Below are 144,179 nucleotides of genomic sequence, written 5' to 3' on the forward strand. Positions count from 1 at the left end.
TAAGTGATAGAAGCAGAACTGATTAAGAGGGAGAATATATCAGTATTATGGAGGAGGACATGGTTATGTGAAGAGAACTCTCCACAGTAGCATTTTTCTGTTGGTCATGCTTGTCTTCTCTATTCCTGATGTTCTGGCTTGAATTTATTTATTTAATTTTTATCCAGCTTTTATTATTTTTATAAATAACTCAAGCCAGGGAACATACCTAAGACTCCTGCCTCCTCCTATTTTTCCCACAACAACATCCCTGTGAGGTGAGTTGGGCTGAGACAGAGGGACTGGCCCAAGGTCACCCAGCCAGCTTTCATGCCTAAGCCAGGACTAGAACTCTCAGTCTCCGGGTTTCTAGCCCAGCACCTTAACCACTAGAACAAACTGGCTCTAATACCATTCCTTGTGCATTCCAAGCACCAATATTCATGCAATAGGTATATTGGCAGGCTTGGAGAGGGACTCCAACATTTATAAAAAATATAAAACATCTTTAGAGGAAGCAATCTCTAAGAGGGAGACTTCCAAAACTGCCTAGCTGACTGACTGCTTAGTGAGGAAGTGCAGGGACAGTGGGATGAAGAACCTTGTAGTGGGAATGGGATTCAGTGTTTAGATGTCTTCTGAATATCAAATTTCCTTAGAAGAATCTGGCTGCTGCCAACAAAGTAGATTGCACCAGGCTAATGGCGGAATGGCTTGTGTTTGCTTTAGTCTCCAAGCTGGACTTGTATTGATGCAATATTATCTCCTCAGGAAAATTCACTTGTAATTCCCTTTGTACTTCCTTGGATACAAGGTGTTTCTATAGGAACAGGGCATCTCTCCTTGGCTGACTTGTAGCCTGATGCCACATACTGCTCATTGCCTTTCTTTGAACATTTGAAATGCAGCCTGTCTTAGTTTAAGCATCTTTCTAATGGCCTTTTCCAAGTTAAAACATGCCCTTTTATCCACTGTATCCCCATGGTATCATCTTTGTTGTTGTTCAGTCACTAAGTCGTGTCCGACTCTTCGTGACCCCATGGACCATAGTATGCCAGGCCTTCCTGTCCTCCACTGTCTCCCAGAGTTTACTCAAATTCATGTTCATTGCATCGGTGATGCAATCTAACCATCTCATCCTCTGCCGTCCCCTTCTCCTTTTGCCTTCAGTCTTTCCTAGCATCAGGGTCTTTTCCAGTGAGTCCTCTCATCGCATTAGATGGTCAAAGTATTTGAGCTTCAGCTTCAGTATCTGTCCTTCCAATGAACAGTCAGGGTTGATTTCCTGTAGGATTGACTGATTTGACCTCCTTGCAGTCCAAGGGACTCTTAAGATTCTTCTCCTGCACCACAGTTCAAAAGCATCAATTCTTTGGTGCTCAGCCTTCCTTGTGGTCCAACTCTCATGGCCATACATTACTACTGGGAAAACCGTAGCTTTGATTATACAGACCTTTGTCAGCAAGGTGATGTCTCTGCTTTTTAATATGCTCTCTAGGTTTGCCATAGCTTTCCTCCCAAGGAGCAAGCATCTTTTAATTTCATGGCTGTAGTCACCATCTGTGGTGAACTTGGAGCCCAAGAAAATAAAATCTGTCACTGCTTCAATTTCTTCCCCTTCTATTTGCCAGGAAGTGATGGGACCAGATGCCATGATCTTAGTTTTTTTAATGTTGAGTTTCAAGCCAGCTTTTGCATTATCATCTTTATCAGATACCAAACCTATGCTCCAGAGAGCCTGAAATTGTCCTAAATTATTCTGGTGTGAAATTACTGGTTTCATTGTTAGGACAGCTGCATTCTGAGTTTGATTGGAGGTGGAGATACCTGGTCCACTTCCCAGATCATTCCAGTGCTGATGCTTAGTTATGCAACCACTTTGGATATTTGCTCAGCCCTATTCCCATTGACAGTTTCAGACTGCTGCAAACATAGATGCCTACCCTCTGATCTCAAACAAAATCCTCTGAAGCAGAATTCTAAATGTTCTAGCCATGGGCTCTAGGCCACATCATTCAGGTAACTGGAAAGAGATTTTGGGGAGGTGAAGGCTATCACTGTGCTGGGCCGAGCTGTGTTCTTACAGTGCGTTACAGGCCCTTCAGGTGCCATGCTTTTTGCATTCTTGTATGATTATAGGAGATTATATATTCCATTCTTTTGTGTGCCCTTCAGTCCAATTTCCATGTGGCACAGTATATTGTGTTGATTAGGAGCTCCACTATATGGAAGGGAACAGGTGAGTCCCTTGAGAGTATTCTAACTTTTTTTTAATGATTTTATATGTTTCTCTGTATCATACTTGCACAATAATACTAGGCTCCCAGCTCTAACATGCCATGGTTAGAATGGCAGAGATCTTTTGGATGGGTACACAGAGGCCAAAGGTACCTTTCCTGGTACATTCTTCTGCCAATCACCTGCTCACCTTTGCCATTATTCTTTTTTCTGGTTAGTTCAGGTACACATCCATAGGTATATCTCTGGGGCAAGTCAACCAGGAAACAGTGATTGCAAGATCCTGTTTTTTTAGGTACTGCTTTCCATTCCTACTTTTGGAATTTAGTAGTTTTGAGGTACTAGTTGAAGTCATCTGTACATGACTTGTACCCAGCCATCCCCCTGAAAACATTATCAGTGTTATTACCTCTCTCCTCTTCAAGTATAGGCTTGAGAATAATTTTCATCTGTTTGGAATATGGAGCACCCAATTTACAGTGCTTATAAGAACAGAGTTTCAAAGCTTCATTTTCTTTTTAAAGAAAAGAATACTACAATAAAATCTTAGATCTGGAGAAGACTGAAAGTATTTCAATAAGAGTCCTGATGGATCATGTCAAGGTCATGGCTAGCCCAGCATGTAGTTTCTGCAGTAGCCAACCATAAACACTGAAAAGCAGCATATGTGGACAATTGCCCTTTCCCCACTGGTACTCAGGTGCATGCGGCTTCTGATTCTAAGTGTTGCATTCAGCCATCAAAGTGAGGGTGAGCATACATCATATTTCAGGGTTTCTCAAGCTTTTAATTTTTCCAAATCTGTCACATTTGGTTTTTCTGCTCCTCACCGAATGCTGATTGTTGGACTTGAGAATGTTTTCTTAAAACGAAGTTCTTACTAAAGTTTCAATGCATGTTTTCCCAAACATCTCCATTTTGGTTAATGATTTTGCCTATTATAGTCTTTTTTTTTTTTTTGCAATTTTCCCCAATATAATGCTGCACATGTTGTATATTATTAGTTGTACATATTTACAGGGTATTCCAATCAACTGACTGAGTGAACAACTCCTCAGTTCTGTAATTTGGGTTAAAACAAACACATAATAGTCAAAAATTAAAACCAAATACATATACAATAATTATGCACTCAGGGCATCAAACATTCCAAAACATATTATTAAAATGGTTGCTCGCCTGGAGGAACAGTCATAACATCCCCTTTCCTAAGGCTTGGTGAAATAATGCATAAATGCTGTTTTGTACTAACTTTTCATTAATATATCATATTTACCTAAAAGGAAGTGTAAAGGTCCCCCCTTGGGGGGTTGTCTAAACATCCTTTGGGAAGATTTGTCTTAAATTCAGGGCTATCTTCCTTTCAGGGAAATATGTACTTTGCTTTGATTAGCAAACTGCATTGCAAAATTTGGAATAATGTCAGTCTGAAATGATAACCTAATTTAGGTTTATGTATTGGTTTAAACCATACAAGATTGGAAAATGTGGAGAGAGTAGGTCCATAGGATAGCTGAGATTTGGACATGATTGAACAGATATCATCATCATTGGTTTAAAAATGCAAACTTGTTTAGACTGTATTCAAATGTGAATTAAATGAATTTCTGCCCCACCCCTAATATTATCATTCCTGAAGACTTATTCTCAATAAACATGTATAATTTTTAGAGACATACAAGCTGGTGTCTATCGCTATATTTTGAAGCAGAAATCCATAGTTTAACAATGTGCTGTGCAAAAAATACTTCACTTCCTTTATCCTGAATCCCTACCAATCAGCTTCACTTGATGACCCCAGGTTCTGCTCTGTTGAGAAACGGAGAAAAACACATCTCTATTCACTTTCACTGTGTATAATTTGATAAAGTATAATTTCATCCTTTTGCAAACCAGCCCTGCCTTCTGCAGGATCACTTCTCAATTTCCCATCTATATGACAGTTAGCACAAGAAAAGTTTTCTGATTATTGTGTTAGAGTGACAATATTCTGCCATGTTATCTTTTATACTGTGCCCTAGATCCTGCTGTATCTGAAATAATAAACCTTGCCAGTTCTTTATTTTGTTACATGTTTCAAAGGATAAGGGAGAGTCAATTGAACTGACTTAAATTTGCTACTGGGACCAGCATATCTGTAGCAAGGTTTCCTAACCTTTACTTATATTATTTAGTACAGCATACTGTGGTCCCCCTTTTTCTCCTGCCTTTGCTGTAAAAGGTGGAAGGAAAGAAATGCAATGTGGTAAATTCTATGAGATTGGCAGAAGAGTCTGGGAATCATGAGAATACAGTAGGGTATGCCAGATTAAAGCACATGTAACCTGGTATAATTCTTTGAATAGGTTTTCAAATGAACTAGTTCAGGCTCATTGAATTTGGGTAAGGGATTAAGTCTTTGTCCCACACTATAATTTAATATAGATTGGGTCTTCTCCACCTATGTATGTAATGAAATACAAAAGAAAATGTCCACACTGAAGAGTGACAACATAGTGAAGAAAATAAACACTAAATATATTATAGTGGTTAAATGAACTAAACATAAGACAAACAATTAACAAAATGAAAAGATCCAATGATAAGTATAAATATTCACATGAAATTAAGTTGCTGTGCTTACTAAATTTGGACCATATAACAACATAATGTGTCATTTTCTCATTTTTACAGCACAACGATTTTTCAAAAATAGAGAAGAAACTAATATCCCAGATCTACTCCTTAAATTCAGCAGAGTGATTTTCTTTCCATTTCTCTACCTGTTATTTGAATCGATGAAGATTTCTAATGGTCTAGTGGGAATATTTCTCCAATGCAGAAAGGAGACATGGGCACCTAATCAGGATTACAGAAGAGGAAAAGAGTTAGTCTTCCATGTCTTGTGGTAGCAACTAAATCCATGAATACAATTTCTTAAAAAAAAATATCAGGCAATTGTTAATTGCATGGTGATGTCTCAATTTATTTGGCTCATATAGGTCAGCTATTCAAAGATTTACCTCCTCAGTGACAGCTATGACTGAAAACATATTAATTTATTCGTCAAAATAATATCCTGCCTGTCCTCCAGCAAGTCATTAGCCTATAGGTTATGTTGAGTTGAGACACAATGACTGGCCCAACATCACCTAGTGAGTTTCCTTAGTGGAGGTCGGACTTGAACCTGGGTCTCCAAGTTCTAGTTCAACACCGTTACCACATTGACTCTGTGTAGTAAAAACAGAATGCCTTCTCTTTTTGCCTTTTACAGATCACAGATCACTGCCCTGCAAGCAAACTAAAGTGGAGTCCTCCCCAGTTGCCTTCTGTTTCAACCTTAGTAAATTGTTTACTTGAACAGACCTTTAACATGATGGATTCCTGGCACAGCTTCTCCACATACATTGCAATGCAGCTATCTCAGAGATGAAGCTCTGCCAGGAAAGAAAAGCTGGATCCATTCCTTCAAAGATCTTTGAGACTATATCAGGAAGGTCAGAAGGTCAACTTTTCTCTTAAAACATGTGCCTCTCTTGCTGAAGTGTTTTGTGGATGGAGATTTTGGCTCTGAAATGTCCCTTTCATCAGTCAATATATTAATTGGAAAGTGAAAAGCCTGTCTTCTCTTTTCTGCTATGGGGAGAGGAAAATATCTGGTGCTGCCATGTAATTTTAAATTATGTTTGATTATAGGTCGGACTAATGCTATTTCTATCATTCTAGCTGCAGTGGAAGTATGGTGCTTATCATATTAAAAGTACTATTTTGTTCCCCAAGTGAAGCTGAGGAGTGTTGATATTCTATCATGCCCATGGCTGCTTTCAAGCCACAGATCATGTTAGCACATTACAAATATAGAACATTAGCAAATCTGGAAGGCAACATTAGCATCCTAGCAAGTTTAAACAAATAGTGATATTGAATTGACCAACTGCTATGTTTCTGTAAACAACCTCAGAGTTTCCAACATATTTACTGCGCAGGTACTCTGAGGAGCTATGCACAAAAGTGATTGTTAGGTGCGGGTAAGTACTTTATTTGTTTGTTTGTTTGTATATCAAATTTATTCCCTGCCCATCTCGCTCAGAGGGTGACTCTGGACTCTCTGATTGTTGGGGTAATGATTGAGAATTCAAAACTTGGAATCTGTGGGGATCATATATGTAAAGTCTTAACTGCTGCTTTAACTGGTTGGCTCCTGCCACAGAGTAGATGTGTTTTGGGGGGGGGGTGGAAGAGTGAGAGGGAATGAGAAAAGCGACGTAAATACCTTAAACTCACTCAGACTGTTATGATGTTTTGAAGCATGAAATGTTTCAGATACATAGCTTAAAAGGCTCATGATACTGAATGGTTTCATCCAAAAGTAGCTTAATATAGTGTATAAAGTGTGGTTTTATAAATTGTTGCTGCTAATTCTGCACTCTCCCCTATCAAGCAACAAGGACAATACTGTTGTATCTCTTGGATATCTAAATTGGAGCAACAAAGATTTTTTGTAAAAAACACTTTTTGAAAGTAGGACTTTGTGTGTCAAAATGTTGAGGGACATTAAACAGTGTTATGGAATATCTGCTTCTCAGGACCATTTCAACCAAATATTTGTACATGAAGGAAAAATAAAAACCTTTATAAAGTATTATATGGAGATTACCAAATTATCATCTAGTTCCTTCGAATGTGTGAATGCATGTTAGTTGAAAACCTGTCCTAAATTTTCACCAAATAAATATTAAAGCTGGAGAGAGACATGGGGCTTAATGGCTATCATTATGATGAGCATATCTTGTGATCAGAGGTATCTTATGAATACCAGCTGCTGGGATATAACAATAGCGCTATTGACCCCAAGTATATAGATTTCCTATTGGCATCTTCTTGGTCAGAGTGAAAAACAGGACACCAGATTAGACAGATCTTTGATGTGATCCACCCAGCTGTGTTTGCAGTTGTTTTTTCTCCTTTATATGAAATTAATATGAAAAAGAATTATTGTTTCTTGTGTTATACAGTGTGTTTCTTGAACAAAACTCTTGTTTCACATACTGTAGTATTAGTTCCACTGGCATCTTTAATAAAAAGATGTGCAGATGTTTGTATTGATTCAAAGATTTGTTAAAAAAAAATGATATGGGAGAGTAGGGAAGGACCATGCAGTCATATGAGAAATTAAAGCTGTGACATATGACTTCAGAGCTCATGAAAAGGTATTTCTGCTCCTACCAGAATTGCATTTTCAACATCCACAGTGTGCTATCCCAACCTTGAACTCTTAACACATTTGGAAGGCACCAGATTGAGGAAGGCCCTGCTAAGCTGTTTGCAGAACTCTGCTATAGTCTGTGTATTCAGTTAGGATAAATAGCAGTGGATAAAGTATTCTGAAACAAACAGGAGCATGTACAGTCAACACTGAACTTGGCTGGAACAAGCTTAGACCTTGGAGATGGCATTTGAGGCAAATACTTGGGTCCAAGGGGATGACCTCTATTCTTGATTATAACTCTGGGAAGTACATTTGCTTATTTTAGCCAGAATAATTAAAATGGCGGTGCTGGGATGTGCTGACTGAAATGTAAGTTGTACTACCATGTCAGCAGTCTTTGCTGCAAGGCAAAGAACCACTCTGCTTTGAGAACTAGGAGGCAACGGTGGTCAACCACTCTGCTTTGAGAACTAGGAGGCAACGGTTATGGGCTGTGTGCCTCACTCACTTTCCTTGTGCCACAATCACTTAAAATGGAGAGGATGAAGAATTTTCCCTCAGAATCAGGATCTCTAACTGAACCGTGTACCTAATTTTTCAAGTCTTAATGGACAAGCTAGATTTTATTATGCTCTAGATCCTTTTTGACATTCTCTATTGCGATGTCACTTGTTTCCTTCTCATGCCAAAAGCTGAGCCGCAACTAGTGGTAGAGTGGGGCATGCTTTCTGTAGGTTTCCCATTCCCATGCTTTCAGTAAGAAGATGGTGTAGTGAAAGGCAGAATAAGATTTCTCTCCACAATCAGATACCAACGGTTGGTCCCAGAGCAGAAACAAGTAGCCTGTACACGGGTCCCAGCATATTCTACCATTCAAGCCTGCCTGCATCCATTCCTTTGCCATGGGAATCAGGAAACCCAGAATTAAATAGGTAAACATGCCAACTGCCCAGAGTCCCTCTAGTGGGAGGAGATGGGGGTTGACAAATTTAATGAATAAACAAACAAACAAACAAACATGTCAAACAGGAGTCAGTGCTTTATTTTTTATAGTCTCATAGCATCTTACCAGAAACGAGATTGGCACTTGGTATCTTACTTCTGCTTCACTGAAGCATAACCACTGTTGTTTGCCAGAGGATCTGCCTGTAGCTTTTAATCTGACACTTGTCACATGCTACACTGTGACAATTTCATAGGGGCCAGCTGGCCTTGGGAAAGCTTCAGCTTCTGACCTGGCTACTCACTCTAATCAAATTTTTACTTGAGTGTAGGCCAATCTGCTCTCAGGTGGTACATATTGGTATTAAAAATGTATAAAACACTGCTCACCGAAGATTTGTTAATAAAATTAATGTATTATTCTTTATAAAATTAATGTATGATCTCACAGAAGGCAAAATCCTTTTGCAGAATATGATTGCCAGGTTCATGGAAAAAATGGGGGAGGGAGGGGAATCTATAATTTTACATCCCTCAGCCCAGTGGCTTTGATATTACAGTAGTGCTGAAAGAACAAGAGGGGTACAAGAAAGACTCTCATATCAACCACTGTTTAATCCATAATTAAAGATATTAATTAGCATCTCTGTGAGGAGTTAAGGCTTGACAGTACAAAGAATGCAGCTCTCAAGTGAACCTTAGTGATGAGATAATTTTCCTTCATGAATCCTAGAATATCTCACTGGAAGTGTGGCATTAATGGCACTGCCACTTAGCAGCTCACAAGGGGCAGCAAGCTGTAGATAAAGTTAGGGATTTACTCTGTACCTTCTCGTTGCATTTCATTCTTTTGTCTTGAGATTGCTAGTCTCCTGTTCTTTGTTACCAAGGTCTGCATGTGTGTGCAGATATGCACACAAAAATACCTACACACACATACCTACACATATCCTTGTACCCACAGACTCACTACCTGATAGGATGTAGCTAACTAGATGTTAGGCTTTGCCAATCTTCACCATCTATTTCTTTAAATAAAAATTTTCTGTTATCAGTCTGCCTCAGTATTCCTGGTTTAGACTATTTTCTTGCTTGTGCATGCAAACATTTGCTTTCTCCAGAATGTCCAGCTTGGGTAAGGTTTTCCTATTATAAGGAATACTTATAGATCAATCCTGCCTTCCATTTTGGCACCGGATTTGATTGTGTTTCATTCTCATAACTTATTTTTCATTTTTGGTCATATGTTTGGAATGTAGATATGGAATAAGTGACATCCATATATAAGCAATTAATTTAGGTAATTAATATAATAAAACAATAGGCAAGTTATTTTCACATTGTATTTGGCCTATACCTTTTTGTTGTTAGATATTTTCAAAGATTTCTGAGTTAGGTCTAGAAGATCAACTCTGAGAAAGTTAATTGTGCACAAAAGTTTAATTATTCCAAAACTACATAAATTACCAACCCCTGCATCAAAGGTTGTTGAATTATGTAGACTGTGTTTATTTCCACAAAACGCTTACAAAAATATGCAGACTGCATTTATTCCCACAAAACACTTACAAAAATGGAATAATATCAGGACTAATCAGTGTAATACACATTCCATTTCTGAAGCCCTTAACAGTATATCATCCTGGGAGTAGAAATATTTCTGATGTGACACCTGGTAGCTGCCTGTTGAATAAAACACCATTTTAAATTGAGCAATTAGGAAAATGGTAGCATCTCTTTTGAAAATGTGTATATACTCTGGTTTTCATAAGCTTTAGGAAGCAGAAAATGGTTTTTCAAAAGCAATGAATTTTACAGTTGATGCACTGACTCATTCCTTGCATAAATCTGTTGAAACTCTCAGAGAGGAACCAGGAATGAATCTAGCTCATTGTGTTAAACATGAGTGCATTGATTGAGGACTGGTAAAATTTTCATGTATAAATAGGAATCGCTAAAGCTAAAATTACCTCTTACTATAAACTCCACATACAGACTTTCTTTTGTTATTCAGGGTGCCATTGTAGGTTACTTGTCTCTGTTTTCTATAGTCTTGGATCCTATGTTTTCACTTTGGAATCTTTGCTTTCTTCGTAGATATTGTTGAATAGACCAAATTTCATAATCTCTCATGACAAACAAATTATAGAGACACACAATACTATAATCAGACATTATTTAAGAGAAATATGCCATGACTTAAACAGGTGTCCCCTAGAAAGATGGTATTCAGCAATGAGCTTTGCTTGGCTAAACTTTAAGGCTGCATAGAGATTATGGTTAATCATTCTTCTATTCAAGGCCTCCAAAGTGCAAGTGGTAAAAACCACCCAAGGGGAAAAAACATTGTGGGGCTTACTGACAATTTCTTCTATACCACAAAAGGCTAGACAAAAAGGATTTATCTATATATTCCTCATACTGAGATACAAGTAAAGCAAGATCTTCCTTTGCTAGAATAGAGCTGGTTGATTATTTATGAGCAATAATGCAGGTGATCAATTGTAAAACAGTCAAAGGGCAGATGAAAGGATAGAATACAAAAAAAAAAAGGAGTTGCAGGAGGAAGCTAGCCTTCATTTACATCAACAGGAACATATAATGCTTAGGCGTGCAGAAGAATAGGTCAGTGTTAAGGGCATGAACTTCTATTCTTCCTCATTCTGGTGTACTACATTTCTCTTTAGGAAATGATGTATGGCAGCTCTGCTATATGGAAACCATTCCCATACAGAGTGGATAAATAACTCCAGGGAAGGAAGCAGTGAGGAATCGCTCTTTATGGAAGTATGACAGAATCCATGTGTAATAATAATAATAATAATGAAATGATCAAACAAGAGCGGATGCTGTGATGAACAGTGTCAACCATAGTGGGCTCTAGCATGCTTATAATCAGCCTGGATACTGATTCCAGATCTTGATATCTATTATGTTCTCTGTTTCATGAAAGGATCAGCTCCATGTTGATGATCCTAATATAAGGGAAAGATATTTGAATCTGTAGTGCAGCTTTAGAGAAGTCTCAGGCCATCTGCCACTTGACTTCTTTCGGTAGTCTGTGTACCAGAAATCATATCCCTATCCTACAGGGAATAACAAAAACCTTTGTTTAAAAACAGCATATCTACTGTACTTAACAGAAAGAAAGGTGGCCCTGAATTTAGTTTCCACTCCAAAAAGGATCAGTCAGAGTGTGCATACTTTGGGTCCCACCTATCAACAATGCCACCTAACAGATGCAGGAAGCAGGCCTTCTGTGTCACAGCACCACCCCTCTGAAACAGCATCTCTCCAGAGATCTGTATGGCCCCCACTCAGATGGTGCTTAAAAGGTCTCTGAAAGCCTGGCTTTTTCCCATGGGCTTTGTGTTAGGGTGGATGGTGAGCCTGTTATAGGTTGGGGGGTTGTTACTTGGAACCTTTCTTCTTCTGGATATACATTTTTCTGTTCTTTGTTTTACTGGTTCTTAAGTTTTTAACATTATATGCCACCCAGAGTCTTTATGGAGTTGGTCAGCCTTCTAAACTTAACAAACAAATATCAGTTGTAAAATAATGTTTGCTGATTTTAGTGTCTTCTTAGGATACCTAAGAATATATTTTCCCCTTATTTCTCCAGTTATATACATTACCAGTACATAATCTTTTGCTTGTGTGTTATGTCTAGAACAATATATTGGCAACTGTCTCTAGTTGGGAGTTGACATCTTTGTCAATAAACAATCAGAATCCACCTCTCTGCAAATATTAGGTTTAGCACGGTAATGTTTTTATCCCATTATGACATTGTTATGTCCTCATTGACACTTTACACTATAACAAGCATAAAATAAACAATGAAAAAACAAAAGTAAATATTAACTATTTCTGAAGCACATGCTATCACAGTACAGTATACTTGAAGTAACATGCAACTTAATATTGGTACTAATTGAGTGGAGTATAGAATAGCCAGAAATTATGACAAGGGTAAAATATGAAGTTACAAGGGTAACTTTAACCTATCTTCTGGAATATGGGGGGAAAAAATCCCATTTATTTTTAATTAGCTCTTTTCGTGGGCCCTATCATTAACCAGATTGAGGCTGTAGCTTCAATTGGCAGATGCTAGGAAGTGGAGAGTGACTATAAAAACCTGTTGTGCTTCATGGCTGTGGTGCTCTATTTCTTCTAAATTAGCTTTTTATCTTCAGGTGTAATGAAGGGCACTGGTCTGCAACCAGTGTCGAAATAAGTTCTGCTGATTTAAATGGAGGGGTGGGGGGCTTTGTTTCAAGCAACAATATATCTTCGGGAAACCCTAGACCACACAATTCTTAAAATAGCTAATAAGGATTAAAATAATAAAATATCAATTGAAACAATAATTATAATCAGCAGAACAAGGTACCTTCTCCCCTCAGCAAAAGGAAAATAAAAGAAGGGGGGATACCCTTAAAATCAATAGCCCAAACATAGTAGAGTCTGGATGGGAGACAATAGGCTCAGACTAAACCCTAGTAAGACAGAGCTACTGTTTGTACACTAAGATTCCTGTGTTGTCTCTGGATGGGCTTGTACTGTCTGTGAAGGAGCACATCCATCCAGGAATCAAGGCTCCTGCGGGATTAGTAGGGAGGCCATGCTGAAGGGGACCTTTGCCCAGCTTCACTTGATGCACCAAGTTGTGACCTTATTTGGGGTGGGAGGATCTGACTATTGCGGCTCTCACTCATCACTCATTTATACAACTGCAATGCACTCTACGTGGGGCTTCTTTCAAAGACCATCCAGAAGTTTCAATTGGTACAAAATGTGGTGGTCTAGGTATTTATGGGTGCTGGCCAGTAGGTTCATGTCACACCTATTCTGCAGTCCCTGTACTGGCTTCCTGTTAGCTTGCAGGTGCAATTTTAAATGCTGGTTTTAACCTCTCAATCCCTTACAGCTTGGCACCAGATTACTTGCAGGACTGCATCTCTATTGGAATTGGCCTGACCACTCTGATCTTGCCAGGAGAAGTAGCTAGGTGCCCCCTCCCCCCAATTTCTGGGAGGTAAGGGATCCTGAAGCCCAGAGAGTATGCTTTCCCATAGTGAAGCTGTCTCTCTGGAATGGCCTCCTGTGGGAGGTTCAGTTGGCTCCAATCCTTTGGAAACAGCTGAAAACTGAGTTTTTCTGGAGGGCATTTGGAGGTTGATGCCATGTACTGTTTTGAAATATATATATATATATATATATATATATATATATACATACATACATACATACATACATACACACACACACACACACACACACACATACATACACATATACATATACATATACATATACATATATATAATTCTTAATCTTTTAATGGTTATGTTATTATTCTTATTTGTGAGCCACTAAGAGTTTATTACTATTGTGGTAGGATATAAATCTGATAAATAAATAAATAGCAAAATGTCTTGCAAAACAGAAAGCTTTTAACTGCTTTTGCAGAAAGGTCAGTCATAGATTAGAATTATTTATGACAATAAGAGAGATTGTGAAAATCAGATGGAATAGAACCTGGAAAGGTAATAATATATGGAAAAATAACAAAATATTTAATAGAAAAATTGATGTATGACAGCAGGACACTTTTTAATCCTGCATCCAAAAGTTCTACAAATCCCAGAAGAATTATCTCTACACAACAGCTCATTCTGTGCTGTCCAACACACAGAACCAATATTCAGAAAATGATGTCTTTAAAATGTGAATATAGTCACATTTTAGACTATGACTAAAAGCCCTCATCTGTGGTTATATCTAATCTTTAAGAAAACGAAGGGGGAAAGGGTGATTTGTCTTTCACTGGATTGACAGGTCCTGACTCTCTATTATTAACTTGAATAAAGATAGCATCTAATGAAATTTCAAGACATGAAAAAAACAATCTGGGTCGAAGCAATTATTCTTGAAAGGCTTCCTGACTTCTGTGTGACATAGAATTCCTGCAGACTGGCTCGGTGAATGATTTTATAAACGAGCAAGCATAACAAAGGCTCATTCCAGATATATTAATTGTACTTCTTGAAAGAAATCAAGTTGAAGCAATGACTCTAAGCAAGTTCACTACTATGCTTCCACCAACCTTAGTGACACCTCTGGCTTGTCACTATCAATACTGAAGTAGAGTCTCAGAAGGCTAATATGAGACCCTATTGGAGGTCATGTCTTTGGATGAGACAGAAAGGCTGGATCTGCTGGTTGTAAAAGCACTCACTGAGCCATTTTCAGAAATAGAGGTATTATTCCCCTAGCCTGGTTTTCTCAAAAGACACACAACAGCCTCTGAAAGCAATTAACTCACCCCAAATTTCAATCAGTAGTGACTTGGAAAATATGTACAGATCTGGAAGAGGTGACTCGCTTGTGCAAATTAGAATTTGCATGTACTTTCTTCTTCAAGCAGCCCCAGGTAGAATTTTAGCAGTCTGCATTCCATGAAGCAATTGAATAAGCCTGGAGAAGGATGTGGCTGCTTTAATGGTGTGAAAACAAGTCACTCTTGGTACTTACATATGGATGTAACTGCATATATTATCTTTTCAGTCATCAATCGAATAGGAATTTGTTTCCAATGCATTACTTGCAGAGGGTTTTTATGTAGGAGAAAGTTACATATGTTACAAATGTCTGGTTCACTATACTTGTACCATCATGTATAGATTGCAAGTAGAATACACATATCACTTCATCTCATGAATTGAAACACATTATAATGACTTTACTTTGTTGTCAATCATTTTGGGATTTTTGATGTAAGTAATCCCCAATTAGCATGATAGCTAGAGATTATGTGGGTTGGATTCCAACACATGAATGTCAATGTATCAGCCTTAGACAAGTTACTATAATGTTTACTATCAATCTTGATTAACCCCAGTTAAAGTTTATGGTTCTCTAAGGTCATCCATATTATTTTAGCACCTAAGCTAAAAACAAAACAAAAACAAGAACCCATGACAGGCAACTCTCCCAGGCTGTAAAAACAGAATAAGTTACTATCAATTTCACACCACTTTATGATAACGAAATCAATTGCCTGATGTGTCTGAATCCAAGATACAGTTGGTTCATAAATTCAGCTCTCTTCACACATAGGATGATAGATAACATTTAAATGGATAAATCAATTCAGGCACTTTTAGGATTGGAAGAATTTTGTAACTATGCCTAATAAAACAATGTACTCTGTATGGTATGGTGTCTGCTGTTTTTTTATTGTTGTTTCTTTACTTGTTTAAGAAAATTGCTTTCTTGGTACTAATTGAGATATTTTTATTCCTTATCATGACACTGTTTTAATAAAACTGTTCTTTCAGGAAAATCTTAATGTCAGCACTATGGGACATCAGGTGATAATATTTGACTTTTCAGCCATAAGAAGTTTATGGGAGATTCGAGTGAAGAAGCACAAAGAACATCAGAAAAAGGAAAAGGAAAGAGTAGCTAAGAGCGCACTAGAGAAGTAAGGAAATATTTACTATATTGTTATTTCAATGTTATTATTACAGCTTCATTATAAATTAAGCCATTGTACACCATAGCCAGCAGTAGCTTGCATTTATTTATTTATATTATTTATATGGTTGCCCATCTCAGCATAGTTACTCTGAGCAGCTAACAATCCATATTTGATTAGACTTTTTGTTTTTGGAGAATGGGATTTACATACTTGTATTGACCTTGCTAATTTCATTTGCTAATTTCATCTGCTTACACTGATCCCAAACCAAGCCCTTTCAGAGACCTGTCTGAAGCCACCTCTTTTGTCCTCTCTGCATTAAACTTATTAATGGCTTATAACCATTATTGGAATGGTTATGGTTGTATAAGCAAATGGGTATAATCATGCCAAATAACCATTTATCACAAAAATAACGACACAAGCAACAGTTACATGAACTTAAGAAGAACCTTGATGGGTCAGAATGAAGGCGCATCTGCAGGATTTAATATCTCATGACCTGAGGTCATTGGAAAAGGTCCTTTTAGTTGGGCTTCATTTGGCAGAATAATTATATTTATCACTTATTTGAAGTGGGGGGAATTTTTCTGTCTTGGTCTCATTTTGCAGAATGGAGTGCAACCCACTTGCACCCCACTCTAGTGCCAAATGTGACCCTCAATGAAGGAAGAGTTGCACACTCCTACCTTACATCAGACTCAAAGGAAAAGAGCATGATAAAAAAGGGTGAAAGGGTATTTTCTAAATTGAATAATGTAATTTTCCATTATATGGATTTGGGCTTAAAGAGCTATGTTGTCATGTTCACTGATTCAATGTAGTTTATACATCGTAACGTTTCACATGCCATGGCGCTGATGCACGTTTCTGTTTGGGAGGGAGCTGCTGTGAGACCTTGTACCAAGCTCTGTATGTGAAATCAGTACAATGGAATGTGTTTGGGTTATGTTATCTGTTCAAGGCCTTTTCCCGCAGACCATCAGAAACCATTAGGAGCACCTGGGATTGTGAACTTGAGAAGATTCTAGGGGGGGGGGGATTTCATTTGCACTGAGGGTTTTTAGTTTGAATTTGGTGCGCTTTCATCATTCTCAGCTTTCTCTGTGATCCTGCATACTATTCTTTAACAAATCAGATATCTTTGAATTCCTGCTCATGAGTCTGATGGTGTTTTAGAATAGGCAGCCATTACATATGTACAGGATATGCATGTGAACTAAAAAGAACTCACTGAAGTAGCTTTTAAAGAGCTAATAGAATCCCAAAGGTATTGTTAACGGACAGAACTTCACTATGTTGTAAAAAACAGACTCTGCTAATGAGGTCTGCAACTTTTAAGATAGTTGCAAAGTGCTAAAGAAGATTGTTGTATTACATGTTTATGACAATTTACTTTTAATTGTGTGAGAATTCTCTCTCCCACAAATAAACTTGCTTTAGGGATAGTTTTAGGCAATGCATAATGCATATCATAGTGGTTGTATTGTAGGCCTGATTATGTTAACTGCAAATCAAAGGTCATCCATATCATGTCTGAGATCCCAGTAGTTTCCACAGAGCCCCAGAGGGAACCATGAAAAGCAACATAACCAATTCATTTATGATTATGAGGTGAAACATAGAGCTTAACTTTCATATTTTATTAAAAGAAAACTTGTAACTGATAATATGTTTGCCTTGAAAACCATTCTACCCTAAGAAAATGCTAGAGTTGGATGTGACCATTGTTAATATTTTTCTGCTTTTCAACTTAAAACTAGTACAGTAATTCTTAACTGTCCTAGTTAAGAACAGTTGAAATCATCATCACCATCACCACCATCATCATCATCATCATCATCATCATCATCATCATCATCTTTCTTCAGAGAAAATCAGTATTGATTTGTAGTTGTATATAGTTCAACACAGTGGCCTGGTTCACAACATGCTAAGACATATTGTGGTTTATTTGGTTTTAGCTAGTGTATTATATGAACATAGACTCCATACTTTGAAAATCATAGCTAATAGCTTAGTGTGTTGGGCTAAGCCAGCCAATTTTGGTTAATTTAAAACATGTTTAAACAAACCATGATTTGTGTGAAAGCTACAATTTCACCAACTTGATGAGGAAGGAAGTGCTCCTTTGCTGTTCCATACCACTGTTTCTGCACATGAAGTTCTAGTAGTTGGAGAAAAACCAAACAGGGACTTATTGCCACATAGTTTCACCTTGGATAGCTGGGAATAGACCAAGAGCATCCTGTTTTCAAGATGGATCAGAACAGTCATGGATTACAGGAAAGCTAACATCCTTTGCCTTTCCTTAAGGATTCATGCAGAATCAATAACATTCCCATATACTCATAGAGATGAACTGGAGCATAGCTGTGAACTCAGATGTGGGCAGAATACTTCTATGCACTGATTTTGTGTTACTTGCCAGGTACCATTTTTAGATTTTTTTTTCTGAAGTTAATGTTACCCATTGTTATTCTTTACCTGAACTTGGAGACATTCTTGCTTGGAGAACATGATTTATGAAATGGCCAGCAATGACTTGGATCGTGCTTTTCTTGGCCAGAAGGCTGTATCAATTTTTTGGGTTGGTGATGATAGCCTTTATTATGACCAGCAATCAAAACAATAAATAAATTGGCCCGGATATGGGACAGAAACAGCATTGATCACACTTATGGATGATCTCTGGCGGGAGCAGGATGGGGGTAGTGCATTCATCCTTGCTCTTCTTGACCTCTCAGTGGCTTTCGATACCATCGACCATGGTATCTGTTTGGGTTGGCTAAGGGAGTTGGGGGTGGGTGGCGTGGTTCTACGCTGGTTCACCTCCTCCCTCCAGGGCCCGTCCCAATCGGTGGTGAAAGGGAATGAGAGATCCTACCCTCCTTTGTGGGGTGCCGTAGGGTTCGGTTCTCTCTCCTCTCCTATTCAACATCTACATGAAACCGTTGGGTGAGATCATCCATCACCATGGGATGAGGTATCATCAGTATGCTGACGATACTCAATTGTATATCTCAATCCCAGGTGAGGTAAGTGATGCTGAAGCTGCCCTTTCCAGGTGCCTGGGGGCTGTAGGGGCCTGGATGGGGAACAACAGGCTTTAGCTGAGCCCTGGTAAGACAGAGTGGCTGTGGGTTAAGAGCTCTTCCATATCCGGGACTCTGTCATCTTTGTTTCTGGATGGGGTTGCACTGCCCCAGAAAGACTGGGTGCATAACTTGGGGGTCCTCGTGGACTCACGGCTCCTGCTCAAAGAGCAGGTGGCAGGCATGGCCAGAAGGGCCTTTGCACAGCTTCATGTTGTGCACCAGTTATGCTCTTTCCTGGATCGGGAGGCCCTTCGAACAGTCACTCATGCCCTTGTTATCTCCCATATAGACTACTGCAATGCGCTCTACATGGGGCTACCCTTGAAGAGTATCTGGAAGCTTCAGCTGGTTCAGAATGTGGCTGCGCAGGCTATTTTTGGCACCCCTAGAAGGGCACACATAACCCCTCTGCTACGCGAGCTGCATCGGATACCAGTTTGCTTCCGGGTCCAATTCAAGATGTTGGTTATCATCTATAAAGCCCTACATGGCATGGGACCCGGTTACCTGAGGGACCGCCTCTTCCCTGTTTCAGCAGCCCGTCCCACTCGATCGTGCAGGGAGGGCATGCTATGGACCCTGTTGATAAGAGAACTCCATCTGGCGGGGTCCAGGAGGCAGGCCTTCTCTGCAGTAGCAACTGCCCTCTGGAACATCTTGCCCCTGGAGGTGAGATTAGCCCCATCACTCCTAGCCTTCTGGAGAAAGTTGAAGACCTGGCTCTGCCACCGGGCTTGGGGCAGGGAGGAGAATAGTCATACTTGGGGCTGGCTAGTAACTTGAAGTGCCCCTCCTATACAACAGCTGAATGAGACCATAGCCATCTGGATTTTATTATAGTTGGTAGCTCTGCAAAATTTTAATGTGTTTTATATTGAAATTTTATTGTGTATTTATTGTTTTATATTGTAAACCACTCGGAGGAGATGGGCGGTGACAAATTTGACAAATAAATAAATAAATTGATTGATTGATTGATTGATATTAACCTTTTGCAGGATCAAAACCATCTTTTGTCAAAATGACAAAAGCATTGCTGTGATGGTATGGTGCAAGCTCCACCCTTTCATACGTGTCTGCTATGTCACAATGCACATACAAATGGAGAGGCGCTTATAGTGTGATGCTGTTTTTGCCATTTGCTCCCTTGATCCCCTTTGATATGAAAGTGTCTAAAAGTATTATCTTTTTCTATTTGGCATCCAAATGTTTGATTACTTGTGTTGGGCTTGTAATATTTTACATTTCCCTTGAAGAGTTTATCAGTCAGTTGTAATTTGCAAAGGTTTCCACTGAAGACAGTTTCTAAGCTGGATAAATGTTCTGCCCCAGAAGGCACTATAGCATTAACCTTGATTACTTTTGCCTTTTCTGATTGCTGTCAAGGCTGGTAAGATAAAACTTGTCTAGAAATGTTACCAATACAGACAACCTGTTCTAAATTTTTGCATGACATTTTTTTTTAAATACATAAATATATTAGCAGTTAGCATGCTGCAAACAAGAGCAAATGAAAGGAAACTGATTAAAGGAAACAGTAGAAAACATAAACATCTAAAATCAATTATCCAATAAATGTACAGCAGCATTTTAAATCATAATGTGATGTACTATTGTCATGTTTGTATTTTATGTCTGTTTTGAGGCATAGCCCTCAAAGGTTGGCTTACTTAACAAAAAAAATAAACACACACTGAAAAACAGAATGCTAAGATTTGTGGTTGTAATTCTGTTTAAGATTAAACTGAAGGGATGTCATGCCAAAGAAAGATTTCCTTGTTTTAAACATAGTTCACAATGTATATAATTCTGAATATTTGTAACTGAGTGCCAAAACAAAATTACATATGTAGCAATTAGGTGGCTCTTCGAATTGGCTACTGATATGTTTTGCCTACCTTCCAATATGTAGTCTCTTATCCCACTGATTTTTTAATATAAACTTATTTAGAGCACTGTGGCCACATATCTGTGGGTAGTTGTAAAGCTGGCACATTATGCTCAATGTATTATTTTTCCAAAATGGTAAATGTGTGTTGTTATGAGACATCCTTCCCCAATCCAAATGGCAATCCACATGCTTGTGCTATGCTCCCATCATCCCATCCTTGGTCAGGGCTGATGGTTTTCCTGCTGGTTTGAGAAATTATTTATGTGCTTTGCAGACAAGGTAGACAGGACTTCCTATTGAGAAAACAACATTTATTATTACTTTGTTAAATTTATGTAGCTAGGCTATTTGTAAAATTAGGGAAAACAAATAAAATGTCATAAGAAGCTCAGAAGAGAAGCTGCTGCTTGGTCGCCATCTTAGCTCTGCCTAGTTAAATTTATGTACCATTCTTTTCTCCCAGAGGACGAAGGGGCTTAGATGAAGGTCTACCTTAAATTTATCTTCACAATAGTGAGCCTGTGAAGTAGATTGGCCTGGAAGAGAGTGACTGGCCCAAAGTCACCAGTGAATCTCTATATCTGACACTGGACTTGAACCTGGCTTTTCCTGGTCTCAGACTGACACCGTAACCACATTGACTCTTTTTAGGGAACATTAATGGTAGGTTTTACTATAGCAGTAAGAAGAGATATCACTTGCGACATGCCCAGTGATTTTATAACTTCCTTTGTTTTGCAGTTGGAGCTAGATATTTACTACTGTCTCTCCCCACTCCCTCATCAAGCCTCTAGCTGGAGATCCTAGAGTAAGCATGGTTGGGAGGGGAAATTGCAAGTGGTGTGATACTAGCCTGGAGTAGGTTCCTGGTTCCCTTCAAATGTTTTGAATTACTCCTCCTACAAAGTCCAGAGAGTTTGGGTAAGATTGAGGATTTATGGGAACTGCAGTCCCAAATTTTTAAAAGGTGCTATGTAAGGTTAGCATCAGAACTACACCAGAACTACTGGCACTGAGTGAGCTCTTAATTAAACGATGTATGTGCTTGAAGACCTTGAAGTAATCTATTGAAGAGTATCAGTGTTCATACTGTATTTTTATTTTATAACATTTTCACAGATGAAACAAGAACATGTTTGAGCGCCAAAAACACCTTTAGTCAACACCAAGAATCATTGACAATGTGCTCCCTCCCTTTTTATACTCTGCTGTGCAGGAAACCATGTAATCTGAAAGACCTGCTCCTTCATGTAAAGGGTATGAAACAGGCAGAAGTGATTCAGATGCATTCAGCACATGCTCTGTAATTATTAATTTGATTTGACATATTCACAATTTGCTGTACTGCTAATAAAAATATCCTACTTGTGAATTTGGTTGCAAAGCAAGCTTTTACAGCATTAGTTTATTCCATTGTTTGCTCATTTAAAGAATCTTAGAATTCTAATAAGTTATATCTTTGGAAAGTATTGTTTGTTTTTACAAGATGGCAGCAGCAGCCAGACATTCTTACCTCTTTTCATTTTGCATTATTTATGGTTCTCTGTTGTGCCTCATACTATTTGCTTAATTGCAAAGGAGAGTGAGAAACTTTCTCTCCCTGACAACATGGGATTTGGAGTGCTAATAGGCACCAGCAGCTTTATAAAAGGGAAAGAAAAAGACATAGAACCAGGCCTGGTTCTCCACATCATCTTAAACCATCTAAGCAACTGAAAATTAATGAGTGATTAACAGCAAAGGAACATGTAAGTAACCTAAATGGCTTAAGTGATTCTAATGTTTGGAATCTTGCTAATAGAGTTAAGATATTGCAGCAAGAACCTCTCTCTAATATGCCTGATAATTTACATTCCCCTTTATCTTCTTTAAATCAGGAATATTTTTGAAATAATGATTTATGTATCTGTATGGGTACTGGATTCTCTAAGGAACAAGCTAAAGAACTATATAAAACACTTCAAAAGGGAAAAATCTACCTTACAAGAACTCCATAAAAAGATTTGGTGGCTGAACAATGCCTTTTAACTGCTGGAACTGTGACAGATATGTTTGAGCAAATGGCAATAATCAGTAGGAAAGTAGATGAGCTGAAATATGTATTTGACAGTTTTGGTAAGCCACATAATGAAGAGCTAAACTGGCCCCCAAATATAAAAATTCAACACCCTGGAATGTGCAATTGGTCTTAAGCAAGTGGAGTGGTTGCCAAACTGGAAAGGTAAGAAAAGAGTTTTGCTAATGATTGTACATGGGCTGTAAGCCTACTGAGTTATGTTGCAGAAGATATTATTGGCAACTTTTGATATCTTTCCAAAGTGCATGTTCAAAGAAAAAATAAAAGTCAAGTGACTCTTCCAAGCAAGGGAAAAAGCACCAATTCTGAGCTCTAATTATAATCATTTAATGCTTCCTGGAATGTTAGGCATGGACAGCCATCCAAGTACTCCCCATCATCTATGATTGTGTTGGAACAGGAGCTAGATGCCCCCACTAGCAACCAAAGGGAGTCATGCTTGGGCCCATTTGAACACAACTACTTAAATCCTTCGTCTTTATGTGAAGGAAGGAACAAGTGGACATTTTAGGAAAGACTGATGAATCCAGAGAAGGTATCTATGCAATATGAAAGGCAATTGAACCCCTGTGTGATTATTTGCCACGGAAGGATAAAGAAAATACAGCTGGTCACATAAAATAACAGGCCATTTCCAGTCAATTAGAACCTGCATTTCCCTCAATAACCAAGATCTTAAACATAGCAGCAATCAGGAGGTGCAAGTTTACATTCAGCCCCAAAGCAAGGAGCAGCAAAAAGACATTTTGTTGGAAATAAAATGCGATATAGAAAGGGAGAATTCAGATGGATTAATAAAAGAAAAATGGAATCAAGATGTCCTGAAGAGGAGCTTACTGATTTTATTTTAGCCCCACATCAGAGGAAACATGAAAGAAGTTGTCTGGAGATCATCCCTGTGTCAAATTCTGTGTCAAATACAACATGGAAGTCTCTGTGGCTGAAATAGGGATGGAACAAGTAACACCAATCCCTAGGGATATAACCACTCATTCTGGGCAAGGGAGGTCCCCTTACATCCAAGCCCCATCTGTTCATAGTCAGCAGATCATGACTGACCTTTCTACCAACCAGAAGTCTTGTCTAAAGAGTCCTCCTTAACAAATTATCTGAGTGTGCCCATTAATTGACAATGAAAACATTTCAGGAACTGACCATGGTCTGCCAAGGACACAGAGCTTGACAGTTATACTGTACAATCTCTCAAAGCTATTAAATCAAGAAAGCGGGGGGGGGGGGGGAGTAAGTGGAGGATTATGTATTTGGTCTCAAGATTGTATCATTGGTGACTACATTGAAATTCCATATAGCCCATTTGCTATGGCTGTAAGTTTCTAACTTAGATTTTGCCATATTATAATTATGAATATTAATCTTTCTTCTCAGCCATTACAAAAACATATGAAAGAAAAAGGTATGAATTAGAAATGTATGTAGCATCTTTAATAGAACAGACCCTGGTGATACTAGCTGGAGACTTTAATACCAGGATTGTTACAAATGATTGTGTGCTTTATGAATATTATAACTCTTACCTTGTTTTGAATCCAGACAGATAATCCAGTCCCCTCTCTAACATGTAACTGCAGAGATAGAGGAGTTAATTTTGCAGAATGATGCTTGACTCAATTAGTTGATATCTTAGATTTGTTAATCTTGAATAGTACCTGGGAGAATAATACATCTGGATATGATATCTTCTGGGAGTGAGTTTCCCATGGAATGAGAAATATGATCTTAATTTCAGAGTTGGATTGGTGATCACTTGACTCAAAATTTACATTTGGTTTTAAATGGGCATAATATATAGTGTATACTTAAAAATCCTATTGCACTGAATAGTCATCAAACTTTGAAATACATTTCTGTAAAATGGTCTGAGAAGGTGGAAAGAACACTGCAATTTATATATAAATCTGGCAATGGATATAGTTTGTACAATTCTTTAATTAATTAAAGTCCCCTTAGTACTATTACTACTAATATGTAAAATTAAATGGGCTCTAGCAAAAGAATATCCAAAGTATCCTTTGATGAGGAATGTGCAAAAGCAAAGGACTTCTTAGTTGAAAATTACAATTAATATTAGAATAATGGCTGCCATTACTCATGAGCAAAAGAAGAAGTATAAAGCTTTGTTGAAAAAGAAAAAAAAAGGAAAGCTTAGAGAAATCATTGGAGAAAACTCATCTAGTCTTCCAAATCTGATGACCATGTTACGTTTTGAAATATTGTATCTGGACATATGAGAGGTGTTGAATCAAAATCACAACTCCCATTTCTGCCTCCACAGGGGAAGTTCCAACCTAAAGAGGCACAGGAGGACCTCCCAGATATTGGTCACCTGTTGTTGTTTATTCGTTTAGTCGCTTCCGACTCTTCGTGACTTCATGGACCAGCCCACGCCAGAGCTTCCTGTCGGTCGTCAACACCCCCAGCTCCCTCAGGGACGAGTCCGTCACCTCTAGAATATCATCCATCCACCTTGCCCTTGGTCGGCCCCTCTTCCTTTTGCCCTCCACTCTCCCGAGCATCAGCATCTTCTCCAAGGTGTCCTGTCTTCTCATTATGTGGCCAAAGTATTTCAGTTTGGCCTTTAATATCATTCCCTCAAGTGAGCAGTCTGGCTTTATTTCCTGGAGGATGGACTGGTTTGATCTTCGTGCAGTCCAAGGCACTCTCAGAATTTTCCTCCAACACCACAGTTCAAAAGCATCGATCTTCCTTCGCTCAGCCTTTCTTATGGTCCAGCTCTCGCAGCCATATGTTACTACGGGGAACACCATTGCTTTAACTATGCGGGCCTTTGTTGTCAGTGTGATGTCTCTGCTCTTAACTATTTTATCGAGATTTGTCATTGCTCTTCTTCCAAGGATTAAGCGTCTTCTGATTTCCTGACTGCAGTCAGCATCTGCAGTAATCTTCGCACCTAGGAATACAAAGTCTTTCACTGCTTCTACATTTTCTCCCTCTATTTGCCAGTTATCAATCAAGCTGGTTGCCATAATCTTGGTTTTTTTGAGGTTTAGCTGCAAACCAGCTTTTGCACTTTCTTCTTTCACCTTCATCATAAGGCTCCTCAGTTCCTCTTCGCTTTCAGCCATCAAAGTGGTATCATCTGCATATCTGAGATTGTTAATGTTTCTTCCAGAGATTTTAACTCCAGCCTTGGATTCCTCAAGGCCAGCTTGTCGCATGATGTGTTCTGCATACAAGTTGAATAGGTAGGGTGAGAGGATACAGCCCTGCCGTACTCCTTTCCCAATCGTAAACCAGTCTATTGTTCCGTGATCTGTTCTTACTGTTGCTACTTGGTCGTTATACAGATTCTTCAGGAGGCAGACAAGATGACTTGGTATCCCCATGCCACTAAGAACTTGCCACAATTTGTTCTGGTCCACACAGTCAAAGGCTTTAGAATAGTCAATAAAACAGAAATAGATGTTTTTCTGAAACTCCCTGGCTTTTTCCATTATCCAGCGGATATTGGCAATTTGGTCTCTAGTTCCTCTGCCTTTTCTAAACCCAGCTTGTACATCTGGCAATTCTCGCTCCATGAACTGCTGAAGTCTACCTTGCAGGATCTTGAACATTACCTTACTGGCATGTGAAATGAGTGCCACTGTTCGATAGTTTGAACATTCTTTAGTGTTTCTCTTTTTTGGTATGGGGATATAAGTTGATTTTTTCCAGTCTGATGGCCATTCTTGTGTTTTCCAAATTTGCTGGCATATAGCATGCATTACCTTGACAGCATCATCTTGCAAGATTTTGAACAGTTCAGCTGGGATGCCGTCGTCTCCTGCTGCCTTGTTATTAGCAATGCTTCTTAAGGCCCACTCAACCTCACTCTTCAGGATGTCTGGCTCTAGCTCACTGACCACACCATCAAAGCTATCCCCGATATTGTTATCCTTCCTATACAGGTCTTCTGTATATTCTTGCCACCTTTTCTTGATCTCTTCTTCTTCTGTTAGGTCCTTGCCATCTTTGTTTTTGATCATACCCATTTTTGCTTGGAATTTACCTCCAATGTTTCTAATTTTCTGGAAGAGGTCTCTTATCCTTCCTATTCTATTGTCTTCTTCCACTTCCGCGCATTGCTTGTTTAAAAATAATTCCTTATCTCTTCTGGCTAACCTCTGGAATTTTGCATTTAATTGGGCATATCTCCCCCTATCACTGTTGCCTTTTGCTTTCCTTCTTTCTTGGGCTACTTCTAGTGTCTCAGCAGACAGCCATTTTGCCTTCTTGGTTTTCTCTTTCTTTGGGATGTATTTTGTTGCTGCCTCCTGAACAATGCTGCAAACTTCTGTCCAGAGTTCTTCCGGGACCCTATCTACTAAGTCCAGTCCCTTAAATCTATTCTTCACCTCCACTGCATATTCCTTAGGAATATTAGTGAGCTCATATCTAGCTGATCTGTGGGTCTTCCCTAATCTCTTTAGTCTGATCCTAAATTGTGCAAGAAGAAGTTCGTGATCTGAACTACAGTCAGCTCCAGGCCTTGTTTTTACCGACTGTACAGATGTCCGCCACCTTTGGCTGCAAAGGATGTAATCAATCTGATTTCGGTGTTGTCCATCTGGTGAAGTCCATGTATAAAGCCGTCTCTTAGGTTGTTGGAAGAGAGTGTTTGTTATGCAGAGTGAATTGTCTTGGCAAAATTCTATCAGCCTATGTCCTGCTTCATTTTGTTCTCCCAGGCCATACTTACCTGTAATTCGAGGTGTCATTTGACTGCCCACCTTAGCATTCCAGTCTCCTGTGATGAAAATAACATCTCTTTTAGGCGTGTTGTCCAGTAGGTGCTGCAGATCCTCATAGAACTGCTCTACTTCAGCTTCTTCAGCATTTGTGGTTGGGGCGTATATTTGGATCACTGTGATGTTAGATGGCTTGCCCTGAATTCGAATTGAGATCATTCTGTCGTTTTTTGGGTTGTATCCAAGCACTGCTTTAGCCACTTTACTATTAATTATGAAGGCTACTCCATTTCTTCTGTGGTCCTCTTGTCCACAGTAGTAGATCTGGTGGTCATTTGATGTGAAGTGGCCCATTCCAGTCCATTTCAGTTCACTGACGCCCAGAATGTCTATCTTTAATCTTGACATCTCACCAATAACCACATCCAATTTGCCCTGGCTCATAGATCTTACATTCCAGGTTCCAATGGTGTGTTGATCCTTAGAACATCGGATTCGCCGTTCACCACCAGCACCGTCGGCCGCTAGCCGTCCTTTCGGCTTTGAGCTAGCTGCGTCATCACGTCTGGGGCTAGTTGAGCTCATCCTCTGTTCCTCCCCAGTAGCATTTTGACCATCTTCCGACCTGGGGGTCTCACCTTCCGATGGTATACCGACATATCTCTGGTTGTACTGATCCATTTAGTTTTCACGGCAAGAATACTGGGCTGGGTTGCCATTACCTTCCCCAGGGATCGCATTTAGTCTGACCTCTCTGTCATGACCTTCCCGTCTTGGGTGGCCCTTCACGGTTTAGCTCATGGCATCATTGAGGTGCTCAAGCTCCAGCACCACGACAAGGTAACGATCCTTTGCTGAAGTGGTCACCTGTTACCCCAGCTGAAACTGCTAAGCTAATATCACAACTGAAGAAGGGAAAACCCCATAAAGGAATAGTATCCCAACTGAGCTCTGAAACGCAAATATTGACTGGTTGACACCCTTTTAGTGGTTTTGTTCATGGCCATAACCTTCACCCTGAAAAATCCCACCAAATAGAATAACGCTGTTATTGACCCCATATTTAAAAAAGGAGACAGGTCTGATCCCTCTAATGATTTTCTGATTGGTTCTTAAGTATTATAAATAAACTTTATGCTAGATACTTATTTTGGAATCCAGTGGAGTTGAAGGAACAGGAAAGCATACTTGCTGAGGAACAGGCTGAGTTTAGGATAGGGACATCAACTAGGACTAGTGTTTGGTTTTATGACATCTCACTAAAAAATACCTATCAGTCCCCAGAGGAGCCTATCTATGGCACTCATTAACTTCAAAAGAGCTTTGCAAAAAAATGCAGACTCATACATTTCTAATTCATGCCTCTGTCTCAGCCTACCATCTGGAACAGCATCACCTGGAGATATGTATGGTTCCTATCCTTCAGATGTTTCAGAAGTCTCTTAAGATTTGGCTCTGTTCCCAGGCCTGGAGTTAGGGTGTTCGTGGAGTCCCTGGCAATTTTTTTCCTCAATGTCATTTATGTGGTTTTATCTGGGCAGTCATGTTCCTTTTTAAATTAAGTATTCTTTTAAATATTGTAAGCTTCCCTGAGTCTTTTTGGAGTTGGCAACCTCAAAATCCATCAAACAAACAAAACAATTTATGAACAATTTAGAGATGTCATCTTGAATAGACATTTTATAGCACTAATTAAAAGGTTGTATGAAAATGCATTGATTATGTACCATCAAGATAATGTTGACTCTAAATGACCACATGGATAGACCATCTTCAGGATGATCTGTCCCCAGCTTGGGCCTCCGGCTTAGTCTTCCAATAGTGCACCCATCTCTTCTGTAACTGGATGCATCCATCCTGCTGCTGGTCATCCTCCTCTTTTCCCTTCCACTTTTCCCTTCCACTTTTCCCAGTAATGCAGACTTCTCAAGAGAGCTGGATCCTCAAATGGATCCTCAGATGTGTCCAAATATGATAATTTGAGCCCATTATTTAACATTCAATCTTAAATCTTTGTTGATACACCCCTTTACTGATACACCCCCTCCTCAAGAAACCCTACTGTGCTGAGTAATTTCTGTCCTGTCTCCCACCTCCCCATTTTGGGGAAGGTGGTTGAGAAAGTGGTGGTGTTGCAACTCCAGAGGATTCTGGATGAAACAGATTATCTAGACCCCTTCAGTCAGGTTTCAGGCCAGGATATGGGACAGAGACTGCATTAGTCACACTTATGGATGATTTCTGGTGAGAGTGGGATGGAGGGAGTGCATCCATCCTGGCTCTTCTTAACCTCTCAGTGGCTTTCGATACCATCAACCATGGTATCCGTTTGGGTCAGCTAAGGGAGTTGGGGGTGGGTGGCGTAGTCTTACGCTGGTTCACCTCCTTCCTCCGGGGCCAGTCCCAATTGTTGGTGATAGGAGATGAGAGATCCGACCCTTGGCCCCTCTTGTACGGGGTCCTGCAGGGCTCTGTTCTTTCCCTTCTCCTATTTAACATCTACATGAAACCACTGGGTGAGATCATCCATCACCACAGGATGAGATATCATCACTATGCTGATGATACTCAGTTATATATCTCCATCCCGGGTGAGGTAGGTGATGTGGTGGCTGCCCTCTCTCAGTCCCTGGGGGCTGTGGGGGTCTGGATGGGGAATAACAGGCTTCAGCTGAACCCTGGTAAGATGGAGTGGCTGAGGGACCGTCTCATCCCCCTAACATCGACCTGTCCCACCTGGTCATGCAGAGAGGGCATGCTACAAACCCCACCGGTAAGGGAATTCCACCTGGTGGGGTCCAGGACATGGGCCTTCTCTGCAGTGGTGCCCACCCTCTGGAACATTCTGACCCCAGAGGTGAGGCAGGCCCCTTCACTCCCGGCCTTCTGGAAGTACTTGAAAACCTGGTTCTGCCGCCACGCATGGGGTGGGAGGGGCACCAGTTCTTCTTGGGGGTGGCTAGTACCATAGATCTCTCCCAATGAATAAGTTCCTCACCTCTTGGATTTTATATCTATTTTATCTTTATTTATTGGTTTGTTATATTGTAATTTATGCTTTTAATTTTTGATTTTATTGTAAACCGCCCAGAGTCCCCCTTTTGGGAGAGATGGGTGGTAATAGAAATTCAATAAACAAACAAACAAACAAACAAATGGCAGAAGCTATCCACCCCTTCGGTATCTTCACTGTCAATTCTAAAGCTAGTGGCTATATCTATCAACATTATTTTGATCTTCTTTATATTTAATCTTAGTCCCCTTTTTTCAGTTTGCTTCTTGACTTTCATTACTAGAGCTTGCAGATCATTTGCACTTTCAGCTATCAGCATCGTGCAAGTTATTGATGTTTCTTTCTCCAATTTTAAAAACAGTCTTATCTTATTCTAGTCCAGCCTCCCTCATTATATGTTCAGCATATGGGATGAATAAATAAGGGGAGAGTATACAGCCTTACCTCACTCCTTTGCTGACCTGGAACAGGTCTGTTTTGCCATGTTCTTTCCTGACTGTGGCTTCCTGTCCTGTGTATCGGTTTCACACGAAGATAATGAGATGTTCTGGGATTCCTAGTTTTCTAAGTAAGTTCTACAGCTTGACATGATTGACAAATTCAAGGCCTTTCTATAATCAGCGAAGCACATACTGACTTCTTTTTGGTATTATAGGTAGTTCTCACTTAACAGTGGCAATTGGGACTGCAATTTCCACCACTAAGTGATACGGTCATAAAACATCATGTCTAGTGCTGTGCCACGTAGCAATAGAAATCCCAGCACTCCCAGTTGCTTTTGTTAAACAAATCACTACAGGTCATTAAGCAAGGATGTAATGTGATCTCCATTTGGGACCTTCTGCCAGTTTCCCCATTGACTTTGCTTGTAGGAAGCTGGAAAAGAAGGTTGTAAATGGTGACCATGTGACCGTGGGATGCTGTGACGGCTGTAAGTACAAGGACCAGTCATAACTACCACTTGTTCAGTGCCATTGCAAGTTCGAACAGTCACTGAACGAGTATTCATTAAATGAAGACCACCTGTATTTGGCTTTCTCAGTTATCTGTTGTGCATAAACAATTATGTCTCTTGAATCTTGGCCTTTTCCAAAACCAGCTTGAGCATTTCCCTTTCTGTGTAGGTGCTGAAAACTACAGAGATGACTTTGGACAAGGTATGCAGCAGCAATTAGCAAAACATATTTTAAACACTGGACAGGAACAGAATATGAGAAAGAAACTTAAATTATCTCCACTTTAAATCTCTTTGGCATAAGAGGGAAGGATAGAAAATGCTGTCAGACTTTCAAGAATCTGTTTCTATAGTCTGTATCAATAGAGTTCCAGTAAATCTGTTTCCTGACTGGTCTACTCCAAAAGGCTGACAGTAGGGCTCTAACCTGTGTTAGATAATCTTACACATTATTTTTCTAGCATTTGAAATTAAGGCTATTATATGATAATTTACACCAGGGGTTGACAACCTTCTTCTCCATAGGGGCCAGAGGCCATGTTTCCCCCATTTCTTCCTCCTCCTCCATCTTGTAGCTTGCTCTCATTCTTGCCAGCACCAAGTGGGAGACCTGTTGGTCTGCCTGAACCAAGTTGGCTGCTGAAGCCATCATCAAAATGGCTGCCCAAGGAGGCCGCTCATGCTCACGAGAACAGCTAAATGGACAGCCACTGTCTCCCTCTTTCTCACAGATTGGGTGAATATATTTCTTTTTGGGACTATGGTCTTGATGATTTTGGGTGGCAGGCCACATTTGCCACAGGCTGTCAATTGCTCATTCCTGGTTTACACACTCTGTTAAGACTCCTTTCACTGGTGTTGGTATGTAGACTTCTCCCAATCTGTTGGCCTCTGTGGCATTCTCCAGATTTGCTAACATAATTTGATTAGAACCTTTACTATTCTTCTTTTATTGCTTGCTAAATTTTTATAGATATTCTATCAGTTACTGACTTAGTAATGATTGATGCTGATCTAAGTTCATCTTCTAGTACTAATAATTCTTGTAAATGGAAAACATCTTCTAAGGCATCTTCAATTTTGACATCTTTACCATACAATATTTCAGCATACTCCTTCTATCTTTCTGTGGTCTTCTTGGATGTCCATTGGCATCACTTAGCAAACCAATTTGTGTTTGGAACGAGCTTTCTCCTATGTTGTTCCACGGCTGTGGAACTCATATCCTTGGGCAACTCTGCTTGGCCTCTTCCTCAACATTTATAAAATCAGTAAAAACCCACCTCTTTGGCCAGGCTTTTAACTGTTACTTGATGTTAGTATTGATAGTAATGCTAATTTATATTTTTTTTAACTGTCTAGAATAGGTTTTTGATCTTAAAATTGTGTTAGTCTCCTCAGCTATTTCTCAGAGGAGAAAAAGAGGACTAAAAATAATAAAATAATATTTTGCACATAACTGTCCTTTACTGACTGTGAGATAGATGTGTTAGTAAGCTGGCTATGTATTTCCATACACATTTGTCTATAGCTTGTGATGAGAGCTGGTTTGGTGTAGTGGTTAAGGAATCTGGCTAAAAACCAGGAGATCATGAGTTCTGGCCCTGCCATAGGCATGAAGTGAACTGGGTGACCTTGGGCCAGTTGTTCTTTCTTAGCCATAGGAAGAAGGCAGTGACAACCATTTCCAAAATCTTGCCAAGGAAACAGGCAAGGGACTTGTCCAGGCAGTCACCAGGAGTCAACACTGACTTGAAGGTGCACACATACAAACATACAAAAAAAGCTTGTCATAATTCTTGGAAACCCTGATCAGTTTCCACTATCAACACAAATGCAGCTGGCAGGAATGTCAGACTGGGCCTTTCTGGTGACAGCATCCCAATTGTAGAACTCTTTTCTAAGGAAGTTACTTTAATCCTATGCTTTAATTGTGTATCCATCTGACTAAGTTGAACTATTGCTAAGGCTTTATTTTTGCAGACCACTGGGGATGGGGGCTATCTATCTATCTATCTATCTATCTATCTATCTATCTATCATTCCATTTATATGACCACCCACTCCCCAAGGTGACTCTGGGCAGCAAACTTAGTTAAAAACATCCGTGTAATAGTAGAAGAAAGAAATATGAACATGAATATAACCTAAACAAAAAAGCAAACGAGAATGGCAACTGAGGAAAAACCCGTCCTTAATAAATAATGCCACACAGGCTCAACTAACTTCCCAGCTCCCATGACTGGGAGAATAGCCGGATCTTGAAGGCTGAAAAATCCATTGTGTCAGTTTCTTAAAAACCCATTGAGTCAGTTTTTAAGGGCTGAAATACATGAAATTTCAGGCAAATGTGGGACTAATTCAGTTTCCTGTGACTGCTTTATGATCTTGGTTTGGTTCTGTCCACTTCTCTAAGCGTTGCTGGATTTTGAATGGAGTTCCTGCTTGTTCTGTTTGTTCAAATGTATATTTGCATGTGAGTGTTGTTAATATTTTCTCCATGAAGTCTACCTCCCACCCATTCATTCTCCAGAGTAGTAAGTACTTCAACGATCTTTGCAATTTGCTAGCAATTGTGGCTTATGAACAGCTTATGAAGAATGCTTGACTCTCTTGAGCCTATTTTTATTCAGCAATACTAGAAGGACATTTGATCACTTATCTCAGTAATGTCTGTGTGACCTCGCCACCATTGTCCTGCTTATGCGAATTCCCTTTTGCTCTATGACCTTTACATTAGTCACTCTGCAAAGTCACTCTCAGCAAGTTATATTGCAAAGGTGACCTTTGGCTCTTATTATTGAGAATTGCTGCTGCAACATCACTTTTTTTTTTGCTGTCAAAGTGCTGTGGTAGAAACAGGAAAGAAAAGTAGGTACAAGAATAGCAGCCTAGTCTTATCTGCTGCTTTAACTTGTATGGCAGAAACTGGAATGCACTACTACAAGGTCATTTTTCATGATAATGTGACTCCAGCTTCATGTTTAAATGACTTTGAGGCCCCTAAGAAATGTTTAGAAAATGTTCCAGCTTGCCTTTAGATTTTTGGTTTAGTCCTTGGAACAGAAAGGCAATCTAATGAAGAAAGAAATAATCTTCATATGTTTACCTATAACTGACAGTTCTTTCATTCACATTGGTACTGCACATATCAAGATAAAATTGGTTTGGGAAGAAATAAAGATAAGGAGGGATAGCTTAGAAAACAATTTTCTAATTCAGTCCCAGAGATGGATGAAAGGCAAGAACCAATCACCCACTGACATCAGTATAATTCAACTTTCTTAACCTGGTGCCCTGCAGATGTATGGACTTTCAGAATTCCCAACCCACAAATTCATCAATGAGAATCTAGGAGTTACACCTAGCTTGGGGAACACTAAGATAATTTTTGACTAGTGTGGCAGACTGGTTCAGTGTGCGTAGGATTATACCTTAAGTATCCGAAGTGTACTGGAATTTCTCAGGAACATATGGCACCTTCTTAATGCCAGTTTATATGAATGTCTCTGGCACAAGTGATGACCCCATGGATCTTTTTTCTTTAGCCAATCAGTGTAACCATGATGATCATCTTTCTGACTGTCTCTTATGCACAGGAGCTCTCCCTTCCCTGCCTTTACACCACCTCTTTAGCAGCAGAACTGATACACATTCCTTTGAGTGCTTAATGAGCCTTTCTTGGTGAATTTGATATAATTGCAGATTTGGGGGGGAGGAAGGAAGAAAATGAAAATGCTTTCATTTGTACTTTTTCAGGATAAGGCAAGAATGGGATATTATGCTTGAGTGCAGAAGAAAAGGCATTGCACAGGCTGTGTATTTGAATAATGGTTTCATAGATACTAACAAAATTTTGGATAAAATTGAAAAGAACTCACCACTGACTAAGAAGATTGCCTTGTTGAATGAGAAAGAAAGAAGCAAATTTATTTTTCAACTTTCAGGAGAACACTGGACAGTAAGTATATTATCTGAGTTACTATTTCCTTATTATATCCTTATGTCCACTGAATTGGACAGATTTAAGTTTGTCTGAACCTTGCTAGTCATTAATTTTGCCTCCACTCCCCTTCTTTCTTTGTATAAATGACAAAGCATATATTTTATTTTAGTAGGTGCATGTCAGAATATTGAAAAAAAAAAGCTTGATTTTTCTGCATCAGGTTGTCCATGTTGGCAAGGAGTTCTTGGAAAGAGTAGTAGGTCATCAGATTTGGAAAAGACTTGGCAAAGCAGCAATACTCCAAATTCTTCTGATAGAGATTTTTTTTTAAATTCTTTCCAGATATCTTCACTACATGATACTCCAGCTCCTTAATATTTTCCATCTTATCTTTAGCAACCCAACAACCATTGCAGTGATTTATTCTCATATCAGTGATACCACCAGGGAAAGAGAGAGGTTGATGCCATGGCTGCTACTTGCACCAGGAAGACTGACATTCCTAGAAACTGGATCACACTGTACTGTATTTCTAACAATTGCTCAGTAGCTCAAAAGTAGCAATGCTACAATGGTTCCTTTGTTGCTAAAAGTAACGTGTGTAACATTCCACACATTTGGCATGCCATCTGACATTTTGGAACAGCAGCAGGGTCCTAGCAGCTGTTAATACTTCCTCTATCCCTATACATATTCTTTTCTTTCTGGCCAAGCATCCTAAGCAGGGCCAGGCAGCTGGATCTCATGTAGTATTCCCAACATGGCATCCTTCAGGGTAGGTGGGAGGTATTGTGGGATGTTAAAATTTATCCCTGATAAGTTGGCTTGATGTGCTTTTCATTGGGCATCAGGTTACATGAAGTTTGGATATCGTACAAATTTGTGGATGGTTGCCTCATTGACAGTGGAGAGCAATTGATTAGTTTCCTGTTGGTATCTGTGTATTGAAGGTTACTGAGGAACATGCGGGGGGATTGAAAAGCAAAGCCAAAAGGAAGTATGTTTCAGTTCCTATCACAAATAAACCTAGATCAAGGTTTATATGCCCAGAACTAAAATGATTGATTGATTGATTGACTGACTGACTGACTGACTGACTGATTGATGGGTGTATACCCTGAAAAATTATATTTATTTCTATGGCAGTCAGCAAGAATCTGGAAAGGCATTTAAAATAATGTTTCTAATAACCTCTACACAGATCTCCCTTCTTTCCTCCCTCCCTTTCGTTATTTACATTATAACTGTTGAGGGTTTGTTGCTTGATTTTGTTTTGTTTTGTTTCTGTGCACTCCGAGGGAATATTATGTCCACAAAGCCATTTCAATTAATGTTATCTAATTAGCTGAAAAAAAAAGAGACATAGGCAAGCCCACCAACAAGGCGTTAGTCTCAATTTTGGAGATAGAGCACAAACTGATATTGTAAGATTATAACTCCATATCTTTTAGCTCTGCTTCCTTAATTTCTTTTCAAAGATTATTGTTAACTTAAATGCTTATCAAGTTAAAGTGAAGCTGTTAGAATAGAACTGGATACAGTAATTTATGCTGAAATATTCCAACAGCAAAAGACAGGAGCATATTCATATGCTAAAAAAGAAGACTTGTGGATATAATTTCTTATTAAAAATATAGTTCAATTCTGTAAGGTGAAAGCAATTTTGTAAGTCTGTATTTTAAGTTTGTCAGGATAAATTCCTCAGAACAGTTCACGGAAAAGCTGAGACTGAATGTCCTTGTTAAAAATGGAAGTGTCTTAAGGGTCAATAAGACAGAACAGAGGACATCTATATTTTGATTTTTAATTTCTTTTAAAAAGAAGATCCAGGGTCCATACTGGATTAGATGGGCAATATTTGTCTTGCACTGTTCTTCCTGATATAAATTCCCTCTCCCAGCTGCTATATGCCCATTTAAGGAAAATGTATATCTACTTGCTTGCTTTCATTGCAGGCAATAGCAGATCTTTGCTGGAGGAAATCCTGCACCCAAAATGTTTAACCCTTCCCCCTTTGTTAGTGGTCATGATGATTCTTCTTAAAGAAACATAAAGATGGGACAGCTCTCCAATCACATATCTCCAATGTCTCTAACGCACCTCTAATTTCCCTTTTGAATAATAGCACAGCAAATACATGACAGAGTGAATTAGACCATCATTAATATGTTAAAAGGAAGAGCAGTACTTCTTGCACTGAAATGTCATTCATAGCCAGTGACTGTGGTTAAGTTCAAATGGCTTTGTGAGGGATTGGTAGGCAGAAATGCTGCTGTTGTGAAAGATTCCTTAATGTCCCAAATCTTCTCTTCTTAGGAATTCCCCGATTCGCTGAAAGAGAAAACATACCTAAAAGAATGGCACATAAACAATACTAAGATCTCAAGCATTCCAAGTTACATTGCCTTGTTTCAGGAACTGAGAATTCTTGAATTATCCAGTAACCAGATTACAGATCTCCCTGTTGAAATTGGTAGGTGTCTTTTTTCCTTAGACAGTTACATCTGTTCATTTTATCACATTCAATAAGGAATTTTTAAAAAAGTAACCTGGGGATATGTTTCATAAACACATATTTTCACATATGGTAAGATAACCTTCACCATCCTGGCATCCTATGCATGTGGCGGCCGCAACTCCCGGAATCCCCAGCCCCCAGGATTTTTGTATGGGTCCCAGTCTGGGGGAAGGGCTGAATGGGAGCGTTATGATTCACAAGAGGAGAACGAGGTTGATGCTTCTACATTACAGCTATCTACTCTTTTATAATTGATCCATCAGAGCAGGGGTGGGAGCCTGAAGCTAAGATTTACTGAAATGATAAATCCTTCAGGCTTCTTCTGAAATAGATATGGGACTCTTCCTCATGGCTAAATTAAAGTGCCAACTTTCTGTGACTGAGCTGGCAGAAAACTATCCTGGTGTAACAATTGATGAGTTGACTCCTATCCTGCCCAGGCACGAAGCTGGCAAATGATGCTGTTCTTATTTACCGTGCACAGGGCACATTAAAGAAAGTAATTGGTAGATTGTCCCAGCTTTCTTTTCTTCCCTTTCCACCAAATCTCACCTGCTGACAGGAAAATATCCACCAACAGAGAACCAGAGAGGTGGCCTTGAATATTCAGAAACCATTATGTAACCAAAAGGGAGAGAAGCATTCCTTAAGTCCTGGGAAGGGAGATATGTACAGTATATACGTATGTATGTATGTATGTATGTATGTATGTATGTATGTATGTATTATTCCACCTTTTAAAATATATAACTCAAGGGGGCGAATGTGCCTAATACTCCTGCCTCTTATTTTCCCCACAACAACAACCCTGTGAAGTAGGCTGGGCTGAGAGAGAACGACTGGCCCAAAGTCACCCAGCACATTTTCATGCCTAAGGCAGGCCAATACCTTAATCACTACACCAAACTGGCTCTCTTAGTATTCTCTTTCTCTCTCTCCCTCTTGCTCTCTCTTCTAAGTATTCTCAGTATTAAGAAGAGACTCAGGTTAGCCCCTTCCTGACTCACTGGGGAATAAGAGGGAGGGGAGGAAAAACACAAGCAGATTTACAAGATTCTGTAGTTACAGCCTATCTCAATAAGATATATTTCTGCTCTTCCTGTGGAGTTGATTTTGGGGTCTGGTCTACCTCATGGGACTGACCCTCCCCTTAAAGTAGGCTAGACCTGAGGGAGGAAGTGAGTTTTGGTAGCTAGCTAGAGCAGCAGGTTTAAGCATCAATCAAAGCTTATACTGGTTTTGGGGAAGTGTGCAGCCACTGCTGGTCAGCTGCTAGTCAAGCTGATCCAGATCTCTGAGCCAGGGATTGGCTTAGAGACCTGGGAGTTATAGGGGGAGAACCCAGTTTGAAAGAACCAGACTTTCTTGCACCGTGAAGCAGAATGGGTCTTGAGGAGAGTGCCAAAAGGGACTTGAAGGCAAAGGGAATGCTGCATCAGCCTAACATGGCTGGGATAATCTCACCCCCTGAGGGTCACCTAATTATGAAGCACATTAGATACAGGTTCAGCAGCCCTGCCATGGCATGTCAGTTGTTGAAAAGGGAGACTCTACTTCAGCATGAGAACAGATGGACAACTTTAAGCCACCTTATATGTGGGCTGGGGATGAGATGAAGGCAACATCATGAAGACATGGCAGAAAAGAAAGGTTGCTATGGCACGTTCATCCTGTGATTTGAGCAAGTGGGGAAATACCCATAATTACACTAGTTAAAATCAGACATGTACAGTAGTTGAGAAGTCAGTGAGAGGAGTACTTCCCTCTGTGACTTTCAAGAACTATCGATTCCTGAAGACTTTTGTATGGGGAGGAGATAGGAACAAAGAACTCTAATATCAAGGACATTAATCTAGAGCTAGTAGGAATCAGGAGATGCCCTCAGGATTTAAAGACCCAAAATATAGGTGAGTAAAACATCATGCTGCATAAGCATCTCTCTTTCTGAATGCGTGCACACACACACACACACAGACCCTTTCTGCTATGAATAACTTGAATAACTTCCATTAGTAAAATTGGGGAGCACGTTTTTAAGGGTTGAAGCATCTTGGATTAAACAAAACTCTCTAAATATATAAAGTAGCATGTAGTCCTCCAATTTGCTGTTCCAAAGCCTCCAAAAAATCAACACTTTTTCATGAAGCTATCCTGAGGACTTTAAAATGGTACTAATTGAAGTGAATATTTGTAGCTCAGGGTTGAACTGTGGAGTCCTTGGTACTCTCTGAGTCTTGTTTTCTTGCAGATGTTTCATTGCCAGACTAGGCAACATCTTCAGTGCAAACAGGGAGTGGGTCTTGCTCTCTGTTTATATACCATGGTTTGTCCAGCTTGTCTTGGGGGAGGTGTTCTCTCTTTGGGAGTTCCTTGACTGGGCTGTTGTTTGCTGCTGGGTTGATTGGCTGAGTTAATAGTTCCTTGATTAGGGTGTATTGTGCTGTTTAATTGTTCATCTGGTGTTAATCCTAGTGTTAGTCTTTGCATATCTGGGTGTTGATTGCTGGCAGGTGGTGTACTGGTCTTTTGGCTTTTCTATTGTCTCTTTTGAATGGTATGTAAATGCTGTTTACCTCTATGTGTCTGTTGATGGCTGCTTTGTCTGAGTGCCAAGCTTCCAGGAATTCTCTGGTATTTTTGGATTTGGCTTGGTTTAGGATGCTCACAGTTTCCCAGTTGAAAGTATGGTTAAGTCTGTCCATGTGTTGTGAGATTAAGGAGTTTTCCTCGTGTCTTCTGACTGTCAGTTGGTGTTCATGGATGTGCTCTGCTAGTCTTCTGCCTGTCTGTCCTACATAGTGACTGTTACAGTCTTTGCACTGTATGTTGTAGATAACTGCTGTTTTTTTTTCTTGGGTTGTTGGGTCTTTTGGGTTACTTAATATGTTTTGAAGAGTTTTAGTTGGTTTATGTGGTACAGTGATGCCGTGTGGTTGTAACAGTGGTTGTAACAGTCTGTTGGTGGTTTCTGAGATGTTTCTGATGTATGGCAGTGTTATCCTTTTCATAGCTTCTGTTGGTTGGGTTGTAGTGGGTTGGGTGGTAAGACACTTTTTGATAAAGTTGGGGGGGGTATCATTTTGCTGGAAGATGCTGTATAGGTGATCTGTTTCCTTTTTCTGGTGTTCTGGGTTGCTGCAGTGCATTTGTACTCATCTGAATAATGTTCTTACGCAGCTTCTCCTGTGGGAGGTTGGGTTGTTGCTTTGGTAATGGGTAGCTTCCAGTAGACTTGTTAGTGTGGGTAGCTTCCGGTAGACTTGTGTTTCTAACTTGCCATCATTTCCTCTGCTGATGAGGATGTCCAGGAAGGTTAGTGTTTCTTATTTATTTATTTATTTATTTATCAATCAATCAATCAAATTTGGCCACCGCCCATCTCCCCCAAAAGAGGGACTCTGGGTGGTTTACAGTAAAATCAAGCAGGAAATATAAACATTAAAATCTCATAAAAACAGTTATTATCAAATACAGTAAATAAATAAATAGAATCCAAGAAAAGTATAAAAATCCAGGCTGGTGGGAGGGACTCTAGGGTACGAGCCACCCCCAAGAACGGTTTTCTTCTTCCCTTGTGAATTTTATTCCATTGGAGAGGTTGTTGATGGTTTCATGTGTCTCCTTCAGTTGTTCCTTTTTTCTTATGATGAAAGTGTCATCTACATACTGGATCCATACTTTGGGTTGTATATGTGGGAGTGCTATCTTTTCTAGACATGGCTAGATTTGGGTTGTTTATTCATTTAGTCACTTCCAACTCTTCGTGACTTCATGGACCAGCCCACGCCAGAGCTTCCTGTCGGTCCTCAACACCCCCAGCTCCCCCAGGGACGAATCCATCACCTCTAGAATATCATCTATCCATCTTGCCCTTGATCGGCCCCTCTTCCCTTCCACTCTCCCTAGCATCAGCATCTTCTCCAGGGTGTCCTGTCTTCTCATTATGTGGCCAAAGTACTTCAGTTTTGCCTTTAATATCATTCTCTCAAGTGAGCAGTCTGGTTTTATTTCCTGGAGTATGGACTGGTTTGATCTTCTTTACCTAGATTTGGGAGATTTTAGCTATTTCTAAAAAAATATGGTATAATAGTGGTAAATTGAAATAAAACTCTACCATTTTCTTTGTACTTTTGGAGGACTTTTTGAATAATGCAGATCTCTAAGGGTCTTTTTTCTCTTTGATTTCTGGTTACTAGTTTTAAAGTCTACTGCCAGTTTTGATCCCCAACTGTTAAAAAAACAGCAATGGATATAATTTATGTATGTCCAGTTTATTTTATAAAGATAATTGCCAACTAGCATTCATGTCTTATGAGCAGACTAGAAGCAAAACACATTAGAATAGCTTTAACAAGTACAAAAGCTGGAGTTTATGGGTATGAAACAAAAATTAAATTCCTCTCTTATTGGTATTTTTTAATCTTGAGGATGAAACAAAACAGGCTTAATTGATTTATGTATTCCACAAGGTGGCAGTGGAGAATAGGATAAAAATACAATCATTCACCAGATTAAATTCTATCTCAACTTGTCCTCCTCCTTCTGTTTAAAATCATACACATGGTAGAGGTTCATGTGGATGACTTGCCATGTAAAGGTGGGGAAAAAGGTAACTACATAAAAAGACTTCACTCTCATATTTTTCATCTCCTTGAAGAGTTTCTCAAAAATTGATAGTGGAGCTTATAGAAATTACTACAATGAACTACATTATTCCCAAATCAAATTGCTGTGTTTGCTAGAGAAGTATAAATTTCTGGAGTGGAAATACTTAAAGTTCTGCCAGCTTTTTCAATATCCCCTTCCTTCTCATTAAATGGAACTATTTTATGTGATGTAAAGTCAATGCCCAGAAGGTGGGCAAGGTTCAAGTAAGAGAATCTATTTTAGATAGAAGGGGTGTATCAATCTGGAGCAGCCATGACAAGTCATACATAAATGGCCTACAAAGCTACTGAGCAACTGTGGAAGTTTAATACTTGGAGGTTGAATAATGTTTCTTCCAGAGGTCTGATCTGCACATCACATTAAGCCAAAACCAAAACTCATTATGGTTAGCGGCCTAATGGTTTGCATATAATGCTAAGACATAATGGATATGTTCGTACATCAGGCTAAGCCCAAAACAAACCAGCCACATAATAGCTTAGTGTTATGTGAAAATCAATAAAAAGGAACAATAAAAAAGATTTTCTGAGCTCTAAAAAATGAATAAAAACACTGAAGGAGGAAAATATTTTTTCGCAGAATCATGAAGGTGCCTTTTAAAAAGGGAATGATGGATATTTTACAGAAAATGCACAACATGGGAGCAGCCCAGGAAAATCTAGTACCCAATTGTAATACTGTATGCATTCTTTATGATTACTAGACATTTTTACCGTTGAGACCCAGAGGTAAGTTATTAGCTAAGTTGGCTTCACTTTCCTGTAGAAGAAGACTTGGTTCTGGCATAGTCCTTTCCACACAGTTATCCTTCTTTTCAGTTTCTGGGGCTCATTCTCCTGTCTACACTTCTGTGTTTAGTCCTGTGTAAAATTTTCCTACCCAGATTGAGCAGTTCTTTCTTCATGTAAGAAGCAGTATTATTCTATTACTGGACACCTTTAAATGAAGTGATTAGTAAAACCCACCATGACATCATAATAGCTCGGAAAATGGCTGGGGAGGAAAGGTCCTGGATTATAGGCATACCTCAGTTCTTAATATGTATGGCAAGAAACTTCCAGTCTTCTAAAGGAAGTTGTAAAAATGGATTTATGATTACCTCTACTTATAATTTTCTGAACAGCCACTTAGGAGCTGTTATACAGCTTTCCTATTTCTTGAAGTTGCATTTTTATAATGATAATAGCCATTGCCTATTAAAATTTAAAAGCTGTAGTTTAATTATGGGATTTAAAATTTAAAAATGATTAGAAGAGAAATGAGAATGAGAATAAATCATAACTCAGGAATGATTGGGATGGCATCTAAGTACTAATTAAAAGTAAAATATTATGGGATTGGAAATTACCAGGGAAACTAAATTTCATTATTACTTTTGACTATTTCTATTTGGATGGCCCCAAATAACAGCAACAACAGCAACAATCATGTTTTACTAACTTGCCTAATTCTTAATAGGTATATCTTTTTTGTTCACAGCAGTATTGACTGTCATCAATCATTTAGATCAGAACCAAGTTAAAAAAAAACTTTAAACTACAGGTAGTCCTTGGTTACCAATGGTAACTGGGACTGGGAACTCTGTCACTAAGTGACACAGTCATAAGGCACAATGTCATGTGACTATGCTGACAAATTACAGCATTTCGGGCAGTCCCAGTTGCTGTTGTTAGGTGAATCCTGCACGGTCACAACATCCTGCAGTCACATGATTGCCATTTGTGATTTTCTGCTGGCTTCCCTATTGACTTTGCTTGTTGGAAGCCAGTAGTGAAGATCGCAAATGGCAATCATGTGACTGCAGGACATTGCAATGTCGTAATTGCGAGCTGATTGTCAGGCACCCAAATCGTGATCATGTGACTGTGGGGATGCTGCGACAGCCGCAACTATGAGGACTGGTCATAAATCCCCCTTGTTCAGTGCTGTCGTAACTTCAAATAGTTGCTGAACAACTGGACATTAAGTGAAGACTACCTGTAATTTGCTCACCTAATTTTAATGAAAACAAATCAAAAGTTGCTTCTTATGAATTTTGTTGTTTCCACACTAAGTTTGCTGCCTTGAAACAATAGTTCCTCACAAAACAGATACACAAAATTAATCCTCACTTTGAATTCATAAAGACATGTTTTCCAAACACACAAGTTCTTAATGGCTAGAAATCCTTTTGCCCTCAAATCATAGTATAAAGGATTTTGTAAAGCCCCAGATTTGTTTTATATATGGTTTGTAAGCTGTGTCTTCAAATGGTGACTTCTGTTCTGAAGTAACTTCTGAGTCTCCACTCTAGTTTCCTTCCAATTTATGAAGTAAGCATGTGAGATTCTGTCTTCTGGAACACTCTCCACAATAAAATTGATTTTTAGATTTTTTGTCCTGCCTTTATTATTTTTATAAATAACTCTAGGCCGAAAACATACATAATACTCCTTGCTCCTCCTATTTTCCCCACAACAACAACCCTGTGAGGTGAGTTGGGATGAGAGAGAGTAAGTTGATCCAGGAACCCCAGAGAAATATCCTGCCATTCAGATGTGGCAATTTAGAGAGTGGGGTCATGCCAGGAGAGAAGGCAAGGAGTTAATCCTCCTCCTGCATGTTTCCAGCTTACCATCTAACCCTATCTGCTTTAAGTCTTCCAGGGAGTAGTAGCTTTTTCCTGCCCAGTAGTGGCAGTATTTCAGGCTTGCCAAGCCAACCATGCCAATCCAAAGTTTGCCCAGCCAAACTTTGCAGATCCCCAGTGTTTGCTGAATAATCACATCTGCCTACCTGACCTAAGCAGGGGGTGCCTGCTCATTCATTGTGCCTACCATTAGCTGAAAAGAGGGTAGTGTGCCAAGCCAATTGCACTTACCTATCCAAACACTGAAGCTACCCAACATTTGCAAAGCTAATCATGTCTCTGCACCTACCCTACTCAGCAGCTGCCTGCTGCTCTTAGTCCTTCCATCAGTGAAGAAGAAATCAGTCAAGAATACTAATAAGGTGGTGTTTGATCACTGTGAGTGTACATGTGTCACTGTGCATGTGCATTAAGAAATTGAAATAAATTAGTGTCAATCAGTAGTACACCCTCTCCTCATTTAGTGACCACCATCCGTTCCTTAAATCAGAAGTGAAATGGTCACTACACGAACATGTGATTGAGAGAGAGAGAGATGCTGCGATGATCACTGGTTGCTGCCATCTCATTTAGATAAAATTCTCTCATATAGCTATGTCATTATTACTCCCATTCAGGCGTATGCTGTTGCCATAAGTGCACACATTGGTCAGAAAATGATATGTTTTTTTATTACCATTTTATTTGCAAATGGTCACTGCATGAGGTAGCCACTAAATGAGGAGTGGCTGTAATGACGTTAACAGTATCAATTTACCTTTTTGCTGCTGCCTGTTCCCTTTTTGATGTGTAACCCTATACGTAACTTAAAGACCAAGTTCATCCCTGGACTAACCAAGATTGTGCACCCTTTTCTTGAGTTATCTACAGGTGGCACTTTGAAAAACCATCCTGAGAAATAGAGTTTCTATTTATTTCTGTTTACTAATAGATTGCCTGTTACCCAGTTTGCTAGCCTGTAGTTGTACACTATCTCACAGCTGTATACACAGTGCAAAGACAAACTATTCTAATGCTGTACTTTTATCCATACGTTTTTTTCCTGTTTCTTAAAGAAGATTGGGACTAAGCTTTTAGGTTCCAAAATAAGCAATTATTTAAATTTCCTAATGTCTAAAGAAATCAATGTATTATGGAAAACGTCTTTTAGTCCTTGAACATATTTGCTCCCTAGGTTCAAAATTTCTTCCCAAAAGAAATAAACTTTCCATAAACTTAACTAATCCAGACATATTAACCTGCTCAAGACTGCTATCTGAGATGATAGCTAATTTGTATTTTGTACTGCAGATGTTTATACAGTATCTGCATCTGGATATGGGTGTGGGGGACAGAATCCAGATGTAACTATGTCACTTTTCCTTGCCTTCAGCCTTCACAGAGAAGGTACAGTCAGTGGCCACAGAGCTGCTTCTTCAGGAATACCAATAGCATAGGCAGGAGAAGGAAGGATAACAAATATGGGTCTCAGATAAGAATGAGGCTTTTTGCCTTCATGCTTGCAGTTGCAGCTGTTTTCTCAGATCTTGCTTTTATTCTGGCTGACAGTGTTTTGCAGCTCTGAACTTCTGCTATTTTGACAAAAGAAGGCAACTATAAAGGCAGAAGATGCCTAAGAATAAACACGCAGTATCAGAGGCATGCTGTATTGCAGGATATTGTTTCATGCAGACACTTTTAATCAGGTTGGTATTTCTGGTAGAGTAGGAAATCTATAGAACAGAGATAAGAAATTTTGGACCCACCATGGTTAGGGAAGATGGGAGTCATATTCTAACAACATTGGAATTTGGAATATTGGTTACTGAGTTTGCTATACAATTTTCTGCTGGATTCCTCTATACCAGGGTTTCTCAACCAGGGTTCTGTGGAACTCTCAGGTTCCGTGAGAGGTCACTAGGGGTTCCCTGGGAGATCATGATTTATTTTAAAAAAATTCAAATTCAGGCAACTTCACATTAAAGAGGTAAGTTTCATTCTTTACGTTTAGTTTAAGAACACTGTTCAAGCATATATACAGGCCTACCCATGAAACAAATATGCGTTTGTAACTTCTGGCTTACATTTGAGCCTGAAAGCGCAGGGGTTCCCTGAGCCCTGAAAAATATTTCAAGGGTTCCTCCAGGGTCAAAAGGTTGAGAAAGGCTGCTCTGTACTGATAACACAGTAGAGAAGAAAAATCACCAGGTTTTAATATATGATGGGTAATATTATAGCAAACTATGGTTGACTTCAATTGTAAATTTAGAGGAATAGTATCAGGCAATGTGTCATCACACAATGTATTGTATATCAGTAAGATTCCTTATATATGCTGCTGAGAGTATATCAAGTAGAAAGTATTTACTTACATGAGTTTGTATGCTGCTGTAATCTGTGGAGACCTAAAGCTTACAAAACCCTACCTGGTAAGAGGATTAAAAACATGAGAAATAACAAGAGAAGTAACAACATAAAACAACAAATTACAATTACAGCAAACTTTGTGCCAAAAGAATAAACGAACATCAACAAATACCATAGCAGGGAGCCTCCCTCTTCACAATTCCCTATTCCAAGCTCTTCTGAATAGCTATGTCTTGACAGCTTTCTGGAATATTACCAGAGAAAGAGTTATCTTGAGGATGCTGATCCAAAGAAGGAGGGTAGTCCCCAGGATCCCTGCAGATGACATTCTCTTGAAGAAAGTTTCTGAAAAAACCCTATTCTTCACAATCTTACTATGCAGGCAGAATCCAGAGGGAGTAAGCAGTCCCAAAGATACTGGGTCCTAAGCCGTATAGGTCTTTATAGATGGCAATCAGCAGCTTCACCCAGAAAATAACCGGTAATCGGTGCAGCTTCTGAAGCTGAGATATGATGTGTGAATTCCTAGTGACATCCATCACTACTTAGACTGCTAGATTCTGGACCAGTTGAAGCTTCTGAGTGGTCTTCAAGGGCAGTGTATTATATAGCCCAAATGAGAGGTGACTAACCATAAGTAGGGCCTCACGGTCCTGAGTCGCTCTTTGAGTGAGATGGGCGGTGACTAAATTCAAAATATAAATAAATAAATAAGGTCATAACTGGCATACAGTATGTAATTCTTTGAGCAGGAGCTAATAGTGCAGGTGAACCCCCAGAATATAGACCAGGTCCACCCCATGGAGTGCAATCCATCCACAATCAAATATGGCATAACTCACAATGTTGCGAACTTCTGTCCAGAGTTCTTCCGGGACCCTATCTACTAAGTCCAGTCCCTTAAATCTATTCTTCATCTCCACTGCATATTCCTTAGGAATATTAGTGAGCTCATATCTAGCTGATCTGTGGGTCTTCCCTAATCTCTTTAGTCTGATCCTAAATTGTGCAATAAGAAGTTCGTGATCTGAATTACAGTCAGCTCCAGGTCTTGTTTTTACCAACTGTATAGATGTCCACCACCTTTGGCTGCAGAGGATGTAGTCAATCTGATTTCGGTGTTGTCCATCTGGTGAAGTCCATGTATAAAGCTGTCTCTTAGGTTGTTGGAAGAGAGTGTTTGTTATGCAGAGTGAGTTGTTTTGGCAAAATTCTATCAGCCTATGTCCTGCTTCGTTTTGTTCTCCCAGGCCATGCTTACCTGTAATTCCAGGTGTCATTTGACTGCCCACCTTAGCATTCCAGTCTCCCGTGATGAAGATAACACCTCTTTTAGGTGTGTTGTCCAGTAGGTGCTGCAGATCCTCATAGAACTGCTCTACTTCAGCTTCTTCAGCATCTGTGGTTGGGGCGTATATTTGGATCACTGTGATGTTAGGTGGCTTGCCCTGAATTCAAATTGAGATCATTCTATCGTTTTTTGGATTGTATCCAAGCACTGCTTTAGCCACTTGACTATTAATTATGAAGGCTACTCCATTTCTTCTGTTGTCCTCTTGTCCACAGTAGTAGATGTGGTGGTCATTTGATGTGAAGTGGCCCATTCCAGTCCATTTCAGTTCACTGACGCCCAAAATGTCTTATCTTTAATCTTGACATCTCCCCAACAACCACATCCAATTTGCCCTGGCTCATAGATCTTACATTCCAGGTTCCAATGGCGTGTTGATCCTTAGAACATTGGATTCACCATTCACCACCAGCACTGTCGGCCGCTAGCTTTCCTTTCGGCTTTGAGCTAGCTGCGTCATCACATCTGGGGCTAGTTGAACTCACCCTCTGTTCCTCCCCAGTAGCATTTTGTCCATCTTCCGACCTGGGGGTCTCATCTTCTGATGGTATACTGACATATCTCTGGTTGTACTGATCCATTTAGTTTTCACGGCAAGAATACTGGGGTGGGTTGCCATTACCTTCCCCAGGGATCGCATTTAGTCTGACCTCTCTGTCATGACCTTCCTGTCTTGTGTGGCCCTTCATGGTTTTGCTCATGGCATCATTGAGGTGCTCAAGCTCCAGCACCATGACAAGGTAATGATCCTTTGCTGAAGCGGAAGTGGAAACTTACCCATATGATATATGCTTACGGTACTGTGATCTCTGTATGATTTAATATTCATAAGTTTTTAAATAATATGATTTGGGGAAAAATAATAAAGTTTAAAGATGTGAATGTAATTTTGAAATATATACTAAAATTTGGAGCCTATTAATATATGAAGGGACATTGATTTTGGCATGATGGAAACACTATACCTTTTTGGAGTTACAGTGCTGGACTAGTATGTCCTCTCTTACTACTTAGCTTTTCTTGACAAAATGGAAAGACTGATCAATATTATTATTTTGAGACAGTTTTAATGTTTTTAAAAACTAAGTATGTGTGACTGTCACAGGTGATGCCCCAACACAGGTTTATGATCTGATGGGGACTGGGCAAGGAGATATACAGTAGTTTCCAGATTTTACTCTTTTATTCAAATTTACAAAGACAGAAATAAGCAGTTTAAATATAAGCCAAGCCTTCTCAAAGTAGCCAAGTAGATTCACTTTTTTATACTTCAGCATTGCTAATTGTTATCCATTATTTCATGAGTGAAGCTCTCCCTCTTCTCTAGGCAAGCATAGGATAGCATAACCTTGCAGCACTTCACACTTTTTTTTCTCTAGATGTGCATCTGTTCTTAAAAGCATTTGTAAAAGTTTGGTCTAGTGTTAAGGTGCTGGGCTAGAAACCCAGAGACTGAAAGTTCTAGTCCTACGTTAGGCCTGAAAACCAGCTGGGTGACCCTGGGCCAGTCACTCTCTCTCCACCCAACTCACCTCACAGGGTTGTTGTTGTGGGGAAAATAGGAGGAGGAAGGAGTATTAGGTATGTTCGCTGCCTTGAGTTATTTATAAAAATAATAAAGGTGGGATAGAAAATAAATAAAATAAAATAAAATAAAATAAAATAAATAACACAATATGCTACATGCCTAACACAGGTATGTCCCTAATATGTATAACCTGCATGTCTCTAACTCCTATTTACCACTTTATATCTAAGGAAAAGGCTTAATTACCATCCACTCTCAGATTGAAGAAACAGTAGGTGACTGTCTGGTTATTTCTTTGGAAGGCAAATCTTTGACCATATCTTCTTATTTTTCATCACCTTCAACCCCAGCAGAACCATAGGGTTATCTAGCCATTTGCTTCACTATGTTGCTTCTCTTCAACATTCTTCCTTCCCTAGACTGTGCCCTTGAATGCTTCAGTGAGTCTTGATCCAGTCTCACCCAGCAGCCAATAAATCTGAATTAATGTTAACTCTTCAGTCCATGGTTAGGTTTACTAGATAGAAACCAAAGAACACAGGCCATCATCAAAGTGCTAGAGATCTCTAGTTTATAGTGCATTTCTAGCAGCCAGCTGGCTCCCTCTGTTATTCACCTTCTTCACCACAGAATCCTCTCTAATCTTGGCATGTCCTCCTAGAAGTTCTAAGACTTCCCCCTTGATGCCAGCTTTGTTTCTGATCCTCCTTCTCATATTAACATTATAAATCATTCTCTATTTTCACCTTTTTTTAGCTTGACAGAACACCAAGTTGAAAGAAGAGATTTTGTTTGAGTTGCTCTCCCATCTCTCAACACCCTCTCCAGAGTTCACACAGCTCTGGGGATAGCTTACTCTGGGTTATACAATGGCAATATATTTTTGCATTTCCCCCCATTTTTGATTTTGTTCTTTTAATGTTGCATATTAAAGCAATAAAAAATTGTGAAAACCAAAGTGGAAAAAACATTCTTCAATGAGGAAAAAATCTAAATAGCTCTCAGAACAAGTTATTGTAATCCCCTGACATATACCATACCTTAGTAACTATATAAATGCCTACCTTCCTACCTAGGGAAAGATAGACACAAAAACATTGGGCAACAATGCAGACTTCTAATATCAACCCCCCCTCCCAAAGGAAGCATATCTCAACCAAGAATGTCAACAAATGGAAGAATATTACAAGAAAAGGAAAGAAACCCAAGAAATCTTGTTAAGAAGTTCAGAGGTATAACAGGAACATTTCCAGCTAAGGCAGGGAAACTCAAGAATAATCAGAGAAGATATGATGAGGTATAAATGAATTTATGGGATCATGGAAAGACAATAGTAAAATCCTTTACAAATGGGACTATAGAATGATGGAAAAAAGTATACAGAGAGAACATACTCAGGAATGATTCCTTTAGTGATTGAGTGTGACAGGCAATAGACTAGTTATCAAATAGGAAAGCACTAGGCACAGAAGAAATATCCACCAAAGTGTTAAAAGCAGCATGAAAAAAGACAATTAAAGTGCTAACAGCTCTATATCAACAAATATGGAACAAATCTGTCTGGCCTAAAAACCAGGGCAGGGGGGCAGGGGGGCAGGGGGAATTAGCTATACCAGAGAAGGTAAGATGCAAGAGAATATATAAATTATTGAAGTGTTGCATCAATTCTTTGCTTATAATCTTATCAGGAAGAATAGAGCTATATAGCTATACATGAAAAGAGAAATGCCAGGTGAACAGGAAGATTTCAAAAAAGGCAGAAGGACATAAGATCAGACAGCTAACATAAGATACAGTAGATAAAGAAAAATATGATAAGGAGGTTTACCTCTCTTTTATTAACTTCATCAAGATCTTTGTGTAGAACATGTGGGACATACCAAAGTTAACATCTACCAGAATATCTGATTATTTTTCTGAAGAATTTTTACAATTAACAAAAAGCTACTCTTAGAACTGAATTTGGAAGAGCAGAGAGGTTCAGTAGAGGGAAAGAAGTGACAAAATAATGTTTACTGTCTCCATACCTATTTTAACATAAAAAGTGAATATCATAAAGGTGATAAAATCAGAAGAGATGATTATTGGAATTAAAATTGGAGGATTTATTCATTTATTAAATTTGTATGCCACCCAACTCCCAATGACTCTGGGTGGCCCACGAGTAAAACTCTTTTTTTTTTTTTTAAAGAAATAAAAATAAGGAATAAAAGATAGCAAGATGACAGAAACTGGACTGGAATGGAAAAAAAGAAACACCTCCACACAGTCTAATGGGGCTTCACTCATGCTCACTAAAGGCCTGGGAGAAGAACCAGGTCTTCAAGCCCCTTTGAAAAACCAGTAGGGTGGAGGCTGTCTAGATCTCATGGGGGACCTCATTCCAGAGGGCAGGTGCTGCTACAGAGAAGGTGCACTTCTGGGGATTAAACAACATGGCATTGTTTAATCAAAAGAACCTGAAGCGCACCAACCCTCCCAGATTGAATTGGCCAGGCAGACACTATGGGAAAAGAAGATTTAGAGGAGCCCATTATGAAACTAATAATGGTTAATGAAAAATCCGGTTATTGTTAAGTATTAAGAATACAGAGCTACTATGCTGTTAACCCACAGGTATGTGCTTATTGAACGTATACTTGACAATGAAGAAATAAAGTTTTTGTTTTTGTTTTACTGGGCCCTAGAATTGGTAAAGGTGGCTAAAGTGCTTGAGATCTAAAGCAGGATTAGCCCTAGGAAGGAAGGCAATGCACATTTAGACAAGACAGTGAAAGTTAAGGGTATTTCAGTGACAACAAGCATCACAATACTTAAAATAACAGTCTTCCCAATGGTAACATTTACTGTGAAAGCTGGGCATTGAGAAATAGGGAAGGAAAGGAGATATGCTATTTGAGTTGTGGACTGGGAGACAGTTACTAAGAGTCCTATGGACTACAAGAAGAACCCAAATCATTGAAAAATATATAGTGTACAGCATCAAGAAAAATCCTAATTAACAAGTATTGAAAGGTTCATATGAATAGCAATGTTTCAACACCTGGTTACTGACCGAGTAACAGTGACACTGATTGTATCACAGCAAAAAAGCAAGCAGAATCTCATAGAAGCTACCAGAAAATGACTTCCTTGTTAAGGGAGGCAGTAAGCATTCTCTTGTTCCTTTATAAAAGCTGCAAAAACCCATACACATACATGAATCAATCTCACCTGCACTGCTAAAATGAGGCTTTGCATGGAATGTTTGGAAGGCAATATTTTTGTATCCTAGAGGCATTAACTGAATTACAGTTAATGCTTTCACCCAAGCCTTCCTCTAGAATTGAGCAGTGATAAGATTTCAAATAAGAACTGCTCCTGGGTCTTTCTATTCCCTTCCTCCCTTCCCATCCCCTTTTTCTTGTACTGTATAGTATGTCTCTCAGATTGTAAGCCTGAGGGCAGGGACCATCTCACTTCTGTTATTTGAAGGTTGCTGTAGAAGCCTTTTCACAATTTATGAACCAAAAGAGAGAGGAAAAGCCAAGAGTCAATTAACTTACTCTATTTTACCAATATCTGAATCTCTTGCATAATTTCCAGAAGATTTAACTATTGAAATATAAATGTAGGTATTCACATAGTCATTCAAACAATTGTATTTAGAGCAAAGAATTTAAAATAAACTTTCAGGTCAGGCATGTTGAAGAGTTTTAGTCTACTTTCAAATTCCCTGAGAACACACTAAGCTGTTTAAATTAGCTAATAGTATGATTAAACATATTATTTACATTTTCGTTCTCTCTTCTTACAGGGATTTTAAAAATAAGTCAGCCTTAAACTAAAAGGCAAAGACTCGTGCTGACTGCATCCATGCATTTTTCTTGGCAGGGTTATAAAAGTGGCTGGCCATTGTCTTTTTTTCAGGGGGGTGAAAAAACATCTACCATTAATGGGAATTCCTAAATAACTGGTCAGCAGTTTAACAGTGATTTAAGAGAAGTTCAGATTAATTCTTATAAAAACTTGCTGAGTGTGGAAAAATAGGTGGGGCTACTTTGATGCCTGTTGTGACACTTCACAACTATTTTTCTTAATTCCGTGGAGCACAAAGGAAGCTATTCTACTCATTCTACAAGGAAGCAAAATAACTGTATTGGCTCCAGAGTGGGCAGATTTTTTTTGCCTTGTCCCAGAGAGAAGCGTGGAAATTAAGGGGCTTTGGATCCCATTATATCGCCTTTTGAAATGCCAATTTCTACTATTACTGCCAGTGAGTGGGCAAGTTCTCACTGACAGGGATCTTAAGTGAGATCTTCTTTAGCAATTCTTCTTAACAGAATTCCTAGATGTGTCTGTACAATATTATGTGTCTGTACAATATCTAATGGATACTCTCCCACAGACCACAGGGCTGCATTCTAAAATGTGATTAGGTAACAGTCCTACTTCAGCTTCAGAGACGCTTAGCTAATTTGAAGCAATCACTAACTCTTACAAGACAAAACCTCCCCCAAAATAGCCTTTATAAATATTTGTTATTGATAAAGCAATCTAATAAGCAAATTTTAAATGGATTGAGTGGAATTGGAAATCTCTGTTTTGTATAAACAATGGGAAACTCTCTTAATGCTTATATCAAACATTTCAATAGAATTTAGATTACAGCTTACTCAACAAAAAAGAATTTTGAACTTATTGGACCCCTTTGCATTGGTAAAGAAAAGGAATTAATGAATCATCATGTTGCTGGAGATGCAATCAGAATCAGCTTCATTAAAGCTGCATATTCTGGGAAGAAGTCATTGCACATATTAATTTCACTTTCAGTCAGGGTTTAATAATTTCAGATTTCCATATTCTTTTGAACAATGTACCTGATTCATGGAAATTAATGGCTGGCAATGAAAATGGATTCTCCATGCCTTATTTATTGCTAAAATACCTGTCCTTCAATATTGGAAAGATAAATTTATGGCCCCAATTACTCAATGAATTAAAGGCTGATGTTACTTGTAACTTATAAACAAGTTACTTACAATATAGATTATGTATGGATAATTATAATAATGAAATGTGGCAATCCTTTATTGACATGTTTATGTAAAAATTTTATATACATGTATATATATATAAGAAATATATATATATATATATATATATATATTGTGTGTGTGTGCGTGTGTGTATGTGTATGTGTATATATATGTATATGTATATATATATATATATATAAATGTTTTCATTCTCTCTTAATATTTCTTTTTCTGTTTTAATTAAATAATACTTTTTTTAAAAAAGGTAACCATTCTAATTATTATTTTTAATCATGAAATCAGAACTCCCTGCACCCATTAACATGAGTGTAACTTTTTCCTGCTGTTATACTCATTTTAATTATTGCTCAGCTAATTTTAACTCACTTTATTTTGACAGGTTGTTTAAAAAACCTGAAAGAGCTCAACGTAAGTTTTAACCGTTTGAAGACTGTCCCTCCAGAACTGGGAAACTGTGAGAATCTTGAAAAACTTGATTTGTCTGGAAATTTAGAACTAACGGAGCTTCCATTTGAAGTAAGACTTTGAGCTTACTTTTGATATGCTGATCACCTGAAGATATGGGATGTTTAAAGATAATCTGATTCCCAATTAACAAAGACCATGATAAGCATTACACCATTACAAATGTATTTCATGGCTCAACAGTGCTTTAATTACCTATGTTTTAGAAGCCATGTGACTAAAGAACCTCAGTGAATTAGGTATGAATTTCAAAGAACCTCAGTGAATTACCTATGACCAGATTATGAATCTGTATGTGCTTGTGGACAGAAGAGCAAAATTATGTCAAAAGATACTTTGTTTAAGGCTAATTGCATGAATGGCTTTCTGCCATGAAAAACAAAATTATGCAGACAGCAGGAGCCATGCTATGCCATGAAGACTTGGCAGATTAAAAATATTTGGTTCGGTTTCTTTTGTTTTCATAGTACATTTTATGAGGTTGCAAGAGAAGAATAAAAACTACAAAAAAACAAAAAACTACAAAGAAAGAAAAAACTAAAAAAGTGTGGAGACACACGAGAATTTTTTTTCAAATTTACAAAAAGATGTGGCTTCTGACTTTTAACAGCAAAGATATACAAAAACTTCCATAATCAAACTTTTACTCTATATTAAACCAAAACACCACATTATTTCCCTAAGTCATTCCACTTTAACACATAATAAAAATCACCAAGTACAGTTACTTCTCTCCCTTATATTAAAATAAAGAAAAAAAAATCATATAAACCTCCTACACATCTTTCTCCCCTCCAAAAGATAAAACATATTTAATTATTCTCTTCCTACCACTATTCTATACATTTCTGTCTATCAGAATAAGAATCAAATTAAAAAGCACATAAATTGTCTGCTATTATAACTTAATAGTACAATTTTAATAATCCCAATCTTAATGAACCCAAAAAACAAAGCAATTCAAAACAGTAATTCCATATCTTTAAAAGGGAATAACATCAATCAAATCCTTAAAGCAAACCAGATAAACATTCTTTAACCCTAATACAACAGTTTTAATCATTTTTATCTTAATAAACCCAAAAAACAAAGCCAATTCAAAACAGTAAATCCAAATCTTTAAAGGCAAATAGCATCAATCAAATCCTTAAAGTAAACCAGATGAACATTCTTCAACCCTTATCCCACTTCAAAGCAGTTACATATCCCCACAATCTGCACAGAACTTTCCTCCTGAAAGAATCAAACAGCCCAACTGCCCCCCTCAAAGGTTCTTTTTGTGGCATTCCACCAGGAGATCGATTTTACTTATGGCTTGCAGGTCACTCTCTCCCTGAGATTTCTCCAACTCTGTAATCCAATCTTTCTCCAGCATCTCAATAAAAATCCCAGTCTCAAGTCTTAAAAAAAAAACCTTTCTATTGTTTTAAATTCCTCAATTTCATCCACCACTTCTCCAACCTGATGGCACATTTTAGATCTCATATTTTCCACAATGTCCTGGATATCTTGCATAAAAGTTTGATGGAAGTCAGAAGAAATCTGTTTAAAATCCTGGTGAAAGTCAGAAAGAATCTGTTTGAAATCCTCCATGTCTCATACAGTACATTATGGCGCCCCCTAGGAGCTTAACCAGCAAAAGTCAAAGATATGGAAGAGTTCCAAAATGTGTTTACATAAAGTGAGAGTGAGATAGCAGACAGTTCTCAAGGGAAAGTGAGGACAGAACACTAAAGGTTCAAATCAGCCGATTCAACGTGTAGGAAAATGCTAATATCTTCAAATTTAACACAAAAATAATAACAGGAAGACAATTGTTTTGTCTTTGGAACACTTTTTGGAAGGAAAACAAAATCCAAAACTTAAACATTTTTTTTTAAAAAAGGTAATCCCAAAAATAACGTTAAGCACCAAGAGAACCAGCTTCTCCTCACTGTAGAAAGCCTCTCTTGGGGTACATATACTTAAAAAATATACAAATTGGTGATTTAGAAATGGGGTGGCTGGACTTAGTGTTCCTTTAAGGCTACAGTGCAGCTTGGAAAGTGATGAAGTCCTCGCTTCCCAGCTGGCCCTTACTAGTCAAACCCGAAACACTGTTTGCGATCTTCTGGCTGCAAGCAGCTGTCCGGAGGACAGATGGGATGATTCCAGGTATTTTTCTTGATCCAGAGAACATTTCTAGGCTTCAGGAAAACCTTCCTGAGCCCGAAAAAAGTTACCGTGTTGTCAGCTCCGCCCGCTGAACCAGCAGTCACAGCCGTTCAGTCCATCATTCCCACCAGAAGCCCCAAAATATTTGGCTCGGTTTCAAGATTGTCATTAGCAGCAAAACATGGCTTGGCAAAAATTCAGGGCACTTCCAGACATTCCTGTCACTTAAGACTCCTGACCTGACAAAGAAGTTGGGCTTGAGATAAAATTATTTAGGGTTATTTCTTTCTTTATAAAGTTCTTTCAGGGAGCTGGCAGCCAATTCTAACTTGCCTTTTCAGGCCGATATAACAGCATAGAAAAACTCAGCCAACTGGTGCTCAACTGCTGATCAGCAAATAGTATCTTGGCCAGCTTGCTTAATTGAAAAAAAAATGCCTCTACTGTATAGAAAACAGTAAAGAAGAAAAGACTTTCAGGTGCCTTTCACAATAGCAACCCAGCTAGCCTTCTCTCCTGCCCTGCATTTGGTTGGCTATCCAGTGCTGGGAATTGGGCACCCCTTCCAATGAACTTTAAGGCTGCCTAGTTCAAAGCACAATAGCCAAATTCTGTGGCTTTCATGAATTCCACTGGCTACAGTCACTGCCTGAAGCCTGAATTCCTTGCATATTGTGAATGCAACATCAAGAAGCCAAGATCTAGGGTAATAAAATGATTCAGAATTGATGCCATTGATTGCTGGAGACCAACTCAGTCCTGAAAGGATATGCATCTCTATCTGGAAAGCCTACAGCTGCACACATTTGTGATGCAGCTAAATGGTTTACAAACTGCTTAGATGCTTTAGGAAAAAGAAATATGCAATTCTGTAAAAAGATTAGGAATAATATGTACTCAGTCTGTCTATATGCTGCCAAATGCCCAAGGGGTTCATCTGTCTTGCTGTATACCTGGCAGAGGGTAAAGTGAAACCATAATAATTATAATATTATTTTTATACTGCTCTCTCTGAAAGATGAGTAGAGGCATGCTTTGCAGTTAGCAAGAAAAAAGAAAGACTTCCTTACTGAAGTACAATTAAGCCACAAAACTTTCCCTGACATTTTCAGTCATAATTGTCATGTGGCAATTCAAGGAGGGAGGGAGGGGTGGATAAGCTTTTCTTCACATGCAGGAGTTAGCTTGGTTGCTTGTATTGCTTCTGTCCCTGCAGTGTTTGAACTAACTCTGGTGTTCAGGATATGGCTAAAAGCAGGTCAAATCTGTTGTGGTTGTCCAAAATCTAGAATCATCAGAAACCTCCAAGAAGAATTCCAGTTGCTACAGTGATGGCCTCTAGTCTTAAAATGTGATAATTCTCAAGTATCTAATACTGAGACAATTTCTATTGCAGTAGATTGCTTTTATTTCATTAGTAGTTCCTAGGGTCTTAGTCAGAAATGTACTAATTTTTGCTGGAGATGTTAAGCACTGAACAGTGTTACTGATTTAAAGACTGCATAATTTACTCAATGTGTTATGATGTAATTGGAATATTAGGCCTAAGGCAGTATTTGCATATTTGGTCTGATAAAACATTACATTACTTTTAAGAAAAATGATTTGATTTAGTCCTGGGTTCAATTACCAAGCATGGGTTTGCAGTCATGTGATGATTTTAAAGTATGTAGCAGCACTCTGCAGTTGTCATAATGGAGACTGGTGCTAAATTAGCATTAGAAATGTCCAGCATGTGCATGTACACACCCACTCCACCCCCACAAACTTGCCGTTCTGTTTCCTATATCCTCAGGGAAGGCAGCACAAAAGTTAGAAGAACACTCAAATGATGGTTTAATTTTTAAAAAGTTTATACATTAAGCAATTGTAATGTGTGACTCAAAAGCTTTAATCCTCAGAGTAATTGCGTCTTTCACACAGAGAGTGTTTAAAATTTTATATTAGCCTTAAGCTTTATGTATGTATGTATTTTGTTTCTTTGTTTAGTACCCTTTTTCATAAAGATGGCTAGCATTAAGAAGTAAAATGACAAGAACTGAAAGCTTAAAACTTTTTAAATTACATCATATAAAAATGCATCAAGCTTATCTGTGCTCTAAAGCAAATATATTTCTGTTGTGATCAGCTTTTCTGTGAGTTTTGGGATCGCTTAGTCAAGGATGGGTCATTTTTGGATACTGTTCATGAAATACAGAAAAAAATGGAAGGGGCCACAGAGAATGTGCTTTCAGGTACATTATCCATTCCCCCTATAGAAATATTTCCCATATCTATAGATTTGGGACATTTTAGTATCACTTACAAAAATGCCCTTTCGGCTTCCTCAGATTATTTGGGGCACTAAAAGTTGTTAGACAGTGAGGAAACAAATTGCCAGTTGTGTGGAAATTACATTCTCCAGAAAATTGATGCACAGTGTTTTATCACTGGAAAAAAATGCAATTTTTCATTTGGCAGGAATGTCTCTTGCAGTAACAGATGACAGTTGGACAATGTGTGTACGCTTGTTCAAATACCAGAGACACCTGTCAGCTAGTGCTTATGGAAATGGAACCATATGTGTTAATAGATTGTGACATATACACAAATCAAAAGGAATGTTGCTTTTAAAGATAGAATGCAGCTACCTCTTTTCTTTTTCTTACTAAAAAATGAGATAGAAATGGGAACATTTTTTCTTAGCCGAATTGTAGGCACGAAGAAGCCAATCTGAGGAAGGACTGCATTGAGGATAAAGGCCCAAAGTCCCACAGATAACAGCTCAATTCATATCAGATCTCTTTTAAGTTGAAAAAAAACAAAACAGATTTACCAACATGCTTATTAAAGATAATTGCTACTTTGTTTCCTGGTATATGTTTTAAAGGCTGAGTGCTACTCCATTGCATTATAGAGGTATAACAATTCTCATAATGGCTGTTGCAGCCTGCCATGATCCCCAGGTAAATGTTTTACCTCCTAATGCAGAGGCCTTTGATTAGCAATGTATAAAGCTACAACCAACTTCACCAGCATCTCATTCTCCTTTGTGGAGTCTAGCTATAATTTTCTTTTTACTTTTTAAAATGTTTAAACAAAAATTAAAAATCAGTGTCGACAGGATGGAAGTCAGAGCCCCCAGCGACAAGAAAGGAGGTGATAACACAAAAACAGAAATGGAGTTCCTGAAGAAGCCCTTTTCTTGTTATAGATTCCCACCTCTATCTAGCAGAGTAACTTTCTCATCTAGGTTACATGACCTGGCTGATTAGGGGTGGGTAATTTAACTAGAGCAGCCTGAAGGCTTTGCGTCAGACGTTTAAATATGTACTCTGAGTTCTTGCCTAACATATATTACCCTACTTGCTTCATCATCCTTGTTTGCAATTATTTGTATTTGTAATACTGGTCAGTGACTGCAATAATAAAGAATTGGAATGTGGACCCAGCTAAGTGTGCCCTATGAATGGGACCATAAAATTCTTGTAAATAAGAAGGGGCACAATCCAGGCAAAGATAAGCTATGCAATTCATATTGTCATTTATTTCAGATGACAATATAACATTTGCATAACGTTGGATTTAGGTTGCTTCCAGAACAATGGCTCTACCAATAAAAAGACACCAACAATCAAAAGACTTATGCAGCTTCTCTAATTTTCTTTCCTTAATGGATTTTTTTTTTTGGTCAAAGAGGGAAAAAAAATCGAGAATTGTTGAGGAAACAGGGGCTTGGGGGGATATGCAAATAATAAGCAAAAGACAACACCTAAACCCCCTTCCAATAAAATTCTATGTTTTAAGTAGACCAATTGTACCATGAAAAATCCTTAGAATCCCACCTTTTAAAACTGACATTTGTATTCTCTCCTGTGAAGGGGAAGGCAGATGCATGTAAAACCTGTGCCAAATATTTCACTCCCTCCTTCCAGTGTTTACCAAATGTGTGACAGTTTATGAAAAGGAACAGCTGGGTTCTTTTCCTAGAGAAAGGGTAGAGTTTAGGGTGTTGATATTGACATCACCTATAATTTCATTTTCCAATATTAGTGGGAGGGTGTGAAAAGGAAAAGGGCAGGTGTAAGGTGTCAGATGTCAAGTGGGCTTTCACAGAAGCATTAGCACCACATGAGGTCCTATAAATGTTTGGAGAGATTAAAGAAATATATGCAAGTAGATAAGAACCCAGAGCTAAGACATAAGGCAGTCCTCATTCAGTTGTTTTAATTCAACTGAATTGTTTATAATTACGTTGTTTATTCATTTAGTCTCTTCCGACTCTTCGTGACTTCATGGACCAGCCCATGCCAGAACTTCCTGTTGGTCATCAACACCCCCAGCTCCCCCAGGGATGAGTCCGTCACCTCTAGAATATCATCCACCCATCTTGCCCTTGGTCGGCCCCTCTTCCTTTTGCCCTCCACTCTCCCTAGCATCAGCATCTTCTCCAGGGTGTCCTGTCTTCTCATTATGTGGCCAAAGTATTTCAGTTTTGCCTTTAATATCATTCCCTCAAGTGAGCAGTCTGGCTTGATTTCCTGGAGGATGGACTGGTTTGATCTTCTTGCAGTCCAAGGCACTCTCAGAATTTTCCTCCAACACCACCGTTCCAAAGCATTTATCTTCCTTCTCTCAGCCTTCCTTATGGTCCAGCTCTCGCAGCCATATGTTACTACGGGGAACACCATTGCTTTAACTATTCAGACGTTTGTTGTCAGTGTGATGTCTCTGCTCTTAACTACTTTATTGAGATTTGTCATTGCTCTTCTCCCAAGGATTAAGCGTCTTCTGATTTCCTGACTGCATATCTGAGATTGTTAATGTTTCTTCCAGCGATTTTAACTCCAGCCTTGGATTCCTCAAACCAGCATGTTGCATGATGTGTTCTGCATACAAGTTGAATAGGTAGGGTGAGAATATACAGCCCTGCCATACTCCTTTCCCAATCTTAAACCAGTCCGTTGTTCCGTGGTCTGTTCTTACTGTTGCTACTTGGTCTTTATACAGATTCTTCAGGAGGCAGACAAGATGACTTGGTATCCCCATACCACTAAGAACTTCCCACAATTTGTTATGACCCACACAGTCAAAGGCTTTAGAATAGTCAATAAAACAGAAATAGATGTTTTTCTGAAACTCCCTGGCTTTTTCCATTATCCAGCCGATATTGGCAATTTGGTCCCTAGTTCCTCTGCCTTTTCTAAACCCAGCTTGTACATCTGGCAATTCTCGCTCCATGAATTGCTGAAGTCTACCTTGCAGGATCTTGAGCATTACCTTACTGGCATGTGAAATGAGTGCCACTGTTCGATAGTTTGAACATTCTTTAGTGTTCCCCTTTTTTGGTACGGGGATATAAGTTGATTTTTTCCAGTCTGATGGCTATTCTTGTGTTTTCCAAATTTGCTGGCATATAGTATGCATTACCTTGACACCATCATCTTGCAAGATTTTGAACAGTTCAGCTGAGATGCCGTCGTCTCCTGCTGCCTTGTTATTAGCACTGCTTCTTAAGGCCCATTCAACCTCACTCTTCAGGATGTCTGGCTCTAGCTTACTGACCACACCATCAAAGCTATCCCCGATTGTTATCCTTCCTATACAGGTCTTTTGTATATTCTTGCCACCTTTTCTTGATCTCTTCTTCTCTTAGGTCCTTGCCATCTTTGTTTTTGATCATACCCATTTTTGCCTGGAATTTACCTCCGATGTTTCTAATTTTCTGGAAGAGGTCTCTTGTCCTTCCTATTCTATTGTCTTCTTCCACTTCCGCGCATTGCTTGTTTAAAAATAATTCCTTATCTCTTCTGGCTAACCTCTGGAATTTTGCATTTAATTGGGCATATCTTCCCCTATCGCTGTTGCCTTTTGCTTTCCTTCTTTCTTGGGCTACTTCTAGTGTCTCAGCAGACAGCCATTTTGCCTTCTTGGTTTTCTCTTTCTTTGGGATGTATTTTGTTGCTGCCTCCTGAACAATGTTGCGAACTTCTGTCCAGAGTTCTTCCGGGACCCTATCTACTAAGTCCAGTCCCTTAAATCTATTCCTCACCTCCACTGCATATTCCTTAGGAAATTTAGTGAGCTCATATCTAGCTGATCTGTGGGTCTTCCCTAATCTCTTGAGTCTGATCCTAAATTGTGCAATAAGAAGTTCGTGATCTGAACTACAGTCAGCTCCAGGTCTTGTTTTTACCGCCTGTATAGATGTCCGCCACCTTTGGCTGCAAAGGATGTAGTCAATCTGATTTCAGTGTTGTCCATCTGGTGAAGTCCATGTATAAAGCCGTCTCTTAGGTTGTTGGAAGAGAGTGTTTGTTATGCAGAGTGAGTTGTCTTGGCAAAATTCTATCAGCCTATGTCCTGCTTCATTTTGTTCTTCCAGGCCATGCTTACCTGTAATTCCAGGTGTCATTTGACTGCCCACCTTAGCATTCCAGTCTCCTGTGATGAAAATAACATCTCTTTTAGGCATGTTGTCCAGTAGGTGCTGCAGATCCTCATAGAACTGCTCTACTTCAGCTTCTTCAGCATCTGTGGTTGGGGCGTATATTTGGATCACTGTGATGTTAGATGGCTTGCCCTGAATTCGAATTGAGATCATTCTGTCGTTTTTTGGATTGTATCCAAGCACTGCTTTAGCCAGTTTACTATTAATTATGAAGGCTACTCCATTTCTTCTGTGGTCCTCTTGTCCACAGTAGTAGATCTGGTGGTTATCTGATGTGAAGTGGCCCATTCCAGTCCATTTCAGTTCACTGACGCCCAAAATGTCTATCTTTAATCTTGACATCTCCCCAATAACCACATCCAATTTGCCCTGGCTCATAGATCTTACATTCCAGGTTCCAATGGCATGTTGATCCTTAGAACATCGGATTCGTTGTTCACCACCAGCACCGTCGGCCACTAGCCGTCCTTTCGGTTTTGAGCTAGCTGCGTCATCACGTCTGGGGCTAGTTGAACTCATCCTCTGTTCCTCCCCAGTAGCATTTTGTCCATCTTCCGACCTGGGGGTGTCATCTTTTGATGGTATACTGACATATCTCTGGTTGTACTGATCCATTTAGTTTTCATGGCAAGAATACTGGGGTGGGTTGCCATTACTTCCCCAGGGATCGCATTTAGTCTGACCTCTCTGTCATGACCTTCCCGTCTTGGGTGGCCCTTCATGGTTTAGCTCATGGCATCACTGAGGTGCTCAAGCTCCAGCACCACGACAAGGTAATGATCCTTTTCTGAAGTTCTAATTATATATAATCTATATAAGAGCATTGTGAATATCACCATTTTTACCTCAGCCAACTTCTTCATATGGAAAGGAAAGTTGGATATGTTAGGAGAGACAAAAGTTGAATTCAAGTGGAGTGCATGGTCAGTCAAAAAGATATAGGATCAAGAATAAACATGGATTAAATTCAGAAGTGAGTGAGCTGTAAAAAATAATGGTTTGGTCAAATAGAAGAAATGATCATGGATCAAATTGCAAAGCAAATATACTAAGGATGAATGAATGGATTAAGAAGAAGGGGTAGATTGAAAAAGCTGTGGTTGGATGAACAATGTATGAATCATTGTATGGATCTGGTGGAAGCTGTTTACAAGGACAGAAAGGTATGGAGAGGTATAGTGAATGGGGTTGTTGTAAACTAGGTTTTAATTTCCTTTCTTTTGCTTTCTACATCTTACTCTTTGCCGCACTTTGTATAATGTCCCTTAACTTTGCATGATAGATATAAGCTTTTCCTCCCACACTTGTTAATGTGCATTCCTCCAATCTTTGAGCTGACAGAAAAATATGCTGAGATAAATTGCAATGCCCTGATGACTGAGCTGTATTCTGATTGGTGAGTGATGCTATCCTTAAGTTTTAATATGGGATAATTTATGGATTGATTGATGGGTTCTCTTGGCTTCATTTCCCTTCCCACCTAGTGTTACCTGCTGGTGGAAAAACAACCATTAATTCTTGATGTATGGCCAAGTGCGGTTTGGTGAGTGTAGGCAAGTTCTTAAAATGTAAAGTTTAGTCACCTTTCAAACTGCCAAAATAACTGGTCATTGACACAAAGGTGTTCCATTCTGGTGAGGGGTCACTTGGGCAGGCTTTCAAGAGTCTATTATTTTATCCCACAACAGTAAAGAGCATTCCTGGAATCCCTGCTGGTTATTTCCTGATGTTGCCAACCTTGAAGGGCTGGCACCACCCTACGTCCTTCTCTGTAACTGGCAGCACTTGGAAGTATCCCATATAGTACACCAAGTGGTGTATGAATAAGGAAAATGGTGCCCCCTCCAAATTTGAACTAAAGGAATCATTTAGATTTTTGAATTATTGTGATGATGATTTTTCAATTAAATCAACATGTACAAACTATATTTGCATTCCATATGGGTCATCACTTCAGGCAGTATCTACTTTTAACTTTGATCAGCTGCAGCTTGTTCGGGGGAAAATACCCTCAGTGGTTCAATCAGGGCTACAGGACAGATTTTCTGTGAACTGAAAGTGTTTCTGATTCAAGGCAGATGGGTTCAGTGGTATCTGCAGATGCTAAAGTGTTATAAGAGAGCTCTATAAGCATTGACTCCATTTGTTGGGTTCTTTGGCTCCAAACCTTAATGAGCACAACTGTATACTGTGATTGGTACAAAGTTTATAAGCAAGCAAACAAGCAAGCTGTACTGCATAAAAACTTTCTTGATCAGATCTGGAGGAGCCCCCTAACACAAAGTTTTTTGTACCCGTGGTGGAAAACTGAACCCAGTCTTAGAGCCAGATTCTGTCTCCATGTATTTTGGGCTTTAATAAGAAGTCAAAACCAAACAAACCTCATTTTAACTTAGTGTAATGGGTGAACCCAGCAGGTGCTTTATTCTGTGCAGAAGGAGAGAGGAAGCAATTTCCCCCTGAGTCTGCTCTTTCAAGCAGGAAGGCTTCAGATCCATAAGTACCTCACTCCTGATTTATATATTCCTGGTTAGCCTTCCTTCCTGGTACTTCTCATTGCACATAGATCCAAAAAGAAGGGTAGGATCTGGCAGTTTTACAGATAGGCAGGATGGAAGAGGCTGCGAAGTTCTTCCAATACCTTGGGTGTAGCTCCCAAAGACTCCCCACATTTGATGCCAAACTGCTATAATCTTTAATATGACAAAATAGAAAAAAAGATTAAATATGCAGTTGGGAAGTAATTGTATAAACTTATTTAATATTAATTACATGCAAACAGAAGTAGAGTGCAATTTGATTTAGTTTTTGCCTAAGTCCCACCTACAATATTCAGAAGGGGGCTCATGGCATCCCCCTCAAAGGTACGTGTGGCCCTTAAGTCTACAAAAAGTATCTTTTGATGCTGCCCCAGCATTAGCTCAGCTCCTTGGCTGTCTAAGTTTGAAACTGAGTAATTGTTCTGCTCTGGGATCTTTTCTGAGCTGTTTTCTGTGTTAGCCAAGTGCTGCATTATAGAGGTTCCTGAAGTTTAGAAAACCAGTAATTGAGGATTTTTGCTCACTCCCTTCTTTTATCCACGGCTTGGTCAAATCTCAAGGAACAGTTGGAAGCATTCAGTTTTCAAGAATGATAAAGTGTAATTGAAACAGAAAAGATTACTTTGGCTTACTTTGGTCCAAATCGATCAAACTGATGATCTTCCCAACCCCGTTCTTCACTTCCTAGTAGCAACAGTATATATAGTGGAAAACAGAGCCACTGGGACACTAAATGACATTTGATTCACCTTGACATAAAAAACAATTGTAAGCTGTAATGTACCCCAAATCAGCCCACTTAAGAAATAATAATATGATCCTATCTTTCTTACAGTTATCCAGTTTCTTTTTTAATAATATTTTTATTGCAGTTTAAAAATACAAAAGTAAAAAAGAAACTAATACAAACTAAGAAAAATATTAAAAAGGAAAAGAAAAAATAAAAGAGAAAAAAAAGGAGGGGGAGAAAGAAATAAGGAAAAAAAAAGATATATAAAGAAATGACTTCCCCCTTCATCAAGACAAGTACAAACAATTTCAGTAACTTATCACCTTCTCTAACATTTCAGCCAAAAATAATAACAATAACAATAACAATAATAATTTATCATATTTTTATTACCGCCCATCTCCCCCACTTGGGGGACCCTGGGAGGTTCACAATAAAACAGTATAAAATACAATAAAATCAGAATAATATCAATAAATATACATATAAAATATAATAAAATCCAAGTGATGGCAGATCTAATTTCCCCCAAAGGGGACCAGAACTGGTTCCAGCAGGACTAGGGAACCAACCAGCCCCAAGAGTGACTCTTCCTCTCCCCACTCCAGGCATGGCGTCAAAACCAGGTCTTCAGCTGTTTCCTGAAGTCCAGAAGCGAGGAGGCCAACCTCACTTCTGGGGGAAGGATGTTCCAAAGGGCAGGAGCTGCTGCAGAGAAGGCCTGCTTCCTGGACCCTGCCAGATGGAATTCTCTTGCAGATGGGGTCCGTAGCATGCCCTCTCTGCATGACCGGGTGGGATGGGTTGATGTAACGGGGATGAGACGGTCCTTTAGGTAACCTGGCCCTATGCCATGGAGGGCTTTAAAGGTGATAACCAACACCTTGAATTGGACCCGGAAGCAAACTAGCACCCAGTGCAGCTGGCAGAGCAAGGGAATAATGTGTGCTGATCTTGAGGCACCAAAAACTGTCTGCGCAGCTGCATTTTGGACCAGCTGTAGCTTCCAGATACTCTTCAAGGGTAGCCCCATGTAAAGCGCATTACAGTAGTCTATCTGGGAGATGACCAGGGCATGAGTGACCATTCAAAGGGCCTCTCGCTCCAGGAAGGGGCATAACTGGCACACAACACAAAGTTGCGCAAAGTCCCTCCTGGCCACGACTGCCACCTGCTCTTTAAGCAGGAGTCCAAGAGGACCCCCAAGTTCCACACCGGGTCTGTCTGGGACAGTGCAACCCCATCCAGAACCAAAGATGGCAAATTCCTAGGAGCCGATGGGCCATTAACCCACAGCCACTCCACCTTACCAGGGTTCAGCTGAAGCCTGTTGTTCCCCATCCAGGCCCCAACAGCCCCCAGGCATCTGCAAAGGGCAGTCACAGCATCGCTTACTTCCCCCAAGATGGAGATGTATAGTTGAGTATTATCAGCATATTGATAATGCCTCATCCCATGGAGATGGATGATCTCACCCAGCGGTTTCATGTAGATGTTAAAAAGGAGAGGGGACAGTACTCCCTGCGGCACCCCACAAAGGAGGGGCCATGGGGCCGATCTCTCCTCCCCTATTAAAATCTCTTCATCCCGCATCTCATCTTTTATCTATTAGCAAATAATAAAGCCTCATCATTCAATCTTAATCAGTAAAAGTCCATTAAGCGTTACCAGAATTAACAGTAAGTATATTTTAACCTTAAACAAGTAAAACAATTTAATATTCCTTTACGTTACTTTACATACTGACTTATCATTTTCTCTAAAGATACAACAAACAAATCTCTTTTTCCCATATCTTATCTCATATCTATAAACAAGTCTTTAAAGCCTCATCATTCAAACTTAATCAAGAAAAATTCCATTAAGAGCTACCACAAACAACATACTGAAAATCTTGATCTTTAATCCCTTCAAATAATGCCCCACAAATTAATTTCTTATCATTTTCTTTTCATTTCCTCTCAGAAACTCTTTTGCAAGTTTAACACATCCCTTTAATTTTAGCACCATAGCTTATTGTAGTTCTGTAAAAATAAAACAAAAAAATATCTTCTTCCCATATCTTATCTATAAACAAATCTTTAAAGCCTCATCATTCAGTTCTGGTCAAGAAAAACCCATTAAAAGCTACTGAAAAAATCATATACATTTTAACCTTGGCCAAAATAAGCCAACTTTACAATTGTTCTTTTTGCTTTTAAAAGTCTTAATGTTTATTCCTTAAGCAGTGTCCCAAAATAAAAAGGTTGTCCAAGTCCCTCTTCTGAGTTGAAACCCACACATCCAAGTCACTGTTCTGATTTATTATCTGTGTGTCCCTTTTAGCAATGAAAACATCAGCCAGTTTCATTTGTAAGTCCTGTGTAACATCTTTGTCAATATCATTCTTGTAGCCTGTCATTTTTAAATCTGTATCCAAAAGAGCCTGAATCTCAGTTGTATCCTCTTCTATCTCCTCTTTTAAACCATTTTTATAGTAGCAGACAATCCTAAAAGAAAGTTTTGAGTACATTGTTGCCAAATATCCTTGAATTCCTCCAGAGTTAAAATACTTTTCTCAATTCTGTATTAGTGGGTCTTCTCCTTTAAATATAATCTTTCCTTTTTTCTGGTTGCCTCTAGTAACCAGCCTTCAAGGTCTCCTCTTATCATATTTTTCTCTAATCCACAACATTTCCCACAAAATATATCTTACACTTAGATTCAAAGTTTTCATATATTTTAAAAGCATTTTAAACAACCCACTGGTTTCTTATAATGAGTTTCAAAATCTTATTTCCAGTCAATCCAGCCCCTCAGTCCATTTATTAACTTTCCAAAATCAAGGTTCTATTCACCATTTTGCTGCTTATTTATGAATAAATGTTTTTTTCTGGGGAAGCAATGGTGGACTGAAGATGGCTTCACTTTTTGTGGAGCCAATGACTGCGACAGAATGAGGACTGGATGAATGGATGGGCGCCTCAAAATTCCTCTCTGGATAAAAGGGAGAACCTGGGATCACCCATATGTGCTCCGTACAGATGCTCCTCACAAAGAGAACATAAAACACTGGTCTCCGGCAGGTTTTAGAGCTCTGGGAGCTGAGAAAGTCAGCTTTGCCCAAGCCACAGGTCAGAGCCTTCAAAGGGACACTGGGTTCGCCCACTTCCTTTCTTAATCACTTCTGGAAATGGCTTATTAACTGCTTTATAGATATTAAGAACCTTCAGAAGGACACGTTTCATCACACTGGGTGATTCTCCTTCAATCCCCAGTGAAAGAAGTTTCATGTAGGTTTAAGAACAGTTATCCAGGTTCAATAAGTTTCTTAATGTGTTTAGTTCAACTTCCATACAAAATAAAAAGTTCATAATTATCATCATGTATGATTTTCAGAAGGTATAATGCTGCTTTGCTGAAGTATAATAAATGGGTTCTCCAGTTATTGTGAAAATATGATTCAGTAATTCTACATGTAAGCAATTGCCATTTTGCTACACCGTCATCCATCAACCCAGCTGATAACATCTTCAAAGTATCACTGACTGAAATGTTGCTGCTATAATAGCACATTGCTAAAGATCAGGGTTTTTTTAGCTTTGCTTTAACATTTACCTCCCATCTTTCCCCCTGACATTTATTTCACATCTGACATTCCTATCCTATTCTAAAGTTCTGTGCTGCTGATATTATCTTTTAAAGCATTCTCAATATTTTCAACCCTGAAATGAACAGTCATTGTTTTTCCCATCCCAATAAAATAAAAGAATCCTGCCAAGGAGAATTTTATCATGCCCTTTTTAGAGAGTGGGTGGATTGTATTAATTCAAATGTTTGCAAATAAAATTACTTTTGTAAGAACATTCTGCTTGTCCTCTAAGAAGCAGTGATTTTTTTTTTAATGGCAGTTTGTGAAAAATAAAACAACAGCTTACATTGCAGTGGTTTCTGGTTACATCAAATTATTGTTGATTAGTAGTTTCAGAGTCTTTTCCTCTGGGGCAACATTTCCATATTAGTTGATTCTGCAAGCTATAAATGAGTATTTTTAAAATGGCAATTAAAAAAAAGAATTTAAAATAAGTTCAGGACAAGGCAGGGATGGGCTGAATTTTGTCTTATTTGCACAGTTTGACCTTCTTTTTTAAACTGGAATCCCCATGATCCTCTCATGTGGTTTAAATCTACAAAGGAAAAAATGGATACATAGCAAAGGTGTAAGTAATTTTGAATTAAATAGTTCTGAACGTGCACTCTTGGTTTGCAGCATCAGATGTGCCTTCCTGGATCAGCCCACATTCCACCCAATACCAGCCAGTGACATTTGCTACCTGAGGCCCTGCAGCCCACCTCTTTTCTAATCTTTGATTTAAAGTTGATGTTGACAGTTTATCATGGGGTTTCATCGTGGCTAAATTTGATATTCTGGACAGGAAGATAATTCAGTTCTATTAAAATCCATCTAATACCTGAGGCCAGTTCAAACATAAAACAATTGGGGCAATGGTTCCCCCCAAAGTTCCTATGAAGGGATGCTCTGCCTAACAGGGACACATTTCAAAGCCATAGATTTATTCCATGCCAACACAGCACAATCTTGAAGCTGGTCCTGGTATGGAGCATCCCCGTGAAGCCTATAACCAAAGTTATAGAGAGTAGCAAGGGGTAACTATGCTATTTGTTTGGCTCCCATCTCCTTGAAGAGCTTGCAAGGCTGGGATTTCTTGCACATAATCTATTTATCCTGGAAGCCATATTTTGTTCCCCTTGCATTGTTTCAACCTTCCTTCAAAAAGTCATTGCACCCATTGTGTTCTAGTATTTTCTGTGCCCTTTTTCTTTTCTTTTTTTCTTACCTGATTTGTAGAATCACAAATGCATCTGCAGCAAGAGTAGGTTCAACAAGAACTTTAAAAAAGTGTTTTCAGGGACCCTGAGCTTGTTATGGAAAGCATTCTCTTTGCCCTTTTTACCTCGAATGCTTCTTGTTTGGTATAGCATGCTGGTATTAGTGATGAATTGTTATAGTCATTTCCTATTTCCTGTTTCTGATATTCAGGGCTTTAATTACTGGTTTTTATATTGTACACACCTCTTTTAAAATAATACTGTTTCACACTATGAATGAAAGAGGAAATTAATAATTAACTCTACCCTCACAGTGATGTCAGAGATGCTAACTGGAAGGAAGCAGAAACTGCAAGGGGAAATTTATAAGAGACTTCAGTACATCCAAGTTAATCTGCTAGAGGAAAACTCTTTAACATACTAGCACTTCTCAGAATGCCAAAGGGGTCTCACCCCATGGGTCTCATCCCATGCCATTGATATTTCCTCCCACATCATTGTTTTTCAAATGGAAAAAAGCCAACATTATTATCCTATCTCAACTGGGAAGGTTCCTGGTTCTTTAACTCCTGCTTTGGTTGTGCAGCACATGGAGGTGATCTATTTTCCATTGGAGGGAAATCTTGCCTCCTGAGTCCTTAGCTCAGTCAACCATTATGGTAGCACTTTATGCTAGAAATCGACTTTCTTGCTTGTTGAGCTTTCAGTGTTCTCTTGTTTATTCATGGATTCTTATTGTCAAACCTTCAGTGTCATGGTGGTTAGAACTTACCGTCTCTCATCCTGTACTTGGCAATTCCACACAAAGTAGCAATGTATTCCTATGGGCATACTGGGAAAAGCATCTGAATGAAAAAATCTCATCTTGCCACAATCACATAGGTGTCATTCCACAATCATGTTTGGAATGTAATGAAGTATGGCACCATGGCAACTGAAGAACTTTTCAGTGCATTCATTTTCATATTGATTTTTCTTTGCTGCTGATCCTCATGCATTTGTTTTGGAAAGAAAGAGCTGTAACAACAACAACAACCGTGTGTGCATGAAAATTTGTTAAATGTTATTTTTATGGAAGTGAGGACTAAGGAAGCTTTGTTAATGCACAGTTGATAGAAGGTAAAAAATGAGACATAGCAATTGGCCAGCTTAGAGGCAGGAAGGAAGAATAAGAGAGCAGTGACTGACTGAGTTGAATGCTGCAAATTCTAAATGTGCAGAAGGATGGCTATATGAGTTAGAATAATTTGAATATTGGTATACTGTAGCTCTTTGCTTTGCTTATTTTTGTAGATCTAGTAAACTGACTGGAATCTATGGAAGTAGGCAGTATATAAGATTTTGTAATGAATAAATAACCTTTATTTATCCTTAAAATGAAGTTGAAATGGAAATAAAGCAAATTTAATTTAAGCTGAATTTTAACATTTTGAGAAATAGGAAAATTTGTGGTATGGAAATGTCCATAATTAAAGTTTCAATGGCTTTTTGCTGAACAATAATTACCTGTGAATCTGCAATGTAAAAGGTTCTTGGATATGAGGACTGGCATTGCCAGATAATAAATAGAATTCTACATTGTTATGCAGAGCCTTTGTTTTACTTCTGCATCTTGCTGTTTGCAGAAAAGCAGTGCCTTGCAGAAAAACTGTGCATTCCAGCAGAGAGACAAGAAATGTACAACTTAAAGAATTAAAGCTATAATAAATAGGGTGGGAATGCAAATGACATTGAGAACAACAGCCAGACTTTGTCAGGTTTATTTCCATTCATTCTTGTCTCATTTAAGATTTAGCTCATCAGATTTTGACCCATCTATTGGCTTGAATCCAGACATTGTCATGCTTAAAATTCTGACCCACTGAAGTCAATGCCCCATTCAATTTGGTCGGTTTATACTATTATCCAATCCAGTATATTTAATTGAGGGTAATGTGGTTTTAGAAAGCTGAAGTGGGTTAATAATTGAAATTATCATGGACCTTTACATTTCTGATATGCCATGAAATGGGTAGTTCATGCTGAAACCACAGTCAAGCAACCTTATCAGCAAATCCTTTTCAATGACACAAATAAATAAAACAGAACTGAAAACACACCCATTAATCACACAACTCTTTCCACTCAGTAGAGAGAGCTGGGAAGCAGTGGGCTCTTTGAAATGTGCACAGGTAGCATTTTAAAATTAAATGATGAAGATAAACAGAAATATGGGTTGTTTATCAAACAAAGATGACAATTGTGATTGAAAATCAGGGCAGTAGTAAGGGTGGCTGGGAAGTTTAACTGGCAAAGGCAGTGAGGATATATAATTACACTTACACAGAGTCTGCATTAGAACTGATTTAGAGTTAGAAGGCAAAGTACTTGAAAGAAAGGAGGGAGGTAAATGCTGTTAACAATGAAAAGATGGTGCAGTTTTTTTTAAATAAAATGTTACAAGAGTTGCAGAGAGCCACTCATTTTCTAAAAGAAATAAAATATAAAGGGCTTCCTTTATTAAAAGCACTATTTATCTACCATGAGTTCCTCTATGTCAATGAGCATTTGTTGTTAGTGTTTCTGAAGCAAAAGGATTAACCAACAAATCCTTTTGGTTTCAGGGTAGGATGGAAAGCAGCTGGTATAATGTGTGCCTTCAAGTCAGTGTTGACTCCTCACAACTGTCTGGCCAAGTCCCTGCAATGTTCTTGGCAAGATTTTGGAAGTGGTTCACCATTGCCTTCTTTCTGGGGCTGAGAGTGAGTGACTGGCCCAAGGTCACCAGCTGGCTTCATGCCTAAGGCAGGACTAGAACCCACAATCTCCCAGTTTTTAGCCTGTTGCATTAACCACGGCACTAAACTGGCTCTGATTTCTTAAAGAAAGTACCCAGTGGAGTTTTCTTTTACACAGTATAATAAATAGTAGTTCCTATTTTCTGAGCTACAAGAAACCTTAGTTTATTATCTCCTGTTAGTCCTCCCATTCATATTTCTTTGTCAGATCCTATTTCCAAGGGGCCAGAAAGTATAAGGGAGACACTTTTTGTGGCATGATATTAAGAACATTGAAAGAGATTAATGATCTTCTAAAAATATTGTGGATTTTTATTACCAAGGGCACACAACCTTAAGCCAGCCATGTTATATAATCAGTTGGATACATTAGCGCATTGAAAATTTTGGAAGTTCGCTAAGATGGAATCCATGGAAAAAGCAAATAATTTTTACTTCATTAACTCAAATTATAGAAGCATAGAATCATAGAACCATAGATAGAATCATAGAACTGTAGACAGAATCATAGACAGAATCATAGAACCATAGAAGCATAGAACCACAGAATCACAAAATCATAGACAGAATCATAGACAGAATCATAGAACCATAGATAGAATCATAGAACTGTAGACAGAATCATAGGTAGAAGCACAGAACCATAGATAGAAGCACAGAATCATAGAATCATAGACAGAATCATAGAACCATAGATAGAATCATAGAACCATAGATAGAATCATAGAACTGTAGACAGAATCATAGAACCGTAGACAGAATCATAGATAGAATCATAGAACCATAGAAGCATAGAACCACAGAATCACAAAATCATAGACAGAATCATAGATAGAATCATAGAACCGTAGACAGAATCATAGATAGAATCATAGAACCATAGAAGCATAGAACCACAGAATCATAGAATCATAGACAGAATCATAGACAGAATCATAGACAGAATCATAGAACCGTAGACAGAATCATAGGTATAATCATAGTCCTGGTATTCATTATCAGGAATGCTCAGAATGTGAGCAGTGAGGATACCTTCCTCCATTCTGCTATTTTAAAGGTTTGGGCTAGTGCATTTATTTTGCATATAGCTGCAGCAGGGAAGTCTTGGCTGAATGTGCAGTGACTTCCACATGAGCCAGGACTCTGCATTAGTAGCCTCCTCCTTTACATGTAAATCCAACAACAGCCGCCAACATCATTTCAGTAACTGTGGCAGTGAATTATCTGGAGGTCTTGTGCATCAAATGCTGTGGACAATGAGCTCTTTCTTCAAGAGCCTATCTTAATCTGGATGTCTCATCTAAGGAGTGAAGAAACAAGGGATAAAAGCATTAAAGCTACTGGGGTCTAATTTGTGCCCGACTGTCATTCTTTATTTCATTCAAGTTTGGTATCTGAAATGTTCCTTCATGCCTCAATGGATTACTTTTGTAACTAAATACATATGTAATGTTTCTCATTTACAACCTGTTCTTGAATTATTTAATCTACCCATTTGAGAGAGAGTTTTCAGAGGGTGCGGGATGCTACAGCTAGAACTGGGCCCATCTATGACCTCTTGAGGTATACATCTAAAGTCTACTTCCTTTTAAGAACTTTAAAATAAAAATAAACCAGGAAATTAAATGTAAATGTAAATGTAAATGTAAATATATATGAATGGCATTAGCTGAGGCAGGCTTTTGTTTTTGGATATAAAGTGAAAGTGTGATTTAACGGACCCCAATTTAGCAGTCTTTGAATGCAAAGAACAAAATTCCTGACCAGACATCTCTCCAAAGTAAAAGGTCTGTTCATCCAAAGTATTCTGAAGAAGTCAGGTACATTTCTGTTAATTTTATGGCCCTAGTAGTTATTTGCATCATTTGTGCAAGTGGCATAAATTGTTGCAAATTATGTAATAGGAGAATTGCTCTGCAAATTATGTTATTTGAAGACTTAGGCCATTTGCTTCATGACATCATTATACTATATTAAAAAGGTAAAGGTTTCCCTTGACGTAAAGTCCAGTCGAATCCGACTCTAGGGGGCGGTGCTCATCTCCGTTTCTAAGCCTTGGAGCCGGCGTTGTCATAGACACTTCCGGGTCATGTGGCCAGCATGACGACTCGGAACGCCGTTACCTTCCCGCCGAAGCGGTACCTATTGATCTACTCACATTTGCATGTTTTCGAACTGCTAGGTGAGCAGGAGCTGGGATTAACAACGGGAGCTCACCCCGCCGCGCGGTTTCGAACCGCCGACCTTCCGATCGACAGCTCAGCGGTTTAACCCGCAGCGCCACCGCGAATGCAAATGATATAGTTTGCAGTTTAAGAGACATCTGAGAGTAATAGACACCTCCTTCCCAAAACTGGCTCATTAAATTGAAGTTTAACTGTACATAAATTCACCAACCTCCTTTCCCTTTTCATTCCTATTTGGTTTAATTCCCTAACGCTGAGAATCAGTTGTGATCCATTTCACGTTATACACATGTGTCATCACCAGCACTCAAAAGAACTGTTTTTCATGACAGAATTTACAGTAAAAGGGGATAGAAGGACAGCATCACATTCAGATACAGATCAGAAAATAAAAGAACAGTTGTTTGCAAAGAGCTCAGGAAGAAGGAAAGAGGAAAAGTAACTATATTTACCAAGCCCTTTGGCAAATAGACATTTTGCCCTAGGCAGAAACAGAGGCACACAAGGAACTCCAGAGCTACCGGTGGGATGGATATTTGACTCACAGTGGAGCTGCGCTTGCTGCTTGGCCCATTGCCAGAGAGGGCCACTCATTGCTTCCTAAGTGCAGGCACAAATATTGCCTTTTTCCTCCCAGCCCCAGCCCATTGCAAATACACCCTGCACCTGTGTTTTCCACCTCAAAACGGTAATTCTCTGACACCAGCCACTTTAAGCCCTTCAGAGTGGAGGGTCTCTAGTAGGAGCCGCAGAACTGAATTGGCTGCAGTGCCTGGCATGTCCCCTTCCCTCCAGTGCACTGTTTCTCAACCTTGGCAACTTTAAGATGCGTGGACTTCAACTTTAAGATGCGTGGACTTCAACATGGCTGGCCGGGGAATTCTGGGAGTTGAAGTCCACGCATCTTAAAGTTGCCAAGGTTGAGAAACACTGCTCCAGTGGCTAGTTGCTATCCTGTGTGACCATTTTGTTCTGGTTTGCTAGATTGCCCTGTTCCCTGCCATTCAGCAGTTGCTATTTTTTTAAAAAATAATTTTGCAATTGATCCCATGATGGCTCACTAAGTTAATGAACTATCCTCAATCCTAGAAGCTCATGCTCCAGTCAGTCGTACATCTCCCAGCAGGTACCCGTTTGGTTTTTGTCCGGGATGAGTGAAGCATGCTTTCCCATCTACTGCCCACGTTATTGCAAAACGTCTCTTCTAAGTCTTTAAATTGCTACTCTGTTTCTAACGAAGCTGAACTATCTGCTCTTCCTTGCTGCAAAGTTTCCATGGACCTACAAAAGAATGGAGAAATGAAAGAGCACTGTTCCCTCTTGCTTCGATTATTGTAGCATCTGAGCAAAGGTGGAATCATAAAGAGGGGAGGGAAAGAAAAGGTCTGTGTTAATGTTAAGGAGATAGTGTGGGAAGAGTGGGTGGAGGTACTCATGTCTCCAAACATCTGTGAAAGCAAAGGAAAGGCACAAGGACTAGTGAGGAGGGAACAATCCCCACAAGGAAAAAAGTAGGCCTTGATTGACGGGTCCAGACCGGGAAGAGCAAGAAGCAGGGGAGTGACCAATCATGTCTTGTGGTGGCTCTAGTCAGGACTGAGCCCAGCCCAGCCCTCTTGCCAACCCACTGCAGTCCGGACTGGTATGTCTGAAGATAGCTTAAGAAAGAGCTGGGAGCAGCATGGGAGGGAAGCAGCTTAGGCTGCAGTGTGGAATTGCCCTCAATGGTGGAAGTTCTAGAATAAATTGTCTGTAGTAATCCATTAAGATGATACTCAACCAAGAAGGCTCACCATATCACTGAAGCAATGTTGACTCCCTGTGGTGTGTTCAGCCCAGGGGAGAAGCCTACGAGTGTGGGAATAAAATGAAACAGGAGATGCCACGTCTGTTGCCCTAAGTTCCTTCAAACGGGGAAACTTAAAATGTAACAAATAAATGAATAAATTACTCAGCCACTATATTTCCATTTGCTTTTTTAGCTATTTATTTATTTGCCACACTTATATGGCCGCCCACCTCACAACCCTGGGCAGCGTACAGCAGCTGAATAAAACAGCAAATAGAAAAAAAAATCACTATAAAAAGATAAAAAGTAATTATTAACATAAGAACATTATCATTTAATATTTTAAAATATACAAACCCCATGGACAGAGCAAGAATATCAACCACAGTGGAGCCATCTAAGAATGTCTGTGGTTCCCAAAGATCCCCAGGCCTGAAGACATAACCAGATCTTGAGGGATTTCCTAAAAGATGGCAGGGAAGGAGCAAGCCTAACTTTAGTGGGGAGAAGATCCCACAAGGAAGGTGCCACAGCAGAGAAGGCCTGCCTCCTGGGACCCACCAAATGCAAGTCCCTGGCCAATGGGAACCCATAACATCCCTTCCCTGCCAGGTCTAATGGAACGGGCTGATGTAATCAGGTAGTGTGAGTCCTTTGTTAGTTATGAAATATTAATATTAACTTTACATAATTTATGCTGCCTAGCAGTTGGCTTGTCAAAGCAAATAACTTTGTAGCTTTTAAACTATGTGATGTCTGAATGGGCCTTTTTGGAAATAGGTGGAGAGATATCTTCTTACAGGGAAAATGGACAACCAGTTCGCTCTAATCTTTTTGATAGAACGATTTCTTCATGTGGCTGACCCTGATATATTGTATATTTGCTTTTGATCAAGTTCTTTGACAAACAACTTGTGGTATAGATTTATATATTTGGAAGGGTCAATTTAATCATTAAGTCCAACTTCCTTTTCAGTACATAAATCCAAATCAAAGCATCTCTGGCTACTATCCATCTAGCCTCTGTTCAATATATTTTGAAAAGGGGAGCCCACCACTTGCTTAGGTAACTGGTTCAGTTATTAAATTGCTCTTACTGCTACAGAGTTTTTCCTAACATTCAACCAGAATCTACCTTTCTGTAATTTAATACAATTACTCTATATTCTGTATTCTGAGTTTTGGCCTTCTTTTGTGTGACATCCCTTCTGCTATTTGAAGACTACTATCATACTCCTGCCAACAAAATTATGTATTGTCGAGGCCACAGCTTGTCAGTAATATATGGCCATGAAAGTTTGACAATCAGAAAGATGGAATGAAGATCAATGCCTTTGGACTGCAAATTGTTGAGAATATCTCAGACAGCCCAAAGAACAAATCATTCAGTACTTCTGAAGTAAAGCTAGACAGGTCTGTAGAGGCAGTAATAATGAAGCTAAAATTTTGGACATATAATATGGAAGGAAGAGTTTTTGAAGAAGACTCTGATATTTGGAAAAACTGAAGGCTACAAAAAAGAGGCCAGCAGAAGACAGTATGATTGAATGCTATCACTAATATCACAACATGAACTTAAAAGAACTCAAAGAAGCAATTAATGACAGATACTCCTGGTGAATTGTTGTCCATTGGGGCACAACAAGTTAGAACTGACTGAACAACTGAATAGCAAAATCCTATCCCCCCCTCAGTTATCTTTTCTAAAAGCTAAGCACACCAAGTTCACCCAGTTTCCTCTTATTTTCGGTCACGTCCTTTGCTTGTCTTTGGTTTGACTGAATCTTTAAAGTGTATAGTGTTCAAAGTGAAGTTTGATCAATGAAGAAGAGAAGGGAACTATTATATCTCATGATTTGGAATAGTATCCCCAATCCTGTAACTGGATATTTAATTACATTTTCCTAAATGATGAATTGTCATTTTCATCCCATTCTTTCAACCTGTTTTAAACATTCTGAATATTGTTCTTGTCTTTTAGAGTATTATGTAGCCCACCCAGTTTTTATCTTGTGCAAATTTGATAACAATGCTCTCCATCATTTTCCTTAATTGATTAATTCAAATGTCGAAAAGTCCTGGCCAGAGGACCAAACCTTGTGCAATGTCACTAGGTACTTCATTCCGGTTTGACACAGAACCATATAATGAGCACTCTTGGAGTGATATTATTTTTTGCCAGCTACAGTTCCATAAAACTGTCATGTCATTCAGCATATTACTTTACTAGCTTGTTAATCAGACTCTCATGGGAATGTCATTTAACATCAACTTATATGTTAGAGAACTTTTTCTTACAGTAAGAATAATTGGCAGTGGAACCAATTGGCTAGAGAAGTAGTGGTGCTTCATCAATGAATGTATTCAAGCATAGCTGGGCAGCCATTTGTTGGAGATGCTTTAAATGGATTTCTGCATCAAATAGGGGTTGGATTTATTTATTTATTATTCACATTTCTATCACCGCCCATCTCCCCCTAAATTTAATTGTCTAAGTGATCCCATCCAAGTCCATGATTATATTCCCATAATCAAACTTTGTGGCAATCTTGCTTTTATGAATAAGACATTAAATAAGCTGCCTAAGGATTATATCTAAAGGTTGTCTGCAGTTTATTATCCAGAATTCATGAAGTAATTCAGCTTTCTCCAACGTAGCAGCCACCAGTTATGGTGGGGGTGTAATTCCCAGGATTTTGAAATTTCTGAAAAAAATTGAAAATACTAAAAAGAATCTATAAATACAATAATATTTGGGTATTTTCTTTTGGTATGTGAACTATTCCTAGAAATGTGACTGCTTGACAAGGATGTCATGTAACTAGTGGGACACAGGTACACTTCAAAACAGTGTAACAGCAACAAACGTGTTTGTGATGGTCCTCAAAACTGCTGTAAATGGTACTTGTGTATCATTGGCACACATAGCATGCTCTCTATAACAGATGACTGACTTGTGGACTCAGTGAATACTGATCTTTAAGGAAAGGAATGAATACTAACAGACAACTCCAGTCTATGCTGAAGTAAGGAAGTTGCATGGGCCTTGAAGCAAAGAGTTCAGAGAAGTCTGACAACCTTTAAATACTTGTTAAATGTCCTAACCTAGTTCTCTTATTGTTCTTGATGGAAGGAAGAAAATGCCATACACATTTATAAAGCTTCCTTCAATTTATCCCCATAATAGCAACACTCTAAGGTAGACTGGGCTGAGAGACAGTGACTGGTCCAAAGTCAGTGATTTCCCTTGGCAGAAGGTGGAATTGAATCTGGATCTTCTAGGTTCTAGTTCAGTACCTTCACCATTATACTACACTAGTTCTATTATTACTAATGAAATCCATGCATAGTAGATTGGGAGTAAGCCCTTGCTCAGTCCTGATGGAAGAGGCACCAAGAGCAGAGAAAGCTTCTTTAGAATTTATCTGATAAGACTGAGATTGGAAGGGAAGATTTATGGAGCCAGATACAGGGACATGCCTGGATTTTAATAGCTGTGATGTTAATTCTCAATTTCGTATGTAAACTGAGATATATCCATTTTGACAATGTGTTCAAATGGTTTCTAGTAGAAATAGATATGGTACAAAGGAACTGAAGAAGTCCTGCATTGTCCAAATGCAGCTTGGAATGAAATGCTGTTCACCTTATAATCTAACACTGTGGTATGTATGTGAGAGTGAGTGAGACTTCCTAATGTGTGAAAATTAAACTAGGAGAATGGACAGTAGCATGACAATATGGAAATAGAGTTCTGAATTCTGCATGACATATGCTTGGAAAGAGACTAAAATCTAGTACCAGTACTGGGAACTTCTGATTATCTAATCAAAAAACCCATTAAAGGAAAACAATTAAAAGGGTAGTTGGACAGAATAAGGCAATAGGCATAAGGTGCATTGTTTTTTCAAATATAATTCTAATAAATATAATACATTATTATTATTATTATAAATTCCTTTCCAACTTTTGTCATGCCCACAGCAGGGGCAGCACCTTGCTGACACTGGTACTTAGGAAAGCTGGGAAAGAAGGGTCAGATCTGGTTACCATTTGGATGACAGCTCACCAGCAAATCTCACAGCTGAAGGCTAAATTAGGAAGTTAAAAGTATCCCAGAAAGCAGCTGCAGGAAACCACTTATTCAGTGTTTTTCAACCTAGGTAACTTTAAGATGTGTGGACCTCAACTCCCAGAATTCCCCATACCGGTTGGGGAATTCTGGGAGTTGAAGTCCACACTTCTTAAAGTTGCCAAGTTTGAGAAACACTGAACTTACATATTGCTCCTATGAAATCTACATGGGACATTCCATGCAGTCACCAGGAGACATGCTCAATTCAATTTGTTTTTATTATGCCTATTTTAGAAAAAAAGGTTATTTGATACCTTGGCTCTTAGGCATTGTTTGCTCTCAAGAAAAATAATTACCTTAAAGGCAAAACATTATTTTATGCTAGTCACCAAAGAACTGGAGATATTAACATTCTGATCCTCAATCTGTTTCCTGAAAGTAAGCCCAATTGATTTTAATATAATGAGTGTGATCCAGGATAAAAGACTCTAGTTAGTGCCTTTTTATGTTCCATTGATCTCCATGGGGGAGAGTTCAACATTTAATTAATGTATGCAAGTGAGCAATAATCATTTTTTTATGTCTCAAGCATGGGAAATATTAATGTATTTATCTATAACAGGATCATCTATTTCAGTACTTTAAAATGTATTTAATAGAAGCCTATTCATGTTTACTTCAAAGTAAAATCCACTACATTCAATCTTGTTAATGTGCACGGGCTGCAACTTTACTGTGCAAACCTAGGCATGTTATTCAATAGAGTGGATTTAAATTTAATCTTAGTCTCATTGATTTCAGTCAGTTTATTCTGACTAAAGAGGACTTCCAGGGGATGTATGGCAAACTGAAGGTGGCTCTGTGAAAGTGGACCATGGCAAAGACCAAGGAACCGGTGAGTAGACTGGTTCCTCGGAACCAGTCTGGATAAGGAGAGGACAGAGATTGCCCACATGTGCACTGGATGGCTGCTCCTCACAAGGAGACTGCAGGACAGTGGTTCCCACGGGTTTGAACACTGGGATCAGCCGTCTTGCTTGCAACTATGGGAGAGCCTTTTAAAGGACACTAAGTTCTCAAATCTCACTTTCTAATCGCTTTTGGAAATTGCCTCTTAACTAACTTAAAGCTATTATAGACCTTTGGAACAACAAGTTCAAACAGTTTTCATCAGGTGAGTTTATGTTCAACTCTGAACCAATAAATAAATAAATAAATTATAAGCTTAAGAATTTGAAGAATTTAAAATAAACAGCAAAAAACTAAATAAGAATGTTATAAATGGATTAAGGGTCCAGATAAATTTGAAATATTGACTTTTACTATAAGATTTTGGAATTAATTATAAAGAATAAACAGCTTCTCATGGGAAACAGATTTGTTTTGGTTATTGCAAGACATAACAAAGATAAGTAATTTTATGATTTTAGAACCTGGACACTAGAGGGGACTAAAGTTCCTAAGAGAGGGGGGAAAAATAAGCCTGCATTTGTTTATTGGGACTTACAAAATGATGCAAAATGCTATAACATCAAAAATATTAAAGATATTTTATTATTAAAGATTTTTGAAGAATGGAGCCAGAAATTACTAGCCACAATATCATCAGTGTCAGTAATGCCCCTATAGATAGACTATGTCCAAAAGATATTATTGAAGAAATGACAGATGTGGAACAAATTTTGTCTGACAAGATAGAGATGGTATTGAAAGTGGATTTACAAATGAAAGACCAAGAGAAAGACCTCGATATACAAAAGAAACTGGCTGATGTTTTAAAAATCAAAAGGGAAATACAAATGACAAACTAAGAGAATGACCTGGATTATTTTTTTCTTATTGGATTTACAATAGAAGCTTGTTAAAGCCTTGAAGAACTCCGTGCAATGGGACAAAGAAGAATTGGCGAGAAATCAAACCCTTTGACAATATTTGAATGAACTAAAGATTAAGACTGGTAGAAGTGAAAGAATATAAAGTTGGTTTATTTGGTCAAGGTTAAAATAATATATGTTGCTACAAAGCTGGCAACCCTTTATGGACTTTTTGCTGATGTCTAGACTGAAAAGTTGATGCATTATGGATTTGTCTATAGATAAGGGATGGGATAAAAGATGAGGAGATATTTGTTTGTAACCTCATAGGGAGTGGAGAGCCACTACATTTGTTTACACTTATTGAGATGAAGGTGGGAAGTCACTTCATTATACATTTTTTCTTTATTATATTCTTTCTTTTCTTGTTCTTCTTTCTTTTTCTTTTTTCCTGCACTTTTAATTCTTTTTTTCTCTTCTCTTTCTGTAAGTTTAGTTTGTATTGTTTTTACTTTTATAATCAATGTTTAATAAGAATTATATGTATGTGTGTATGTGTGTGTGTGTGTGTATAAAGTTTATTGTGACTAAAAATGGGCCTAACACAGCACATTCATTGCAGATTACTTTCAATTAATTGTGTGAAGAAATTCCTGATGCCAAGATGTGCTGAATAAATTAGTCTCGCACAGCTGAGTGGATTGGACCAGAAGAAATCACTCCTGCAAACAGAAGTTGCTCTCCACCACCAAACTTTCTCTTCTGCCAGGAGAAAGTTGGCTGTTGGGTTTTTGTGACAGAGATCCTCTCTATAAAATCATTCTGGCAGCTAAAATATACTAGAAGAGAAACTGCCAAAGAGGTAGAGAAGGTAGAAGAGGTAGAGAAGTGATGCTGCAGACAAAGGATCTCCTGGCTTAAGTCATACATATATCAGCATTTTCTCCTAATTCCCTTCTTTGAGACAGAAGCTAGTTGGACCAGTTGGAGTTAGCTCAGCTGACCCTCAGCCATGGCCCTGCTGGTTTTAAAACTTGGAAGGCAAGTTTTAGACCCCACATGCTACTAGAACAGTGTTTCTCAACCTTGGCAACTTCAAGATATATGGACTTCATCTCCCAGAATTCCCCATGCTGGCTGGGGAATTCTGGGAGTTGAAGTCCACACATCTTAAAGATGCCAAAGTTGAGAAAGACTGCACTAGAAAACCAGCCAGATTACACTGTTAGATCAGTACTTTTATGATCCTTCTAAGAGCCATATATTAAATTGACAATTGAGATTATTTTGTTTGAATAAGAATAAAAACATTATTTCCTTTAATACCTATTCTGGATTGGATAATTAATTTTGAATCCAGCAATACATTTTTTTTTAAAGACATGATTTGGAAAACTGCTATTCAGGCAAAAGTATTTAGTGTACTACCACAAATCATTTCTATAGTAATCATAAAATGGTGCTGCGAGATCTTTCCTTCAAATATTAATATGTGAAGTTGGTTGGCCGCTTCTCAGTCATATAACATTTCTTTCTGTCACCTTTTAAAGGACTTTTTAAATGTATGATTTTGAGAGCCTCAAAGTTTATGATGGCATGTGCATGGTTTCTCATTTAGAATTGTCAGCTGTTGCCCTCATACCTTTAAACTAATTGATTAAAGAGAATGATTATGAATCTCCAGTAGGGAGTCACCCAGTGTATGGGAGGAGGTGCATTTTTGGGTGTTACAGAATATTTATATTCCCTTATTAAACCTCCTCACTGATGTCTGTTTCAAATAAGGATTCAGAACCCTTGTAAAACTCCAGCCTCAACTGAAAGTGATATTACTAGGACTATTTATGTCTGCATAAAGCCAGTCTACAAGAAAACACTATTCAACCAGTTTGCCAGAGTTGACAGTGGGTCAATATCACCGTGAATATCACAGTACAAATGTCTTTATGATGTCACCCATAGGAGGGCTATGTTATATGGACTGTAAGAAGTTGGCAGTAAAGACTTGAGTTTTCTGTATCTCTTGGCTTCCATCTGAGACTCATGTGGATATTTGCAGCCCAGATATAACCTTTAGTTTTTTGAAAAATTATATCTGCATTATATCAGCCTTCCAGCTAATCTTTAAAAAATAAATAAATAAAGCTGACGCAGCCATAAGGAAATTGCTATGGGTGGCCACAGAAGTTATGTGTCAAATTCTGCAAGACGGCAGGCATAGCATTACAACTGAAGCCCTGTGTATGTGCCCATGTTACACGTACAAAAGAGACAGGGCTTTGATTGTGACACTGTACTGCCATCTTGCAGAATTTGACTCCCCCTATGGGCACCACTGGAAATGGCAACTATCACTATACTTGAGATAAAAGAGGCATAACTGAGGGTGGTTCAGTATTTCTGTTTCTCAAAATAACAATATAGTTAGCAGTGTTTGAATATTCATAATATCTTTCCTGAACCCCACCCTACTTGATTTGGAGAAATTGCAAATGAAATACTTATCTGTGTGCCATGGCAAACAAATTTACCTGATTTTTGCAGTTATTACCATATCTTTGCTTTATCTTTCTCCTCCATGTGTGAGACTAGATATTGCAGGACCTGTCCTATTAAGCAGTGAGATGGCTTTATAAGTGTGTGTGTGTAGGTCAGAGAGAAAGTATAATCTCACCCAACACCATTCTTCTTAAGGTCCCAGGAGGTTCCCTGATGTTAGAGGACAAAAATCTCTGCGGTATTCAGCTTGCCTGGTACCTCCAAATTACTTTGCTGCCAGAAATATCTGCAGGGGCCAAAACTGGCAAGGTTGCAGTTGTAGCACCCAAGTCTTGCTTGTTTTATATGTTCATGAATGTTATACACAGTTACAAAGGTCAGGGCTTCAATCACAATGTCATAGCCACCATTTTGCATGTTTTGATCCCCCACCCTGCAGATGCTGTTCCTTGCTGTTTTTAAATGCTCTGGAGAAGATTCAACTGTCAGGAATCTCATCAATTTCTATATGGGATGCTATTGCTATCTTGTCTTTTCTTTAGGTAGTGCACATCTTGAGGAAGAAGCTGGGGTGTCCACAGGGTGTGGTCAAAAAAGTGAAGTTGGCTGCCATGACAGTGCAATTGAAGCTCTTCCTGTTTCTTATGTTGCACACATAAAAAATCTGGTGCAGCTTCAACCACACCATCATGGCCACCATCTCAACTTTTTTGATCATATCCTGTGGACACCCCTGGGAAGAATGCAACTTATTTTTGATTATTTTTAAAATTGAAGTAGCTGAACCATTTGCCAGTTACTGAGAGGAAAAGTCATATCCATTTAGGAGACATAAACTTGTTTAAAAACCTAGAGATGGCATAATCATAGAGTTGCGTTATTCAACATCCTGTCCAATAGGAACCAGTAACTGTGAGAATACCAATATTTAAAATATTGCTGTTTCAGCCAGATAAACTCCAATAGTCTATTAAATGAAAGAACTTCCATAAGGGAAGATGTACATTGCATGTAACAAATGAGAAATAGTGAAAATGTTTGATTCTGCATATGGCCTCATTTTTAAAATAATGGAGTGAAGCCTTATGCCAGGTATGCAGCATAGAGCAATTGACCTCATTCAGCCAGCAGAATATCAACTATAATTATAGTCTATTTCCTCATTTGAGTCTTTATTAAATAACATATTATTTCTTTACAGCTAAGCAATTTGAACCAAGTGACATTTGTGGATGTATCAGCAAACAAATTCTTTTCAATCCCTATATGTGTGCTCCGGATGTCAAATCTTCAGTGGCTTGATATAAGTAACAACAGTCTGAAAGATCTCCCACAAGACATAGATAGGTAGGTTTTTATGTGGTCTTTGCAGTGACGGTTTTAGCAAATAAAGTGTTGCCTGGATATTTTGTCAACATTTGTAAGTGGTTGGAAAACTGTCAGCCCATTTATGGTAGAGTCACAAAGCCTTGAGTTTACAAAACTATTTAGGCAGGTCACTTCCATGTTGCCAGTGCTCCTCGTCTCCCCTCACAAAACAGTCTGAAACTGACCCACAATCATCTTCATTTCTGTCATCCTCAACTGCCAAGAATACACACAGGTAATATCATAAACCAATCAGTGCTTCCCCTCAATATCCCTGTGAGCTTCTGCACTGAAATCCTAGCAGTTTTGCAGTCAGGTGTATTTCCCAACACACATGACCAGGGCTGCACATTGCTATGGTAGTTCAACATGGAAAAGCAAAGAAAAGTTCCAGCCAAAGCATAAAGACAAGTTCAAAGAACAGGAGGGTGAACCTCTAAGGGTGTGGAAGGTAAACCTAGCATATCTAGGCTGCAGAAATCCAGCTGATTGCTACATGGTGGCAAATCGATTCAGAAAACCCAGATTTATCTTGTGGTGATTTGGACTTTTGTAGCCAAAAGTCAGAAGCAAATTGAGTCAACTTCTAAAAAACAGATGCTGTGAGATCAGTCAGGTCTGGAACTGATCCTGAAGAAAATGGTGCAAACCAGTGATGTGGAAGTGTCCACACTCAGATGGAATTGTGCAATTTACTCACAACCCAAGTTGTGTTTTCAAAACAATAAGGTACAGAAGAGAGCCAGAGGATTCTGATGATAACATTATATGCCCACAGGATTCAGAAGTATTTTATAAATAGAATAAACATATGACCCATGGTGGATTTAAAGAAATCACACTGGGTTTGTGTATTTATGTATGCTTGTGTGTATACACCCCTCCCCATCTCACACAGCAGCATCTAAACACACTTTTAAATTTAAAAATTGGGCAAATTTCCTTTACGTAATAGAAAAAAGCATGAGCAAGACTTGTTTTTCACAATCCCACCTTTGCAAGCCAGAAAGAAATGAGCAGGTAAGCTGACATTCATCAGTCCTTTAATTAATTGCCTCATTCACTCCATCTGAATTTCATATTCTTTATAAAAAAGTCCAAAACAAAAGGCACTATAAAAAACAGCTTTTTGTGTGACTTATCTTTTGGATATGTTGGGCTTTCATGTAGCATTTTCTCCTATGACCCACATAAATTGTTGTCTATAAGTTGTGCATAGGTTGGAAGCCCTGTAGACATAATGGATCAAGAGGCCATGAAATGGTGTCCATTGTCTCTCCCTTTCAAAAGATTGCATGCCAATAATGTTTCTGCTGCCACCAGTGTGAGATCAAACATGAGGTAAAGCCATTCTGCCTTTTGGTTCAGGACAGAAGAGAACACCAACCAGATGACGCTTTTCACACCAGGCAATGATTTTGTTGACTTTGCACTTTCATCTTATTTTATCAGCTTGATTATAAATATATCAGTTATTAATATATGTTATAATACAGGTGTTAAACAATATGTTTATATGTGTATACCATATGAATATGCAATAGAAAATTGTCAGCTCCTCTATACTGCACATTTAATTTTGCTATTTTGTTAATTTTCTAAGGCTAGAAAAGTTACAAACTCTTCTTCTGCAGAAGAACAAGTTGACCTACCTTCCACAAGCATTGGTCAACTTACCAAAACTCAGTTTATTGGTTGTGAGTGGTGATGATTTGGTTCAGATGCCCACAGCAATTTGTGACTCTACCACGGGCTTGAAGTAAGTCAATGACTTTCTGACACATTCTCTTCCTTTGCATTTTTTCTTGCTATTAAGTAAGTGTATCTTAAGTAAAAGACATCATATAACATTATTCCACAAGCAATGATGCAATAAAACCCAATGCATCTGAAGGTCACCAACTAGGGAATGCTGGCTTGCAATTTTATTGATCCAAATGACATCCCTGTTTTGTTTTGTTTTTTCTGGATTGCAAGTGTACCCATACATAGTATGAGAGGATACAGTAGTTAATTAGTTAATGCCATGCAGCTAAAACATATAATAGAATAAGCATATGGCCCATGGTGGCTTGTTGATCACTCCATTGATTGTCCTGGTTCTTAATTCCAGAAGAGCAGCACAATATCAAATGTAGAAGCTATTTCATATGCAAGAAGGAGGTAGGCTAAGATAAATATTTAGCATGTAACAGCAATTATTTGCATTTGTGATTTGGAGTGCAATTATGCATCATAATGGTATTTGCCAATAAAGTAAAATCTGTGTGAGCCTGGTTAATTGCATAATAAATTTTTCCTACAGAAAAAAGACCACCCAGTCCATACTGACATATGGTACAGGGCCTCTGCCTCTGAAGTCAGTCCTATTCGTAGAGGCTATGCCAAAAGTCATTAAGAATAAATATTTCACAAAACTGGATAAAAAGGATCAGAGCTCTTTGTTTACAATATACAAATTAGATTCTGGGTATTACATTGCTCTTAATCTCTTGCTACAAGTTGAACAATTTTTTATGTGTGTGCATTTTCTAAAAAGAGTGTCATACAAAGTAATATTCATGGACTAAGATGTGACACAAGCAGCTTCAGTGAGTCAAGACACATGGGGATACTTTTTGATTCAATAATTAAGCTTACACTTTTAGTGTTTCCCATGCCTGCCTCCAGGAAGACCACTTCTCAACTGACATTTCTAATAGATAATTAGTATTAGGAACAGTGAATAGTGTAGTAGAGTTTTGTTTGCAAGTTGACTTTGCTCTGTAATGAAGTAGGAAGAACAGAAAATTTATAGGGCTAAAAATCATGTGGTATATAGCAAGTAACAGTCTGCTCATGATATGAAGCATTTAATAATGCCTTCATGGTAATATGTCATCCCCTTGCAGATTTATAAGCCTCAAGGATAACCCTCTTGAAAGGACCTCATTTCAGGAGATTCCAGAAATAACGGAAAGTGACCGTGACCGTGAGCTGTTTGAAAAAGAATTTATGAAAGCCTACATTACAGATGTACGAGAGAGAGGTATGGACGCATATAAAGGAAACTCCAAGCTAATTTCCTTTTCAATCTAAATGATTTTCTGGACACACTTGGAAAACATCGAATCGTTTATGCCCATTGCTTCCATGTAAAACATTTCATGAGGAATCTGGAATTTGGTAGGAAAACTAAGCATTGTGGGGAAGGAGTGTACTTAGTCTCAATCCAGCCCTCTGCTGACTTAAGGAATCTTTCAACTACAGCCGCATAGACGTAGAGCTATTTAGCCTCTGCTGAAGAAACTTCAGTGAAAAAATAAAATGACAGTGGAAGTCAGCATAGCAATGTCAGTGTTTCTATTTTTAAAAAGAAAGCTAGTTTCTAACTGTTATTGTAGAAAAGTGCAAAAAGCATCTCAGAAAGGAAGATGAGGGCAATTTTAGCAGCTTTCTTTTTTCTCTCTAGTTTCCAGCTTGTGCCTTCATAGTAACACAAGTGCTATCCTCTTGCTTAATTCTTGGCAGACCATTTTATTTCTATATCTGCCAACAATTACTGAATGATTATTAAAGTAACTTCACACGAGTGAGGGTTTCCAACATTTTACATTTGCCCTCCTCTTTGCCCATTGTCTTCTTTTGAAAATCATGTAATCCAAAATATAAAGTTGCTCCTCCCTTTTCCTTTATGCTTTTAATAGCAGCATGACATATAGAAAGTTACAGAGGTTAAGATTTTGCATTCATGGAAAAATGTGTCCGGAAAGCATTCCTCAGGAAACTTTTATCTGTCAGATTTCTTTTGAACTCAAAAGTGCAGATCCAGCAAAATGGAAATGTCCTGTTTATAGAATGGACTATTGATTGATGCTGACAGAAGCCATGAAGATGGAAAGCCGAATTTGTCTTTTTCCAAGAATTTTTATTTCCTTATGAAATCTTAACTCCTGACATTTTTTACAGAATCCCTATTGCTTTTTATTATAGAACATTGTTGCACACATCAAACAATATTTACAGTTATCATTAAGCAGTGGGTATAAACCTGCAGTCTCAACTTCTTCATCTTCATTGATTGCTGAAAATTTCAAAACTGCGTAACAGTTGTAGTTCAATAGCTAAGTCTCTGATGGCCCAACCTCCACACTATATTTTAACTCCTGCAAGTCATTCCTGGTGTCTAACTGTAATATAAGAAAACTTTATACTTAGAACAATTTCCAGGAAGGACAGTTGTATTGCTGAATCATGTACTGAGTCTTGTAATAAACAATCCATCTTGCAAATAATTACATAATACAGCTTGGAGCCAAAAAGCTGTTTCGGATCTTTTACAAATGCGCTGGCGCTTCTAGACTCCTCTCTCCATTAAAGCACGCAAGTCATGTGAAGGAGGGAGAGAGAGAGATTGAGTGTCAGGGGAATTTCAAAAGCAACCACCCATACTATAGAAACAGCTGCAATTGGAAGAAGGAAACATATGAGAAATTGGGTTCTGGATCCTGGCTTTTGTTAATGGAGGGGGAATAAGCAAAGCATAAGCAACTTTGCTGAATTGTTTCATTATGAGGTCTCCATTGCATTTGATGTGTGGGAATTCAGGATTGCCCTCAGTCTGGCCAACTCTGTATTAGCGTTGTAGGTGTATATCTGGTATACAAAGTGGGAAAAGGATTGGATTTGGATGTGGTGCACTTGTCCTGAGCATTCTCCAGCCCATCTCTCTAAAAAGCATCTCTCCCAGAATATCTTGCCTACTAGGGCAGGCAACATTTCCCACCCAAATGCTGTATTATCATTATTATAATCACTGTCAGTATCATCCAAGGGAGATGTTTAGTGATGTCAGTAGGGAGTCCACTCCTTTTTTGGGGAGTGCAAACTAGGTGTGATGAGCTTTTTGGAAGCTTCATACTACTACATGTACCTTTCAGGAAAAAAAGTGAGAAAATTGCAGCACCTCAATCTGGCAACACAGTCATAGACTACTCTTGGGCTGAGAGGCCATTTGTCACCATATATATCTGGTGGGTTGCCACCTCAGCACTTCAAATTTGGGGTCAGCCAGCAGAAGCAGATTTCTTCCAGCAGAAGAGATTTCCCCTCCCCTTTACCAGTAGCTGATTTTGTATCATCCTAACTTTCTCCAGCCTATTCGTTTTTGAATCAGGATGGCCTTGTAACTTGGTTGATAATGCTACATTTTGTTTTGTTGTTTCAGAAGTTGCATAGATCACAAATGTTCAGATATTTGTTTTTATTCTTGTGTGGTCAAACAGTGCCATAAGCGCTTACAAATCATTGTCATTTTTAGAGCAAATAGACCATTTACACAACATGAAAGTAAATAATTACTCCAGCTGGGAGCCATTGAGGGAAGGAGCTGACAGATGGATTACAAAGAGGCAGAACCTTTTCGGATAATGATCAGGAAGGTTATGTCTATAATTGTTGAGGGTCAGGCCAGGAGCTATCAGGAACAGCATGTTACAGATTGGTTTCGTTTTTTGTTTTTTTGCTCAATGAAACTAGTCTAAGTAAAAGGATCTAAACAGAAATGGGGAACGTTCCTTCAAACTATTAACAAGATATGACATAAAATAAGGAATGAGCACAACCAAGGTCTCAATTTGCCTAGTGACTGACAGCAGTCTGCTTCAGCTTGCATTAAGCTGTAATGTGGTTGGCTTGATTTTAGCGTAGTTTATTGAGTGCACAAGTGAATGCCTGACCCAGAGATGGCACCAATTGCTTTAACTTGGCTAGGTAAGGAATCTTCAAGCCATGTGGCCCATGGGCTGATTTCAGTGGGGTGAAATGGAAAAGGGATGACACAGGGAGGAATCTCGCACTGCAGATGGTGCCTAGTCTGGCAATGAAACATCTGCAAGGAAACAACAAGGCTCAGAGAGTGCCGAGGACTCCACAGGGGGGAGGGTACGGACTGTAATGAAACAGAGAGAGTGGAATGTAGGAATGGGACAAAAGAGAGAGGGGAATGAAGAGACAAAGGGAGCATTATACAATTTGCAAATTTTGTCTGATTTTGACACTAGCTCGGCCCATCACCATTGGCACTTAGTTTACCTTTCTTATGTGTCCCTTGCGTGAGAAAAGTCAGCCCATCCATGCTTCAGCCTCTCCAATGAGATGGTGCTCAGACAAGTAACCTCCCCACGGCCACTGCAGTTTTTCCTCCTGCTCTGGGTCCAGAAAAGGGGTTCTGTTTGCTCTACCATGTGGGGAGAGAGTGAGGGAGTGGGAAGTGCCTGACAGACACTGTTCCTAAACATGATTGGTTTAATTTACATGCCTGCCAACTTGCCAGGCAACTCTTGCTAGGCTGGAACTGTTCAAGTGACATGGGCAGGCAAGCCAAGAAGACCACAGTGATCATATGCCTGAGGCACAGAAATGGGAAAGTATTACTCATGACATATATTTAGGATGTAGTTCATTCTTTGGGCAATAGGTTCTTCATCCAAAGCTTTCATTTATTATATGGGTAAGAAGCTTTTCCTGAAATCTAACCAACATTCAACTTCTAGTAACTAAAGTTCATTGTTTCATGTTCTGTCCTGAGTACATTTAACATACACATAATCAAGATGATAATTTCCTCCAATGGGAAGTTTTTCAGGGCCTTTCTAATCTACCTTGGCTTGTTTCTCATAATATATTTCTGAAAGCCCCCCAGAATGAAGCTGGTATTCAGATGAAGCCTGACTAGGGCCATGTATCATGCATAACTCTTTTGATTTGAAAACTTTGGAAACTGAGCTTAAAGTGACATAGAAGTGATACATTTTCCCTTAATTGGGGTTTGTTGAAGATGCTTGACTTTCTGCATCAAGCACTGAGATAGACTAGACAGCCTACAAGGACCCATCCGCAGCCATTCCAAACACTTTCTGTCTCTTTTGTGTACCAGTAATTGGCTTATATCATAAATTCCAACCTTGAATTCAACAGCTGCAGCTTAGGTTAGGAACAGAAGGCACAGAGAAAGCTACAGTACAGCAGAGACAGAGCCCTATTTAGTTCTTTGGCAGCAGCAGCAGGATTGCCTTGTGACTGGGAGTCAATACCTGTGAATGAATTCACTTTGTGAGCTTCTTGACCTTCTGGAGATGCCAATAGGACATAAGTAGCAGAGAGAGGCTTATTTGAGGGCAGTGGGGAACCTGTCTGGTATGCAGGACAGAGAAGGAGATGGCTTGGGCCATACCAGGATGAATCATACATAAAGCCTATTCTGATGCATTTCTCAGGCCTTAACCCGAGCCAGAAGTTGGCAGAAAATGCTGAAATTTCAAAAGATCTGATGATCTCACCAGGTTGGGACATTTTATTAATTCATTAAAAAAATAATTGGGGTTCTGGGAATTATTTGGGTCTTCCATAGATGCCATGTTATTTATTCCCCTGGGAGCCTTCTTTAACATTTTTCCGTATCATGCCTTGTTGCATGCATTTCTGACAGATCTTATATTTGACTACACTGAATTTCGTACATCACTCAGAGACTCAGATGCATCTCCCTTTTGTCCAGCAGATACTGTTTCCTATGAACACGTATTTATATGAAGAATAGTATTAAAGATAATGGGATTGATTTGTTCTATTTAAAATGGTGCATACATTTCAGTAGAATAATTCATGGTAAGAATATGAGTTTTGAACAAAAGAGATTGATTCTTTTAGCTATAGTCATATTCTTTTAGAAAGTTGGATTTAATATCTGCCTAATTATTTTCAAAAAGGTATGCTATCCACAAAATGACCAGTTAATATGGTATATTTATGCTTTGTCTTAACAGAGACTGTTCCTTGCTATACTACAAAAGTATCGCTTAGCATCCAAATATGAACAGTGGAATTTCTACAAGCAGGAACTCTAAAGACTTACTGCTGCCAGATGAATTAGAAACCATCCTCAGTATCCAACAGCAACAAAAGCTCTTTTTAAGAAGAAAAGAATAAGCTATCAATAATAACAAAAGTGGATGCATAATGGAAGATTTAAATGATGGGTAGGCATTTGATAGTTGCAGTCATGTGTAACCATGGCTGCATTTACTTTACAAAAAGTTTCTTAAATGAAAACAATAGAACAGTTTAGGCTTTAAAGCATGTGCTGTAATGGATTTTTTTTTCAGACCAAACAATAAACATTCTGATTCTTTAATATCCTCTCTTCAGTGATAGTCATTTGAGCCCTGTGATCTACTGAAGAATTATTAGAATCAAGGTGTAATTAACTGTGCAACCCTATGCATGTTTACTCAGTTCTACTCTGCACAGTTCACTGTCAGAAAAGTAAACCCGGTCCCTGAATTCATTACATCTTCTGTGGATCCATCTTTCATCTCGGAGTTCAAAGTGGTTACAGGGATGGATCTACACCACCTTGTGAGTTAGATCTGTCTGACACATAGTGATTAGCCTAAAGTCACCCATGGAATGTGGACCTGAATCTAGTCACCCTATTTGCAGTTCAACAACTTAATTACTTTCTCAGATGGGATGAAAGGTTTGCAAATACAGCAGATATACAGCAGTAGCATATTTTACAGATACTTTTTTTTTCTTCAGTTTTTAATGTATTTTACAATGGTTCCCCACTGATTGTTTAGGTAGTCTGATAGGACATACATGAACTTTGTGATCAACATTGCAGTTATATTGCTGGAAATCTTAATTCATCCTACTTCCTAAAATACATTTTCCTCCTATTTCTTTTTGAATGGTAGTGTTAGGCAAAGCTGTTGCCTACTTTCTGAGTTGTGTGATGACACATAAGAAAAAGAAAAGAAGTGATCACTTACAGTTAACTTGTTTACTATACTGTCCCAAAGCTTCTTTTTCCATTGCTACCTTAGACTTGAAATAATTGCTAGTAATAAATTGCCATATAGAATTATGGCACTTAAAAAAAAAAAAGAGTGTGTGCCTTCATTATAGGCTACCAGATCCTAATCCTGAGCTGGATGGCCACAGAATGATAGTGACAGCAGAGAAACAGGAAATCTCTTTGCTGCCATTTAGTGGCTGTGTGGAGTTTTGCAGCCTAGATATGGTAACTCTATTCATTATCATCCCATTCATATGTAATAATATTTTAAACTCAGGAGATTTTAAGAGAACCCTTTATGGTGGTCATTGCTATGATGGCAGTGAATTAAAATAAAGCCTCCATGCAAAGAAACAGAGAGATGGATTTGCAAAGAACATATGGCTTTCTGCTTTAATTTCTTACAAGCAAACATCTTTGCTTCATTTAAAGCTGCTCAAGGTACTTTTTAAATGCCCAGTTTGCCTAGGAAATTTCAGTGGCTTAAAAGTCTGCTATTTGGACTTGCTTTTGAACATGTTCTAAAAAAGTGAAAACATGAAAAGGAAGTTGAAATTGTCCAATAATCAGAAAAATAGGTCTGGCCTACGCTTATTCTTTTTACTTAGATAAACTTTCAACTTGTCATTGCTAATAAAGTGTGCCTACCAAGATATTAATAAATACATAGCTGATCTACATAAAATGGAAAAGTTGGCAAGCTTAAGATGGCAAGAATTTCTCTTGAACACATTTGGAGAGATACCACAAAACTTTAGACGTAGAAAAGAGCAAGACATGTTTCAGTTGTTCAGAGCTAGAACAATATTTAAGAACTAAGCACTTCCATTAATATTCGTAACATTAATATTCGTTGGTTATTAAATGTTTTTATCTTGTGCATAAGATATAGTCGTAGTAGTGTTTACTTTTATTTGAGAAATTTACTTGTTTTGTAGTATGTCATTTTTGTTGGTTTAGTGTACATTAGACTTGTAAAATAATTTTGTTTTGCATAATCACTTTTTTCATTCAATAAATACACTATATTGATAACCTGGTTAGTCTAATGTACTTTCATTTGTGTACCAGGTGTTGGCCAATTTTCATCCAATCTCCAATCTTCCCTTTTGGGGGAATTTGTTGAAAAGATGTTTGGATTGCGGCTTCAGATGGCCCTGGAAGAAACAGATTATCTGGTTCCTTTTCAGTCAGATTTCAGACAATGCCATACTGAGATGGCATTGATCATGCTTTGTTGAGTACCTCTGATGGAATCTGGACTGGGGTAGTTCACCCATTATAAATCTCCCTGATCTCTCAGTGGTCTTGATACCATTGATCATAGTATCCTTCTGGGCTGACTTCAAGGGTGGGTGGGGGGCAAAGTATTGAGAGGGTTCTCCTCCTTCCCCCAAGGCTGATTCCAGTAGCTATTGATAGGAGAGATACCTAGCCTTACTTGTGGGATCCCTCAGGGCTCTATACTATCTCTGCTCCTATTTAACACCCACACAAAGCTGCTGAGTAAGATCATCCATTGGCATGGGATTAAGTATCATCAGTATCACTTTGCTGCCATCTAGTGGTCATTGGGATTTTTTGCTGCCCTCATCTGGCAGCCCTAAACTAGTTACTGAATGAGAAAGCTGTATGCCAGATAATTTACCCTGTACTCCCCAAACTGGCCTGCTACATTCAGAAATGGTGTGTGGACTCTTGTTACATCAAATCTTGAAGAAAGATTCTACTGCTAATCCAGTCATGTCTTGAACATGGAATGGAAGAGTAAAACATCTTGAACTTCTTCTCAGGCAGCAAAATGACTTGGACTTAGAGACCATGGACTCTGTCCCCACACACAGTTTGCTTATTTATTTACTAAAGTTCTCCACTGCCCATCTCGTGCAACAAAGGCTCTGGGCAGTTGTTTACAATGAATAAAAGAATAAGAATTTATTTATTTTATTTATTTATCAAATTTTATCACCACCCATCTCCCTCCCAAGGAGGGACAATGAGCGGTTTACAATAAAATTCATTATAAAATATAAATATGGACAAATATAAAAATATAAAATGTAAAATATAAAATATGAAGTCCAAGATGGACTTAATGAAATTTACCGGGGCCGCATCATTGTATCAGCCACCTCCATGGTTGACTATCCCCCCTCTTGCCCCAAGCGAGGTGGTGGGGGCCTGCCTCACTTCTTTGGGTAAATTATTCTAAAGGGCAGGGGCCATGGCAGAGAAGGCCCTCCTCCTGGACACTGCCAATTGGCAATCCCTCATGGACAGGGTCCAATTGATTATGCCCATCCACACATCACAGAAGTATGGAATCATAGAATTTGGAAGGGGCCATGGTAATCAAGTTCAACCATCCATTCAGTGCAGAAAGCTAAAGAGCTCTCCAGCCTCTATTTGACTACATCCAATGAAGGGGGCACCTCTCAAGATAATTTGTTCCACTGCCAAACACAGTCCTGCTTCCAAGACCTTCAACTAAAGAAAGGTTATTCATCCCAGTCTAGTTACTGATTTTTTAAAAGCCAGTCCGACAGTTAATGACTGAAGAGAATACAGATACTTTGCAATGACTAATAATACATTTAAATTATTGTGCACTTAACTTTGACTCAGATGTGGATCTACCTCTAGTGCTTGTTTGCAGCAAAGACGCTATCGCTTATAAATAAACTCACATTTTGAGAGATAACTAATAAAGCTAGTAGATCTTGGTTAGCTCTAAATCAATAAAGTTAAAAAGAAAACACAATTATCTTTTCTTTCCTCTTGACCAGTGACATTTAAATGCCATCTAGAAGTGGATTTTTCACTGATGCAGGGGGTTGGGGAAGCAAAGTATCAATTTATCGTAAGATCTGACAGCTTTTCATATAATGTGATTTGCTACAAATGGGCTTCTGGTACAAGTTGCCCAAGAGGCCAGGAAAATACTGTATAAGCTTATTTTGCTTCAACTGAATAGTTAACACAAGGTTCACAACCAGAATTAGAATACACAAAGGAATGGTTTTTATTTTTCAATTGTATTAGCTTATCTTTGCTTGACATCTGTTCCACAAACTCCACCTGTTTTTCTTCCCCTTCCTTTATTCTTATTTATCTCCCTTCTTTCAATTTGCAAATCTCCAGAAGGCTGTTTGCAAAATGGAATAATTACCACTAATTAAAACATTGTTCTTTTGATGAGTTTAATAGATGAAAGTAAGGAAAGATCAGTGATGAAAGAGCAAAGCAGTCAACAATATTAATACAAGCCAATGGGATTTTTACATGGATCCATTGAGTCAGGTCAGAATCAGTTCCAAAACCAGTACTCCCATAATGACATCAAACACAAGAAGCATTTCACAGTTTATTTGAAACCAAGAAAAGGTATTTTCTTTTGCATTGGGACAGCAAAGTTGATGGTGATTTATTTTCCTGCTGGTAAGAACTCTGCTTTACTCTGCCTCTTAACCCAGAAATTCAGCACACTCCTCATGTTGATAAAGGCATCTGCTGCTAATTGCAGTGATGAAAAATGATGGAATGTCTATTATAACATCAGAGTGCAGACTCTGGCCTTTCATACTAATACCTTGACACTGGATGCCAGAATATAAATCACAGGGTTTTGGTTGTGACTTTGAGACACAAATTTCATCATTTCCACCCAGTATTATGCTGGTGACTGTCTGTAAACAATCCTTAGTATTTTCCCTTTTTTCCATCCACTCATCATGGAAGCATGCAAATATGCTAGAAGTTTCAGGAAAATATGAATGTGCTGTCATTTCCTTATCACAGCCTACAAGAGGCTTTTCAGCTGGAAACCTTTCTCATAGCAACTACTCAATTTCCTTCCTTCCTTCCTTCCTTCCTTCCTTCCTTCCTTCCTTCCTTCCTTCCTTCCTTCCTTCCTTCCTAAAAAAGGGGAAGGGGAACATTAGCAGCTCCCTTTTTAGCATTTTGGGTACAAGGAGAACTGATTGGATAACACAGTTTTCATGCTTTGATTGATTATCTGAAGGGAAGCATTAGTTTCATCATGGTGTTCCTTGCACATTCTCAGCCATTTAAGGTTGGGAGATACAAAGATGAATGCAGGTTAGTTTCAATGCGAGGCATTGGGAAGTGGAACTGATTTGCTGAGAAAGTGCCCAGCATCTGTAAATGCAGTTTCACAATGCAATTCTGCATATGTCTTCATGGAAATAAATATGTTTGTATTCCTTAATCCATACCATTTTCCTCTTGCCTTGTAGTGTATGTCAAGAGACTAAAAAAATTACTGAGTCAGAACTAATAACTAAATATCAACACTTCAGAAGCTGATCTTAATGCATATTATGCATCAAAAACATTTCTAGAACATCCCTCATTGAGACAGGGGGGTGCATCCTGGGCAATTGATCAAGAAATTAAAAAAAAAAAATCATGCCAAAGTCCAATTGGGATAAACCTGATTATAACTCTACAAGCATTCAAACTAAATTTGGAGTTTATTTTGTAACCCTAAGGGGAAAAAAGGGAGGCACTTTTTTTCTCCATTATCTGTGTGACATGCTATAAAAATCCCAAGTTTCTTTTTGTTTGATTTTCATTCAAAGAGCTAAATGTGATTCGACATGCACATAGCATCTGTCAGAAATGCTTTAAACCAGCTGGGTCATTTCATGGCATCACAAGTCTGTTGTTCACAGCTGTAGAGAGATCCTCGGAAAAGACCCATTTGGTTTAAGGTGTTTCTAAGAGACATTTAGTGTGCAACCATGCATGTTCCAAATCACATCCTTCCTTTCAAATCTGAAGCACAGCATATACATAAAGACACACACTCGTTATGGCTCTACAGTGCTTCAGATCTGAAGGGGGGAAATGTGCTTTAACACATCAAGGGACTGCCAGTGATAATGCAAGTACTGTGTTTAGATAGCAAGCAATTACAGCTCTGGAGAGTTCAAAGAGTTTTTACTTACCTTATAACTTTAGCAATTCACAAGCTACTAGCATGAGGAATACAGAAGCAAAGACAGGAGAGCAGTCTGGAGTAGTTGAAAGGTCTCATGCCAACGAGAGTTCCACAGGCTGGTCCAGGAATCAAGCAGGAGATCCAAACACAGGACAAAGAGCTAGAGGGAGCAGGACACCATAGAAACATGGGCTTGAAGCAGGAGAATCATTTTTGTTGAGAGGAGAAAGTATGAATTTTGCTCTTACATAGTCATGACTTAAGTAGGGGAATTGCTGCCTTCTTTGAGGAGCCATGCTGACCACCTCTATCCTGGCCTCCTTAACTCCTATTGTGTTCCTGGGTTTGGCATCTTATCAGAATCTGCCCCCTCATTATCTGAGTCATCCCCCATCTGCTGTGTTCGTTATATTTGGATGCTCCTTCATCACCTCTTCGCTTTCCAGGTTGACAGTCCATGAAGTCTGCCTCTTCAGCATCTGAATCAAGCAAAGATGGCATGATACCCATGTGCACTCTGAAGCTCGTTTTCCCCTTTGAAGCTGCACAGCTCTAGTGCTTACTCTGTGCTTTTCATCTCTATTGCAGAGAGCTGAGATTGTGTGAGGCTAGTGTGACTAACATGTAAACATGGGTTTGAAGCAGGAGTAACATTTTTGTCCATGTAATAGGTTTTTTTCTAAATTTCCCTCCGAATGTGTATATTCTGTCCAAAACTGATCCTACCACCACAGTTTTGCAATGAAGAAATATCAGGACCACACATAGAAATCAGTAGGCATCCAGAGGTCAAAAGCCAGGAAAAGCCCCAAAGCAAACAGAAGCCAAGATATAAATCCAGATAATAAATGAAGAACAAAACTTGAGATTCTGAGTACAGAGATAGCGACAATGTCAAAACAAGAGTATATAACCTCCCAGAGTCCCTCTTTTGGGGGAGATGGGCGGTGGCTAAATTTGAATAATAAATATGACTATTGAATCCCTGAAATGCAGCTAAGCCTTTCAGACCTATTTGCACTGTTTCATTAAAAATCCTTCAAATTCCACATCCAATTTGCCTTTGGTTTTGAATGAATATCAAATTTCAGGATGTAAATTGTTGGGATGCTGATGACCTGTTCCTGAAGAGGAGAGGAGAAGCTTCAAAGGCCATTCACATGTAGCAATTATCACTCATCAAAAAATAGCATCACAACTTTCCACTGGGCAAGCACGTATCTTCCCTTTTTCAAATTTAGCCATCCATCATTATTTTGGTAACTTTTGCGCTTGCTCTGGTTTTTCACGGAACATGCTTCCCTTTGAGATTGGATGAAAACAGGCGCCCCTGGAAACGCTATGGCTGACCTGTCATTACAGATGACGTTACAGTTAGATGGTGTTGTGTCTGAATGTTTAATGTCTTATGGCTTTGTGCCAATTCTATTTCATATTGTTTATGCATCATTCTAAAACATTTCTTTAAAAAAGAAAAGCATACATGGGTCAGACAGATCATTTTTAATATAATTGCGGTAGTTACAGCTGACTAGCCTCAGAGGAAGGAACATTCTTTATCATTCTACTGTTGAGAAAGGAAATGTGTATAATTGAATTTTGTCACTACCTTGTTTGGGGCGGCTCTAGTAATTAATTTGTCCTTGGAAGCATTAATTGCCTTAAGGCAACAGTCGTACATCTAGATTCTGTACAATCCTTGGCATCCTGTTAATGCCAAATAACATTATGTATTTCTACTCCTACTATGTCAAGACCTTGTTCGGATGAGTTATGGATGATAATAATCCATCATTCTGCCGTCTACTTGAAGGATAAGGAGAAGCAGAAGAAGTGGTAGTGGCAGCCACAAGGTCTTCCCAAAATATCAATAAAATTAGATTCCTATTTGAACCTGCAAGCATTGTTTCAATATATAATACCTATCTTACTCTGCAAATCTATACACTTCTATGCTAGGTGATGTTATGTATGGAAATGTTAACTACTGTCTTGAGTCTTCAAATGCAGATTGGAGAAAGGTAACTTTTGGACTTACTTTAATTAGGTGAATATTGATTTTCTTACAGCATTTGGTTGTCATGCTGCCATCCTGTGGACACTTTTCTAAATAGAAGTCCCATGCTGTGCATGATACAGAGTGGCACTATCTTAACTTTTTTGACCTCCTCCTTCAGATAGTCCTGGTGCTTCCCTTGTTTATTCTTTCCCAACTAACATCTAAGGAGAAGCTTTGCTTAGTTCCCTGACCCTTTTATGTGGTGTGAGAAAGACCACTAGAGCTGGTTTTGAAGCTCACTCCAACAGCATGTCTTCTCTTCTGCTGCTCTGAACCTTATTCAGAACCTTCTCTCAGAATTCTTCACTGTTGCTTCAATTTGTTCTCTTTGGGTTCTTTTGAATGTCACACACTCTTTCTCAGTCACAGCCACCACTCCTTCCTTCACCTGCCATCCTCCCTCTCATTTCGTCAGGACTTTGGAAGCCCTGGAACGTTTCAGTTTGGGGACTCAGCTTTCTCTCATGTCACCTCTGGCTATCTTCTCCAACGAGCAATAGCAGGACAGTAGTAATAGTAGCAAATAATCATGGTAGCAAATGATCATGGTAGCAAATAGTAGTAATGGCAGCCACTCTGAAATAGAACTATAATACCCTGCCTTAAAAAGCCAGTTAGCCCCACCTTTCACCTTGATGACACTTAGGTGTACATGAAGAACTGGACATCTGTCTATGCAAGAAGGCTCAGGTCTGGTTATAGATATTTCAGAGTAGCTGTTCATTCTCTTGTGCAGCACCTTCAGCTTTTCCATTAACATTCACTAACATTTTGAGACAAGACATGTTAGGACAGGGGAAAACTAAATGTTTTTGGAATTATCCATTCATGATTTTGGTAAAGATAAGAAAGCATCTTGGGATGGGTAGGTCAACTTTCAGACAAACGAATTATTGAGTTTAATGCTAACTTATTTAAACAATTGTACTAAAAAAAGAAATGACCAGCCAAACATCAAAGGATATATGGGACAGAGAAGCAATGCATAGGAATGGTGTGTAATTATATACCTTTGACTTTTAAAGCTTTGTTTGGGTGTAATCTTGGCAGCATCTTAAATTTTAATTTTTAAAGTCAGGGGTAAGTGCAGTGATTAGTTTCTGTCTTGTTTTAAACCATGGCTTAATTATGTATTACAAATATTTCTATGTTGCTTCCTATAATGAAACAATTTATAAATTCTAAAGATGAAAATAAAGAGGGTAAAAATCAAACTGTAAATAAAAACGAAGATAAAACTCAATCAAAACATAAATGTTAATAGCTGGGGAAAGGCACATGGACACCCATAGGACATGCAAACGAGACAAATGACCTATTTGCATCATGACGTCATTGTGAAAATGATGTAAATGAAGTATGTAATTCATGTCATTTACATGAGAATGCCATGATACGTGCAATGTCAGTTTTATGTCGTTGTATCTTTTACTGAGTCTGTATGGCGGGGGAACATAAAGAGAAGTTTTTAAAGATGCTTCAAACATATCAGCCCTGGTACCTGGCATAGCAGGGAGTAAAGGTCATTCCACAGGGCAGTTATCACCATGAAGAAGGCTTGCTTCCATGTCTCACCAAGAAGCAACCTACTAGCTGTGTCACAGAGAGCAAGACTACTGAAAACGGCAGGTGCCTGAGGTTATTGAAACCCTGATTTCAGATAACTTGCTCTTGAGCTATTTGAGACTTGAGGATAATACCAATGTTCTGAACTTGGTTCCTTAATTGACTTTTGAACCATGTATCTCCACTGCATCTGAAACAGAACTGAGGTAGAAGAAATATTGGCCTGGGGAAAATCTCAGCCTGCAGTTGTGGCATTCTAAGGAAAAAGTCCTGCAATCAGAGTGGGCCATACTGAACTAAATGAAACAATGATCAGATTCAACAGAAAAAAGTTTGTTAGGCGCTTTATTCTCCTTGAATTTTATCTGCCTATTCATTATATCTCTAGACCATCAACAACCACAATTCCCTGGATGGTACAAATCCATTAAAAATATGTCATAAAATCAAATTAAAATCAATCCTGTAGCATTATAGAACAACAACAACAATAATAATGATATGGTTACAACAAAACTAGCAGCAAAAAAAAAACAAAACCTAGCAGCAAAACCAAAATAAACGACTCCATCTTGGAACTGAAAGAAATGATTTTCAGGTAACACCAGAAATATCCTATATGTGTCACAGACAAACCCCTCTGGAGGGAGTACTGCTATTGATAAAGGTCCTGTGTCTTCTGGCTGCTCATCTGGTCTCATTTGGTGGAAGTACCTGAAGAAGATGCTCAGATGCAGGTAATAGAATCCAGGTAAGCGAAAATTGGAGGATATTCTTATTTAGGTGATCTAGTCCAAAGCTTTTTGAAGTTTTGAAGTTAAAGTCAACATGCTGACTCTGCCAATGCAGTCTGTAAAGCATTGGCATAATATAATTGTCTCTGCAAATCCAAGTTGTGGGGGAGATGGGTGGTGATAAAAATATGATAAATACAGAAAATAAAGTTATGTAGGAACTCAGAATTAGCAGGCATCAATGAAGCCATCTTAGAGTGCATTTAGAACAGGCTAGAAGCCAGTAGAGGCTTTCAGAGAGACCTTGCTAGAAGTTGTTATGAAAGCAGATTAAGGCGCATAACCAAAATGCTGAGAGGAAGGGGAATAACCAATAAGATGCATAAACTACACAGGAGTAGAAACCAGCTGTTTTTGTGTGATTCTTAGGGGAAAAAAACCCCACTTTGTGATAGCAGTGCCTGGATGAGGTTGTTCTTTCTCCGAAACAATTATTGTTTGACAATTGCTATTTGTTCCGTACAGGGTACAGTATACAGGAAGATATGCAGATGATGGCTGGAGCCAATTTGATAATAGCACTTGCTTGTCTGCAAGTTTTGCCTTCTCTTGAGTAAGAACACCCTGTGATCACAATATCCACAAAGAAGCTACTGTAGCTTTCTTCTGTTTGTGTGCTTTTATTTTTGGATTAGTAAGACTTCCCATATAGTCAACAATCTAGCTTTCCAGTTTGAATACATTTTTCTGAATTGTTAGGCAGCCAAAGTACAGCATGTTGCAGTAGTACAAATGGGAAACTACAAGTTGAAGGAGGAGGAGGAAAAATGCAAGTAATGTTGACATTTCTTCCTGACTTAATAAATTTAATAGGCCTGTGTGCCATTCTGTGCATTCTGTATATATCTGCTTTATCCTATTTTCTGTACCATAACCATCTTTTCTGTAGTGGAACAATATTAAATATTAAATGGAGTAACTTCTTTTGGAAAGACCTAAAATAAATTGATATGTCAGTATCATGGGAGCTGGTTATGATGTGAACTTGGTTTAATATTATAAGCAACAGATCTCTCCAAAATCTTCAGGGTACTAACACCTGCTAATCACTGTTAAAGTTTTTGCTGTAGAATTTCTTTCCCTCTCAGTAGTTGCTATCCAGTTTCTGTTGCTGGAAAATTATGGCACATTTCTTCAAGAAAGGCAATATTTGCATTTGATCATTGTCATCATGGCTACTTAAGTTAGCAAGAGTGTGCAGTCAAATTTTATTTGTATTTCCATCAGCTGCTACATCTGTTGTCTCCGTCTTTCAATCTGGAGGAAAGGGAGAAGAATAACACTGAACTTATTAATATGAAGATAACGTAGCAATGATCATGGTAATATTGGTAGTATGGTAGATGCGCTGGCAAGTAGACAGTTCCTTTTTTTTTTCTCCTAGTGGGAACTCTTCCTTGAGATTGAACTACTCCTTCCCATTATTTTTGTTCGTAGAAAGAGAAAAGAGAAAACACTAGAAAAATTATTTCTTGGCACTGCTCATTTTTTTATATACAGACCATCTATTATTGACCTAATAAAGTCTTCTGTCCAAAATAATTTTGGATGCACTTTAGATTATTCAGAATTTAAGTTTTCATTCTATCAGCAAAATTATTCCTTGCTAAATTTTTGAACAGTGGATCGCATATAGCAGACTAGTTAAAGAACTAGAATATCTTGAATCTTCAAAGGAGAAAAAAACCTGCTAGTTTTATTAAGCTTGGTTACTCAGAATGTGGTTCAGTGGATCATTTTCTATTTTGTGCTTAAGACTGCATGCTTACAAAAAGGAAGAGAAACAGCTGAGTTTAGAAACAATTTAAAATAAAATATGGCATGAATATGAATTCCATTTTGTAAATTTAGGTTAGTAGCTGAAATGCTTTTGGTCTGTAAAATTAGCTTTCTTCCCGATAAATATTTTTACCTTCCTTCATAAAAGAACTTTGTAATCTGTGATTTAGAAAATAATGATGGAATGTCAATTTTAAGACAAAAAATGGGGTAAGGGGAAAGTGAAGGAGAGATAAAATTTGGAGTCGGCCTGGGATAAGAACTGAATTTTCCAGAATCACTTAGAGAATAGAAAATTCTCAATACTTTGAAGTTACAGAACCAGAAGAAAGCTTTATAACCTTAGTTGCTGTTTGTAAAGCAAATCAAGGTGTTTACCATAACTAAAATCAATTTACTGCCTTTTGGATACTTTTAATGTAGCTGGAGAAGAGCTTATTGGAGGAAAAGTTGGACAGTTCGAAAAGGGAAGTTTTACAGAGGTGAATTGTAACATAGCAAGTAAGAAGTACAGCTATTTACATGAAAGCTCATTCATCATGCTCTAGCTTTGATGGAGAAAAACTAAAGCCAATAAATGATGTTTATTTCTAGCTGCAGTTAACTTCACCTTGTTAACTTGGGTAATTTTTTTCCTTCCTCTGCTATAAATGAGAAGTGAGAAAATTATTTTCCATCATTCTTATGGTAGCCCCTATAAAAAGCAAGAAACCCACATGTCAGAAACTGAGGCAGAATGAATCTCTCTGGCATCATAATTTTCCTAACATTATCCATTCCCCTGGCTTGAGAATCAACTGGTCAGAGGCTTACAAGGACCAGGAATAGTATCCCAGGTGGTTCAAGAGGTCTGTGCCTAATTTAGGGGCAGGCAATCTGATATCCTCCAGCTGTTGGAGATTGACTTCTATCAGTCCTAAACAAACAACCAAAGGTCAGGAATTATGAGAACCATTGTCCTAACAACCAGGAAACACGCTGAGACAAGGAACTGGTCTCTAATGCTTTATTGCTGGTACATAATAGGAATCCTAACAAACTGAAGAAGCGTGGGAAAAACCCAGACATAAAACCCAAAGGTTAAGGCGGTCCTGATCTGTGTCTCTTTGAATGGCTGCCCAATTCCTCAGTGCTACGCATGCGCTTAACAGTCTGGATGGGAGCCCCCTGCTCGCCATCCTTACTCATGACATCCATCTTCCAAAACATCTGGAAGTCACCAAGTTACCTATCCTCCTTTCTGATACACTTAAAAACACTTCCTGACAGAGAACTGCTAATACATGCCCGCTTGACTGTCATGTCACTGATGAGGCAGCTAACCCATAAGGGTCCCTTTCAACTGACCATTCTAGGAAATAAGGTCCATTATTACAGCATTCTCACATGGCACTTCTTTTTGTTTACCCTTCCATAGTGTGGTTTTGGCATGATTTGGGCAATTAGCTTGCATTCACTAGCTGCTAGGGAACACTTCTTGAGGCTTCCATTCAATCCATGGAACAGACTATTGGTCCCTTTATTCTGCTTCATCCTGAGGACTGCATCCAAGCTACTGAATTCTGTACATTTTTGTTCAGAAATCCTCTAACAACTCCTGAGTCCTAGAGTCAGTTGTTTGAGTTTTAGGGCTTTAACCTATAAACCCATGTTTAGTATATTAACCCTTGAATATTTTGTTTTGTTAATCACTACATATGCATATGTTAAAATTAAAATCAGTATATTTGAACTATTTTGGGTTTATTTTTTCCTTCCTTTAGGGTTCTTGCTGAATAACAGTGCTTAAAACCAATGTAGGTGTGTCACAAGAATGGAATATAAATAGGCTCTGTTTTGTCTCCTATGCTATTTAATAACTACATCAATTTTCTTCAAACTGCCCTTCTAATGCATTGGAATAAAACTCCCAAAGGGCTTGGCATTATGAGAGTTTTAATCCAATATATCTCAAGAGCACCTGATTGGGAAAGTTGCTTTATATGAAAGCCCTGGGAGGTGTCATTTGTTCATTCATGGCTGTTTTCCCTTTTCATAATCAAAATTAACTGAGACCCAGAGAATGTTCCATATGTTCTGAGATTATGAATGAGCTTAACCAGAACAAATAAAGTGAAGCTAATACTTGGCAAGATAGAGTTATTGTTAATCGGAGAATCTATATCTCTACTCCAATAATTACTTACCTCTAAATTCTCTTTCAGCAGAGTAGGATTTTACTGAAAATTATGCTTTTGGGTTTGCTAGGAATTTCCTTGGCTGTGCTTTCAGTTTCCTGTTGATAATTGGCTCACAAAATACCTTCCACCAGCTGCATGTGTATATACAGACATCCAACAGAGAGAGAACTTAGCTACATTTAAAGCATATCGCTATAGTAGCCATATTGAATTACAACAATCATTTGTATACAGGGTTGCCTTCAGAAGATAAATCACATTTCAGTTATTTCAAAAGATGTTTAGATTATTGACTGGAACAAGTTGCATGGAACATATGGACTACATTTCATTGTCGCTTCATTTTTTTTTTAAAGGAATTATCTACCTCTTATCGACTACTTTATCTACTACTTCTCAGCCAATTCAGTGTGTAGGAAAATGCTAATATCTTCAAATTTAACACAAAAATAGTAACAGGAAGGCAATTATTTAGTCTCAGTCTTCATTTCCTTTGGAAGGAAAGTGAAACCCAAAGCTTAAAAGAATTTTCTTTATTGAGAAGTAAACCCAAAAATAATGTTAGGCACCAAGAGAGCTGGCTTCTCCTTGCTGTGGAAAGCCTCTCTTAGGGTACATATATTTTAAAAAAAATACAAAGTGGTGATTAAGAAATGGGGTGGTTGGACTTAGTGTCCCTTTAAGGCTACAGCATGGCTTGGAAAAGATGAAATCCTGCTCCTCCCAGTTGATCTTGCCAGGTGGATTCGAAGCTCATTTTGAAATCTTCTGGCTACAATCAGCCATTCGGAGGACAGATAGGATAGTTCCAGGAATTCTTAATCTGGAGAATGTTTTGGGCCTTCAGGAAGACCTGCCCGAGCCTGAAAAATGTCACCACGCTGTCAGTTCTGCCCGCTGAGCCAGTGGGCACAGCCGTTCAGTCCTCCGTTCCCACCGGAAACCGGAATTTCTTGCATTTTTGCACTTTCTTCGTGTGTTTTTTTTTCTCTTCTTTGTAGTTTTTTGGTTTTTGCAGTTCTTATTTTTCTCTTCAAATCTAATAAAATTTATTCCAAAAACAAAAACAAAAACAGACTGTTTGGAGTCTCAGCAGTCCAAACCAAGAACTCAAAGCAATTCTCAAAATAAAATATCAAACCAAGAAACTCAGTGGGTCTGGCAGCAGCAGTTTGAGGCTTGTTCTCCTGCTCTTCCACCAACAGTCTCAATAAGCCGCCCAGAGTCACTTGCTGAGATGGGCGGCTATAGAAATTGAATAAATAAATAAATAAAGCCTCCCAGCCTTGGCTGGGAGCATATAGGCAACCCCTTACCTGAGTTAGCCTCTGGCCCCTTTCTTCCTTCTGAGCAAGGCTTTCTAATATGAGGAACCAGGTCTCTTCTCTGCCTGGGCAATGACCTGAGCCCAGCCAGGCAGCTTAGAAGGGTGAGGGAGTCTGTTTATACAGGCCTGATAAGGATAATTCCAGCAGGCCCTTCCTCTACAGGCTTCTCTTTGTCATCCACTGGCATCTGCCCTCTCCCTCAAACCTCTTCTCCAGCCCGCCACATCTACCCTTTCTTCAGAGCAGCCATTGTGCTTCGCAAGCATTGAGTCTTCCGGCACTTATAGTCTGGAGCTGAGGGTTAATCACAAGGAGACTGGTGGTGTCCCTTCACTACAGGGTGAAATCACAGAATTTCCAGCTTTTCTCTTCTTTTTTCAATTAGCCAACTGGAGGGAATACTGATTGGTTATGAATGTTCTCAACATTTTGAAGGTTGACAGCAGCTGATCATAGACAGTTTCAGACAACAGTTGAGAAACCAGGGAGCAGAAACAATAGTGGCCGTGTGGAGACACTCCTACTGGAAGTGAGGCACCTTCCTTCTTGATGAGGACTTTAAATGTTGCTTCCTCTTGTATGTAAGAGGAAACAATACAATTTAACATCTGAAATTATCTAAAAAATTTGAACCAAGGATATGGAGGTTCCAAGGTGTCACTTCTGTTATAGTGACTTAAGGCTAGCTAAGGATTTTATGGATGCATGACTCAGAACAGAGTTCTGTAATCCCATAAGAGTGCTGCTATCAGTGACTTTTAAGTAGGTATGAATCAGTTTCATGATTCTCCAATAGAAATAGCTAAAAAAGAGATTTTCTGGGGAAATAAAAGTTTCTGAGCAATGTTAAGTTATAACAGGACATGGGACGTGGAACTATTCACACAGCTGGACAGAGCTGTGCAATTCCTTTGGGGAAAGAAGTCATAAAAACTTACCATTAATTTATGGTAGCTTTGCAAGAAAAAAATAAAAGCGGTAATTGGAAAGATGAGAATATAGGGAAGAGACCAAAATCTCTCCTTCCTCTGTCAAAATGATATACTTTTACCATTTTATGCTAACTGGCCTAATCGATCCAATGTTTCATCTCTTGTCTAAAATACTATTAAAGAATGCCAGACCTCCCCTTACAGTGTTCTGCAGTATGGCCCACATTGTAATTAGAAAAAATCATATCCAGCTATTCCAATTTGTTTAAAATTTAATTGACCCAAGAGAGAGCCCTTTTTTGCAATTAGTAAGGAGATTTTTGTCATGGTTTCTTGAGCTCTTTATTCTTCCATGAACCAGCTCAGCCAAAAGCACACGACAAGAAAAATAATGACTAGAAAAACCAACTGTACATTTTTTCTTCTTTCTCCTCTTTTTCTTTATGTTTGTGCAGCAGAATGTATGCTGAAATGAACTCATTAACTCCATAGGTGGCCCTTTCTTAAAAAAGGTGGAAAAAAGCATAGTTTTTAACACAGTAAAGAAAAGAAGAATTGCAGACTTGCTGCGTTAGCGTACATCATCCCTGGTGCATTTTGTTATGTTGGCTTCCCCCTACTGCTTTAGAAACTGCTGTGTGTAATTTTCTCTAACCTCCAGCCTGCTCTTAGGGTCTCCATTAGCACAGCAGCTAAACTGGCACGTTGCCAGGATTCCGGTTTGTCCCTTCAGTTCACCTTTCTCTAACAACAGACACAGTAGGCATGATTACTACTGAGGCAAGTCCAAGTGGCATCAAAATTGCCATTTTGCCTCTTCCATTCTATTCTGGTACTAATAGAGAGGCCACTATGAATTGTCCTCAGTTAAAAAGAGATGGATTTGTGAATTTGTTTGCTCTCCAGCAATAATTGAGCTTTTGCTTTAATGAGAGGAGAAATTGAAGAAAAATTATTCTTGGCAGTGCAGCTTTTAGTGCATCTTGACTTATTTTGGTATCTTATGAAAGCATCTGGGCACAATAAATCATCGTAGGGAGAAGTGATACCCACATGTTAGCTTTTGCCGCTTCCTGGTCTTTCTGGATCATTACAGCTTTTTCAGTGCCATGGTGTTTGTTAAAAAACCTTTGATACAAAGCAAGGAGTGGGGGCAGAGAAAACAGTTATGCCTTTACGGCAGCTCTAAGTTTGCCATACTTTCTAGACTGCTTAGGAGGCCTCTCAGGAGAATGTGAAGTTTGGTCCTGAGGAACCAAAATCTTTGATATGACTCTGACAACTGTGCTTTAGCTTCTTCCTTCCATCTACAAGTGATGAAAGACTTTACAACTTTCAAAGAAGTGTCTTTTTGCCAGTGGATCTGCCTGGGGAGAATGTGAATTTGTAATAGAGTTATATGGATCTTTTGTGCAACCTTTATTGAACAACTAATTATTATAAACATGTGCGTGATGCACATGAGGAATAAAGAATCAAATGTATAAGTAAGCAAAAATATGAATTAAATAATGTATATGTACTAGTATGTATTACATGCTGGACACTGAATTATTGTGGCATATAAATTATGTGTCTTGCTAAATATTTTCTATATTTATTTTTACTTACTTGTAAGTACGTAGTGGACCAGCTTGTAAGTATAAGCCAACCTACAGATCCTTTGCTTTTTGTTTTAAATCACCATATGTCTATATGTATTTTTAAAAGTCTTTGTTATCAATTGCCAATATTTTTTTAAAGTGAATTCTGGAGGTACATCTATTCCTGCCTTTTTCCTCCAATTCTGAACTGATTTTTCTCACTCATTTAGTTCAGGAATCTATTTTTCTTCCAAGTAGTTATATTACCATATTTTTCAGAGTCATTCCATTTTATACTGTGATATATAAAGCTGAAGGTGTTATGGAACTCTCTCTTCATTACAGTAATTACTTATTTCTGCTTTTGCCATTATAGGGATATAGTGGTAAACATTGATGCACAGGACAACTGTGGTGATATCCTCCATTGGCACATTTCCAAGGAGATGCTCCAGTGATACCTACAATAATTGGCACACTGACTGTATACTGAGGTCCCACAAACTGATAATGATGACAAGGCAGCGTGTGGGTACCTCCATGGACTGATTAGGTGTCATCAAGTTGGTGTCGACTTTTAGTGACCACTTAGATTTCTTTCATGACATGGATTGACCACGCCAACTTTCATGACCCATAGATGGAAGGAAGAAGCTAAAGCACAGTTGTCAGAGTCATATCAAAGAAGTCTATATCTTCAAGTATGCAAATTAACTTGTACTCAAAATTAATTTTACCAACAAACTTGCAACACATTTTCTTTGCAAATATGTTAGGGTATGCCATGGAGAATCCCATTAATCTGAGATTATAACAAGCCTGATTTTTGAACTTTTGAACTCTTCCCCAAAGTTCTGCTGGATGGCATGTTGAGGGCCCCATGAGAGTAGAGAAAAATTCCTTAACTGCATAACTTCACTGCCACACAACAGGCTCACTAAAGAGTACTTCTTGTGTTTGATTGTACTTGATAGGGAAAAATTGCTGCAGACTCTTTTTAAATACATGCACATATTATCTATATAATTAGTAAATTATTTTGAGTATTATTAATGATGAGCTACTACTTAAGTATTATAACTTAAAATACACATCCACCCAGGTACGTATTTAAGATGTATGCAATGAAGAACATTTTCCTAATATTTTCTAGCCTTCTGCCTAGAGTCACTGTTAAGAGAATCATAGATGATTTGTTATTAGGTAGTTCTTCAATTCAGTTTTGCTCCCTTATATGAAAGCAGCTTCATTGCACATTATGGTGGATGTCTGGAAATGGTTTTTAAGCAGATTCCAGCCAGATGTATTTAGGAATCTTTCACTCTGTACCCCTGAAGGTGTCAAGCCTTCCTAGTTGTAATCAGAAAGGTTATATTTTAACGAAGTCTGGTCAGCCAGATTTATTGCAAGAAAAAGGGGCTTAGGTTTCAGATTCTTGAAAAATAGAGATGTGGGTACTTTAACTTTGTTTTTATCAATAAATATGTTAAGGGAAGTCTTCTTTGATGCTTTTACACCTTTTTCTATCTTTCTCTGGATTTAGGGAAGGGCTGGCTAACTAATTATGAGATACAAATAGAATGTCCATTTGTTCTTCTTCTGCATTGCTTTGCAAATGCCCGTTCAAGCTCAACACCATCACAATTAGCAACAAACTACCTGTAATCTCCTATCAGATTTCAGTATTCTCAGATGAGATTGTGTAAAATCTTGGAGCTGAAATTACCACTCTTGTGAGTCTGAGAAATTCTATTTGATGATGGGTCATTTTGCTATTACTTTTTTTCTCTTTTGTTAATAAATAATATCTGAAAATACCAGTATTCCTGGCCTATAGAAGACCCCACAGGCTTGGCATGGAAGGGGGGGGAAGTGACATCATACCTGTCATGATGTGATTGCATAAGTGGTGCAGATTATGTGGTTTGTGTCATTTCTGTGATGTTATGACATGTACAGTTGTGTGCGATGCTGTATCCCCCACACGCTATCCCATGCATGTTTAGACAAACTTTATAAACTTACTGGAAATCTGAACTTGGTTTCCCCATCTTCAAGTCATACATACCACTAATCTCAAATGATGTGAGGCAGTTCTTTCTCTGATCCTTAATAATTTTTTCTGTACTTTAAGACACTGCTCTGAAACAAGGTCTCTCAAGATTGCATCTTCAATGAATCATAAACATAGTCACTATGTCAAACTATTCATTTAAAGCTATCATAATTCACCACTGGTATTTCTTACAGTAGACCTAAGTCTGCAATCTAGGGAGAAGCTTTCTTGTTTTCTCTCTTAATCTTCTGAGCATGCCATATGCTCTCAATAGTAATTTTCAAGTGTAATTTTCTCAAGGCATGAGTTATCTTCCAGAAAAAGCTGGAAGAGGAAAAATAAAACTGCTGAAAATTGAAAAACGTAAAATAACTGTCTGGTCTATTTCTGAGGAGTTTTTGAAAGTAAAACACTTTAAATACACCTTGTTTTAGTCCTACAAATAGAACATACTTGTAAAGAATGTATAGTATAGTATAGTGATTTATATAATACATTGTCAAAGGGATATATTGCTGTATTCCTTTGACAACAGGGTAATGATATGATCAACAAGTTACAAGGAGAGGTGAAGGAACTGGTGGAAAAGATGCCTGGATAATTCAGCAAGAAAAACTGATAGGGAGAAAAGTGTGATCTCTCCAAAAGAAAACGTGCAAGCAAAATTCTCCAAACATAATGGGAAACTAAATATCTGGAACAAATCAGTGTGTAAACTCTTAAGTTATCCAGAACATTTTACGACCCTTTTGTCATCTAAAATTTGAAATTGAAATAGGAGTATCATGGGGTTACGGATTAACATCATCCAAGGATAATTCCAGTTTCATTTTCTTTGGTTTTCCTCTGCCAATGATTTATTTTAAACTGTTTTATGCATGCATGGTGTGGTGATGGTGATGATTGTGATGATGATGATGATGGTGATGATGATAGCAAAACAGTAATGATGATAATAATATCAGCTTTTGGTTTTTCCCCCCTTGTCAGGATTGTATGAATTGAAGAAACCTCTGTAAATAAATGATCCCATTGTTCACATTTTCACTATTTAAAAATAATTATTTCTAGGTATTAAATCTGCCTGTGTTGAAGCTGAAGACTGAGGTAATGAGAATGATGAGCAGAAGGGAGAGGCCCTTTTCCAACAGTGTGGTCCATGGCCTAACAAGGCAAAGTGTTTAGCTAGAAATGTTCTGTTTCATCGGACAATTCTGTCTGCTACTTATTCTCTCTATTAACAATTTAAGTGAGTGTCAGGGATTATAAAATAAGTATTGAATTTCTACATATTCATGGGTGTGAGTTTGAAACTTATATTATGCTAGCGTAAATATGAAACACTTATGCATGGATCAGAGGAAAAAACAACATTATCTTCCTAAGATTTTTTAACTAGAATGTAAATCTCAGCTTGAAAGCCAGCTTGGTGTACAGGTTAAGGCATCAGGCTAGAAACTGGAAGACTGGGAATTCTAGTCTCGCCTTAGGCACAAAGCCAGCTGGGTGACCTTAGGCCAGTCACTCTCTCTCAGCTCTAGGAAGGAGGCAAAGGCAAACCACTTCTGAAAAACCTTGCCCAGAAAACTGCAGGGACTTGTCCAGGTAGTCTCTGAGAATTGGACACAATTGAACACATAAAAAAACAAAAACAAAGAAACACCTCAGCTTGGTAGGACTGCATGTTTAGAGTCTGGCTGTAAAATTAAGACTTAGCAAAGTATCTTAATCTGATAAATCTGGTTGCTGCATTAAAACAAAAGAGCTGTTGGAGAAAAAAATATTAAGTGAAATGGTGTGTTCAGCCACAAATGATCCGATTTAACATGTTTTGTGCTTTTGTTTTGTTTTTCTAAATTGTTACAAAGGCTCTGAACACTGCAAACATATAAATCAATAATTCACCAAAGGACCACTGAAACACATGCCACATCTCACGTCAAACCCTTGATATGTGGTCAGAATTTTTTCCTTAAAGCTACTTCATATCCATTTCAATAAATCAGTAAAGTTTATTGACATACAACAGATGATTGGCTACCAGTCATATCTTCAGAGTCTATCATTATACTGTGGAAGATTTTAGAGGAGCATTTTAGTTCTTCTGATGTCCTGTCCTTTGAATCAATGTAAAATTATTGCATCAAGTGGATAAAAGATGGGCCAGGCTGGCATTAGCATTGATAGAGTTGGCTGTAGGACTATATTGTTCCTTTTTCAGATTACCAGGCTTTTTAGGATAAAAGAGATAGTGTAGTTTCCTTAGAAATTGTGACTCAGCTTGCACAAGGAAATCAGCGACATCCAGCTTGGAAGACTAGGCTGTCCTGACATACACAACTCCTGACCAGATAGACATGCATTTGGCAAATGTAACATGCATAAGAATAACAAAAACAACTATGATTGAAACATGATAGAATCTTTGTTTTGGGAGAGACATTTAGGTAGATTCTTTAAAAGGGGCTTTGCCACATATACACAAGCCACCTCTGTACGAAGCAGCCATGTTGCTTGTAAGACTCACATGGCTGCCTTGGCAGCTGTTCCTGGCTGTTTCACCAGGCTCATTGCCAAGTGGGGTACGGGCAGAATAGCTATTTCCATATATAGCTGTGCCACACTGGTTTTTCAACAGGAGGATGCAGCCAGGGGTGGGGAAGCCTCAGGGGTGATTTGGTTGGTAAGTGTTCAAAGGACTCCTTGATATTACTTAGACATTAGAGTTATATGCAACCTTGTTGACTGAGTGTAGAAAAAGGGGGCGTTGGCTTAGAATAGGGGCACAATTTTTTAAAAAACATCAGCCATCAAGGACCATAATGATGATGATGTATTGATTTCAACTGGACACAGTGGAGCTGTACTTTATTTATGTTGGGTGGAATTAAAGAGTTATTCTTAGTCAAATGGATTTGGTAAGCTATTTGGAGGTTACTCCACTTGCTGTACTACTTACTTCCAAACAAAGAAAAAAAAACACGTTCCTGTAATTTGGTTGGGTGCTACTGAATTAAGAAAGCACAGTCTGTGGGCTCTGGGGGAAACAGAAATGATCTGGGGCCATTTGTATAACCCGCATAGCAGCAGAAAATAATTTTTTACCTGAAATCTAAACCATTTTCCTTCTTGTTCAGGAGTTGCTGAAATGCAACCACATTAATTCTTATAGTATAAATAATAATTAGCTAACTGTCATCTCTTTCCCCATGATCTTCTGGGATCATTGCTAAGTGAGTATTGAAAAGATAGATGATGTCTGTAAGATGACATTTTTCCCCAGGCAGATACCAAATATGGGCACCTAGAAAAGTGAGACATCCATTTAATTACAGTCTCTTAATGTTTTATTGGGTTAGCATTACAAGTCAGCAGAAAAAGAAATATTAACTTTATCCTGTTGGTTCTGTCTTTGTAAAGGACACAGGAATGGATTAAGACATGTAAGTAAAACAATGGAGAAAACCTTTTAATGAGGTTTCTTACTGTGAGTGCTTTTCAAGTTATACATACACAGTAGGGGACTTTTATCTCTCTAAATTATCTTGCAACAAATAATGAAGGTGGTGTTTGGGAATCCTGAGGTGTATAACAGATGGCACTAAACTGGAACTGTGGATGAGAATCAAAACAAGGAGGAAAAACATTTGAAGTTGGTATATATAGGTGGCACAGAGGTGAAAATGTGTCTTTCTGGCTCAGGAAAAAATAAACACTGTGGTATCGTAATAGACAGCTGCAGAATAGGAAAAGACACCAAGAGGACTTTCTTAAAAGGAGATGTAACTAGCTTCTGAAGTGTGTCTTTTCAGTGATTTTTTAAAATCCATTCAGTTGTGTTTGATTCTCGGAGACTGCCTGGTCCCTGAAGTTTTCTTGGCAAGGTTTTTCAGAAGTGGTTTGCCATTGTCTCCTTCCTAGGGCTGAGAGAAAGTGACTGGCCCAAGGTTCCCCAAGGCAGGACTAGAACTCCTGCTCTCCTGTTTCTAGCCTGATGCCTTAACTGCTACACCAAACTGGCTCTCCTAAGTGATGTTAAAAAAAAACAAAACTAATCAATATGCTTGTTATCTCTGGGATTTGACTGATTTACCTCTTTTCTCTTGTGAAATTGTTAACAGCAGTGTATTTCTTGAAATTTTAGAGGTACTGTGATTTGGGCTGTAACTTAAAATTTCTTTAGAACTAACATTTAAATTCAAATGTTAAATAACTCTGACTTAAGTAAAGTTAGGTCAGAGTTAGATCTTAAGAAAAATACAAATGCCCACAGTCAGGGAAATCCTTACTGGGACCAAGCAGATATATACAAAATTATAGATGAGCTTTTGAAATCTGCAGATCATAATCAGGCAAGATGTTACAAAAATGGAAAGGAAGAAAAGACCCCGGGGGGCAGAGGGGGAAGAGGAAGACACAATTTGAAAGGAGCGATACAGAATTAGGGAACTGCCGCACAGCTATTAGCGTCACCCCATACTTCCTCTGTTACGGTTTTATAGCATTGCCTGAGGGTTGTTACTCCTTCCTTCCATCCATTGTTGAGGCCAGTATTTTCTTCAACTGGCCAATGGGAGGGTACAAAAGCAACAAACAGCCAACACCTTGTGCTTAGTCTTATTCTTGTATTGCAATGCTTGCTTTGCAGAAGAAAGGAAGGAAGGAAGTCCTATAAGGGGAGCAGCAAAGTAGCCCTTTGGAGCAATGAGCAAGAGCATGTTGGCCACAAAAGGAGAGGGGGACTGAAAGCTCAGGAAGTCAGGGTAAGGTGAGAGTTCATATCTGGGGGAATCTGCTAGCCCTTTGTCATGTTCATCGTTTCAATGTTCTGTATACATCGTAATCCCCTTGTGAGACTGAGTATGTCAGAATAGGCAATCATTACACCCTTTGGCTCCTGAGGAAATCTATCCTGATAGCATATCCTCTGAAACAGGAGCCAGGCTGATATTAACTGGCTCAGCTTCCCAAGGCCTGCACAGCCCTTTAAAATCTTGGGGACCCAGAGACATGGCAGTGTCCTTGCATCAGAGCAGTGCTTACATGTGGAAGGGTCCTTACTGAATACTATCTGCTAGGCTTTCAACCTAGAACTTGCTGCTTTGAATCATGTAATTGAAGTGGCATAGAAGCATTTGCAATAAATAAATATTCTTGGAACAAAGAAATGTGTTTTTTATGGACTTTTTGTGTAAAAATGAAAAAAAATGAACTTGTGATTTATGGTTTTGATGATTAGACAGGACAGGATTAGACAGATTATAGAAAGAAGAGTAACATGATGTATTGTTAGAGAGGTTAAAATATATTGTACTTATAACTGCTGTGAAGAATATTGGAAGCAACTTCCTTATATATTTTTCTTTCTATACTATTTTTCTTTAACTTTTTTTCTTTTCTGGCACTTTCTGCTTTTTCTTTGATTTCCTTCTTTTCCCCTTTTCTTTCTTACTTCTTTCCTTTATATTAGTTTGTGTTAGTTTTTAATCTTTTTGTTTACAAGTTTTAATACATATTATTTTTAAAAAAGGAACCAAGAAATGCATTTGAATCCTTGTGCAGTCAACATAATAAACTATGGCCAATGACCATCACACATTAAGAAGCCTTTCTCAATGTAGTCTTTATTCAAGATACGTATCTGTGTTGATCAATTCAAATTCTGCTCAACTTCAACCTGTTTTTCACCTGGACTTGCTTCTGACTTTTTCCTTGTCTTGAATGGGGCAGCCTACACACGCTACAAACAAACACAGCTTCCTAGCTCTATTTCTTTTAATAAATGGTTGAGGAGAAATGTCCTACCTGTGCTGTGAGTATGACCCTCAAGGAGTTGTCCCATGTTTCTCTCTTTCTATAGGACATGTAGGATACAACACAGTATAACACACACACTCTCTTTTTTAAAGAAATAATTTTATTGAACATTTTAATAACAGTAGTAAAAGACAGTACAAACTAAACTCAGAAAGAAAAAGAATTAAGAGAGAATAGAAAGTGCAAAGAAAAGAAAGAAATAAGGAAGAGAATGAAATAAGAAAAGGAGAAAAGAAATATTTAAAGAAATGACTTCCGATCTTCATCATAACACATACAAACAAACTTAATAATTCTTCACCCCCTATAAAGTCTTGGTGTTTAATTCATTCAAATGTCATAGGATCTGATCTCTCTTCAAATGCTCTTTTTCCCATCTCAAAGGCTTCTTTGAGGCTTTAGCAATTCTCTTTTGTAAATCCAGTAAGGAGTCATCATCCAGGTCATTCTCGTCTTATCATTTGTATTTCCACTTTAACTCTCATCTCTGTTTTATAATCCACATTTTTTTTTATTTTCCAGTATTTCAACAAATTCTTTATATTCTAATATTCCTGCATCAGGTGAGGTTTCTTTCAGGTCTTTATCCTGTAGATCTTCCAAGGTATTCTCTTTCACATCTGTCATTTCTTTTGAAACATCTTTTGGAAATAATCTATCCATAGAAGCAGACATCGTTGTTGACATTCTGGCTGCTATTTTCTGACCCCATTCTTCAAAGATCTCCTAAAGTATATCACGTGTCATACCATTTCCTGTCATTTGGTCCCAATGCTGACCAAAAACAAAAGGCAAACCTTTCTCTCTCTCTCTTTTTTTCCTTTTCCCTTTTCTACCTGGAATCTTTAGTTCCTCTACTGTCCAATTTCTGAAATCATAAAGTCTTGAATTTCTGTTATGATTTAAGATAGACTAAACAATTTAGTTCCCACGAAGGTGCTATTTATTTATATAATTATTTCCAAAAACGTATGGGCGGTGGCTAAATTTGAGTAATAAATAATAAATAAATAAATAAATAAAAGTCCTAATATCCCAAAATTGGTCCCTTAATTTGTTTATAACTTTCTTAAGTTAAAATCTTATTTAGCTTTTTGCTGCTTATTTCAAATGCTTTAAATTCTTAAGCTTATAGTTAATTTTTCTTTTATTCTGGAATGAAGGTAAACTCACCAGGTGTCTTTTCAAACTTGTCATTTTGAAGATCTTTATTAACCTTAACATAGTTAAATAGCTAATTTCTGAAAGTGATTAGAAAGTGAGGTTAACAAACCCACTGTCCTTAAAAAGGCTCTGCCATTCTTTCATGATTTTAAATAAGAGTTTCATGGCTTTCCTTTGTCTCCCAGCACTCAAACATGCAGGAAGCCACTCTCCTGTGGTCTCCTCATGAGAAGCAGCTGTCTGGAGCACAAGTGAGCAATCTCTCATCCTCTCCTTTTCCAGAGAGCTTGCAGGAGACCAGTCTACTCGCCGGCCCTTCAGTTGTGGCCATAACATCGTCTCTGCTCATTTGGAGAAGTGTTAGCTTGCCATTCCTCATTCAGAGATCTCCACACACTCACACTCACTCTCTTTCTCTAATTCAAATATGCTTGCCATCAGTCTATCAATGACTCTCCATCAGGGGTGAGCAGTCAAGTGGCCAAGAGCCCCACTTTTTTCATTATTAAGTGGTGGTAAGATGATCAGAAGAGGCAGGTGTTTTGTCCTTTTATTTCACCTTTACTGAGGATTACATGTAATAAATAGGTTAGTATATGGGGGCTGAAGAAAAGAAAAGTGCTTGGGGCTGCAAGTAACCCATCAACTTTGGGTTGCCCATCTCTATCCTATATGCAGGTTAATAAAATAAATCCCCACTTCCCTTTCTCTTTAATATGAGAGGCAACAGCTGGGACACAGCCAGTACTGTACTGAGAACTGCCAATAGCTCATTCAACCTTCAGAACATCTTTTAAATGCTTGCCATTAAATACAGCATAACAGCCATTGAGAAAACAGTGAATCCAATTATTGAGACCTATTGTGTGCTGACTGAGATTTGTTCTCTCTTTTATTTATGGCAGGACAGGAATTGTGAGAGTTTAGTTATTATTGGTGGGGGTTCTCTTTTCTGGAACATCCAAAGTATGAGTAAACTAACATACACCTGCAGCATATACACACAAATTGTTGCTTGCATGATGGCGATGGTGGTGGTGGTAATGATGGCATCATTTTTAATCTTCTCTGAAATGTTTCCTACTTCTGCTGGGTTTCAGTTAAAGTTGCTTAGCTGCAATTTGCTCAAATGATATTTTCCCCAAATAGTCTGTCTTGAGAAGCAAAGTGGGAAACACACAGTAAAGTTCTGGTTTAGACACATAAAAAAAGAGTCACACTTTTCCCCCTGGATCATAAAAATCTGGAATACTACTGGTGGCAGCAACAGGTAGAGTTTTCTATAATTCTTTGCTGCCATCTAAGAATTATCTGGATTTTTGCAACCCACATGGGGACTCTTATATAGCCTTATCTCTTCATAAACAAGGATGCTTAGAGAATCAGACTGAAGTATGTTAACTTGAAAAAAAAAACAAATCAAAGCAATCATTTATTCATGTTTAATTTTCAACTCAGGAAATCCCTTATAAGATATATGTATCAACAATGTGAGACTGTGTGAGTGAGAGCAATTTTTAAAAAAATAACACGGAAACAACCCTTTCCCCTTACATTTTATGCAGCTGCATTCCAATTTCAAAATACAGTGAATTCTCTTCTTTTAAAGAGTAAATGTGATCCATCTATTTCTCTTTTGGGTTGCTCACAATCCAATCAGTAGTCAGTCCTCCTGCCTGGCTTTTATTTTTCTACTCTTTTCCCTTTCCAACTAATAGACCATGCTTAGCCTTCTTGGCCAAGATATCAGGCAACTGGACTAGGCTGAGGGAATATAAGCTCCATATCACACTTGGTTAAATCTAGGGCAAAGATATGACATGTTATCAGCATGATTACTGACAATATCCAGAGCTTGTAGTAGTGTGTGCTCCAGATTGTAAATTTGGGGCCCTATACCATATAGAATCTTAAACTCAGCAGTTTCTGTGGGTGAAGAGGGTGCCTCTGGAAGGTTGCAGTCCTACATTTGGATGCTTAAAATACTAGACATATGTAATGGTTGCCTTGCTCTCAAAAAGACACGGACTCACTTAGATGGGGCTAAGGATATCCAGTTTAATGAGAACAGAGTGCATACACACAAAAAGACGGGAATGAGCACATGGTGTGTGGGGTACCCCGTAAATACCCCCGGTGCGGACCTGGCCCTTCTCCACCCCCCATTGTCCCACAGTCCAGATCCAGTTTCTTGATGGGCGATCGGGGTGCGATACCGAGGTCTTGATGGGCAATCAGGATGATTATCGCTGGTCTCCTCTGTCTCCTTCCCATGTCCGGCGCAGGTGTGTCCCCCGGGGTAATGCATGGGTGTCCGGACAATATGCTGATGGCTTCTCTGGTCAGGGCAAAGGTATGTCTCCTTTGTCCTTGTGATTGCACTTGTGTTTGAGTGTTTGAGGGATTAGGATGATTCCTTCCTCCTTCCTTCCCCTTTTCCTGAAAGGCATGTTCCCCGTTGTGATGCATGATTGCATCGCAACGGGGGTCATGACAACATATCCTGGACAGGTACACACTTGTGGAGTCGATGTAGGAAAGATCTTGAAGTAGCAGTGCTGAACCTTCTGGAAGACACAACAGACAATGCTTTGAGAAAAGATATTTCACTTGCACCAGTACACCCCTTCAAATGCTTTACATAGACTTATTAAATAACTGCTTTCCATCTCTGTCAAAGTTTTGTAGATGGTAGCCACAGACATCAGTACTTATGATGATGGTACCCAGATTTATTTTTAAATCCCTCTGCTAAATTTCCAGCTATGATTACCCCCTCTTCACCCCATAGCTCTTTTTGGCTTCACACTGAAAAATAATATGCATGGCTACATCTATTTGTATTTAAGTTTTGCACAGCAATTAAAGCATTTTGTGCTATTTTCATTCCTTAAAGACAGTTATGGCAAAGCTATTTGGCAATGCATTCAGTGATGTCTCTGGGGAATAGAATGGAAAGTCATGAGATGAGCAACAAATTAGGGGAAAATTAGTCTTGTACAGTGTTTTATAATTGGTGACAATTTGGAAGAATCACAGGAAAGCAACTATAGGGTGAAAGTTGCTGAGTCTCATTAAATGTGATTCCTTGTTGAACTTAAAGTCACACTTCAGTGATGTGCTATGTGCATAAATAATCAATTTTCATGAGAGAGAGAGAAAAAGGGAAACGTGTGTCATGTTCTGGGTATCTCCCTGTGGATCTATCATTTTTCAATAAAGACTTTGACAAGGATGTAAAGAAGCAGCACATGGAGTTAATATCCAATTTGTTACAAATAATTAAGGAGACAATCTATGTACATTTTTTTCCCTGGGTGTGAGTCCCATTCCACTCCGTTACAGAATACACGTCCCACTTAATGGATAAACTTCAAGAAGAAGCATGTGTACATCCACACAGAGAATCTGCCATTAAACAGCCTTCATTCTATGATAAACAAACAGCATTGCACTAGCAGATTTATGGCTATTTTATGATCTGAGAAAAGAAAGAGTTAGACAGAAGAAATGGCATCACTGGATCATAACTGTGATTCCATGGGCTGGAGGAAAAAAAAATCACAGAAACTGAGATGGCAAGAAGTAAGGGAAGAGAGAAAACATGGGTGAAGGGCTGACTGTAATGAGAAGCAACAATGTAGAATGGGACATTTATAGCTACTGTCATTTGCCTTCTCATGCTACATCAATCATTCTGCCTTCCTTGGGGAAAGGTTAAGGTGGTGTCCTACTCCCCTCCAAGTCTATCTATACTGTACGTGCTGATTGGATTGCAATCCTATGTCTCACCTGAGGGTGTAAGGACAGCTTTGTGGCCTACAAAAATCTGGGCTCCAACATAAAAGAATGGGCCCTAGGACTGCTCCTGCTGCCTCTCCAGTTCAGCTCCTTGAGGCAGCCATTTTCTTCTGCTTAATACTGAGCCCACCTCTTGTGTCTGCTATTTCCAGATCCCAGTTGAGAGGAGTTTTAACACAGTTCAATAGCAAATGCTGCAAAAGCGATCTATTGTAAGCAAGTGATGCACAAGGGAGTGCATAAATTAGTAAAAATAAACCATTTAAGTTCATAGAATCATACAGTTGGAAGGGACCTTGGAGGACTTCTAGTCCAGCCCCCTGTCCAAGGCAGGAGTCCTCATACCATCTCAGACAAATGGTTGTCCAATCTTTTCTTGAAAGCCTCCAGTGATGCAGCACCCACAATTCTGGGAGGCAAGCTGTTCCACTGCTTAATAGTTCTCACTGTCAGGAAATTCCTCCTTATTTCCAGGTTGGATCTCCCTCTGACGAGCTTCCACCCATTGCTTCTTGTCCTACCTTCAGGTACTATGGAGAATAAGTTGATGCCCTCTTCCCTGTGGCTGCCCTTCAAGTATTGGAAGATTGTTATCATGTCTCCCTTCAGTCTTCTTTTCATTAAGCTAAACATACCTGCTTCCTGATGAATGGACAGGATCTGAGCTGGCAGTATCTAACTAGGAAAGATATCTTGGGCTTAGGGTTGATTGCTCAGTGCAAATGTTGAGCTAGCATACAGCTGCTGTGAAGAAAAGGAAATTCCATTATGGGCTCGTTGGTTGAGGAGACAAAAATAAAGCTGCCAATGCTGTGACTACTATATAGAGTAGTTTGTAGAGCTGAGATCGCTGTTCCTCAGAAAAGATATTATGGAGCTGTAAATAATGAAGGAAAGAACAACTAAGTTGATCAAGGGGCTAGAATAACTGCAATGTTTGGAGTTTTTTAACTTAGGAAAAAATGGAGAAAGGGAAGCCTGATAGTGGTATGTAAATTAGGTGTGGGGAAGAGAAAGTAGATAAGGACATGTTTTCTCCCCATAATATTAGAATCTAAAAATATTCAGAACAGATAAAAGGAAGCTGTGCTGCTGTGCTGCTTCATCGTGGCCGGATCGGGTATGTTCCTGGGAGGGATGAGTGAAGAACACCAGGGCTGTAGGCCAAGAGTGTAGAGCCTCATGTGGTGCAGAGTGGTAGGCAGCAGTATTGCAACCAAAACTCTCCCCATGACTCAAGTTCGATCCCAGCAGAAGCTGGATTCTCGGGTAGCCGGCTCAGGTCGACTCAGCCTTCCATCCTTCTGAGATTGGTAAAATGAGTAGCCAGCTTGCAGGGGAAGGTGATGACTGGGGAAGGCAATGGCAAACTGCTCTATAGTCTGCCAAGAAAATGTCGCGAAAGTAGCATCCCCCCAGAGGGCCTGGCATGACTCGGTGCTTGCATAGGGGACCTTTCACCTTTCAGGCCAAGAGTGTATATTCCCAGCAGGGTCACCCAAGGCATGAAGGTCATCCCAGCTGCCGAGCTAAAGCAAGCAGACAGCTATATTGGGCAGCAACAATATAGAAGATGCTGGAGGCAGATTATCACTTTAGTGACAATGGCAAAGGCATCACTTCATACAGTGCAGGAAAAAGCAATAGAAAACCACTCCTGCATTTTTACCAAGAAAACCACATTGGCAGAAAATATAAAATGACTTATGATGTAGTGCTGGATGATGGGCCCCTCAGGTTGGATGGCACTCAACATGTTATTGAGGAAGATCTAAGGATCTTTCACAGTACTAATGGTGTTTATGAGGTGACTAGATTAAGGCCTTTGGGATGTCTAATTGCTAATGTTGCCATACAGGAAGAGAAAATCCAAAGCTGCAAAGATAGAATTACAGTAGGTACAGGGATTAAATAAATAAATTAAAAAAAAGACCAAACTAATGACAACAGGTAGAACAACCAGCCTCAGAATCAACAATGAAGATTTCGAAGTGGTGGATAGCTTCTGCATTTTAGGATCAACCATCAACAGTAAAGGAAAAAGCAGTAAAGAAATATGCCACAGACTTGCACTCAGTAGAGTAGCCATGAAGCCCTTGGAAAAGATATTCAAGTGGCGTGATGTGTCTATACCTACAAAGATCAGAACTGTGCAAGCCATAGTATTCCCTGTGACACTTAATGGAAGCGAAAGTTGGACTTTGAAGAAGCAGAATAGGAAGAGTATTGACCCATTTGACTTTGGTGATGGAGAAGACTCCTGAGAATACTGTGGACAGCCAAGAAAACACACTGATCAACCATTGAACAAATCAACCCAGAATTCTTACTTGAGGCACAAATGACCAGTCTCAAATTATCCTACTTTGGACACATTATGTGAAGATCCAGCTCCCTGGAAAAGGCTCTAACGCTAAAGGTAGAAGGAAAGAGACAAAGAGGATGACCAGCAGCAAGGTGGGTGGACTTAGTTACAGTGGTAATGAGTGCACCATTGGGAGACTTGAAAAAACAAGTCAAGGATGTATCGTCATGGAGAAAATCTATCTATGTGGTTGCTAGGAGTCGAAAATGACTTGATGGCACATAATCAATCAATCAATATTAGAATCTAAAATTCTCAGTAAAAGCTAGGAAATTCTGGACAGATGAAAGGAACTGTATCTTCACACAGCACTTAGCTAAACTGCGGCATTTACTGTCAGAAGATATAATGATGACCAAACTTCCTTGAGTGCCATGGTGAGCTGATGTCCTGCTGGTTAACAGGACAGTGTTTGCAAGGATAATTGCAGCTGGATTCTGGATCTGGACTGGTGAAATCTCTCTGGAAGAAGGAGAGATAGTTGAGATTATCCACATGACTCCGGACAGATGCTTCTCATGAGTAGACCGTGGAAACTGCCATTTTGTGGTTGGCTTATGGGTGGAGTGGCTGGGAGTTGGGGCTTCATCAAGCTCACACTCACAAAGCAGCCTTTATGGACATTAAGCTCAACTGAGCCTCTTTTCTTAATCACCTTTTTGGATTTTTTGTTTGTTTGTTTGTTTACTGGAGAGATTAAGACCCTTTGGACCAGCAAGGTTGTATTGTATTCATTGGGTGAGTTACCTCCTCCTTAGAGAATGATGGTGTAAACTTGATTTTAAAAGCTTTGAAAATTTATGACTTTTTGGACTATGCAGCAAAAGGGTGCTTAGTATTTGGATTTTGGAGTTAACAATGGATTAAGAGGCCAAAGGGATTTGGAATTATAGCTTTGAATTAATTAGAAGATGGGACTTAAATGTAATACAGATGGATCTGATGGATGACTTATTCCCTAAAGGAGATATTCAGATATCAAACCAGGAAACTTGTTTGGATAATTTTTTCTTACTGGATATACACAAGAGCTCTGTTAAGGCTTTGAAGGACTTTATTACAAGTGACAAGCAAAAGGATAAACTCTACTTATTGGATATACAAAATAAATTTGTTAACGTTCTGAAAGATTTTTGCCTTGAAACACAGATGACCAGCAAACTACCTCTGGAACTCTCTTTGAAGGGGTGAAGAATATTTTTAAAAAACTCAGGGAAGGAATACAAGGTTGATTTGTTCGATCAGGGCTAAAAGAGGAAAATAGTTATATCTGGTTGCCCTTAGTGGACTTTTGCTGACAAAGAATGATTGACGAAGCATTTGGATTTTGGATTTTTACTTAAGAGATGAGCTAAGGGGATAAGAGAGATTACATTGTATTTAAAGATGGTGATAAGCTATTAAAATTGTCTCTACTTGCTGGAATGAAAAGGTAAAGGTAAAGGTTTCCCTTGACGTAAAGTCCAGTGGTGTCCGACTCTAGGGGGCGGTGCTCATCTCCGTTTCAAAGCCTTGGAGCCGGCGTTGTCCATAGGACACTTCCGGGTCATGTGGCCAGCATGACTCACGGAACGCCATTACCTTCCCGCCGAAGCGGTACCAATTAATCTACTCACATTTGCATGTTTTCGAACTGCTTGGTGTGCAGGAGCTGGGACGAGCAACGGGAGCTCACCCCGCCGCGCGGTTTCGAATCGCCGACCTTCCGATCGACAGCTCAGCGGTTTAACCCGCAGCGCCACCGCGTCCCTTGCTGGAATGAAGGGGGAAGTTATTTCTTCTTTTTTCTTTTCCACACTCCTCCCCATTTTTTTTTAATTCTGTCTGTATTTTTTGTATTTGGTATTGGTTTTTATTTTTTTCTTTTATAATTCTTAATAAAATTATTTGAGAAAAAAGATATAATGATGACTGCCAGTTTGGATGCTTTTGAAAGATGAAACAAAATAATGGAGGATAAGACTTTCAGGAATATTAGTGATATATTCTCTCTCTCTCTCTATGAATGTATGTATATGTGTGTGTGTATGCATGTATGTGTGTGTATGTATGTGTGGGTGCATATATATTGTGTATATATATATATATTGTGTGTATATATATATATATATATATATATACATACATACATACACACACACACACTATATATACAGTATATAGTAGTGACTATATACTGACTCCAGAGACTACCAAATCTGGGCTGCAAAATTTGGATGACTTCCAGGCAGCATCAAAGAGTTAGAGTTTTCTCAGTCTCTCTGCTGCTATCTACTGGCTATTCAGGTTTTTGCAGCCTAGTTCTGGTACCAATAACTGAATTCTGTCTCAGTTGTGTTCTTTGTTCCTGGTTGTTTTTCCCAGTAAACTTGTGTAGTATGTACTTATTAAATTGTATTGCACTAAATAATGAAAAGTTCAAGGTCACTGTAAATAGACTATTCATAACTTGGCACAAATAAGTTATCTTAGTTTGGATTTTTAATATATAACATTGCCCTTTAAAACACTTAGTTGTTGAAACCTTTTAATAATCCAACTTTCAATTCCATTTTTTAAAATAATCAAACTTAGATATTAAATTCTATATGATTGCCCTAGTTAATGAAAATTTCATTCCCTGTGAGTATCAGAACAAAGGTTTGAATGATAATTAATTCTTTTAAAAAGCCACATTCACCAAGTAGAAGAGCGGCAAGCACCATTTCCAGAGTCCATTCATCTCTCTTTCTATTTTGGATGTACATACCATCTTATACTGTAGATATTTATGGTCTCTCCACAAAGAAACAATAAAATTAATTCTATGCAGTAAATGAACAACAATCAGTAAAAAACAGAAGTACGTAATTATATTTTTTTGCCTTGGCAAGCCTGGGAAAATAAGTTTTTATCTTCTGCAGAAACTACATTATTGGAACTGCTCAGTGAGAGTTCCTGGGGACAAAATTTCATACAAAGGATGCCAACACCGAGAAGACCTTTCCAGTGTTGAACTACAGTGCTTTCCAACTAAGCTGATACATTTTCACTGTAATCAGTCCCTATTTAATGGCCTAGAACAGTGTTTCTCAACCTTAACAGCTTTAAGATGAGTGGACTTCCACTCCCAGAATTCCCCAGCCAGGGATGAACTTCCTTTTTTACATTTTACCCAGGGCTAGCTCAATGCAGTGACAAGCCTATTGCAGCACTTATCCATTTGGGATGAACTGGGGTGAAACTCTCCTACCTCAAGTGACAGCAAAAACTATGAAATGGTGAACTAGTTTTTAAAAAAGCAGTAAAATGCATAGCTCAGGGAAAGAAACATAGTAATTAAAAAAGGGTTTTGTTAGGTTTTGAAAGGGTGACCCTCTGAACTTCAGACAAATGTTATAACCTCCACTACTGGGTCACTGTTGCAATAGTAGCTGCAACTAAAATTAGGAGCTAAATCTGGGACAAAGCAAAACAGGAGCTTTTATTTTTCAAGGTGGTTACTGTGCCTGCATATATATACACTGTCATGCCTTAACTTTGAAAATAGTATTATTTTGATTGATTGATTGATTGATAGATGATAGTTAGATAGATATAGAAGTATTTTTCAAAAAGTCCATATGCCCAATAAGACACACCGACGGAAATGAAAATGTTTGGCAATTTCCTGGCAAGGAAAGATATGGCAGCAGAGGAATGGTCCAATAGGGGTGGGGGGTGGGCTTTCCTCGGCAATCTGGACTGAAGATTGGCAAGCAGCTGCCAAAACATCCCACTTCCAGTAGAATTTTCTTAAGCTATCTAAGGGTCCTGCTAGAATCAGCATGGAATAAGAGCAACTAAGGGTACGATGGCTCTTGTTGAAATCAGTCTGCAACCACATTACATGACAACATAACTGGGGTCTTACAATTGCAAGCAACTTTAATAAACCTCTGTGCCAGTGGTTGGGGAAATGTCATTTAAAGGCAGAAAATGTCACTTCAGAGACAGAAGGTATTGTCGTCTTGTGCTTGAAGGGATGATCTACACTCTTGAAAAGGTATTCTTGGCTCAGCCTGTCTTCACTCCTGGAAGCCTATTATAGTCACCTACCGGCATGATAAATTAAAGGAAACGGAATGCAGATCTGCTCAAATCTAACATTAGGAATGTTGAACGCAATGGAAATTTGCCCTGTGGTGAGCACAGAAAAGGTCAGGAGTGGGAAAGATCAGCTGGAAGTGTTTGGGATCTGTGCTGCAGGGTCAAAGAATTACAAGTTCATGAGAAGGCAAAGGCAGCTTATGACACTCTTACAAAGTTCTAGAAAAGTGTCTGATAGTTTGATCGTATGAATCATGATGTGGTTAGGAAAAAAATCTATCAGAATGGTACAGTGAATTTGGAAAGTATTCAGACCTTCACTTTTTTGAATTTTGTTATGTTGCAGCCTGATACTACAATCATTCAAATTCATTTTTTTCTCATTAATCTACACTCAGTACCCCATAATGACAAAGTGAAAACAGAATTTTAGAAATGTCTGTAAATTTACTAAAAAGGAAAAACTGAAATATCACACGTGCGTAAGTATTCAGACCCTTTGTAACAACACTTGAAATTTAGCTCAGGTGCCTCCCATTTCTCTTGATTGTTGCTGAGCTGTTTCTACACCTTGATTGGAGTCCACCTGTGGTAAATTAAATTGATTGGACATGTTTTGGAAAGGCACACACCTCTCTATAGAAGGCCTCACAGCTGACAATGCATACTGTATCAGAGCAAAAGCCATGAGGTCAGAGGAACTGCTTGCAGAGCTCAGAGACAGGATCATTGCAAGGCACAGATCTGGGGAAGGCTACAAAAATTTTTCTGCTGCAATGAAGGTTCCCAAGGGCACAGTGGCCTCCATAATTCTCAAATGGAAGAAGTTTGGCACAACCAGGACTCTTCCAAGAACTGGTCACCTGGCCAAAGTGAGCAGTCGGGGGAGAAGAGCCTTAGTAAGAGAGGTGACCAAGAACCCAATGGTTACTCTGACTGAGCTCCAGAGATTCTGTGTGGAGATGGGACAAAGTTCCAGAAGGACAACCATCACTGCAGCCCTCTACCAATCTGGGCTTTATGGCAGAGTGGCTAGACAGAAGCCCCTCCCCAGTGCAAAACACATGAAAGCCCACTTGGAGTTTGCAAAAAAGCACCTGAAGGACTTTCAGACTGTGAGGAACAAGATTCTCTGGTCTGATGAAACCAAGATTGAACTGTTTGGCCTCAATTCTAAACTTTATGTCTGGAGGACTCCAGGCACCGCTGATCACCTGCCCAATACCATCTCAACAATGAAGCATGGTGGTGGCAGCATCATGCTGTGGGGGTGTTTTTCAGCAGCAGGGACTGGGAGACTGGTCAGGGTTGAGGGAAAGCTGAATGGAGCAAAGTACAGAGATATCCTCAATGAAAACCTGTTCCAGAGCACTCAAGACCTCAGACTGGGCCGAAGGTTCACCTTCCAACATGACAACAATCCTAAGCACACAGCCAAGACAACACAGGAATGGCTTAGGGACAACTCTGTGAATGTCCTAAAGTGGCCCAGCCAGGGCCCTGACTTGAACCCTATTGAACATCTCTGGAAAGACCTGAAAATGGCTGTCCACTGATGGTCCCCATCCAACCTGATTGAGCTTGAGAGGATTTGCAAAGAAGAATGGCAGAAAATCCCCCAATCCAGGTGTGCAAAGCTTGTCATGTCATACCAAAAAAGACTCGAGGCTGTAATTGCTGCCAAAGGTGCTTCAACAAAGTACTGAGTACAGGGTCTGAATACTTACATACATGTGATATTTCAGTTTTTCCTTTTTAATAAATTTACAGACATTTCTAAAATTCTGTTTTCACTTTGTCATTATGGGGAACTGAGTGTAGATTAATGAGGAAAAAAAATGATTTTGAACGATTGTAGTATCAGGCTGCAACATAACAAAATTGAAAAAAGTGAAGTGGGTCTGAATACTTTCCGAATGCACTGTATATACAGTCCACTTTCCCTTAAGCTCTCAGGTTAGAGAGATACAGATGTTACATTACATCATATCCCTGCATATGAGGTTTTGCATGGGGGGAATTGGGGGGAATCTCTATTTATATACAGCGCATATCCTGTGTGATATTTTTAGTTATATTGACTGCCAGGAGGCAGTGTGTTACTGGTTTCATCCTTACTGAGATGTATGTAGTCAGATCTTATTTTATGGGGTTCAAACCCTCTTCCAGGAGTTGAAGTCATGGACCATTGCACTTCAGATGACAAGATGGTTTGAAAAAGGGTTTATAGGGCTATTGCTCAATATAAATGTCTTTTAACCAGACCTTCTCCACCCTGGTCCCCTCTGACTTATTGTTGTTCTCTGTTATTGTTAGTGAATTATGAAGCCATTTTAGTGGCCTGCTAGAACCACTGAAATGGAGCAGAGCTTAGAACATAGCTGAGAAGCTAGCACAGAAAAAGAAAATTATCTTAGATAGCTTCAGTGAGCATGCCAGAGAAACACAGCTTATTGATCTTACACACTCAGTCCTCCCAAGCATAAAGAATCACACGCTTAGACAGATTAGGATAAGTAAAAGAATTCCTTACTGACTATATTGTTGCTTCTGTTACATCCATCTTGGTGGAAAAGATGAAGTTCTTTTGTTCTTCTTTTCTTTCTAAATACTTTGTTTGCCCTAAACTCTCAGCCCTACAGCTGCCAAGAGCTGCGTGGAAGAAAGGGGCAGAATCCTTCAACAAGGCCCAAGCACATGGCCCTGATGAATGGAGAGCAGAGCAGCATGCTTGCTTCTCCCTGGGTGGAATAAAGAGGGAAGAGAGGAAGTGGGAGTGGCAACAAACAGCTTCCTTGGAGTTGCATTGTGGGACAACTTAATTTACATGCTAATTCACATGCTAATGAGGCATGCTGGATTTGCCAAGACTTCCAACATATTATTCCCAACCAACACAGCATATTTCCTATCATCACAAACCAGCATGACAAATACAGCAATTCTTATTAAAGTTGGAAAAGATTCTTTTGTTCTACTTGGGAATTATCAGTAACTAAACAGGCAGAGTGTGGAATGTCAAAAAGATTCTTATGATAGATACACACATTACCATAATGGTAGAGTTAGCTATTCTGGCAGTCTTTTCAGCTAGTAGTGGGTATGATATTCTTGAATTTTTGTAACCTTGTAATGCATTCTAAGTTCAATGTTTCCATAGTAACCAGCTGTAAAAAGCACCTATTCATTGAAGTTCCTTAGGAACTGTACTTGGGTTAAGAAAGCAGTTGTTCCTTTATAAATCACATAAACAAGTGTCGTAGGATAAACTAGCTTGTACATAGAGCTGACAACTGGCAGCGATTGTTCTAAAGTTTTATTGATAGTTTTTTGGTTTTTGTATTCTTAAATGCATATGATTGCACCAGCTGAGTTGATGGATTGAATCTACACTATTACAACAGTTACTTTGTTAATGCCATTCTTACACCTGGACAGTGTAGGCAGAGGTCACTGCTGTGAACAATCATGTATTTTAATGGGGAAGAATTGGACTGTAACTATGTACAGTAGCTTATTTTACACATTTGTTGTACCAATTCACTGAGCTAGAAGAATGTTGCTTAGAACTTTTGGTACTATCAACCATGGTATTCTTCTGAACTGTCTCCAAGGAGTGGAGTGGGGGGTCACTCTGTTGTGGTAGTTCCTTTCTGAGCGGGCAGTTCCAATCTTTAGAAGGGGGGAAATCAACTCCTAGGATTATGAAGTGCCACATGGCTTGACATTTTCCCTTTGCCTTTTTAACAACTGCCTAAAAAGATTGGGGGAAGTAATCCATTGACATTAATTACCTCAATGTTAATCATACCAAACTTTAAATTTAGACTGCTGGTCAAACAGCTGATCCAGTCAAGTCCTGTCCTGATGTCTGGAGGCTGTTAGGATCTAGCTGGGGAGAAGCAAATCTAGGCTTAAGCCCAGGAAGCCAGAATGACTTGGGTTAGGAACACACTTCCCCAGTTTGAAGTGATTCATACCTGAACCAAATCCTGTTGGTTTATAGCTCCTGCAGGTTCATGGCTCCTGGCTGAGGGATATGTGGTAGCTGCATTAGGGAGGGCCTTTGCACAATTCCATCTTTTGTGCCAATTATGACCTTTCCTAGAGCAGGAGACACTAGTCACTGTCACTTATGCCTTGGTCACACCTCATTTGGACTATTGCAATGTGCTCTCCATGGGGCTGCCCTTGAAGACCGTTTGGATGCAAGAGTTGATCCAGAAAGCAGTGGTAGGGGTAGTTATGGACACATACTAATTCACCCCTACAGGATCTCTACACAGGATCTCTACTCCAAGAGCTGCATAGGGTCCAGGTACAAATCAAGGTGCTTGATACCATCTGTAAAGCCCTGCATGGCGCAGGACCTGGGTATCTTCAAGGCTGGTTTCATCCAGTTGTTTCTGCCTGTCTGATAGCATCAGATAGAAGAGACTGAACTTTGAATCCCTTCAGTGAGGGAATGTCATTTTCAGGGACATTGGAGGCAGACCTTATCAACTGCTGCCCTCTTTTTGGGGGCAGCATTCTCCTTAAAATCTACATGACTCCAAATTTAAGGCAATTTTGATAGGCAATTAAAACCTAGCTTTTCCAGCATACCTTGGGGGCAGTTGTATTATGAAGTGGAATGTGGCTTTCTGTTGAACTGAGTTTGTTTATTGTTCTGGACATAGAATTGCGAACTGTTGATTACTTGTTTGACTTGATGTACCTTTTAAAACCTTATTTTATGTAATATGTTTTATAAACTTGGATCTTAGGTAACACCCAAAAGTGTTAAATTTCCAGAGATGTTGAGGCAATGGGGAAACATAGTATGTGGGAATAGTTTGAAGTATATGCCATATTTACTTACTTTACTTAAGTATATTTTCCTATCAGACCCAAATTTATTTGACTGGGGGTTTTGTTCATTTGTTGGTTGGTTTTTGTTTGCCTTTGACTCAGTCTTGACTCCTGGTGACTGCCTGGACAAATCCCTGCAGCTTTCTTTTTGATAAGTGGCTTGCCATTGCCTTCTTCCTAGGACTGAGACAGAATGATTGGCCCGGAGTCATCCAGCTGGCTTTCTGCCTAAGGCAGGACTAGAAATTCACAGTCTCCTGCTTTCTAGCCTGGTGCATCATGTCCTTTTCTTTACTGTTTAAACAACATAAAAAACAATATTTGAAACTTAGCATGTGGGGAGGTGTTGGATTCAGATGAACCCCAAATCCACACCAGAAGCAAGGTAGTTTGCATAGAGGCTTTGGTGCCCCAGAATGATGGAGGACCAACCCAATCTATATCTAGAGTCTGTGAGCAGGGTTCCCAGTATATGGCAGCATTCCTAAAATATTGGGCAACTTGTTGAGAAGGGGGCAGAATGAAGGGCATAGTGTTGGATTTTGTCCAGTGACTGACAGACATCTAATTCTGAGAATGATCTGCAATCAGGCAACAATGTGGTAGACAGCTTTTTATTATGGTTTTCTCCATGTGGTTTTACACAGTTTTCATTGTCTATTTACGATCAGTTTCTTCTCCCAAGTAACCCTTGCACAGGTCTCTGTAGCTCATCACAATGAGAGAGAAATGCTAACACATGTGCAGTAAACTCTGCCTTTATGTACCTCAGTCCCTAGGTAATACACAATTATGTAAGTGGCAGAGTTGGCAGATGATGTCATGATGCACATTGCAGCATTTGCTCCTCCTTGCCCCTTCCCCATGAATACCTGTGAAAATCTGAGTACTTTGTTATCTGTCTAGTGAAGTAAATTGCTGCCTAAGTTAACCTTCTTTCACCCTTCAATACATTATCCATTGGGGTAGTGAGGAGGTGGAGATTTGAAGGGCAAAATGTGATTCTGAACATTCACAGTATAGAAAGACACATAGTACCTGTCAGGAACATTTAAAGAAGTGATGTCTTTTCCTGGCTTATGTGGCTCTGTTCCACAGCTGATGCATGATCGTGGGAAAAGATAAGCTTGGATGAAGGTGTCCCTGATAGTGCTACATGTGCACCTATGTGAATTCTGAGTCATATTTTGTCTTCTAATCTGAATTTCTGCACAGCAAATATTTTCTATATAGTTAGCACTTCTCATAGCTGACACAGCATATTTTGCTTTTCCTTTGCATTTCCAACCAATCTTTTGCCTTCTGACACAGTACAGTTTGGGGGCATCCTGGTGAACTCACTTGAATATTCAAATGTTGTTATGGTGCAGGAGAGGAATAGAATTCCATAGAAACACTGAATAATGAGACTCCAAGGTTTTCAAACTGTATCAGGCTCTGGAACCTGTTAGTTAAAAAAAAAATCACAGAATCCACGATCCAGAGGCAAAGCTCTAGTGACTGAATATTGGCTGCATTCAAATGTTGCTGTTGTTGTTGTTGTTGTTTCTGTTTGTCTTTTATGAAACCCCATCAATCTCTTTTATTTTTGAAAAAAACCTGCTCTAGAATGTACACAAACCTAGGATATGACCAATTTTCCTTTAGTTGCAACAATGAAAATGTTTTCATGTCTACCTAAAGAAAAATATACGTGTGAACAGCAGCAGTCCTTTGTGTGTGTGTGTGTGTGTGTGTGTGTGAGAGAGAGAGAGAGAGAGAGAGAGAAATGAACTGGTTTGATGAAATCAATGTTGCACTGTCACAACAAGACCGGGGGGTGGGGGGTAAGAATTGTACTTTCAGACTTGCAAGATTCTGTCAATGTAGCTTTACAATAAAGTAGAATTAGCTCATCTGGTTGTGATTCCTATCTGGTTTACCCTGTGAGGCCGACATCAGTCTTGTACGTCTGAAAGTACAGTTCTCCTGCCATCTCCTTTACAGCCTGAGAAACTAAGGAGCATCTCTTCTGAGCTTCTTGCCTTTCCCACTATCCAGCTGTGGGCTATGCTGTCTCTTACCTGACTGTTCCCTTGGCAACTTCTCTTGGCCCAGTCTCCCAAGGTCTTTCCCACATACCATTACAGCTACTTGGATGCTTCAGAGAAAACATTTGATCTGTGCAAAGGGACACAGGCTGACTTCGATGGAGGCCATGGAGGCAGAAGATAAGATACCACCTGATTTGCCTTAGCAAAGCAGCTCACGTGACCTGAATTGCTTTGGGCTGGTGGTATGGAAGTGCTGGCCAAAGCGCTTCCAGGCTGACCAGCTTCAGGACTGCTCACAGCTTTCACTGGAGCTGCCAACTCAACATGTCCTGAAGAGGCTCACAGCAGGGTGCCTTCAGCGGTGCCTACTCTGAGAGCTCTTCACTCAGGGCTGTGAGAGAAAGTTCCTCTCAGCCTTAACCTGTAGCCTTCTCCAAAGAGGCCACACTATAGGCTTCCTTATGATTAGAAGAGGTCCAGCGGCATGAAAGCGTGTATTGTCAGCTGGTGGACATTGTCAGACTCCAGCAGCATGAATAGAGGTTTCTCTCACTCCCTAGCAGCAGTTGGGAAGCAAGTGGTGTGAAAAAATGCATTCTTTCATGCTACTGGATTCTCTCATTGGCCCTGGAGTTTTTTCTGCATCTCTGGTCTCTTTCAACCTTGCCTAAGGACTTGGAAAAGGGCTGGAGGAGGCCCAATTCTAGATGGCTGTGGTGCACACTGCAGGAATCCTGCAACATAAAGTGGAATTGGCCAGTTGAGACACCAGCTGAGTGATCTGGGAGAGAATTCCCTATAGTCCATGCTAGATATGCTGACTGTGAAAGATGTGTCACCACCGAAGAAGACCAATCCCAGCTTTCTTCCATAATGCAAGCTCTGTGGGACAAGGCTTACAGGATCTCTGAAGCAAACCAACTGAAGCAACATTGGTCTTACAAGCAAGGGCGGGGGGGGGCATTGTTGCTTTGCCAGCAGTTTGAAGGGGATGCTTCTTTCAAAGATTCAACAAAGAAAAGTGCTCCTTTGATACTTTGATAGAAAATATTGAAGAAGGTGCAATTAGTTATGATTTATCACTTGTTAATACCTTTAGAATGTTGCATATTAGTACTAAGAAGGTATCTAAAGAATTAAAATGTAACACAGTTCATGAGCATATTGTTGAGGAAATCATTTTGTATTTAAGCAATGAATACTGAAGTTTCCTTTGCAGGGGGATTGTGCTAAGCACAAATTTGAAAATAACCCTTTTCAAATCCAGACAAGATGGAGATGCTGTTGGTAAGGAAAAAGGTGGACTATGTGACTGAGGTGAAGTGTGCTTGCTATGGATGGGGTCGCACTCTCCCAGAAAGGACAGGTTTGCAGTTTGGGAATATTTCTTAATCCTCAGATTTGCTTTTCAGATGTGGTGAGAAGCACATTTGTACAGTTCCAGTTACTGTACCAACTGTGACCCTTCTTGTATTGGCCAGGCAATTATCTATATCTTAGTTACAATCCTTGTGAATACTCCAATGTGCTGCCTTGAAAAGTATTTGGAAATTGCAATTAGTGCAAAATGTGATGGTTAAGCTGCTGACTGGTTCAAGGTACAGGAATCATGTCATCCTGGACTAAAACAGCTGCACTGATTGCCAATTTAAGGTGTTGTTACTGACTTCTAACACCCTAAATCAGTGTTTCTCCATGGCTGGCTGGGGAAATCTGGGAGTTGAAGGCCATACCTCTTAAAGTTGCCAAGTTTGAGAAACACTGCCCTACATGGTTCTGGGACTGACTGTCTACAGGACCACCTGTCCCACTATGAAACTGCCCAGCAATTCAGATCAGCAAGGGATACCCTTCTGAAAATATACCCACTGCTAGACTGTCTGGTATGTGGGAAGTAGCATTATGTGGAATGTACTGCTGTCCACACCAAACCAAGACTGTCACTGTCACAACATGTGCCTTTGCATATTTGCATGCTGATATCTGACAGAAGTATGTAAGTCATTTGTATCATGATGTCATGAAGCATGTTTTGTAATTTGCCCCTGCCTTGCCCCACTGTGGATGCCTGTAGTGGACTGCACTACATAGAAAAAATCCTTGGCCCCAAGTCTCCCAGTATTTAGAAGGTTGGCAAAGCACATCTCTATTGCCAAACTTTTAACTGTTTCAATTGCTAATGTATTTCATTTTAATCTTTGAATTTTATCTGTATTGTGGTTATATTTTTGTTGGGTTTATATTCTGTATTCCTTCTATTGTTGTAAGCTGCCTTGATTATCAAACAGATAGACTGGCAGGATATAAATCCAGTAACTTATACATACATACATTCATGCATGCATACATACATTCCTATGCATGCCATGCTCTTAAAAAAAATGTGTTTTCTCCTTTCTACCCTTATTCCCACACTGTCCATCAACTTCTTTCTAAAATATTTGTCCAGGGAGTTTTTAAAAATGCTCTTGGGGGTTCTGCCATCTAGAAACAACTTTACAAATGAAAGGGTAACTTGATATATTTACATCAACATAAATCATATTCAATATTATTATTGCCTCTGAGGTGTGGATGTCTTCCAAAGAGGTATTCTAGACTTCATTATATTAGCTGAGCCCAAAAAGATGTAGGAATGAATCTGTGAAGGAAATATGTCTTCTTAATCTGATCTGGTATATATAGTACTAAATCTTACATTGTGTATAGCTGAAGAATACTGGCTTGGTAACTTTTAATTCCTAAA

General features: G+C 38.9%; 1 protein-coding gene across 1 annotated transcript; it reads left to right on the forward strand.

Annotated features, from left to right (window-relative positions):
* The first annotated feature begins 6,113 nt into the window (after positions 1-6,113).
* Positions 6,114-97,778, forward strand: LRRC2 (leucine rich repeat containing 2). Its single transcript, XM_063295226.1, has 9 exons — positions 6,114-6,224; positions 15,691-15,836; positions 35,333-35,534; positions 37,836-37,992; positions 55,978-56,114; positions 89,089-89,234; positions 90,859-91,014; positions 92,147-92,283; positions 97,061-97,778. The coding sequence occupies exons 2-9, from the start codon at positions 15,712-15,714 to the stop codon at positions 97,108-97,110; spliced, it is 1,110 nt and encodes a 369-aa protein (XP_063151296.1). The 5' UTR covers positions 6,114-6,224; positions 15,691-15,711; the 3' UTR covers positions 97,111-97,778.
* The last annotated feature ends 46,401 nt before the right edge of the window (positions 97,779-144,179 follow it).

The sequence above is a fragment of the Candoia aspera genome, chromosome 2 (assembly GCF_035149785.1).
Source record: "Candoia aspera isolate rCanAsp1 chromosome 2, rCanAsp1.hap2, whole genome shotgun sequence".
In the NCBI taxonomy this organism is placed as follows: Eukaryota; Metazoa; Chordata; class Lepidosauria; order Squamata; family Boidae; genus Candoia; species Candoia aspera.

Coding starts and splice junctions, on each gene's coding strand:
- LRRC2 (XM_063295226.1), top strand. CDS start 15,712: ATGGGACATCAGGTGATAATATTTGACTTTTCAGCCATAAGAAGTTTA. Junction 35,535..37,835: donor TTTCAGGAGAACACTGGACA/GTAAGTATATTA, acceptor TTCTCTTCTTAG/GAATTCCCCGATTCGCTGAA. Junction 92,284..97,060: donor TACAGATGTACGAGAGAGAG/GTATGGACGCAT, acceptor TTGTCTTAACAG/AGACTGTTCCTTGCTATACT.